This window comes from Ochotona curzoniae, unplaced genomic scaffold (assembly GCF_017591425.1).
Source record: "Ochotona curzoniae isolate NIBS_2020 unplaced genomic scaffold, NIBS_Ocur_1.0 scaffold_2587, whole genome shotgun sequence".
Classification (NCBI taxonomy): Eukaryota; Metazoa; Chordata; class Mammalia; order Lagomorpha; family Ochotonidae; genus Ochotona; species Ochotona curzoniae.
Window position 1 is genome coordinate 20,703,630 of NW_024467096.1, and position 132,992 is coordinate 20,836,621.

Here is a 132,992-nt window from a genome sequence, read left to right on the forward strand (position 1 = left end):
AATTTTATCCAACTTGTAATTAATATTACTGCAAATGATGAGTAAAACTGTAATTAAAAAAACCCACAATGAACACATCTAATACTAAATGCTATGAAAACTGATCCAGGAAGAAGTAGGCAAAAAAGTAACAAAATCTGTTTGACAACACTTAGATTTACAAAATTTGATCTGGAAAAGCTGGACACAGTTGAAATAATGGCTGTAACAGGGAATTTGCAACAGCTAAAGAAAATACATAAGATCCATTCAAGGCTGAAAACTAACTGATGAATGTCATAAAATTGGAAGAATCAATATTAATTATACTAGCTGTATTAAAATAGAAAACTCTAAAAGCTTGGGATACATGTCTAGTTGAATAACTACTTCACATCTTTTCTCCTCCTCAAATCACTAAATTGCCCTTACTCCCTCAACTAATATTTCCTACCTCACTGGCGAAACCAAAGGGGCAGGAGAGAACTTCCAGGCCTGTGCTCATGATCACTGCCCATCTTTCTGTCTTTGCTACAGATCACTCCACACCCCTGCCTCAGCCAGTTCCTCACTTCGGTACCAGATCCCATCCCTCTTATATGCCCCCAAAGGAAATGGAGCCAGCAATTCTCCATCTCTCTCCTAAAGCCTGTTTTTCCTTTTCTATTTGACCACTTTATTTCTCACATTTGGAAATAAAAATCACATGGTCTTTTCCTGCCTTCTCAGTCAGCAGCCCTTTCATTTTTTATTCCATTTGTTACATAATTCCTTACATGTCTTCATCATAGACAATTTCTCTCCTTCCATTCTCTCCTTAGCCTACTTCTGTAAAACTACTCCTGCAGAAGTCAACCATGAACTCCAAAGTTGATCAGGATCATAGTCAGTTCTCAGTCCTCATTTCCTTAACCTCTCAGCTAGCTGACAATTAATAATTCTCAGTTATACAAGACACTTCCTTCACTTGGCTTCCACCCCAAGCACCACTGTCCTGGTCTGACTGCACTTGGGAAGTCCCACCTCTCAGACTCCTTTGCTGTCTCATCTTCTTGATGACTTCTAATGTTGACGAGACTCTTCACTTTGTGGACTTTTTTCTAGTTCCTGTTTCCCTCTATTGATGATTGTAACCAATCCCATTGCTTCAAATACCATTTAGATACCACCAACATGTACATTTACATCTTTAGCCCAGAACGCTCTCCCAAAATATTATTTGTGTATCTGGCTTCCAACTGAACATTAACCAAGGAAGTGCAATAGACTGGACTCAAAATTATCTTTCTCCACCACTGCCATTTCAATCTTTCCAAGCCTTAATTAATTGCGATTATATTCTTCAGTTGCTCAGGGCAAAACTGTTAGGGTCAACCCTAGTTATCATTCTGTTGCATGCCTGCTGGTCTTAGCTTCAAATATATCTAGAGTCTGACTTCCCTCACTAGTTCTAATGCTACCACCTTGTCCAATCCATCATCCTTTCACCTTGCTTACCACAGGAGTCCTGCTTCTATCCTTGTCCCTCTACCATCCAATCTAAACAAGGAACTTTTGGCCATGGTCAAATAAGGTCATTGCTCTGCTCAAGATCCTCTAAGGATTTCCCAGTGAACTCTAAAGTCAAGCCCAGGCCCAGGCACTCAGCCTCTTTTTGACCTGCTCTCCCTCACTCCACTCTTGAGCCATGCTTGTCCCTTCATCACGCCTCTAACATACCAGGTATGCCACCTCCAAGAGATCTCTTCTCCAGCTAGTACCTCTGCCAAACATTCTTTTTCCTCCAAACATCCACTTGGATGACTCCTTCACTCCTTTCAAGTCTACATGCACATCTCACCTCCAGATGATCCACAAAAATCCTCCTTGTCCCACCATCTGTCCCCCACCCCTGCTCTATGATTTCTTTTTTCCATTGTACGAGTCGTTTAACCATACTTACTTTTTATGTTCAGCATGTGTCTCTCCTGCGGGAAAATAAATTCAGCAAGGTCAAGGACCTTCTCTACTTTGTTGAAAAAAACACATTCTTAGAAGAAAAGAAGCACAGCACACAGATCCCACTATTTATTAAATGATGAATAGCATATACAGATTAAGAAAATAAATTGGTTTCATGGAATTATCTCCAGAAGAATACTTTTGAGGAAAAAAAGAACTCATCAATACAAGTAAATTTTAATTTTTTTAATCTTTTACATTGGAAGAAAGGGTCAACAGCTACATAGGGTCAGAATATTATATATACGACATGGTGATGCAAAAATGCCCTTTGCCCACTAGATTGTCAGAAGCTTTCCATAACCCGTTTCAGGTACTATTATGCTCATTGTGTAGAAAAGATTGAATCTCGGGATACTAAGTGTATACTACAGTCATATAGTGGCCTGGTTTACATGATGACTTTAGCTCCATGCCTCCACTGTTCCCACTGCACCACCCTGCCTCATGACTACCATGAATGACTTTTTAAAGATATTATTACTATCGGTTAAAAGGGGGTTTAAGAATAGCTCGGTTTTTCATTAAAGTGTCCCACAATTGAAATACGTCACTGGTTACATTGAAAAGCAGAACCAAAATTTGAACAGCACATACATTGAAACGCTCCCAGTTGGCATGATGGGATAGATCGCATAGGCATATATCTTCCAAATACTATCCTCAAGTCTTCACTGTTCTTTGAACAGTAAACAATCCTTCACTACCCAAAGCACGTTCTTCTTTTCATGTCCCTCCACCAAAACATAAGACAGCACTGAAGTCAGTCATTTATCTAGATTTTGAAATACATACAGCTTTGTTCCTTTAGAAATCTGGAGCTTTAAGTGGAAGTTATTTTGAAAACAATCAAGCAGTCCTATGTGATAGGCAAAAACAATGCTCCCCAAATTATCTGCATTCTAACTTCCAAAACCTGGGAACATGTTGCCTTACATCATAAAAGAGACCTTCTGGTGTGATTCAGTATCTTGAGACAGGAAGAATATTCTGTATTATCTAGATGGATCCAGTGTAATCTTGCTTCCTTATACAAAGGGGGCAAGAGAGTCTCCATCCAGGGAGACAAATGTTGGAAACATAAACTGTAGTGCATGCGGACAATGCCGTTAGGAGGCCACGAGCCAAGGATTGTCAGCACCTCTAGAAACTAGAAGAGCAGGAACAGATTTTCTCCTGCAGATTTCCTGAGAATGCAGTGATTTTAACATTCAGATACACACCTTACTAATCAGTAGCTTATTATTTGAAACTACTAAGTTTGTATTTGTCAAAGCAGCAATAGGAAGCTCCCAGTTCCCTAGAGACATGGCATCATGGCAATGCTGAAGACTTGGTACAACTTGTGTCCATTCTGCTATGACCTGTATGAAGGAAGCCACCAGTATACTGAGAGCCAGGGAGTCTCAAAGAGGTCTTACCACTCAGAGAAAGTAAAAAAGACATCAGACTATCCCTTCCCTGGCCTCATCCTCCTGCACAGAGATAACACTACACTATTTCCAATGGGCCACTGTTGACAGCAATCACAGAGACACCAACAGACCCTAAACATCAAATTAGTCATCACCTCAAGTTGCTGCTCCACTGATGGTTGAGAACTGTCACTGGTATTTTTTGAAAGAAAAAAAAAAGAGTCATAAGGGAACTTGAGATTGTGAGAATAGCTTTTAATTTAAAACAATCGAAGCAATAAATCATCCATCTCTCTTTCCAACACAGGTAAATATACTCCCAAAACAATTGAGACAGCTTTAAACAACTGTGCAAAATCATAGGAATACAAACACTTTCCAGAGCCAACATCCCAACCTACTGGGCAAGCGAGCACAGGTGTCAGGCTCAGCCTCAGCAGAGGCTAAGAGACACAGCACATCGAGAGTGATGAGATTTTCACAGGGTACCAGCAGACTCAGCTTTTCACAGACCAGACAACACTTAGGGAGAGGAGCCTACAAGAGCCTGGTGCCTACAATGAAGTCAATATGCCCAATACCCTCCCATGGCTAGCAAACCTGGCACCTGGCAGAGCTAGAAGTTCAAAGGTGGAAGCTCCAAGGAAAAGCTGACGAAGGCAGCTCAAGACTCATTTCCTGTTTGTTTTGTTTTGTCTTGTCTTGTTTTCCATTGAGATCTTATATACCGGTTTTTAGTTCACAGACTGGCTTTCTAAGAGAAATTCTGTGCAATACAGCATTCTGACTCCTGTAAAACTATTTGTGTTCCTTCTGCTTATTTGGATGCATCATAGAATTTCATTCCCATCCACTGCCTTATCCACATCATGTAAATCCACCAGCAGTACCACCCAATAAGAATGCAGTGTTAGACACGTGCCCAATTTAATGCTTTTTAGTAGTCACATTAGAAAAAACAAAAATAATAAAATAATTTAATAATAATAAAATAATTTTAACATTTATTAAATGTATTCATATTTTAGCCAATTATTAGTCCAAAATGATTTAATTCCAGCTTGTAATCAATATAAAATATAATATAAAATCAATATAAAATACTGTGAGTTATTTTATGCTTTTTAAGGTGCCATATCGCTAAGATGTGGCATATTTTGCATGTAAAATATGGACAGGCTCCATGTCCAGCGGTCATTCGTCACATGTGGTTATTAACTACCACACTGAATAGCACAAATCTATAGACTTTTGGGCAAATTTTTGCAGAATGAGTTACTAAATAGGACATTTCCTTGACACTGCATGAAACGTGTGTACCAACCAAAGAGCACAGAACCTTGTTCTGTAAGCTCAGGTTTTTGATCTCAAGTAAAAGGCAAAATCACATTTTCTCTAATTCCACCTTCCAGTCCTGCTCTGCTCCCTGCCTGCTCCCCACAGATAGCCTGTAGTGATGATGGGACTTCACAACAGCCTTCTCTGTCTGATGCACAGGACATTCCTGCCGAAACAGACAACTCTATCAGCACTTACACGCTGCCACTGATTGAGAAAGTGCAGATATCCTGCTAAAAGTTATAGATGCACCTGAAGGCTGTGTTGAGGCTTTTCTAAGAGGGTGTTTCACATAGATTGTCTGTTGTTGTTATTCTTGAGAGAGACAATGAACCAAGGAGCATTTCAGAATTGTTTACATGGATATTCAGGTCAGTTGACAAAATAAAAACTTTGATACATCACATTTTTCAGAGACACATTCATTGGGATTCTACAAATGGATACCAAAAGATATGTACAAGAAGAAACTGCTGTCTCTCACGCAGACACCTACACACAGTGAGGACTTCACAATTTTACCATCACGCCTTTTGGCAGGAACTCCTAATGGGCTGATCGTCGGATGACAATCCACACAGTAATCCAGTTTTCAGTCACAAATGATCTCAACTACACACATGTATATAAAATGAAGCAAAACATTCCAGACGTTTATTCCAGGGAAATCTGCTTATATGATGATACACAAACACATTGTTAAGCAAGAAAGAAACCAGGTGTTTGCTCCAGTTTTTTCCCCAACTCTCAATATGAAATAGACTCTCACATGGACAAGTTGAGCCTTGTAGAAATAGCCCTTTGTTTTGTGAGGCAGAAAAAAAGGCAGCCAAAATCTTTTTCTTATAATATGTGCAGGCATTAGAAGGGCTACATTTCCTTTTCTACTTAGGGAAATTAAATAATTTGTAGTATATCATCTTACGTACTGATTTTACAGTGAGGTTTCCTTAAAAATTTTTGTTCAAAATACACATGCTATCTTTTTCCAAGTTTCAATCCAAGTCCCCAACCACCCTTCCCTCCCCCTCAAAAAAGGCCTTTGTCTCCTAACATCACTGAAAACAAACCATTTTTGATATGTATTCAGAGTCTTTGTTCTATGATACTCAGCCCAAATGGACTAGAATTTGTAAGGCTGCTTAACATGGGGATTCCCCCCGGAGCCAGGGATTCCCGTTACAGAGCAAGACTGCTTCAGAATCCCCAGGTAACAGGAGACGGTGACACCGTGGGCACAGTGGAGTAGAGATTGACTGCACCATGAGCTCCTCGCTTCTGCCCATCTCACTTGTCTCCAATGGAAGAACATATCAGATGGGAGAAGACAAGGAGCATGCTCTACTGGAATCCACCAGCGCACACCACCTCCTGCTCCTGGAGGGCTTGTTGTGTCAAATCTCACTGCAGCTTCAAAGCACAATTGGGAAGAGAGGGCTCGTGTTATCACACCATTGTACAGATGGGGAAAAAAAAATGAGGCACAAGGAGGATACGAGGTTTTCCCAAGGGGCAGCACCCAGGTCTCTAGGCCAGAGGCCCCACAAACATGATATAGGAAAACTATTGTGACAGGGGCCCAGAGCCCTGATTATTTACAATTCACCACATATTAATCCAGTGTCTTGCTTTAATTCAGCCATTGGTTCTGTTATTTTCCTACAGTTTCTAGAAAGATCCTTTCAACCAAATATATGCTAGACAGACAGAAATAAATCCTTTTCCATTTGTCTGAATCATCTAAAATAGAGCTTCCAGAGATTCTGGAATCTGGAGTAGAACAGTGGGAAAGTCAGAGAATGTTATGGCTGTACTTATCATCTCATTTGAAATCCTGATCTAATCTCAAATTGTAAGACTAAAATAACCAGATAACCGAAATAGAAAGGATGCTCCTTCATAATGCTGCATATGTTTCTTTGCAGCTGAACTCCTTAAAGAGTCCAAGATCCAACTGTTGGCCAGAGGCAGAGAAGCAGTCAAGGCAGGCCAGGAGGTGAAAAGCCAGCACAGAGTTCAGCTCTGGGAAGACTACAGACAAATGTAGGCGTTGACCATGACTCCAAGCAGTCCTCATGTGCTAAGGCAAGAAGAGCTGAGCTCCTCTCACTAAAATCAAACCTTCTACTTTTTGAGAAAGGGCTGCTGAAAAGTGCAGCGCGTCTACCTTTGACAGAATACCATGCTGCACTGCTATGGACTTCTGGCCTCGCACCAGGCCAGCCCTTGATAGCAATACCAGGCATAATGCAACCCTCATCACTCCTTCAAATTCTAGGTGGGGAACTAATTTTTTAAACTGTTCCTGAGTTGTAGTTTTGTTAAAATATTTACTTGCCTTTTCTAGATATGTCGAACACCAACTATTTAGCCTTTCAAAGTCAACTCCTCACAGATTTTCTAGGGAACTACATAGGTCTCACACACTCATCCGGACTCATTCACACATACACTCACACAACTGTATCATGAAGTTTGATATGATTTAAATTAAAAATACCTCTCATTGCCAAAGCTCTATTATACAAGGGTAGATCGAAATTACTGTGTGCAATGAAAAAAAAAGTCACAAAAAGCCCAGCCCAGTTACCGATTTTCTTTAGGAAACAAAAGTGGGCTTTTTTCGTACTGTGGGTGAGGCCACACCACCTACCATACTGATTTTTCTGAAAACCACTGCTACTGGGTCCCAAAGCAAGATCGAGGGCTGGGACCATGGGGCCACTTAGAGTTTGCCAATGGAAGATGCCTCACCAGCAACAAGAATACTTTTTTTTTTAATATCCTCCCCTCCTTGAACATTTATAAAAACTATCTACAACAATGTATTGTCACTAATAGAACTTTCTTCCCAGTTGTATTTCAGGAGGTGTCAAATGATCTTGCTCTTTTAGTAAGTTATAAATACCCCATGTATTCCTTCATTTCCTTCATATCTGGTTGTCCCAATCTCTTTTTTTTCTTCCCCCTTGGCAAATTAAAAAGGTATATGGCTTCTTCTCGCCAAATTGTATGTCCGAGATTTAGCTGGGTATTCTGCGGTAAAAATACATGTAGCCCAGGTCTTTAGGGGGCCTTTCAGAGGCACAAACTTTGTGGTCATTGTAGATCACCCATCTGAAAACAAAAGACAGAAGAGTTGAACAGATGTAAGCCAGTGCCAAACTGCAGAAAGAAATTACAGCATCGTATGGAGTATAACACTTAAAATAACCAAGATGTTTTCAGATCACCAAATTCAAGTCTGTAATACAAAAAAAAAGAAAAGTAACAGAATCTTGGGAAAATCACAACTGCTTTTTGACGTTTGGATCAAAAGATAGCTACTAAAATATAATAGGAACTTCCAAACATTTTGGAGCCTTTATCTCATCATTTCCTTTGTAAAAATCACTACATAGCCTGATACCTGAAGCAAAAAAAGTCTGTTTATAACAATGTTTATTGCAGTCTTACACACAAAGTAGCTAAAAGAATTAAGCTTGTCTGCGGTTTGGGCATTTGGTTCAGTTCAGAAGACAGTTAAGACGCCCATATCTGGTGTCAGAGTGTCTGGCTTAAGTAGTTGGGGCTGCTCCTGACTCCAGCTTCCTGCTGATACAAGCCCTGAAGTCAGCAGTGCTGCCTCAAATATTCAGGTGCCTGCCACTCATGAAGAAGACATGAACTGAGTCCTCACACTAAGTCCACATCATCAAGGGCAGAAGTAAGAGCTTCCCCTTGCAACTTTAATCCCCAAATGCAAATACCTGTGCAGGTCTATTTATATATAGTATGGATCTGTATAGAAATCCACATATCCTCCTCCAATGAGATCAAAACAATGTAGATACTTGTTATTGCTAATTTCTAAAGTACATATCCTATATGTTTTGTATTTTATGAATTCATTGTCATAAATTTTGTTGCTGTTGAATTATAACATAGCGATTTTTCTCCTGAAAGAACATTTTTAATAATTTATTTATTAAGAGACAGAGTGGATATACTGTTACTGCTGGTTCACTCCCAAACTACCTTCAATGGCCAAGGCAAGGCAAGGCTGGGGCTGAAGCCCGAGGTGGGAACTTAATCCAAGTCTCCCACATCAGTAACAGAAATTCAATTATTTGGACCGCCATTGTTGCTTTCCAGGGTCTGTATAAGCAGCAGGAAGCTGGAGTCAGGAGGCAGAGCCAAGTCAGACTTGGGTACTCTAATGTCAGAATGTGTGGATATGGTAACGGGCATTTTATCCACTAGGCCAAATGCCTACCCAAATACCATCCTTAAAATAGTTATCAAGCCTGGAAGTGAAATGAATTAATCCTTGTGTTCAACTAGTTTCAATAATCAAGTTGAGAAGACAAAACTGAAAGACAAACACTGAACAAACTCAACTGAGCTTGTGCGGGAACTAGCCACTTTTGCAACAGAGAGCACGGAGGGTCAGGCCAACATTCTGCCAGGAGACAAGTATGTATCGGCTGCATGGTAGTAAACCGCAGGAAGGGCACTAAGGGGAAGGTTCTGAAGAAAGCAGTGGTCTTCCCCTCCATAACTATCTCCTTCTCAAACACAAAACTAACAGTCCCTTTAAGAAGAGAAAAAACTACACTGCAAAGAACTACAGTTTATGGTTGTCAAATGGAACATAGGTTACCAGGCTAAATTTGAACATCAAATAGGCAAAACAATTTTCAAATTTTCAATAGAAGTGTGTTCTATAAAGTAACTGAAACATGTTTATATTAAAAAGAAAAAAAAACAGTTGGTATTTATCTGAAATTTATACTCTAGAGTGCATCCTGGCTTTCTTATCTTATTGGCTCTATATGACAACCTAATGGAGGCTCCAAATATGGCATACATTCTCCTACAGATGTGTTATTTTAGAAGTCACCTTGCTATGAAGGCTAAGGGTGGTTTTAAATATAAGATCTGACATGGCTATTTACTACGAAAGGCCAGGCCAGTCAGTTTTCCTGAATCTCAGTGTCTTGATCTATACAATAGCCTTTAAAAGTACACTCCTGGGGCCAATGTATAAAGCCACGACCTGCAATTCCTGCATCCCATGTGGGCACTAGTTCCTGTGCCAGCTGTTTCATTTCCAATCCAGCTCCCTGCTACTTACATGAGAAAAATATTAAAAGATGGCCCAAACACATGGCTCTTTACCTTCAGCCTCCCCCAGACCTGGCCATTGCAGTCATCTAAAGAGTGAACCAGTGGATGGAAAAGCTCTCCCTCCCTGTTTCTTCCTCTCTCTCCTTAACTCTTTCAAATAAATAAATAAATCTTAAATAAATAAATAAAAATTTAAAGAGTGCATCCTACAAGACCAACATGAGAATCGGATACAATAACCTTACAAAGCCCCCAGTGGAGTGCCCAGCATATAATAGAGTAGGTACCAAGCAATCATTAACTTCTAAAAGAAGACTCACCTTCCTTCTTTTTTGATATGGCAAACATAATGGCCACTCATTGTAGATGTTCCCATGTGACTGATGAATGCAAATAATTCATACACTGTGAAAAAGGAAACAACTCAGTTACAAAGCAGAATTTCTAAGGATCAAGGGTATTGCTGACCAGAATTTTAAACCAACAATATGCAGTCTAGTAAACCAACAACTGCTTAAAATTTGTTTTGTTATGTTAACAATACACACACACACAAACACACACACACACACACACACACACACACACACACACACACACACACAGAGGCACTAACACTAAATTGAACCTACAAACTTGTAATAACAGAGGCAGGACATAAATCATCAGAGCACATCTACTGCTAAATTGAAAGCTAGAAGAGAAAAATCCCACATTGTAGTATGATAGCAAATGTGTAGATCTAAAAGGATAGTTTTAATCTAAATGCTTCCCAGAGATGAGACTTCAGACTAAAATACTACACAAATGTCAAACTATAAAACAGCAGATAGCTATGATCATGTGCAGGAAGGGTTAGCAGTCCATCCAATATTTCTGATTTGTCTCTGAGTGTCATCGCTGTTGGACCCAACTTCAGTCTTCAGCCTTCCGAACAGATCTACAAATTCTAGACACAAGGTGAAAGCAATGTCCATTCTCTTAACCAGCACCTCCTGACACTAAGTATAGCAGTCTATATCAAACCCATGTGGAATCAATTTCAGTTCATGCTCCTTTAATCCAGATCCACAAAGCACCAAGTGGGCGCCATACACTAGAGGCAGTCCACTCAGGAAGCCATTACAGACTGTGGTAAGCTAGAACAAAAACAGAGTGAGTTTATAAGCTTCCACAGTTCTTTGAGGATAATATTTAAATGTTGACTTTATCAGGAAAAAGTGGTGTGGATATTCCTTTTTCTAGTACTCAGTTTGTATTACATTTTCCAAAATGACTGGTTCTGGACAGACTCTTTCTTCCACTCCCTCCCCTGATCCTTTCTTGTCATACATGCTCATTCACTTACTCAGCTGTCAGCCCTCACTGAGCTCATGCTTCCCCTTAGCAACCTGCCATGCTGCTGATGGGCTCCCTTCCCTCTGCTGTTCACTCTCAGGACATCACTCTCAGCTTTGCAGCTGCCCCACTGGACAGTCTGCCTTGTCTTTCCTCTGACCTCTGAATACCGCTGACCTGAGGCTCAGACCCCTCCATCTTTCATTTCCCTTTTTTCCAGTCTTCCCCTCTAGGGGTTACTATCCAGTTTCATTGCAGCAAATAGCCTTGTTTTCTTAATTTCATTTCCCAAATGTTCATTGCTAGCACATAGAAATATAATTGGATTTTGTATGTGGACATTCTTCCTGCAATCTTTTTTTTTTTTTAATAATCTTAGTTGATTAGGGTACAAAGGGTCAAGGGCTACAGGGTGAAAGTGGTCTTCCTACAATCTTGATGAATCCAAACGTTAGTTCTAATAGTTTATTAGCAGATTCCTTAAGGCTTTCTTTATACAAGATCATGCCATGTTAAAACAGATAGTTTTTCCCCCTCTTTGGTCATTTAGATGCCTTTTACCTCTTTTGCTTGTCTTCTTCCAATGGTTAGAACTTACTGTGCCCTGTTAAATAAAAGTGGCAAGAGGGGATTCCTTACTTTTTCCCAGTCTCAGGAGAAAGCATTCAATCTTTCACATTCAGTAGGATGGGAGCTGCAAGTTTTTGTAGATGTTCTTTAACAGACTGAGGAAGTTCTTTTCCATTCCTAGTTTGTTCAGCATTCTCCCTTTAGCCTAATCTACCTCAATGTGTTATAATTCAGTCTGACAATCCAATACAAAAGTCTGACTTCTTTCTCACACTCTTTATACCCATCCAACCCACTAACAAAATCTATTGGCATTTATTTCAAAATATATCCAGAATACAGTTTCTTCTCTCCTCCATAAGTAACCCTGATCCAAGTCCCCACTTAGTTGTCTGAATTATAACTACAGAGTTTTAGCTGGACTGCCCCGCTTCCTCCCTCACCCCCTAGTGACCACTATCCATGTGTCTGCCAGAGGGTTCTTTGTTACCTGGAAGCCAAATTGTGGTCATTCTGTTCTAAGCCCTACAGAAGCTTCCTGTATCTCAGAGAACAATCTGACCCTTGCAGAGGTCTAGGCGTCCCCTCACCTCCTCTCATTCTCCCTCTGAAACCACTCCAGCCACACCGGCTTCTCCTTAAGCACATTTGGCATGTCCTGGCCTTCCAGCTCTCACAGTTCGTCTTGCTCCTGTATGAAACTCCTTTTTCAATGCCCCACGACTCATCCCTCCCTTCACTGAGATCTCAGGTCAATGCCCCTCAGCAGGGAGGGCTTCCTGAACTACCCTCCTGTTATTCCTCAATTCTCTCATCTTGCTTTATTGCCCATGTAGCATGAATTAACACCTGCTATGTCACATAATTACTTTTGCATTTATTTACTGTCTATCTCCTTTCATCCCAGGATAAAATAGAGCATCATAAGCACTAGAATTTTGTTTCACTTATTAAAATGTCCTCACACTCCAGTTTCCTGCTAATATAGACCTTGTGAAGTAGCAGTAATGGCTCAAGTAATTGGGTCTATCACCCATGTAGAAGACTTGGATTGAATTACTGGTTCCCAGCTTCAGCTTGCCTGGTCCCAACGACTGTAGGTATTTTAACAACTAACTGGCAGATGGGAGCACTCTCCATGTGTGTCCGTGTATATGAAATAATTTATTTTTCAATGTACTAAGGAAGGAAAAGGAGAAGTGAGAGAGAAAGACAAAGGGGGAAGGAGAAAGAAAGGGAGGGATGGAGGGAGGAAGGAAGGAAAGGAGGGAGGAAGGAAGGAAGGGAGAGAGGGAGAAGGGAGCAAGAGAGGAAGAGAGAGAGAGTGTGTGTGTGTGTGTGTGTGTGAGAGAGAGAGAGAGAGAGAGAGAAGCCCTCATCCTAACATCCTATTCAAGGATGTAGCAGAAGATCCAGCCACAGGACCAGCCGCAGGTGCCCTGAGGAGCACACACAAGCCTGAGAAGAAGTGGCTGTGCATTATCACTTCTGACATATGAAAAGAGTGGGTTGTTGTGCCAATAAGTTCTATCCAAAGAAAGGAAAACGTTCTGGCCAAACCATCCCTCACTCTATGGCCAGATGCTCTTGAGGCTGCCCTACGGACTCATGGCAAGGTAGTGTCGCCTTCTCTGAGAAGGTTCATCCAAGAAAAGTGCCTTAAGAAAACCAACAAAGCAGCGAGCTGCTGTACATGTCGAATGCAATAAATCCTGCTCATGAGTAATAAAATCACCTGTCCATTACAGCTTTCCTTACTTTAAGCAAGCCAGTGACTGCAATGTGATACAAGACCTTTACAGGGGTGGTGAACCTTTTTTTCTGCCAAGGGCCGTCTGGATATGTATGACATCATTGATGGAACATATAAAAGTATCAAACTAAAAATTAGTCTGCTGTGGAATTATTGAATTTCAAGTCCTGCCTGCAGTTGACTTGGCAGGACCATACCAAATGATTCTTTTGGCTTTATTCAGCCCACAGGCTGGCTCTTCCCCATCTGTGCTGATGTGAATGCTAAGAGAACTATATCTTACCCTTTTCTTATCTTGTTAGGATTAAGAGTTTTGGGGTGGGGAGCTTTTATTTAAAAAGAAGAAGAAAGTATCCCTCCAACACTCTCTCCAGATTAACCCATACAGACAATTAATACAGAGATGCAAATAGACGATTACAGGAACACATACTGCTAATATAGATTGATATAAATCCTATTATTTACTCAGTACATTCCTGACACAATGGGCTTCATAAAAGTAAAATGGCCTTTATACTTTACAAATTCCCAAACAGAAAGCACAAATGTCAACATACAATGATTTTACTGCAAGATCAATGTGACACCCCTAAGAAGAGTAGAAGAAATAACGCAGCATAGCAGCCGTAGGTTCAGGCTTTAAAGGCAAACTGCCTAAAAGGGAATCCTGGCTCTGCCCACTCTTCCTATGTGTACCTGGCAAGTCCCTTGCCTTCTTTATCTCATTTTCTTTACCTTTAGCATGAGGAGACCAATGGCACCCAGCTCGCATGGCTATGGTATGCACTTCATGTCACAAATGGAGGATCCCTGACACTGGCATTTTCATTTTTATCCTATGAGGTAACTGATTGTGATGAGCAATCCAGAGAAATTCTGAACAGCAGTAAGGATTTTAGTTGTGAGCAATCTACTAGTAGGAACTGATCCAAGCAATGTTCTGGAGGTAGGTGAGACAAGATGGCCGAATAGGCTAGTGGACTAGTTACGGTTCCAGTTACCTGGACTGGAGCAATGGCAGAAAGGAAATGAAATAGGCTGGACGGAAATCGGAGGAGTTGCCAAGTAGCAAGACAAAGCGCCAGAACAGCAGTCTATAGGCAACTGACTGCCCAAGAGGCAAAGGATCAGAACTGTCCTCCGCACCTTGCCACTTCCTCTCAACAGTGTGATCAGAGCCAGCATTGTGGCACAGTGGGCTAAGGCATCCCTTGCAATGCCAACATCCTATGCGGGTACCTGTTTGAGTCCCAGCTGTTCCACTTGCAAGCCAGCTTCCTGCTAATATGCCTAGGAAAGCAGTAGAGGACAGTCACAAGTCCTTGGACCCCTGCACCCACATGGGAGACCAGGAAGAAGCTCCTGGATCCTAGCTTCAACTTGGCTCAACCCTGCCCAGTGCAGCCATTTGAAGTATGAACAAGCCGATGAAAATCAAGGCCTTTTCTCCACCCTGCCCCCATAACTCTGTGTTTCAAATAAAATATTTAAAAGAAAAGGAGAGAGCAGTGTGACCTAAACTACCCAATCTCTCTGTGCCTCTACCTTTCACTGACTGTCTATGGTAAGGATTATGTGTGGCGAGTATCTGTGGTGAGTATTTATATGCCAAGTGCTTCGAACACAGTCACATAAATGCATTTGCTATTTATATGGAGAATATGGGCCCACAGAATTTTTTCCTAGCATTCTCAGTCTCTCACAATATTATCAGCAATTGCTGTAATGAGAAGATCTTTGTCCACTGTTCCACAAATAACGTGAAAAGAAGCCTTCTTTTTCATAAACATCTCCATGGCCCACAAATAAATCTTACCTTAAAAGCACGGCTACAGTTAAACACAGGCACACACCTTATGAGACAGCAAGACTCTGCTGCCCTAAACTTTCTCAGATCACCAATGCAGAGTAACAAAATGCAGTATACATGACAAGATGGGAGGAACTCACTAACTACCGGGAAGGGCATATCTGAACATCACATCACAAATTCCCAGCATGCCTCTTGGGCATTCACTTACTTCCAGATCCATCTTTAACTCTGGGTCCTTCAGGCTTGGCCTCAGAAATAATGTTTGCATTGGCATTATTCTCCATCTCAATCACAAAGTCACTGTCCTCTTCAAACTCTGGGTGGCTGAAGATCCAATCCAGCGCTCTTTCTAGGTTATTACTCTAATAAAAGAAAACATTTTTGTAATGAATGCAGTCCTCAAGCCTCATTATGGCCTGAGCTTTTGAACCAGATGTCAAGCAGATAGGGCAGGAGGGTTGAGTTCATTAGTCCTAAGTGCTCCGTGTCCAAAACCCTGACACTACCTGTGATAGGAACATGCAGCTTGGCACTTTGCAAGGTTATCATCTGTAATTGGATGCCCTGGGAAATAGTTCTGAGCAGTAGATCATCATTCCATGGCCCTTATCAGCCTGAGCTCAGCATTTCTGTAGGCTGCTGCTGAGAGTGACGGGTGCAGAGTGTCAAAGGGATAGTATTTGCTTAGGTGCAGCCTTTGCAAGAGCCACCGTGACTGCACACGTGACCTTTTTTTACCAACTGTATTCTCTGCAGAAAACTCACAGGATAGAAAGTTACCAATGTGAGCACTGTGCTGAAGGCCTCTCCTCTCCTTGAACATAGGTAGAATTTGCTCAATTACAAAAGAAATGCCTGAATTAATGATGACAACACTAGTTAGGTTAAGCACAACTCTTAAAATTGACCTCCATGTAGTTCAAATCAACCAAGTATAAAAATATTTCTGTCTATCATTGTGACTTTGCTGATGGGTTATAGAATTTCTTTAAACAGAGTCAGAAACTCCAACACAACAGTCAAACACAAAAACAAGGAGCGGGGCGTAAGAATGTTCATACAACCCTCTTTCCATTAGCCCATCAAAGGCGTCTGTGACCTGGCAACAGACACTAGTTTTGGTATTTAATGATCAGAAAAATTCTCTCTGATAAGAGAAACAGAAATAGAAACTGCAAGAAGCCATTCAGCCTTCTCTGAAGACTGTCGAGGGGCATTTCTCCAAGATATCTGTATCTGACAAGCATTATTTCCACCTAAAGAATTTTCTTGTTGACCGCAAAATCTCATCCTCCTGCACCTCCCTTTTAGTTCTGAGGCCAAAAGCAAGCACCAAGTCAAGCCTGCAACCCTCAGAAATATCTATCCAAGACAACATGGAGTTTCTTTTGTTTGGGTCATCCTGATGAAACTCTCTGGATGACTCCCCTCAATCATTTCCTCCAGTTCTATGTATCCTATGCAAATAAATTCTTATGAATTAATGTGGGTTTACGAGGTAGATTGCATGAGTCAAAGTGGATCAAAGCACATTGGAATGGCTCCATTGCACCTGACAAAAATGCAAGCCACACACACACAGTCTTCCTAGCTCACCGTTGCTCGTAGTGCCTGAATGGCCTGACTTCGCTGGAATCCCATGGAGGTGATGATAGCTACAATTTCCTCTGGCGGTTGGTTATCCAACCCAGTAGCACCAAAAACAGAGGCTCCAGCAGAAGCTGCCCCTCCATAACCAGGCATTGTCAGTGGTTCTGCAAAATCTGAAGAAAACAATTACTCAGGACTACTTCCTCTCTTCTTAAAATAAGTAATATTTTAGAGCTAAGATAAAAGCCAACATATCCACAGTGTTAAAATAACCAACACAGACTGGTACTGGTACAAGGACACAGGAGAATCGGTAAATAGAACTTTGGGTTTGAAAAGAAATCATACACCAATGATCCATTGACTTTTTTAAGACCAGAGAGTGGAAAAAGCATAAACTTTTAACAAACTATAGAAAGCAACTAAATATCCACAAAGAATGAAGCGAGACCACTACTTCACATCATACACAAAAGTGACTCAAAATGGATCACTGATCCAAATAGCGGAGCTAAAATCACAACACCCTTAGAAAAACAACATAGGGGTAAATCTTCAGGACATTAGGTTAGGAATTGGTTTCTTAGATATAACACAAAACCAAAAGGGATAAGAAATTTTTAAAAAACATAAATTGGACCCCATCAAAATTAAAAACATGTGCTTCATGATCAAGACTGTAATAAAAGACAGCAGGAAATGGAAGCAAAATCTGAAATCATATACCTGATAAGGACTTATAACCAGATATATTGTAACTGATATATATATATAAGTATATATATATATACTTTATATATATATATACTTTAAAATACGACTGAACAGTATGGTACTGTATACAAACTCTATTTCAATGATGTGAATAAAAATAAAAGCTAGCTAAAACATCTCCATTTCTCCATGCACATATTTTTATTTGGGGCCTTCATCATCTCTTTACTGTAAGAGAATTAATGAATTCTTGGAACTCAATAACCTCATTAACAATAAGTGGGACCCATGCTTGTGGCACAGTCAGTAAATCCAGCATCCTATATGGGTGCCCATCCAAGTCTCAGCTGCTCCACTTCCGATTCAGGTGCTTGCTAGTGTGCCTGAGAAAGCTACAAACAATGGCCCAAGTACCTGGGCCCCTGCAACCAACTGGGAGACCATATGAAGCTGGGCCACCCCAGGCCATTGTAGCCATTCATGATGTGAATCGGAGGATGTAAGATTTCTCCTGTGTGTGTGTGTGTGTGTGTGTGTGTGTGTGTCCCTGTATCACTGTAACTCTACCTTTCAAAATAAATAGAACTTTTTAAAAGGGTAAAGAATCCAAATAGATATCTCTCCAAAAATATACATTTATCAATGAACATATGAAATGTATAAATATATTCAGGATCATGTTTTAGAAAATGCAAATTAAAACCTCTACATCACTTCACAACCTCTAGAAAAGCTAAATAAAAAACATATTAACAAAAATCAGTGAGGATGTGGAGAAGCTAAAGCCCTTATTCATTACTACTGGAAATGTAAAGTGGTTTATCCACTGTGTAAAACACTTTGGAAGCAGGCTGACGTTGTCCTACAGTGGGTTAGGCTGCTACTTGTTTTGTCACCATCCCATCTAAGAATGTTGGCTCAAGTTCCAGCTGCTCTGCTTCCAATCCAGTTTTCTGCTAATGCACCTGGGCAGGCAGTCAAAGATGGTCCAATGACTGAGGTCTCTGCCAACTACACAGGAAGACAGAATGGAATTCCTGGCTTCAGCCTCACCCAGACTTAGCTGTTCCTACCACTTGGGGAGTGAAACTAAAGATTTCTCTCTTTCTCCATATCTGTTTCCCATCCCTCATCATTCTATATTTCAAACAAATCTTTGGAAAAGCTAATAGAGTTGGGCAGTTCCTCTAAAACTTAAATATGGTATATGGCATAGCAATTAAATACAAGAAAAATTAAAACATTTGTCTGCACAAAAACATGTATGCAAACATTTACCACAGCAGTATTTATAAGAGCAAGAAGTGGAGACATCCCAAATGTCTAGCCACTGATGAACGGATGCTTAAAGTGCAGTGCACCCATACAGTGGAATATTATTCAGCCATAAAAAGGAATGGAAAACTAATTTATGCTATGAGCCTTGAAAGTATTACACTACAAAGCAGAAAAGAGACACACACAAAAAATCTTATATCAAATGATCCCATTTATGTGAAATGCTCAAAATCCACAAATCCAATAAGGAGATTAGCAGTTGTCAGACACTGTGGAAAGCAGAGGATTGAAGAGTGTCTGCTAATGGGCATAGGATTTCATTTAGGTGACAAAAATATTCTCAAATTAGGTAGTGATAATTGTTGCACAACACTTTGAATTTGCTAAAAAAAAACACTGATATATATACATAAACATATATATATATAAATGCTTTAAAATACGACTGAACAGTATGGTACTGTATACAAACTCTATTTCAATGATGTGAATAAAAATAAAAGCTAGCTAAACCATCTCCATTTCTCCATGCACATATTTTTATTTGGGGCCTTCATCATCTCTTTACTGTAAGGATATCTCATTTATATCTAAAGCTCTTTTAACTACAGAACCACACATTTGAAAGGAGGTGAATTCTATCTAAAAAAAGAGAGAGAAAAGTTGAAGATTGTAACTTTGCAACTGTGGCACATTTTGAACTGAAGAGTCATTTCCCGGAGACCTCCACACGGGAGATGGAAGGACCATAGCTTAGCATAACTGAAGATAACCTCAGACCCCAAAGTCATTTCACTGTTCCCCACCTACCTGGTTCTTCCATGTGAACAATGATCCAGTTGAAGGCCACCTCAGCTCCCATATTTCCAGTAAAGTACACAGCCTTCCGACACGCCTCTAGAGGGAAGCCCATCTCAGCCAGCTGCATCACCGACGACTCATCAATGTCTGATGCTACGGAGCACAACAGGATAGTCTAGTATAAAAAAATAACTTCTATTCCTCCTCTTGCCTTAGCTGCTCTTCACTGCTCTCACCTCTTACCCTGCCACCCAAAGAAAGTACTATCATGTTGGAAGTATAAATCATGGTTTTAGTTCATTTTGTCTCAAGCCATTGAAAGGTTAAGTCATTTGAGCTGAGTTTGTATCTTTGACCCTGGTGATTAGCTGCACAACACAAGCAATGAGAAACAATTCTCTGAGTTCCTATGGGGATATGTAATGCGTACCCAGGACCATTTCAGACTCAGATCATTCTCAAAACCTCTACAGTAGCCTCTCCTGTGATGGAAATTAGAAGAGAAAAATCGCTGTCTATTGACCATTAAGGTGTTCCTTCAATTTTATAGAAAGTTGCAGTAAAGCCCTCAAATAGATCCACATCACAGGAGAGCAATCAATTCTTGGAAATGCACAGCTCAAATGTTAAGTACATGAAGGAAAAGAAAGCTTCTGAAATTCTGTACATTTAAGACACAAATTAGATAGCTTTACAAAACCAACTTGAGCCAGACACAGAGGATTTAATATTACTTTCTTGATTGAGCTGTGTTTATATGTGTATGTGTGTGTGAATATATATATTCAGTGCTTATATAAATATTATGTGGACCCATACATACACCATGCTCTTAAACTCTACCTGAAAGGGACAAAAAGCAGGAACACAAAGTATAACTCTTACATTTTTCAGGCCCTAACGTCCCTGCTGAAAGTTCTGCCAGTGTTCTAGAAACCAGCACAACTGAGGAACAGGAATATCTGTTCAAAATCATAGTGAAAATGCATTTACCCACATTCCCTCCTGCAGGAAGATGCATCCTGTCAAAGTCAAAATGTTTTTAAGTGACGTAGCACAGCAATCATTCCCAACTGTGTCCTGTGGCCTGTTCTGTGACAGCAATATTTGTGTCTCCAGGGTCAAATGAGGTTTTAAAATTTATATTCTCTATTCTTCCGTTAGAAATTTGTAGTGTACCTCAGCAAAGTGAAAGACTTGAAACACTTTGTACACTAAAAGATTCAGGGTACATAGTGTTAAACACTACCTTATCCTCCTAATGAACACTTAGATATTCATATACATCATCCTTTAATGCTCTTCTTAGAGAACCATTTACTCCTACAGGCATAGGAACTAAAGGCTACAAAATTAACAATGCCATTAAACTAACTGCCTTGAGAGAGGTCATTACTACTACCACGGCCTGTAGGCTGTGCGCTTTCAGGATGAGTCTGGCAGGAAGAACGGAAAAACTGATCATTGCTTCATCATCCCTATATAAAGAGGCCTATACACCCGGCCAGAGAAGGGAGCGGGGCCATCATTATCCCTCTCCATAGAAGAGGAAGGCCAAAACAGCAGAGCCAAGAGTTCAACCCTGGGCCAGGTGGCTCTCATGTGGTCACTCTCCTGAGCCACAGAGGCCACCTATTCAACAAGGATGGGTGCCACTTGCTGTTTACTCAACCTATGGACAAAACATCATCCCCGCCACTCCCTCCCAGGAAAGCTGCACACACAAGAACAGAACAAGGCCTCTTCACTGAAGCCCACACTAATTGTGTCACACTGACTACAAGTCTAGCACACCGAGAAACATTTTAAAAGATACATACGATCTATCAACTGGTTCATCAGGCGATCTGAAAATTCAAAGAAGAGAAAATGAGACCAACGTATACCATCAAGTTTTAGAAAAAGAAAAACTCCCAATTTGGAGTGTCCCCAAACACTCTGACACCACACTGGCACCAATCATTTAACCCACACAGAGATCATGGAAGCCCACATAACATGAATTCATTACAGTAATGAGAGAAAACAAGATGTTGGGCATTTAGAACTGCCAAAGTGTGATGTGCTGCTTACCATCTTCATGAACTAAATGACTTTGTCTCTTTGTATGTCTAAGAATTCTGCATAATTACAAACGCAGGGTCCCACGGGGCCTATCAGAGAGAGCGGAGGCAGCACTCAAAGCAGTGTGGGTTTCCCAGATGCTGATTTGTCTCTCTTCCTTCTTTAACTTCTTTACTATCACCCAGAATGCCTCACGGATAGCTCCCTTCTCTGCTCACTCTGTTAACTTAGTATTTGACCTAGTATTAGACAACAACATAACACCGACACCTTCTTGAAATCTTCTTTGCACCTCATAGACTCACCTAATCCTTCTCTTGTATCTGAATATGGTAACCCATATTCACTGCTTAACTGACAGTCCTATTTGGTAGATGGGCCCAAAGTGCTCCATCGCCATCATTCCGTCTAATTAACTTCTTAGGAGATGAAAATTAGATAGCTGAGCTAATGGAGCCAGAATGAAACCTCCTATATCAGAATAACTGGGCCAATCATTATACACTATTCTCTGACACTGTTTCTAAACCCATCATGATAAGGCATTGCTTATCATTTTGGAATGCACTTTTCCTTTAAGAATTTTGAAAGAGAAACTCAGAACACTCCCTTACTATGCAGCAGTGACAAAATTAGGCAGGTGAGTTGTGGTTAAGATTTTTCTAACCAATATCACTGCTCAAGTTTCCTTTCTGGCTGTCCAAACATGCATCCAGAAAGGACACATCTCCCCTTAACGGATAATCTACTGAAACACACACATCTCATCTTAAGTGATAATCTATTGACACACAGCCTCTTTCCAACTTACACAATCTGTCTCCTCCCTTCTAGGAGAAATGGAGGGAGAGAGGAGTTGAAGTTCAACCAATATAACCTAAAAATTGTCCACTGTAATCACTCATGATGGGTCTGTACCTCTTACAAGGTCCACTTAAAGTCCTCCATCACAGCCTGCCTCACTTGTGTGTCTCTCTGATGGGTTAGCATGGCAGGAAGGCAGCCGAGGAGGCCCCTAATGGGTGGGACTGGCAGCAACAGAGTGGTACGGGTCGCTCTATCTCCAACAGAGGTAGGCGGACCAAGAGCCTTCCCCTGGCAGAGGTGGTACCTTTTGAGTCATCAGGGATGACTATTGGAGGGCTGATGTCTGGAAGTTCTTCCTCTCCTGGCTGGAGCCCCCTTGCTCGGAGATGGTTGATATCAAGCAGGTCCGGCATGTCAATGGAAACATCTGCAAAATAAGAGAGAATACATTCACTAGACCCTCCAAAACTTGCCATAACATGTCAGAGAAATGGTACTACTAGGTCTACACACATGCATCTAGGCAGAGCCGGCAGATGCTCTGCAGTTCCCTGCAGTAGCCCAGTGGACAGGCAGCTTCATAGAAACTAACCAGATGTTAATAAAGAACCTGGGGAAACTGCTGTAGATCTCACACCAGACAAGGTCACAAATCAGCAGCCCACAGACCATTTGTGGTCCAGACATTTTCTGATAATTTTTTTTTAAAATGCAAGTCACAAACTTTAATTTTTAAATTGAAAAAAATTTGTTTTGAAATGAAATCTCCCAGTTTATTTTTTGACGAACAAAAATTTGTGGTGTGTTCATTTATGGAACCACGGTCAGGAGCTAACCTTTAGCTTTTACTCCAAACAACAATAATACCTGTTAAGAGTTTGCCACAGACCCCGCAGTTCCCTAGCGTCCAATGGCCCTAAGCATCACAGTATGTAATTTTCATACTGTGTAGAACTACTTTCCAACCCACTTCTTTAGCTACACTGAGAATACACCAAGACCCAGACAGCAAGCCACATGTTCTTATACTCAGCCCACTTCTTCATTAGGTTGGATGAGTTAGACAACTGGGTTTGCAACCTTTAGCTTATGTGTCATCCCTGATCATGACAGGTTTACCTGAAATGATACTGACTTATAAAGGAATAGCCAAATTTTTTAAAGAGCAAGCTGCTTCTCCAATGTATTCATTTGTGGGTATGTGCCTATTAATTTCTTTTCATTCAACTGACATTGTGTCAACTTATTCAGTTACAAAATGTATCAATCTGATAGCCTGTCAGGATGTGGTATTGCATTTACTCAGATACTATAATAACAAAAAAGAGGTTCAAACACTGGGGTAGGATATATGTTGGCAAATAGAACCTGTAAAATATGGTCCAGTTGTGATGCCAGGTATATAAATTCTATCTTAAAACAACCCAAAAAGCAAAGCTTGATTGATTTTTTTTTTCTTGGTATCCCAGGGGGCAGCAAAACCAAACAGAAAATCTGACCAACAAAATCAGAACAATTGTTCCTCAATGGAAAAATTACAGGTTCATTAAAGAGAGCTATGGGGTTCCTTTAAATTCGGCAAGCCAATGAAATCCAGTTCAAATTTTCGTTCCTCTGCAGCAATTTCAAGGACTAAGAAACTCAGTCCAGAAGCTAGTTGAAGCCTTCGGAATAAGCTGGCTTTCCTCTGAGGTGCTTCCCGGGCTCTGTGGCAGACACATCAAGAGATGAGCACCCTGCCCTCAGCTGTGCCCCCAGAACTGTACTTCCTTCCACTAATAAAAAAAAAAAAAAGCCCTTCTTTTGATTGTCAATGCCAGAGAAAATGTTGCTATGCATGTCTGGGAAAGTGGCCTTTCACGATGCTCAAAGACCTTTAAAATTAGCAAAAAGAAAGCCCAAATAAACCAGACTCACATCCCTTATCTGATCGTTCAATGCACCTCACTACTTGATTTATTATTTCTAAAGCTTGAATGATTGAAGTGAAGGTCATCAGTTATATCTGCCTATCTCCATGACAGAGGAGAAGTGAAAGTATGCTTTCTTCAATGATCTGCCAGGGGACTTGGTCAGCTATGGGCACCGGCATCCTCCAGGGGTTTGTTAAAAATGCAGAATCGTAGGCCCACCCCACCCCAGTAGCATCAGCACCTGCTTCTGTGGAGACCCCAGGTAAGGCACATGCACGGTCAAGTTTAGGAATCACTGTTCGTTGGCGAATGTGAGGATCGTGCTTTCACTCCTAGAACCTGCCCGTTTCCGGGCCCATTACTGCAGCAGGAGGTTAGTACGTGGTACGTTTTACCGTCTGTGCTTATCCTATATTCTGATTTATGGAGAAAAGCGAAAGGAAAATGAAATGGAACTCTCCATTGCAGCCAAACTACACGGACTCTTTCACATGCCATATGTTTTAAAAGACAAATTTGATGTTTAAATAAAAGCATGCAAAAGATACCTACCAAATTTTTTGGGAACCCAGTCAAGACCAAAAGTGAACTTCTTTATCTGCACTACCAAGTATTCAGGGAATGAGGCAAAGCGAGATGTTCTGGGAAACACAAGGGGGTAATATCAATGAAACAAAGTAAAAGAATTGTGAACACAGTTCATGAAGCACCACAAGCTTGTCTGAGGCCCAGCTGACAGCCCTACTTGATGGAAGGAAGGGGAGGAGCCCGCAAACACAGATACACCACGTACACACTCACTCGCTCCTGCATGCGTAGCCTGGCCCCTCCCCAAGACAGGAAGAGAGACCTGGCGGAGGGCAATCCCCTGAGGATAATTCAGGGTCCAGTTCCAAATGACTAGGTTTCCATTGCTGCAACATTCTGTATTTCTGAAAGTACTTTTCATTTTTTAAAATTTACTACATATATGGCAAGCGTCGGTGTGTTTGAAAAAGCTCCCTAAGTCCTGAAACACTGCCACCAAAACATCGCAGCACAGAGCTGGCATAAAGGGGGTTTGTGGGAACTGAGAGGTTGGCTAACTGAAATTTCTCAGCCTCATTAAGATACTGCTGTGAGCAAATCCACAGTCACATGGGTTGATCCTAGTGGTAGAAAGATGATGTGGTGTCTAAAACGTTCTAGCCTTACATGTTAAAATTGATGCTTATGGGCAATATCTTGAGCTTCCTTCAAATTCCTGCAAAGGCCAAGTTCATAGTCAGATACAGAGACTACTCATTTGTATGTCAAATTCCTGATCCAGTTCCGGCTCACTGGGTCCACATTTATTGTGTTGCTTTTAACGACCATTTCGGTTTGATTGCCAGTCAGGTGTGATAGGTAAACATAAGTTTTGAAGTGAGTTGCACACAGATATTACAGGTGTCTTTTAAACTAAACTATTCTGAAACGCCCTTCCCCAGTCCCCATTTTCCGAATCTAAATAAATGATTGTCTTTTACTTGGAACTCATCTGCCTGAATTCTGGAAACAAACGCAAATGCATTGCTGCCCCCTAGTGTAGAATAAAAGACACACAGTACAGGGACAGATCTTGAATACCCAAAGTGGGAAGGTGTGGACGGAGTGTTGAATATGCAACTTAATTCACTCGAAATCTGGGAATATCAGTGACCTTCCTGGGCTGCTTTTTTACATCTACAAAATGTATTTCCTAATGATATGCACCCACCAGAGCCATGAAACAGTCATGAAATAATGTGAACCCACTTGGCACACTAGAAAGTATCTATCTAAAAAACTGACAACTTTATCATGAAAAAGCTAACATCTGTGACACCTTACACACTGACCTTGTCATTGCTGACACGTATTTTACCCCATGCCAGCTACCTAGCCTTTCTGTACTTCAAATCTACCAACACAAAGATGGCAGAAGGGTATAGGAAGAAATACACAGGAGCAGCTTGGAAAGCAGCTGCCTCATCCTCCTAGCAACTGCTCCAGGATCACCTTGGCTCGCCTGAAATTGAACTTGGCCTCTAATGAGATTCTCACCCATCTTCTGAGAAGCAATAATTAACATCTTCTTTATTTAAGTATGGCCAAGTCCTCAATTTAACCAAAACCCAACAAATGATATCTCAAGCAATAATATTTTAAAAATGTTACCTTTCTGACCTTCTATTCTTATATTAACTTAAAACCTGGAAAATATACTAACAATAAAATCAACCAAAAGTCACAGGTAAATGAATGCTTTCCCTATGCGAGCCAGGGGACTGGAGACTCTTGCAGTTTTTCGTTATTTTATTTATCTGCGAAATGGGAAATAATTTTATCTACTTGATATTACTAAGAAAATTAAAAGTGATAACTGATTAGGAAGTGCTTAGCACATTGCCAGGCAATCACAAATGTGCAATAATTGACAACTGGTTTGTTATCTCTGATATTTGCTTCCCTTCCCAGGTTTTCATTAATAATTGTATATGAATTATATTCATGTGTATTACAACCATATACAAGGGCATATGTGTATGCAGAGAAAAAGAGGGAAAACGCCCTTTGCTTCTACCCTTAAAGGCCAGAGAAAGCCAAACCGGCCTTCAGGATTCCAGAAAAACTGTCAACACTGCCCCCAGCTATAGACTTGCTAACATTTGAGTGAAAATGCAGGTCAGCAAGCATCACTCCTGCATTACTGATGGAAGAAGGACCCTGGGCAGTGACATTGGCCCAGGACAGAAGGTAAGCTTAGAAGTGGACACTTAGGAAGAATCCAGATCTGCTAACCAGTCCCCCAGGGTGCAGAGACATCTATCTGTGGAAAGTGAACGCCTTTAAGTCCATTTTGAAGATGGAACTTCACCAAATGTTGAGAAGGCAGCTTCCTGGCAAGGTACACCTGGGGACAGGCAGACTCAGACAGCACACCATGCCTTGCACTTCCAACACCATTCTACTTTTCTAAAGAGCAAAATGGGAGGAGCCCAGGGATGAGCAAATGAAGAACGCATCTACTTTGCCGCTGACATTTGATGGAGCGTCCTCGGGGCTGCCAGACCCTGGGATCACTTTCTGCCTCCCACAGACCATCAGAATCAATGCCAACAGCCAAGGGTTCTTCTACCCTCAGCCCGTGATCACAGAAACCGTGCCCACCATTTCTACTATATGTTGATTCCTAACTGACAAAAGATGTCTCTACATGGCAATGAAGTACATCTCTCACGTGTAACATGCTAACTCACCTACTGTTCCCTGAAAGGCCACACACTGATCAGCCCTGGGATGCAAACCTCCATGAGGAACAGCCAACAACCAAATGAACTGCTATCTATCCTCACTGGAATACAGAGTTTTCCAAAACTTATTTTTAGAACCTGTAGCTCTTCTTTACTGATTGAAATAAATTGATTTGCTTTCCCTTTTTGAATATATGGAGGCTATCATTTCAAACCAGGCAGACTCTTGCAGGATTGGTTTCATGGAAAATAACTTAGGTCAAAGCTTTTATCAAGGTCATGATAAAAAGTGCCCAGCCATCTCTCTTCATCATTCACTCCTTTTACTGAGCACTCAGGCTTAATCTTTGAGAAAAATGGCCCAAGAATATGCAAAGGTAGTGAAATTTGTTAAGCCAGACTTCTAGACGGCCCTTTCTTTTGCGACACTATCAGCACTCTTTCTCCGATTACTAGCAGCTAGGAAGGATGCTCTCAAGGACTCAACTGTATCAAATCACAGAGTCAAGTGGAAAAAAAATACGTATCTAACAACCAGATTCACAAAGTAAAGCGTAAAAAGGATCTTCAAAAAGTTCATGGAAAAGGTATAAAATGAAACAAACAAAAAAAGAAAACATACATTTCCAGAACATTTTGCACCAAAATAAACTCACCTTTTAATTCCATTTTCCATGAACTTATTGATGTCCCCATGTAGGACATCTGACAATGCCTAAGAACCCTTACGTGCACTTCAAAATGCCCTGAGACTCCTGGTCTCCAACAGGAGCAGAGTCAGCCAAGTTCTACAGTGATCTTTAATGATTCAATATATGTCACAATGGAAGCTCATCATGAATAGTTTTATAACTGCTTTATTAATAATTACATTCTTGCCAGTTTGTGATCATAGTATATCTCCGTGGTAAAGAAAGACAAATACTTCCTCATGAATAAATAACAACATTGTCTTTGAAAAAGGAGGAGTACCTAGTATGTTACATAAAGCATAAGGCTGTCTTACTCAACAGGTCCTGCGGAGAGAAATCTATGGCAACAAGGGTTTGGGAATCACAATCCCATCCCAGAACAAAGAACAAGCCTTCACAGAACAGTCAGCCCCTCTCCCTGGCTCCCAGCCCCTTCTCAAAGCTCTGTATCACTCATTACCTTCTTCCTCTCTCTTTCCCTCTCTCTCACTCTTACACACACACACACACACACTTACTTTACACCCGCAGACTTGGCTTGCAGGGCGCTGCTCCAGAAATCATCAACATTGTCGGGTTCAGAAAAGGCCTGAAGGCAGGCACTAAATGGTATCTTGGCTCGCACCAGCTCCGGAAGGGGCCTTCTGTTCGCTTCTGCTTCCCTTCTTGTTAATTCATAGGCAATCAGTTCATCTAGGAGAAAAGAGCACAAAACCAGCCTTGCCATCACTCTGACCCCTCGACATGAAAACACCCTCTGTGGACAACCTTCCCTGAAGGCTTCTGTGCCGGGAGGTGTTGCACTTGATGCCCTGCTCATCACAGCTCTGGAGGAGTCTACTGAAGGGCTGTCTCCGCAGTAGCCCCATCAGGCTGCATTGAGCCATTTGCCTTTCTTTATGCTGTTCATCCTGAGTCTGATAAGAGAGAACAGTGAGACTGGAATGTAAATGGCACATGAAATTAGTATTCCCTTAGTCTAGAGGTCAAGTCTGGGATTACCCAAATGCCATACTCCAAACAACAAACCCTCCAACCAAGAGAAATTCAGCTCGCCTTCTCCCCAGCTCTTCACTGCCTTACTGAACAAACTGAGGCCTAAAGTGAAAACCGACAAGGCTGCACTTAAACCCTTTGAGTATATCTCAACAAAGTATCATTGTTGAGTAATTTTTGACATCACTGAGCAGGTATCCTTCAGGTAGGCAAGAAAAAGCAAGTTAAAAAAAAAAAAAACAGAAACCAGGACTTTGGGCCTGGGAGTTTAAACTTCCTGCAGCCTCTCGGCTGCGGGTGGGTCCTGGGACAGGGCGTCTCATGCCTGGATCCCACAAGCCAGCCACCACGTGCACGTGGTGTGCTGGGCACAGGAGCCCAGTGCGCCATTTGGCACCAGGTTTTGTTTGCTGGCCGCCCGGCAGGAGAGCTCTGGGATTCTGGTGGTTTGAATTGCTGCTTATGTAGTTTCACGTTGAACCCAATGTATTTCTGTGAGGTCAATATATCCTAAAGATTCCCAATGACAGTTACTCTTCCTTTGAAGAACGTATTATCACGTAGCAATGCTGATCACCAAATACCAGTCCATGCAAAAGCTATGGCTCGGGGCATGTCCAGCAGAATCATATTCTGTTACCTGACATGATGATGGATCAGGAGAAGGGTCACTTTGGTCAGGGCCATTACATTAACTAGCACTTGAGAGCCATATCCAGGGGTAGATTCTTTGGGAGCTGTGTGGGTCAAGCCTTGTGGAAATCCTAGCCCCACTGGTTAGCTCAAGAGTTGCGGAAGTGATAGAATAAGCTCGGGGTGAACAAGGAGCCTGCCATCAATCACAGGTAAAGGAACCCACAGCAGTCTGGACTGGTCAAGGCAGCAGCACCCAAATGTGCATCCTGAATAGGGTATGGGGTGGGCTGGGCTACAATGTTCACCAGCTCAAACAAGGCTAAATGGAAGGCCAGACCTCACTGGAACCTGGCCTAAAACCCAATGGCATGTATGAGAACTGGGTCCAGGAGTGGATTAAGAGGAGGAACTTGGGAAACTACCCTGGCGGGTCATAACTCCTGCTGGTGAACATGTGGTCCAGACCTGAGGGTCGGACAAGCTGGGCAAGGGAACTCCAATGGCTGGCTAATGTATGGGTTTGTAATGGAACAGGGTGGACCAGGCAGGCCTGAGCAAGCCTTAGCCCACTAGCGAAACCGGAAACCAAGACAGAGCACAGGTCATGCCAAGCTAGGCTCTTATACTTACTGGTCTGCATAAGTCAGGGACGCTAAGCCACAGTGTCTAAGGCAGAGGCCGGTACAAGTAAGGGGCTGAGTCAGAGCATCCACTGGCATGTGCGAGATCCATGGCTGGGAACAGGCCCAGATGGGGAGCAAGGGGACACACTAACTGGATTAAGGCTACCACCAAGGAGAGTGTGGGCTGAAATGGGGGCTGAGTTCTGATCAGGAAACAGTTGAAATCTTCCTTGGCACAAGTGTGGATTGGGACTGGGCGCACCCCAACACTGTCTGGAGGACCAGGGTAGATGTGGGATGGACTAGGCAAGGTCTCAACCCCTACTGAGCCATGTGTGAGCAGTATGTGGGTATGGATGACCCATGGCTGGGCTGAAACATCCAACAAGAACCAGCTTGGGTCGAAGGCCTGTCAGGAAAAGCCACTGTTCTTGCTAAGACAGGAGGTAAACTGAGTAAGGCTAGTTCATGGATGCCCTAGTATGCGCGTAATCTGGCATTGGGAGAGGTTCTGATGGAGGAACCTGGGCAACTCCTCTGGCAGGACACAGACCCTGCGGGTAAGTGTAAGAAGCATGAATGGAAACAGCCCAGAGTAGGCCATAAGAAGTTTCCCACTGGCATACATTTGGCATGGGTGGGGAGCAGACCAGCTGAATTTGTTCACGTCATCCACTGGCAGATCAGAGCACCAGAACAGAGAGGGTCGAGCGAGGTTTGGTCGCGATAAAAACCACTGCACAATACAGAATGCCAGGGTGAGGTTGTCTGTACTGGATATGACTGCAGTGCCCATCCAGCACACATGAGAACCAGGAAGGGAGGGGGCAGACCCAGCAGGGTAATAAGGGGTGGTTCCCCTGCTGCACAGCTACTCCCACTAGAGAGCATGAGCCAGGGTGGGGGCAGACCAGACTAAGCAGGGCTACAACACATGTGCACCTCATGTGGACAAAATCAGGGAAAAGCCAGGCTGGGCTGATTATTTCTACTGGTGCAAACAAAATTAGAGTGGGTGAGGGGTGTTGGGGCTTAGCCGCAGCATCAGCTGACAGAAGCTGGCACTGGGGGCTAATTCTGTCAAGTCAAACCACAGAACTACCTGGACAGTGCATAATCCGGAAATGCAAGAGGCCTGGGAGGGAAATAGTGGGCTCTTCCCTCTTGGGTTACCACTCCCATGGGAGGGTACGAAAACTAGGACGGGGCTGGGGTGGCTAGACAGAGAGGCACTCAACAACACCCATGAGGGCTTGATTGTTGAGCTGGTTAGATGGATCTAAGCTTCAATACCCATTGACATGTACGAGAGCCAAAGGGAATGTGGGACAGACTGGACTACTGCTACACATTCTGGCATACCAGGGTAGGGGTAGGCCTGGTGGGGGTTATTGTGGGTTGCTCTCACTAGGCTGCAGCTCCCACTGGTTTATGCGAAGGCCGAGTGTGTGCTTGGCAGAACCAGCCTGGACTGCAACACCCATTGGTTCTGGTGGAAATCGGGGCTGAAAACAGAACCACCCCAGCAATTGCAACCACCAGCTGATCGGGGCGATGGACTGTGCCTGGCCCTGTACTTGCTAGTACATACAAGAATCTGGTCTGGGAACACCTCAGACAAAGTTTCTTTGGGGATCTCCCCAAACGAACTGCCAGACTCAGAACCTTAACCATGAAAGGACAGAAGTGGATTCTTCAACGACCTCATCATGTTTGGAGAGGCGAGATTGGCAGCAATTCATAACTGGTGAACTATCGAAACCACTTGAGCGAGTATCTCAGAGCATGCCCTACATACGGGACTTGGGTTGGGTGGGAAACTGGGTGGGGCTTCTCCCTTGATATCCCCATTTACTTCAGATACATGAAGGAAACAATATGGCAATAATAATCTTAGCCACTTTCCTGTAAAACAAACAAACAAAAAACAAAACAAAAACCAGCCACCAGGCCACCTCCTTATTTCTACCTTGTATCATGCATGAGGATTTTTAGAATGTATCAAAAATCACATGAGCTCCTAGAAAATGGATATCCTTTCATGTTAAAACCATTTTCATATGGGCATTTCACACTGTCCCCCTTCCCCTCCAAAAAAGGAAAAGGCCTTTAGGGAGCTGCTGAGTTTACAAAAACAGCAGAGATAAGCAATCCAGCAGCTGTTCTGTTCTTACCTCATCTAAGGAGCTAATTCCAAAAACTACCTTTCACCTATTCTGCCTGGAAAGGACCAGATTAGACTGACAGAAAGAAAAAGAACATCCCTAGGACAGCCCAGCACACTGTTGTGTCTCTGCTGACTTCTCCATCCAAACTCCAAAGAGCCTTCTCTTGGGTCTCCCTTCTCGCGGGTCTCCCTCTTATCAACTTATCTCCTGTGATAGGCATCTGAAAGATGCTCACACCACATTACCTTAAGCGATCTTTGCCTGAATGTTTGACTTCAGAAATGACTTCTGAAACCAGCATTGTGGCACAGCTCGTTAAGCTGCTGCCCAAGACTCTAGCTTCCCATACAAGTGCCAGTTTTGAGTTCTGGCTGCCTGCTAATGCACCTGGGGAAGCAGTGGAAAATGGCTCAAATTCTTGGGCCCCTGTGCCCATGTGGGATACTTGGATGAAGCTCCTGGCTCCTGGAAGTTGCCTGGTCCAGCCCCAGCCATTGCAGCTATTTGGGGAGTGAACCAGCACATGGAACATCTTTTGTCTCTCTCTGTCTCTAACTCCACCATTTAAATAAATAAATAAATCTTTAAAATGAAAAAAAAAAAGCACTACTAATCATATCCCTCAGACTTTACACTGAAGGATGATTTGTAAAGGATGATGTAAAGAAACTGAGATATATACATATATGTATAATGTCAATCAATTTCTCTAAAATTATATTAACTTCAGATCAACTAGTTGGTCAAATTTACATTTCCATCGTCACACCTCCCTTCCTCTATAGAACCAGTGATAAACAACTGCGTCTTTGCAAAACAAAGTCACGCGAGGACTAAAGAAAACTAAAGCTAAGCCTTCAGACCACTCACATTAACTCATTCTACTCCTGATGCAGCGCTTCATGCCTATGCCACACTGAGACGTAGGTCTCCCCCAAGAAGACACACACATCCATTCCCTTTACCCTTGTTGGTCGCTGCTTCCATGGCCACAGGGAGCTGCATCAGGTAGTCCACCCTCTCTGTGTAGCGGACTTTTCGGGTCTGACAGCACTGGATACGTTCTTCCACCAGAAACCGAAAAACATCACTTGGGTTTTCTGAGCCGATGCGGTTCCTCTGTAGGTTGGATTTTCCTCAGATTAGTAAATTTAGAAATATTACATCACAAACATCAGCAGAAAATCAACTATAAATCTACTACAAAGAATTGGGTTTACTAAACATTTTTTCTGGCCGTGTCGGTCCACCATAGTGATCTAATCATAAAACCTGCAATCTATCGAAAGTCCAACAGAAAATATCCTGAGTCCTTAGTCCTCTTTCATCCACAGGGAGACCCAGATGAAGATGAAGCTCCTGACTCCTAGTTCCTGACTTCAGCCCAGCCCTGCCTGTTGCGACTATCTAGGGACTGAACCAACAGATGGAAGATCTTTCTAGCTTTCTCTCTCTCTCTCTCTCTCTCTGATTTCCAAATAAATAAATACATCTTCTAAAAATAAATAAATAAATCATAGGGCCTGGCACAGTAGCCTAGTGGCTAAATCCTCACCTTGCATGCACTAGGATCCCATATTAGTGCCAGTTCATATCTCAGCTGCTCCATTTCCCACCCAGCTCCCTGCTTGTGGCCTGGGAAAGCAATAGAGGATGACCCAAAGCTTTGGGACCCTGCACCCATGTGGGAGACCCAGAAGAAGCTCCTCGCTTCAGATTGGAAGAAGCTCCTCGCTCCAGCCATTGCGGCCATTTAGGGAGAGAACCAAAAGATGGAAAATCTTTCTCTTAGTCTTTCCTTCTCTTTGAGAATCTGACTTTCCAATAAAAATAAATAAATCTTTAAAAAAAAATCACATGAGAAAAACTAGCAGATAGAATTAGAAAAAAAGACAGAGATAAAGAGCCAAATAGATCAGAAAGAGGAAAAAAATAAAGGGCTGCCCTGGGGAAATGAAGGCTTGCATGCTACATAATCACATGGAGGAAAATTCTTTACAAAAAAGAAGTCGTACTGTTCTAGAGTATATAATGATGTGGCAAGACATTCACAAGAAATCAAACAAAAACACTGCTTGCAAAACAACGTACTGAAAACTAAAGACTGACAGGTAGCTCTAATCAAAAACAGCAAAATATTCCAAAATCAGAAACTTTACTAGCTCTGTGATGGGCAAAATACTTTTGGTGGGGGGAGGAAGCAGGCATTCCGTGCAGTCCTTCGGGTGCTGGTTAGGATGCTACGTTAAAGTGCCTGGGTCCCGAGTCCCTGCTCTTCTCCGGATTCTAACTTCCTTCTCATAAACACCCTGGAAAACAATCGTGACAGTGCCAGGATCTAGGACCCTGTCACCCACGTGGAAAACCTGACTCTCCCAGCTCCCAGCTTCACAGTGCTCAAGTGTCACCTATTTTAGACATTGGGGATGGACCAGTGGTTGGGAACTCTCTGTTTTTCTCTCACCGCCGCTCAAATAAACTGAACGAATAAAAAATTTTTTCTTTTAAGTTTCTGATGTAGAATTTTTGGATTAGGGGCACTCAAAAGATAAAACTATTGTGAATATTCTAAAATATCCCAACTCTAAAACACTTCTAGTGTGAAGCCTTATGAAAAAGGGGATCTACAAGCCTGTGAAATGGGAAGTGACCGGTGGGGTCTGAAGACAAAACGGTAATACAGGTTTTTGGCAGGGTTTGCTATTTTGGGAGATTTTTATTTCTTCTTGCTGTTTTATACATTTCAGGCACACAAAAAGTTTTATCATCAGGAAAAATAAATTTCGTTAAGGGAGAAAGAAATGTTCAGTGTCTTTTAAAAACTGTCTAATGTGACTCAGCCCTGCTGTGAGCGAAGCGTGAGCATCACTGGTGGCAGGGAAACACCAAGTATCACAAAGCCTCAAGGAGCTGGAGACTACGTGTATACGTAGTAAATGACAAATGTTCCTATGACACACACAGAGACCAAAAGGCGCAACACAGACCCCCGTGTCCAGAAACCAGGGCCCGAGGCACATTGAACGGGCTAAGAAAGGGACCGACTCAGAAGCAGCCTGGACAGGGAGAGACTGGGGTGTTCAGGTCGAACAGCAGAGGCATAATAACCCAGTCACAGTGCACAATGCTGGAGAGCGGGTGGCACACTGCTAAAACACCTATGCAAACTTTTGCAGAGTGACTCACCTCCACGAGATTCACCAGGTGCAAGAAAAACTCCTGGGCATCTTGCTGTCTGTTGGAGGAGAATTCTGGGTGGCTCTTGCTTACAAAGGCCTTAAACATGCGTGGAGAGATCCCATTCTGATGAGGCTAGAGGGGAATAATCAAACGGACTTACAACACTTCCGTCTACAATAACAGCCTTAAGTGGCTTAGGGCTTGGCATACACGCTAGGCTTCAGATGAGAAACCTAAAGCCCATAGAGATTAGACCCTCACAGCCAATGATTAGTGAGGCCAGACCTGCTCTATCCCCCTTCTATAAGAATAATAACACCACTATTAAAGAATTAACAGAGCTCAAGAAACTCAACAATATTAAAACAAACAATATGACTAAGAAATGGACAATGAACATGAACAGACATTTTTCAAAGGATGAAATTCAAATGGCCAACAGACATATGAAAAAAAAAAAGCTCAGGGTCACTAGCCATCAGAGAAAGGCAAATAAAAGGCACAATGAAGCTTCACCTTACCCCTAGAATGGCTAGCATATGGACAGGCACTGTGGCATAGTAGCCTAAGCCTCTACCTGTAACACCAGCATTCCATATAGGTGCCGGTTCAAGCCCTACTAGCTCCACTTCCAATCCAGCTCTCTTCTTTTTTTCCATTATATTTTATTTTATGGTACAATTCCATAGGCCCGGGGATTTCCCCTAGTCCTTCACCAAATTCCTCCCCACCAACTGATTTTCCCCATATTATTACAATAGTATAGTCCTTCATAAGCAGTCATAAGTCCATCATTCTGTGTTTACAGCACCATGGAGTTAAGTAGCATGCTACTGAATAAGCCATGTGTCAATGAAGAAATGAAAAAGAAAACACAAAAGCTTCTTGGAAAAAATGATGCCACTGTGTGATCTAAAACTTAGTGAAGAACTTAGTAAGAGAAAAGAAACTATTTGGAAGAAATTAAAATAAACACAATATCAACCATATTGAGGTTCCACCGAACTCCAGGGCGGCTGGCCTACATTCAGAACTCTACTAACAACACCTGTTGGCATGGATGTGTGGAGAAAGGCTCCCTCCTTCACTGCTGGTGGGAGTGTAGGCTAGTACAACCACTAAGGAAATCAGTATGGAGAGTGCTTAGAGAACTGCAAATAAACCTGCCATATGACCCAACTATCCCACTCCTAGGAATATACCCAATGGAAATGAAATTTGCATATGAGAAAGGGCTCTGTAATCCTATATTTACAGCAGTACAATCTACAAGCGCAAAAATGTAGAAACACACCAAATGCCCAGCCAAAGAAGAGTGGTTTAAAAAATTGTGGGACCATCTACTCCATGGAATACTACTCAGCCATTAAAAAGAATGAGACTAGAGACCTTTATGCCCAGTGAAATAAGTGAATCCCAAAGGGACAGTATCATCTGTTCTCTCTGATATAGGGCAGCCTTCATGCAGATTGTAAAATCAATCACCCTTTCCATCTCTTTGCTGCAACCCCTGGGTTCAGATGTTTTTGTGTTTATTTTCATTTCTTCCAAATACTTTCTTTTCTCTTACCAAGTTCTTCACTGACTCATACATCACACAGTGGCATCATTTTACCCAAGAAGCATTGGTGTTTTTCATTTCTTCATCGATGCAGTGGTTATTCAGTGGTGTGTTGTTTGACTCCATGATGCTATACATTTTTTCTTTTAACTTCATTCCTGTTGTTGACTTTGCTTCGTAGCATCTCATTTGAGGGAATGTGTAGTGACAGTGTAATGGAGACTGTCATATCCAGATGTGAAGATACAATGCTGTATGCATCTCTACTTCCAAATCATTGATGGACTCCCAATGACATATCTGTTGGACATACCCTGGCAATAGGATGCTGGACTGTCTGACATGTCTATCCCAACAATGTCAGGACACACTTAAATAACAGAATGATGATGGACTTATGACTGCTTATGAAGGACTATACTATTGTAATAATATGAGGAAAATCAGTCGGTGGGGAGGAATTTGGTGAGGGGAAGTCCCAGAGCCTATGGAATTGTACCATAAAATTCAAAATTTAAAACAATAATAGTAAGTCAAAAAAAGAAAGATAAGGAAATTTTAAAAAGTTGTTCTCCTCATTCACAGTGCTAATATATATCTACACGACATCCACTGACATAAGCATGCAGTAACAATGCTTTATCTTTGCCTAATGGCTGTTTGCATTCTTACAGCGTATTTATCATGACAAAATGTAAGACACTATCCCAGGTGCTTGAATGAATACTTTCTGGTTTCCAAGCACAGTTTTTTAATATGTGTCATTTTTGATATGTGTTATTTTTTCTGAATTCACCAAATAACATAAAGTGATTGCAATCCTCTCAACTTGGCAGATGGGAAACCTGAGGTATGGAGTGTTAAGTAACCAATCCACTGTTACGCAGCTAGAAAAGTCACTGTAGCCATCCCTTAATGTCCCCATGCAGCTTCTGGCTCACATGCTCCTGGGTTTCAGCTAGGATGACCCTGAGCGCATCCTACTGCTTGCAGAAAAGGCAAAGTCTCTGGGTAAGCCTTCTTGTTCTCAGAGACTGTTAGTTCAGGACAGTCTCAACCTTAAGGAGGGAGCCATCACATGGAATAAACCCACATCTGTGCATGCTCTGTTCAGGCATCCACTATTGGCCACTGATGTATTATTTCCTACCAGCCAAGGATGTTATGGCTGCCAGTCCCCAACATAGACCAGAAAAAGCAGATGCTCTAAAAAGTTCCACCAGTCAGTAAACTCTGTAGAATCGGCTGCTGCTCCATGCCATGTGGCCCAACAACTAAGAGAGCCAAGTTCACTAGAGACCATGACGATAAACACCAACCCCCCAAAAAAATTCAACACCCTCTTGGGCTCTGGCCGACTCGCATTTATTCCCCTTCCCATGCCTCTTCCCTTCTGTACCTATTCCACGTCTTTGTTTTCCCTCACTTGACCTTCTGGAACTTTTTGTTCAACAGTCAAGCCACTTCTTCAGCACTGTTGGTCATTTGGAAGTCACCTGAAAAAGCTTCTTAAGCCAAAAAATCGTTGCCTCTCCCTCTCTACCCAATTGCCCCTGTCTCCAACGGGCTGCAGCCAAGCCCCTGGGTTTGAATTTTCGTTCAGTCTCAGCCACTCCACCACCTCAGCTCTCCAGCTGACTGCCTCTGGCCATTCTGGCTCTGATTTCCAGAGGGCAGTGTGACTAACCCCCGGGCTCAGGTACTGCTGTGTTCGAAACATGTGGAGAGAGCAAGCCAGGTTCTGAAACAGAGGAACAAACGGACTCAAGACTCCGGATCTAATCTCCAACACACACAAGTTGAACTATATATCTCAGGAAGGCAATTCTTAGAGTAGTAGTCTTAAGCAAATGATCCTGCTCCCTCGGCAACGGGTGTAACTATGGCATGCAGAAAACACACACCAAAAAAATGAGGAGAATTTGAGAAAGATGTCTTTGATATCAAGGGGGGGGGGGGAATCTGAATATGGACAGGAAGTTAGAGAATACCAAGAAATGGTTGTTAATTTACCAATGTGCTCTGAACATTTTAAACAACTTTTAACATGATATTTATGTTAAATGAAAAACAGGGATTATAATGGCATATTAAATATTTATACCTGAAGAGGAAGATGTTTGGATTTTGTATTAAAATACTGCAGGGAAAGGAAAGGAGTGGGAAGGAAGGGGAAAAATGGAAAAGTAGGGGAAGGATTAGCTTTAGGAAGACCGATGCAAGCAGACTGGCACAGTGGTCATTATGGAAACTTCCCAACAGATACAGGAAGATTCCTCTACCTTCCTCTCTACTTAATGTATAAACACAACTAAAATTATTTTCTTAAAAAAAAAAAAAGTCAGGATCTTAACATAGTTCTTTTAAAAAACAACCTAAAAGTAGGGCCCAGCACAGTAGCCTAGTAGCTTAAATCCTCATCTTGCATGCCCAGGATCCCATATGGCCAACGGTTCATATCTCAGCTGCTCCACTTCCCATCCAGCTCCCTGTTTGTGGCCTAGGAAAGCAGTCAAGGATGACCCAAAGCCCTGGGATCCTGTACCCGCGGTGCAAGACCCAGAGGAAGCTCCTGGCTCCTGGTTTCGGATGAGTTCAGCTCTAGCTGTTGTGGCCACTTGAGAGTGAACCAGAGGTTGGAAGATTTTTCTTTCTCCTTCACTCTGTAAATCTGGCTTTCCAATAAAATAAATAGAAAAACAATAATCATCGTCTAAAATAAAAACCAAAAACTTAAGTCAAAGAAAGCATGTTTCCTACTTGACCAAGGCCATCACCTGCATGTCCCCAGCGGGCCTAAAAGCACCACAAATTGACCACCCACAACTGGAATCTGTGTTCAGAAAGCACCCGCTCTCCTTAGGGCCAGCCCTCAGACACCTGCAGCCACGGCTGGAACTGACAGCCCCAAAACACCAAGCACCTAGGGAACCTATCGTATTAATAGGATACTGTACTTACTCTCTCCATCAGCAGTTGCAAAACAGACCAGCTAAAATTAGATAGGACTATGATGTTCAGACTCGCTCCCAAACACTTACCCTGGCCGTTCTGTTTAGCAAAGCGCACTGGGCAGACAGCCAGACACTGCCCATTCATAGTCCCCAGAGCCTAAAGCTTTAATTAATAAGCATGCAGCAAGCTGGAGGCCTTTCTCACATTAGAGCAACACGTGGCGTGGATATTTACATGGCCATAGGAAGAGAGAACAAATTTTAGCCTGTTCCTAAAGCACACATTATGGAGCCAACCAATTTAAGCTGATAATCTTGGAACAATAGCTCCTACGCTGCTTCAAACCTCAAATCTCCTAAGTCGATGGACAAGGACATTCCCGAACTACAACTAACATTTCAAACTATTACTCTAATTTCAAAAGTCTGAAAAGAGCTGCATTTGTCCAACCTAGTAAACACAGAAATTGAGGAAAGCAAAATTGTGATGTACAGGGCTAGAACTGCGTTATCTCAAAGCAGAAAATGGATTATCTCACACTCACAGAACTAAAAACCACCCTCTCTGCATCAGACATCATGTAGATGGGGAATCGTGTGAAGCATGATTTACAAAATGCAGTTTTGGGATCCAGCACTGTGGCACAGCATGTTAAGCTTCCACCTGCAATGCCTACAAACCATATAGACACTAGTTCAAGTGGTGGTTGCTCTGCTATCCAACCCTCCGCCAATGCACATGGAAAGGCAGCTGAGGATGACCAAAGTCACTGGGCCCTTGTACCCACATGAGAGACCTGGAGGAAGTTCCTGGTTCCTGGCTTTGGCCCAGCCCACTCTGAGGGGTGAACAAGCAGATAGAAGGCTTTCTCTGTCTCTCCCCACCTCTCTCTCTAACTCTAATTATGTCTTTCCAAATAAATGAAACTTTTTTTGACAAATAAAGTTTTGGGAGGACATTTGACATGAGATTTAAGATGCCACCTAGGGGCCTGGCACAATAGCCTAGTAGCTAAATCCTGACTTCGTAATGGCCAGGATCCCGTATGGGCACTGGTTTGTATCTCAACTGCTCCCTGACTGTGTCCTGGGAAAGCAGGAGAGTATGGCCGAAAACCTTGTGATCCTGCACCCATTTGGGAGACCCAGAAGAAGCTCCTGGCTACTGGCTTCAGATCAGCACAGCTCCGCCCATTGCGGCCACTTGGGGAGTGAACCAGTGAATGAAAGATCTTTCTGTATTTCCTCTGTAAATCGAACTTTCTGGTAAAAATAAATAAATCTTTTAAAAACAGAAAACAAAATAAAAGATGCCACATGGAATGCCAATGTACCACGTCAGAGGGCCTGGCTTGTCCCAGTCCCAGCTTCCTCCTAACACTCTGGGGGTAGCAGGTGATGCTTCAAGCAGTTGGATCTTGCTACATGTATGGGAGCCCCGACTGAACGCCAGCCTCCCGGCTCCAGGCTGCCCCAGCTGTTGTGGACATTTGGGAAATAAACAAGCAGATGGGAGATTGTCTTTCATTCCCTGCTTTTCAGACAAGATAAAAATTCCAAAAAAGAAATACTCTTTGTTAAACAGAAGCATTATTAGTTACAAATACAATTATATGTATAATTATAAAAGAGAAATAGTATCTGCAACATGTTATGTTTGCAAGGAAAAATAAGTTAGCGAAAAAGCTTTAGAAAATGTTTGAAAGCACCGTATTAGAATACATTGTGATCAGTATTCTTTCTTAACAGATTGTTGGTTTGTTCTAAAAGAGAAAGAGAGATCTTCCATCTGCTGTTTCACCCCCTAATGGCCCACAAGGACCAGGGCTGGGCCAGATGGAAACCAGGTGCCTGGAACTCCATCCAGTCCCCCAGTCGAGTGGCAGGCCTCCAAGTTCTTCTGCTATCTTCAGCTACTTTCGCAGGCACATTAGCAGAGAGCTAAATCATAAGTGGCACAGCTGAGACTTGAACCCACATGTAGAATTCTGGTGTCACAGGCAACAGCTTAGTCCACTTCACCACAACGCCAGCCCCCAGGAAGGAGAAAAGGGGTGTTTTATATAGTAAGAACGTTTTCTCTACTTCAAGTTCAATTTAATATTAAAAATCAATTCAGAAAACTTAACCAGAAGCAGTAGTTCCTAAAACAGATGATGCAAATCTTTTTATAGATGGCATTTATAGACATGTATTAAACATGCATGTGATAAAAACCAGATTTCACCTTGTTATAAGGCAAACCAATGAAATACCATATGCTGCAAGAAGGAAGGTTAGTGGGGTAGCTAATAATTCTGTAAATTTCAGCCACCCTCTTGTCACCCACCCAACCAGCATCAACACAGAGGCACTGGGAAGCTGAAACAAGTCCTGGAACAACCATTAGGGCAGTGGGATAGCCTGGTGGCCCCAAGCACAGCCTCAAGGGAAGACGGCCTGTGCACCTCATACCTGCACTGCTGGCTTCTGGGGCTGCGGGCCAGACTTCCCTGCCCAAGGGAGCATACAGGAAGAGTCTGGCCCTTTGTGGGCCCTACGTGATGCTAGTCAGTAGATCATTCGGGAAGGAAGTCCTGTCCGGTGATACCAGCTTTAACCTCAGGCTCCCTCCCCTCCACTATTCACTCCTCTTAGAATCTCTCCCTGACGCCACTTCAACACACCGCTTTTCTCTCTTGAAGCATTTCAGGTTCATCGTAAGTGACTAACTTCAGCAGTCTGGGGCAGGACCACCTGATCACCTGATCCCTGAGCGAAGGAAGAGTTTCACAAGCAGGTCTCATTACACCGCTCATCAGTGGAAAATCCCAAAGCTGCTGGGAGCAGAGCCTTTTGTTATGAACTGTTTGTTCAAGTGACAGTTTGAGATGGCCATTGCTGGGAACCACAAAGGAAAATCAGATAGTCAACTTGAGTTCTGTTTTCAATGTGAAAGTGAGGACTGTATCGGAGGCCTGTGCAGGTCCCACCCGGCTGAATGGACCCTCCCCTCACTGCCAAGATGCACATTGCGCATACACAGGGGTCAGGATGTTTTTGTAGCAGCACTAGATCAGGCCACCCCAGAGCTGGAAAGAATTTTACAAGCTGTCACATCTAGAGCTCCAAGCCCAGAGTACTGGTGACGTCACAAGTCACACGTATGTCCCGTGTGCAGCGAGGACTGCTGCTCGGCTCCAGCTGACATTGTGGGCCTGGGACCATGAGGAACATCTTACTGCTTCAGAAGCTAGAAACGCACATCCCATGGGTGGGTCCCCAGTGCCTGCTGGTTGCCAGATGTGGCATGAGTCACCCAGCTTACACAGCTGGATGCCGACAGAGCAAGCCTCAGACCCTGGAGGTCTTGAGAGCTGTCAGCCAAAGGCCACTGCATCCAATGGGGCAGACGGACAAGCCCCTAAGGCAAGAGAGATTTCCATTACTGCACATGTAAGGTGCCTTGCACATAGAAAAACTACTTTCTAATGTAAAAGGACCAAAGTTGCTTCCAAACATCACTAACCTGATGATTTCTCATTTCCCATTCTCTCCAACGAGATCACAAAAACGCAAGTACCATCCCAGAACCTGCCCATGTTATTGTCATTGCAGAGACAGTATAGCTTACAGCCGCAGCCACCACCAAGACCAGTCCTGCCACCTTCCGGAGCAAGGAATTCCAACTCAGATAGAAGAGGATACTCCTCAGCATCCTTTCCTCCCCTGTGCTAGCCCAGGCTGGCCACTCAGAACCTCTGCATCCCCTTCCACAGCCCACTCCCTTCTTCTACCCTCACTCTGTGTGTTCTCCTCTTCATGGCCCTGATTTGCTCCAGTTCCATAACCAACTGCCTTCACTATGACCAACAGTGCATTGATTCTCCTTGATCACTCTCAGTCAACAAGAGTCAGTAAAGGATAAATGACTTAAGAGGCAACCACAGAGGTTAAACACTTTGGGATGTGCTTTCCTACTAAGTCAAGATGGCGTGTTCTGAAGGGAGGGCAGCTGGGAGCGGGGCACAAAGTCCATTCAGGACATGAGAGGCAAAAGGAGTTGAGGCTACCGGATACAACCATGCAGGATGGGCATGGCACAATTCCAAAGCAGTAGATTGTAATTGCTGCCCTTTGGAAATAAACAGTCAATAGGACAGTCCAAGGAGGAGCAAGCACAAAGAAAAGCAGGTCCGGCTGTCAGGAGACCAAAGCTATCATTCTAACAATTAAGTGGCTGGTCTTGAGAGCACTTAGAACCACCTGCTGTCTCCTCAGCCCCACAAGAGGACTGCCCAGCCCTGCCCAGAGGTCGACTTCTCAGCTCCAACGAGGTCTGTTTCTTACCCAGGAGCCTCTTGAGAAACCCCAGCTGACAAGAAGGGTATCCTTAAGGGCAGGAAAAGGCTACAGAGGCAAACAGGTTTATACTTCCCTAAGGCATGTTCCTCCCGTCTCAGCTCTGCTTCGTGAAGAAGGGTATTTCAGAAGCCCAGTCATGATGGCACACACATGAACCAGGAAGCTGTTCCCCTGCCAACCCCAACCCTGGCAAATTCCTAAAGCAATTTTTAAGAGTTTGCCAACAGGCCCCGGCCACTCTGAAAATGAAACAACTATTCTGACAGCTTCCTCCATGTGTAGCTTCCAGGAGCAAATCTCAGGAGAGCCACGCTCCTGCTAGGAAAGGGCCCTCCTCCCGGACGTCCACCCCACCAACGCCAGGCACATACCTTGTGCTCCTCCTTCATCACCTGCTCAATGAGTTCAGATTTCACTGGAGGCTTTGAATACTGGCCTGAAAGGAGGCCGTGTCCTAACTTAGTCCTGGCCAGGAGGGGGAAACAAGAACAAAGGGTCACTGCTGTTTTCCCAGACATGTTAAAATCATCTATGAATTTCAGTCAATGTGTTGGCTTTGGGTTGGAATATCTTGATTATTCACAAACATTAACAGGTCTGATTCTGTTAGAAGCAGATTGCTTTTTTCAAATTTTCCCAATATTTTATATCTGTATTAATGTCTTATTAACAGAAGCTCATTTTTAGAACATTTTTTTTAAAAAGACAATGAAGAAGGAAAAGAATTTTCTTTCATTCCGTAGCCCAGAAATAACCACTTGGAAACTTATTGGGTAGTTTTACTTAAGATTAACTGTCTGGCACTTACATCTGTGTATTGAAATCTTGTGTTGGATCTAAAGGTGAGTAGTCAAATATTCTGGGAAGGTTTCCTACATACCTAGAAAACAAGAAGCAACAATCACAACACAGCAACTGAGACAAGAACGTAGCCCAAACAAGCCACCTTGCTCACCCACTAAGCTCTTCTTGCCTGACTGTGGAAATCAAGCCACCCAATGCAAGTGCTGCCTGGGCCCAGTGCAACGGCTTAGTGGCTAAATCCCCGCCCATGCACGCACCAGGATCCCATATGGGTGCCAGTTTGTGTCCCAGCTGTTCTACTTCCCATCCAACTCTCTGCTTATGGCCTGGGAAAGCACCGCAGGGTGGCCCAAGGCCTTGGGCTCCAGCACCCATGTGGGAGATCTGGAAGAAGCTCCTGGCTCCTGGCTCCAGACTGATTTGGTTCTGGCCATTAGAGCCACTTGGGGAGTACACCAGCAGACAGGTCTTACTTTCTGTATCCTCTTCTCTCTGTAAATACTCCTTTCCAGTAAAAATAAACAAACATTTTTAAAAAGAAAAGAAAAACACTTCCTCTACTGCCATGCTCACAACCCTGCTGAAAACAATCATGCCTCTATCAATGGACTCCAGCCCTGGCCTCCATGTCGGAGTCCTCTGAAGAGCTCTTATTTAATCATTACCAGCTAGAGAGACCCTGAGATGTTCTGACCTGAGAATTTGGAATTCCAAAAATCCCCTAAGTGGTTCCTACACATGGCCCTGGCTCTTGTCATCATGACCACCACCTTAAAAACAAATGGCAAAGTCGCTATAACATATTCCCTGGGGCTGATTGTAGCCCATCAGCTTAAACCACCACCTGTGATGCCAGCAACCCCACTGAACACAGGTTTGAGTCCTGGCAGCTTCACTTCCAATCTGTGTTCCTGCGAATGCTCATGGGAAATCAACACAAAATGGCCTAAGGTTCCAGGTCCCTGCCACCCATATAGGAGACCTGGATGGAGTTCCAAGTTTCTGGCTTCTCCCTGGCCCAGCTATTGGCTGCCATTTAGGGACTGAACTAGCAGATGAAAGATCTCTCTCTGTCTTTGCCTTTCTAAAGATTTAAATAATCATAATAACAATAATAATAAAAGTTTCTCCTTAAACCAAAGTTTCACTCAGGTTCCTCTAAGCCCGCTGTTTGCCAAGGCCTGGCTTAGGCCTCCCTCTGTCTTGTAGAATCCAGTCAGGGCACAGACTCTGCCCTCAGTCTGTGACTATGCCAGCCTGCCTTCAGCAGTAATCCTACCATGTCAGTTTAGGTCAGAAACCCCTTTTTCTATCAGATCTCCTCTTTGTAAGTTTGCAGCCCCAAGCTCAACTTGCTCCTTGGTTAGGAACCTTTGCTTATCCTTCTTGGAGTCAAAGCTGAGCCCAGTCTCTTCCCTACCACAAGACCCCATTACAATGGGCCCGAAGCCCAGTGCCTTGGCCTCCCCTGAGTAACGTCTTCTTCACTATGTTAAGTGCCTGGGTCATTTTTCTCTGTAACAGTAGGAATTGTTTCAACAGTTTTAAAATGAATAATGATAGTCTTAGCAGTTGCCATTTCCTGAGAGTTTCCTATATTGAGCCTTCATTACTACCATGTTTCTATCATTTTCCCCATCTGAAGGGTGAGAAATCGAGACACAACTTCATTAGGCAGCTTCCCTTACCACATTGGTAAGGCTTCTGCTGATTGTACCTGCCAGTCCCTTGGCCCTTGAGTGGTCTCCAGTCCCTCCTCTAAGTCATCCTTTCAGAGCAGTGCAGACCATACAAGGCCTGCAGCATTCCTTTATCTTCTTTATTTCATTTACCATTTTACAATCTGCGCTTTTCTTTCCTCCTTTAGTCTTTGGTTCTCTAGGAAGTAGTGCCTAGAAGCAAGTCCTTTTCTCTGGCCCTTCACTACCTGCCCGTCCTGCTGCAGAGGGCACTGCGAGCTTGCTGCTGCCTCCAGGGCAGGCCATCTGCTGCCTATCTCCTGGAATACTCTCCACTCATCTTTGGCGGGTGGCTCCTTCTCGGGTCTGTTCAACTGCCAAAGCAAGAGTAGCCCAACCTCCTGTTCCCAACTGCACATCACCTGTTGCTGACTTTCTTCTTAGCGTGCATCATTTGGTGATTTTTCTTGTTTATTATTTACTTCTCCAGAGATTACATGCTACGATGTAATCCCCATGAAGGCAGTGATTTTATCTATCTAAAAGCTGCATCTCCAGCATTAGAGCAGTATCTGACATGTAAAAGGCACTCAGTAAATACCTATTGAATGAATTCATTCACATCACTCAACCACATAACCAATCTCCAGTTTCCATGAATGACTAAAAATAACCAAAAACAAAAGGCATTTCTTCAATGGAACCCTGGCCAAGAACCACAACATTAGTACTGAACAATGACTTCAACTGGGATCTCTCAACTCAGAAACTTTTGGACACGTGCTGTCCACAAACTCAGATTTTGTATCACGGGTTGTCTACCTACATCAAAATTAACAGAACATGCTACTCTGGGCTAAACTGATTTCAGATGGCAACAACTGTATCAAGAAATTTCACAAGCCAAAAACCAAACAACTGGTAAACCAAACTTTGCAACCAAACACTTAGATATCAAGGTCACACTGAAGAATTCTCAAGAGTATAAAAGGAAGTGAATTCACGGGGCCTCCTATAACCAATTTTTATCATAGCCAGGAAACTGACAAGACAGAAGTTTTGTAGGAAAGATGCGTATTAATAAAAAGATTTATGCCTTAAGGCAAGACTAGTAGACAAAGGCAGAGTTATGAGGATTGTATTAATATCATATTAATATAAGAATAAAGAAATAACTTTCATAAGAATCCATTTTGGTAAAGATTATACTGCTTTTCTAATTTATGAGGAATACCTTCCATTACAAAATTAAGGGGCCAATACAGTGGCTCAACAGGATAATCCTCTGCTTTGCAATGCCAGCATCCCAATACAAGCACAGGTTCTAGTCTCAGCTGCTCCACTTCCAATCTGGCTCCCTGTTTATGGCCTGGTAAAGCCGGGAAGGATGGATCAAGTCCATGGGCCCCTGTATCAACACAGGAGAACCAGAGAAATCTCCTGGCTCCTGGCTTTAGCATGACTCAGCTCTGGCCCTTGTAGCCATTTGGGGAATGAATCAGTGGATGCAAGATGCTCTCTCTGTGTCCCTTCTTTTCTCTATAAAACTACCTTTAAAATTATAAATAGTAATAATAATAATAAAATTTTAACTTGAAATAACACAATTAGTGTTAGACAATTTTTAAAGCATATTACCTTAAGTTTGTAATCCGACAGTTCCAAAGAAAAAGATACAGTTTGACTGTCAATCCATCCTAATAGTCATTCAGTTGATGCGCCCATATATTTAGATGCTATCATCATCAAGATTCTTATTAAAATTAGACCCAGTGTTTAGCCTAGCAGTTAAGAAGCTGGTTAAGATAAATGCCTGCATCCAGGGCCTGGCCCAAAACCTTGGGACCCTGCACCCAGTGGGAGACCCAGAAGAGATTCCTGGCTCCTGGTTTCAGATCACCTCAGCTTCAAATGTTGCAGTCACTTGGGGTGTGAACCAGCAGATGAAGATATTTCTCTCCATCTCTCCATCTCTCCTTCTCTCTGTGTATCTGACCTCCCAGTGAAAATAGATACACCTTGTTTATAAAAAAAAAAAAAAAAAGAAAAAGAAAAAAATGCATCCTACATCATAGCACCTGGATTTGGTTCCCTGGGTGGCAGCAACGACGGCTCACGAAAGGCTGTAACACAGGAGAGCTGGGGTTTACTCCCAGCTTCCACACAGCCCAGTGCAACCACTGTGGACATCTGGACTGCGAATCAGAAGATGGGGATTCCACCCCCTTTCTCTCTCTCTCTCTGTATGTGTATGTGTGTGTGTGTCCTTCTTTGCCTCTGAAATAATTTTAACCATTTTTGATGTAAACCAGGTTCGATCAGCACACAAGGAAATGGGAATCAGGTCGTCATTCCCCACTTACACCAAGGCTGTCTTTAAGCCGTATAACATTTCTGTGAGTCACTATTTCTAATCCTAAAATGGAGACCCTGCTCCTGAACCTAACTCTGAGTCAGCTGGCTGCAGAAGAAGCAGTTCAAAAAATAAGAGCATGCTTCAAAAAGGTCATCAAAAATAGAATTAAAACATGTTTATTTGATACAAAAAATTTTGAAATCCATGCACATGAGTCTAAAAAGTTCTTGAAGATACTTTATCAAAAAAAGTTGCTTATTTTTAAATGCTCCAAAATAAACCATATTTCCAAAACTTTTGAAAAATATCTTTGTATTTCAGGCTGGTGATATTTATCAAAACATGATAAAAATAAGGATGATCATTAATACTAAAGTACTCCTTTTCTAATATCTATAGTAAATGTTTAGAAAATATGATATATTCAATAATAAATAAAATTCTAAAATTGTTGAAACAAGACCAAGGAGAGTTTTAACTCTCAAATTCAAACCACAGCTGTGAGTCGTAGTTTTCATTAAAGAAAAGGTCTACCTCACTTTGGAGCGTAGAAAGCATTTTTTTTTCAGGTATAGATTATAAAACAATAAAAATGTTATGGCCTTTGGGAGACAAGAACACATTCCAGTACAGATCAACCCACAACATCTACCAAAAGGACACTGCTTCAACATTTTCAAAAAAGATCTTGGAGCAAGGAGTCATACAAGATAAAGATACACTGTTCCCCCAATCAATCAATAATACAAGGATAAAAATACTACCATGCAGCATGCAAACCTTTGCAAAGGGACCCTGCGCCCCGCCCTGGAGCCCCACCGCTCTCTGTCCAAGACCTCAGCCTCAGTGCCCCACACCTACATCAGGCACATGCCCTCTTCCCAGGGGGTCTTTTCTGTCCGCCTCTTTCCCTTTTCCTTCACAGACTTAGAGCCATACAGTTTCTACTTATTGTCTATTTCCCTCAGTAATTACTCATTCCAAGAAGGGGTGGGGAAGGAACAGGAGTCCATCATCTTTCTGTTATCCACTGACCCACACACCCATCTCAAACAAATTTTAAACACTTTCAATGTAAACCAGGTTCAACTGGCACATAGAAACTGCGAATCTGGTTGTCATTCCCGACTTATACCAAGGCTGTCTTTAAGCCTTCTAATATTTCTGTGTGTTACTATTTCTAGTTCCAAAATGAAGACCCCGCTCCTGAACCTACTAAGCAAAACCGAATTCATTCCTTACTGGCTGATGAAAAAACGAACATAGAAAACTAACCATACACTCTCAAACCCAGAAACTGGCAACAAGAAAGAATTATTCAAATACCAGGAGAGGAAAGAAAAGGCTAACTGGCATTCTTCTGATTGACCACATTCACGTTCATGGATCTCAGCTCCATGGCGGTAAATGTTGGCCTGTGCTTGCTCCCAGCACGCTGTCTGCCCACAGTCTGTTCTGGCACAAAGATACGCTCTTTCACGCTCAAGCCAAAGTAAGAATCGCCCCCTCTAGACACACTAGAGATGGTTTTCTACATCCAGATGGCGGCCGAGCGCCAGCACAGCACCTGGGCTCTGTGGCACCCTGTGTCGGGTACAATCCAAAGAAGAAAACGGGCACAGAGACAGGTCCACTGTGCCGTTCTGCCCAGGACAGGGAAGGCAGCCTAGTGCGCGACTGGGAAGCACCCTGAATCCATGCCTCCTTGAGCATCTGTAGGGAAATGCCAGCTTTTCCATTTAGTTCAACTCATACTGATGAGGCCTTTTTAAAATACAATAAAAAGAAATGCCACTTGCAAGACACAACAATGTGCAAGTGCTACAAAAAAAAATCCTTATTAGTCTGGGGCCAGTCCCAGGCTGCAGACCACACCCCGAGTAGTGGAAATGAAAACCCTAAATTCTCTAAGCAATGCTCCTCCACCAGAAACCCAAGAAGCAGACACGAGCCGAACACGTCCCTGCATCCCTCCTGGCTCACCTTAAAAAGCGTTTGGCAGGCTTGCTGTGAAGATTAATCATTAGTATATTCTTGACACATCAAGTGATGGGCTGAGAGCAGAAGCTGACATTAATCTTAACGAACCCCTCGGGTGTTTTTTAGTTTACAGTGTTGTGTTTATCACCGATCCCATAAAGAAGAGCATCCCCCCTGGTGGGCGGTCGCAGGTGCCTGGTCTGTGGGGGACTTACGCTCTCTGGAACTCTGGGATGCTGAAGATGGCCTGCATGACGGAGCTGAGGTAGCAGCTGTTGCCCAGGTTCTTGAGACCCGTGTACCCGGGGCCGTACATGGGCTTCAGCTTCGTGCCCGACTCTTGAATCACTTCCCACTCGCTCACCCTGGGCTTGATGTCATTGTCCCGGAGCCCATTCTCTGTCTGGGGCAAAGTCATGGAGGAAGACAATTTTTAAACTGCCCCCACTCCAGCATCACATCCCATGAGTTATTTCTAATATTAACAGCTGTTTCTGCCATTTTCCCCCAAATACATAAAGAAAAAGGCAATCTATACACAAGAGACCAAAAAATGGTGATGGTTGCACCAAAAAAAAGAAAAGAAAAGAAAGTGATGTACTTATTTATAAATGTGAATCGTACACTAAAAGTGGCTAAAATACAGGGCTGCCATTGTGACACAGTGGGTCATGCAACTGCCTGCAATACTGGCTGGTTCAAGTCCAATCTGCTCCACTTCCGATCCAGCTCGCTGCTAATGCTCTGGGAAAATAGCACAAGATAATCCCTGTGAGACATCTGGATGAAGCTCTTGGCTTCAGCCAGGCTCAGCCCAGCCACTGTGATGACCTGGAGAATGATTCAACAGACTAAAGATATCTGTGTGTGTGTGTGTGTGTGCGCGCGCGCGCTTCTCCCTTTCTCTCTGTAACTCTGCCTTTCAGTTAAGAAAGTGTTTAAAAATAGCTAAAATGGTAGATTTCATGCTATGTCTATTGTAACACAATAAAAAGGTAAGCACATTTTAAGGATTGTTTAGGAGAGAGAAAAACTGATAGAAGATGGGAGGAGAATGAAAGACAAAGAGGATCATAAAAAGCAGCAAGTAGATGATTGTCAAGAGACAAAAAGGTACAGCAATGGGACTAGAAGGTCGGATAAAAACCATGTGCTTTGGGCGGGCCTTGAAGGGGAATAAATCTAAAGAAGGGGGGGAAAAGTGCAAAGGTGGGTAGGAGAGAGAAAGAAAATTAGAACTTGAGGGAACAGAGATGGCTTGGGTGGAAAGGGTTAAACACATACATTTAACTGGAACCGCAAAAACTATGCATGGTCGTGATCTCTACTGGAAAACACAGTATTCAAAGAAGCAAAGCTTTTCCACCAACAGTATGGTGTTGTCTTATTGTTTCCATCCCTAGGAACTGGGCTTCCCTTGCTGAAGTTCATTTTAAAGGTCATCTCCCCATACCTTCTCCCTGTGGTGAACACAGTGATTCATGCAATTGTCCAATCACAGGAGGCAGAAACTCTGCAACTAGACAAAATGGTCCTGCATAAGGTGGCATTTTGCTCACAACACACACACACACGGGGCAAAAAATCAGAAGGACAGCCAAAGAAAATGCTAATTAATTCAAGAAGTGACTGCTACCATTAAAACATAAAACCTATAAAATAAAAGGTCTATGTTCCAAGAACGGTACATTGAAGTGAGCAGTTCCCTCCCCCTCCCACCCCACAATGAGACAGAGCTCCTCACCCCATGCATGTGCAGCATGTCGATTCCAAAATGCGCTAAGTGCTTGGCCAAGTGAGGATCCAACACGGGCTCCTCTTCTTGAAATGAATAAACATCTGGAGGGTGAAGAGAAAATAGCCACTGAGAAATGCAAGCAAGTCATTCCAATCCAAACTGAGTCAACTAAGCTACTATGCACCAGGCTTGAGATAGATCAGTGATCAAAACAAAAAAAGCCCTATGACATTCAATCGAGAGAAAGACGGGTGATCAATAAGAAACATTAAAAGATGTAATGCACAAATATTCATGCACATCAACTTTTTCACACTTGAGGAAATGAAACTTGTCTCAATCAGGAGGAAAAAATGTTATCTGAAGTTAAAATAATGTAAAGTTGAAGTTAAGTCCCTCATACTTTATTTTTTTTTTTCCTTCCTAGAAGTACAGTGGCATAGCACTTCAGAAAGAGGAAGTTGAAGGAGGAGGGCGGTGGACGCAGCAGAGGGAGCTATGGAGGACCAGGAGGACCCTGAGCCCTTGCTATGCAGATGAATGGCTCAATGGGAGTGTTGGCTCCAGCACAAAACAAAACTGCCCGTGGAACCCTCTCTATTCTCAGACCTACCACCTCCCCAGCTGCCTCCCCATCACACTGTACCCCTCCTCTCTACGTCAGTGTCCACACCCCAGAGACTGTTGAGAGAGCTCTGTAGAATGTGTGTGGTTACTGCAATGTGTGCACCCATGGATTCTGTGATCCAGGGGCCCTGGAACGCTGTTCCAGACACTCAAGAACCCATGTAAAAACCCCAGGGCCTGAGGCACCTGCACCTTGCCCACACTGGGCACCCATGTCAGCTGCACCAGTGTTAGGAAATTCCATACTGAGGTGGACAGCTGTTCTCCTTGGGAGAAAAATGTCCCACTTCACAACCCACAGCTTCCAACTGCACCTGGCTTTTCAAATTGGGGGAGTGTGGGCCTGGAGCTGCAACACCATCTGGGAGCTCATCAGGAATGCAGGATCTGGGCCCCACCCCAACTACATGAGAATCTTCATTTTAACAGGATCCCTAGGTGCAAAGGAACCTGGCAGGAGCCCAGAATTGTGACAGCTGCCCCATCCCTGCCTTCTCTGCCCTCTAAAGCAAAGCAGGGGGCCCAGCACAATGGCTCAGTGGCTACACACCTGGAACCCATGTAGGTGCCAGCTCGTATCCCCGATGCTCCTCCTCCCATCCAGCACCCTGCCTGTGGCCTAGGAAAGCAGTAGAGGGCAGCCCACAGCCTTGGAACCCCGCACCCACGTGGGAGACCCGGAAGAAGCTCCTGGATCCTGACTATGGATTGACTTGGTTCCAGCCGTTGCAGCTACTTGGGGAGTAAACCAGCCAATGGAAGATGTTTTTCTCTGTCTATTCTTGTCTCTTTAAATCTGCATTTCCAATAAAAATAAATACATGTTTTTTAAAAAAAGTAATATAGTGGGGGAGAGCAAAGAATATTCTCAAACCCATCTCCGAGGTGAGGACAAGAGGCTCATAAAAGCTAAATTATATTGGTGACAGGTAATACAGGTAGCCCCAAACCAAGTAATGCCTCCTGTCCGATCCTTGTCACCAGACAACAGTATTTCACAATACCAGCCAGTTAGGTGAAGGAGAATTTGTACAGATTCAAAACTTAAAAATTGCAATTTCTTCACCATTAAATCTGAAAAACAAAATCTACTCCAACAAAAAGAGATAAACACGCCACCTAATATGTTGTCCAATGAGCTCCTTCCTCCTTGAAACGTTAAAAAAAAATCAAAAGAACATTAAAAAAAAAGTTACATGCAAAAACTACTGATCTCTACCCACATACATGGGGATGCACTGATCTGTATGCATACAGGTGAGGACCGACTGACCTACATCCACCTGCGTGGGGTTCCACGGACCTCTACCCACACATGAAGACCCACTGACCTGCACTCACACGCAGGGGATCCACTGACCTGTACACAGATTGTGGAGATGTACTGTCCTCCAACGGAGGTTGACCTTTCTATCATTAATAGGTCAAGCATTTCATCACTTTCTTTTTCTACTCCTCTTCTACTAGGGTTCATTTTAACTGCCAGATTGCATCCTTCACTTACATTGTTAACATAATTCAGTATTCCAATCCAATTAAGAAAAAAAACAAAAGGTTTAAATACTAAAAAAGCAAATAAGGATATGTGAACAAATAACTTGAAACAAACGCATTCCCAATATTCGTGGCAGAAAAGTAAAATTGTCACCCTCTAGGCACTTTAATTTTGATGACTGTTAACTAGGGAGACAGTTTCAAAGATTCAAGGCTTTATGCCTCTAATTATCAGAGCTCTATCACAAAACAATAAAATGGGAACAGGCACTGGGTGCAGCAGTCAAGGACACTGCCTGGGTCAAGTCTTACCTCCTCCATGTTTGACCGAGTTCTTTGTTAGACTTTGGCCTGGCCCAGCCCTGGCTGCTGCAGCCATTTGAAAAGTGAACCAGCTGGGCCTGGCGCCATGGCCTAGTGGCTTAAGTCCTCACCTTGAACGTGCTGCAATCCCATATGGGTGCCAGTTCTAATACCGGCAGCTCCACTTCCTTTCCAGCTCCCTGCTTGTGGCCTGGGAAAGCAGTCGAGCACGGCCCAAAGCCTTGGGACCCTGCATCCAGATGGGAGACCTGGAGGAAGTTCCTGGCTCCTGGCTCCAGATGGACACAGCACCAGCCATTGCACTCACTTGGGGAGTGAATCATCAGATGGAAGATCTTCCTCTCTGTCTCTCCTCCTCTCTGTATATTTGACTTTCCAATAAAATATATATATATATTTTTAAAGTGAACCAGCTGATCCTAACTATCAATCTATCTATCCATCCATCTCTGCCTTTCAAATGAAGTGAAAAAAAACAAATAAATGTAAAATATTTTAAATCAGTAGCTTCATTTAAATAAATTTGCTAGAACTTTATCATTTTGGGAGCAAGTTAAAATCACATTGTCTTTTGCAGTTTTTAACCCATGAGACTCTTAGCACATCAAGAAAATAATATTTCCAAAGGCCCGGTGCAATAGCCTTGCGGCCAAAGTCCTTGCTCTGAATGTACCAGGAATTCACTTGGGTGCTGGTTCTAATCCTAGCAGTCCCACTTCCCATCCAGCTCCCTGCTTGTGGTCTGGGAAAGCAGTCGAGGATGGCCCAAAGCCTTGGGTCACTGCACCTACGTGGAAGACCCGGAGTAGGTTCCTGGCTTCTGGCTTCGGATCAGCGCAGCACCGGCCGTTGCGGTCACTTGGGGAGTGAATCATTGGACAGAAGATCTTCCTCTCTGTCTCTCCTCCTCTCTGTTATCTGACTTTACAATAAAAATAAAATAAATCTTAAAAGAAAAAGGAACAAAAGAAAATAACACTTCCTATTCCCAAAGACAACATTATTTGGTCAGACTATACTTATTTCTTTTATTAAGATTTATTTTATTTACTTGAAAAGCAGAGAGAGAGATTGATTCTATCTGCTAGTTCACTCCCCAAATGGCTGCAAAGCTGGGCCGAGCCATAGGGAAGCCAGGAGCCATTAGACTCCTTGGGGTTCCCCACATCGGTGCAGCCCTCCCAGATAATTTAGAAGGGAGCCGGATCTGAAACGCAACAGTCAGGACTCAAACCAGTACCCATAAGAGATGTCAAACAGTGCAAGAAGTGGCCCAATGTGTACCAGCTACAGACCAGTTACTTCTTACCACAATGACACAAACAGTTTAGTGCGTAATGTGTAGGAAATCTAAAAATGGAGCCCAGTGCAGTATTGGCACTGGTTCTAATCCAGGTGGCCCACTTCCCATCCAGCTCCCTGCATGTGACCTAGGGAAACCAATCTAGGACATCCCAAAGGCTTGGGACCCTGCACTCGTGTGGGAGACCCGGAAGAAGCTCCTGGCTCCTGGCTTCTAATAGGCTCAGCTCTGACCACTGCAGCCACTTGGGGAGTGAATCAACAGATAGAAGATCTTTCTCCCTGTACATCTGACTTTCCAAAAATAAATAAATAAATATTTTTTTAAAATCTAAAAATGAACTGTGAACCTTAAATAAAGCAATAGTGAACAATTTATAAATGATGCATAGTCAGGAAAATATTTTAACTGGACTCCATAGCAGAAAATGCTGCTTTATACTCATGCAGGAGCAAGCTTTGTGGTACAGCAGGTTAACCAGCCACTTTGGATGCCAGCAACCCATATCAAACTGCCTAGGAGTGAAGCCCACCTCCATTTTCAACCCAGCTTCCTGATAATACATTCTGGAAGGACGAAGTGATGGCATTCCTGTGTCCAGGTTTTGGCCTGGCCCAGCCCTAGTGTGCAGGTAACTGGGGGCCAACCAGTGCTTGATGCCTCGTGCTCTTGGGTTCAGTTGGCCAATTAACTTGAAACGAGGCAGAAGGGAAAAGAAAACTTTCATAATAAAAATATTCTGGGGCCCAGCACAATGGTTCCACTGATTAATCCTAGCCTTGCAAGCACTGTAAGGGATCCCACACAGGCACCAGCTGGTATCCCGGCTGCTCCACTTCCCATCCAACTCCCTGCTTGTGGCCTGCGAGAGCAGAGGAGGATGGCCAAAGCCTTGGAATGCTACTCTATGGAAATCTGCCTTTCCAATAAAAATACACAAATCTTCTTTAAAACACACAGAACTATTCCATTCCTATAATGGATTTGCACATGCACGACATTCAACAGTGAATTTAGGGGCAAGTCAGATTACAGCTGGAGACCAGCCTCAGACAAGAACCAACACTGAGAATCTGCAAGGAATCAAAACGGAGTATTCGCTACTTCTAAATGAAGAGATTTCTTGTATTCCTTTCTACTTTTTCCAAATGAACTACAATATGTAAATGAAAAATGTTTTGCCCCAAAGGTTAGCATGATTGCACCTTTGCTAGAATTAGCATTCCACTGGTAGTCTTTATTCAGCCACACAGAGTAACTTCCTCACTCGTTCATTCATGAATGCATCAAAGTCAATAAATTTTTATCTACTGAACACCAATGTACTCAGAGACTGAAGAAAACAACATTAAGTAAGATAAGCAGGGTTCTCATCCTCATAAAATTAAAGTTTAACATTTCAGATAATCGTAGAAGGAAATGCAGTTGTGGTGTGGGGGAGCTTAGCACACAGCGGCTGAGGTTCTGAGCTGTGATATTGGGCTCCTTACCTAAGTGTGAGAAAAATCAGAGAAGTTCATACTTTTCTCGTCAATTTGAAAAGTATGACTCAATTGACTAATCCTCCACCTCCAAGCACTGGTATTACATATGGATGCTGGTTCATATCCTCACTACTCCTCTTCCCACCCAGCTCCCTGCTTATAGGAAAGCAGCAGAAGATGGCTCAAAACCTTGTAACCCTACACCTGTGTGGGAGACCCAGGAGAAGCTCCTGGCTCCTGGTTTCAAATTTGTCCAGCTCTGTCTATTGCAAACACTAGGGAGTGAACCAGCAGATAGAAGATCTTTCTCTCTGTGTGTCTCTCCTTCTCTCTAAATTTTGCTTTAACAAAAGGGGGATAGCAGGGGGGGTGGTAATAATGTGTTTCATAGGGGCAGATGTTTAGGCTGGCAGTTAAGACACCCCAGGTGCCACATCAGAGTGCTTGGGTTCAATTCCTGGCTAGCAGCTCCCCACTCGGACTCAGCCTGCACAGCCTGGCAGGCAGCAGACAGTGGTACAAGTGCGTGGGTTCCTGCCAACCATGTGGCAGACCCAGGCTGAGTTAACTTCCTAGCTTCAACCAAGCCCAACCCCAGCATTTTAGCACTTGGAGGGTGGTGGCAGTACTCTCTTTCCTGGCTTTCCCTCTCCTTTTCTCTCTCTCTCTCTCTCTCTCTCTCTCTCTCTCTCTCTCTCTGCCTCTCAAATAATAAATGTAAATATTTTTCAACATTACATCTCAAGTTTGAGTGCCAGCTGTTCTGCTTCTGAACCAGCTCTCACTTAAAGCATCCGGGAACACAGCAGAAGATGGCTCAAGTCCTTGAACCCCTGCCAACCATGAAGGAGATTCGTATAGACTTCCAAGCTGCTGGTTTCAGACTGAGCCAGCCCCACTTTGTGACTATGTGAAAAGTGAATCTGCAGATTGAAGACATCTCTCCCCTTCTCTGTGTGTGTGTGTGTCTTTTAACTAATTTCTTCCCAAACCCGATTCTTACGTTTAGAAAGAGAAATGAACCAGGGAAGCCACTTTGCAGAGCTGCTAGCAGTGCAAGCGCACAGAAATAGGACTCAACACTGAGCAAGACAAGTGGGGATGAGGAAGTGTTCTCTTCAGAAGCGGGTCTGATCCATCTAGGACCTGTCCACCAGGCATCAGTACGTGAGCACCTGGAGCACACGGACCACAAAAAGAAAGAAAGAAACCGAGAATGCCCCAGCAACTACACTTAAAAAATAAGACCCAAAAAATGGGGTCAGGGGCAGGGATGATCACTCTAAAGACACCAAGCCCAGACAAAATCTACAGTGCATTCGGAAAAGGAACACAGCATGTAAAGATGTCAATAAAACTGGGGTGGGAGGAAGGAAGAAAAAGATGAGGAGTCAATGGTGCTGGTGGGTCTTCCTCCATTTACTTACACCAAAAGTAATTCCTGGGCACCTACTGTATGGTGGGAGTGGGCCAGGGGACTAGCTGTCACATGTTAGAGACAGGGAAGGTGACATCCCAGGCCAGCTGTGTCCAGTGAACACCACTCAACAAAGGTGGTAGGATCCTGTAAAAAGTGCCATGGCAAAACAGCACGAGACATATGTATGCTACCAAGGCACACCAGAGCCAGGTCACAACCGGAATGAGCCTCGAACATGAGCAGGTCACAGGAACGCAAGCGCAGGTCAGGCGAAGAGCAACTGGAAAAGCTATAGAGCCAGGTCGGGTGGCTGGCTCCTCCTGCAAGGGGCAGCATGGGAGCTGTGCCATCTCACACCAAGGCACCTTCTGAGGAAAATCACTATCCTCCCCAAAGGAAGAAAATCACGCCCCTGTTAGCTTCCATCCTGCTTGGCTCCCTTCCACGTGGGGTTCACAAAAGAAACATATCAATAAAAATCTTTAAAGGGCAGACATTTGTCCTAGCAGCTAAGACACCAGTTAAATTCCTCACATTCCATGTCTTAGCACCCTGCGGCACAATTCAGTCACCACCTGCAATGCTAAAATCCCATATCCAGGTGCCAACTCAATTCCAGCTGTTGCATTTCTGATTCAATTTGCAAAAGCAGCAGAAATGGCCTAGTGTTGTAGAGTAGGGGATAAAGCCACTGCCTGTGATACCAGCATCTCATATGGGTGTTAGTTATGTTCCTGTTGATTCACTTCCCATCCAATTCCCTGGGAAAGCAGCAGGACATGGCCCAAGTGCCAGGGCCACAGACAGCCTGGTGGGAAACCCAGATGGAGCTGCAGGCTTCTGGCTTCAGCCTGATCCACCCTGGTTATTGTGGTCATCTGGAGAGTAAACCAGTGAATAAATTTCTTTGTCTCTCTCTCCCTTCCTCTCTCTAACTCTGGCTTTCAAATAAATCAATTAAAAAAAAAAGATTGCCTATATGTCACCCACATGGGAGGCCCAGATCTAGATGTAGATCCAGCTATTGTGGCCATTCAGAAAGTGAATCAGTGGGTAGAAGATAGAAGATCTCTCTCTCTCTCTCTTTCTTTCTCTCTCTCATTCTTTCAAATAAAAATAAATATTTACAAATAATAATAATAACCTCAGTCTTGCTTCACCTAGCAATATTTCCTGTCCCAGAAGAGAACTGTTTGTTTGTTTGTTTGCATAGAGACCTGTGTCTTGGTTTGTTTGTTGCTGTACCCATGGGGACACAGCATGGAATGTGATATGGGCCCATTTTCACTACATATGCCACCACCTTGGCCTAGCTTGAAGACTCCCAGCTTCCTGGAAAAACTAAAATGTTACCCATCACAGACGAGCAGGAGCTTCTCACTACAGGTAACTCCTTATTGCCAAAAAGAAAACCAGAACTGTCAGATCACACCAGCAATCTAGGAGTCTACAACCTCCTTGGATTCCATGTCTACTAAGCAATCTTCTAAATATAATTCACTTCCCACAGGGAAGGAATGTACTGGTCAAATTGACATAAACATCCCACTCACTGGTAGTTGTGGTTCTCATAATGAACTGAAAACAAATTCCCTGACTTGAGATGTGGTCTCTCGTAAGTTGAATTAGCCTGAGCAGCCTCACGAATGTGGCAGGCAGGACCCTGGGCAAAGGCCACCCCACTAGAGATGGCCACCCACCCACCCCCAGATGGGGACACCCTGCGCTCTGCCCCTACTGTACACAAGACCCATCAACAGACATTTTAGGAAGCTTGATGTGTGTTTTTATTAACTTATTTGGTTTTTAAATAAGCAACAACTTACAGTTAGCAATCTATCAAGCCAATTTAAAGGAAATCAAAACAGAATTGATGCATCCTCATAAGCTAAAACAAAATGATAATTAGACAAAAAATAATCATTTCTGGGAAAACCAACTCTTACATGATGTACACCGGAATGAAAGCCTCAACATTGTTCAAATAGTTAACATTATTTCAGTTAAATAAACTCAAGAATATCTTCACAGGGCATATAATCTGCTTAGTAGTTGCAATAATATTGTACCTTTTATGACTGAACTGTGAGTATGTATTCAAATATTCTCAATGATACAATAAGATAAATCTTTAAAGTTCTCCTTACAAGGAGAAGCAAAAAAATCTAACAACTATGGCACAAAATGGGTTAAAATTCTAACAGCTGAAGAGATCTCATAAACCAACAGAGAAAACACCTACACATATACCTGCTGGAAAAATTAGCCTAAGAAATTCACAAAAAGAAATAATAAATACAAATTTTAAAGTCGGGGGGCAGATGTTTGGCCTAGCAATTAATAATCATACAAATAGCTGGGTCCCTGTCATTCACGTAGGAGACCAGGACGGAGTTCTTGGTTCCTGGCTCCAGCCTGCCGTAGTCTCGGCACTTGTGGGCAGGTGGGAAGTGAACCAACAGATTATAGCTCACTCACTCAGTTCATGATTGGTACCAGCACCTGGACTCTTTCAGCTGCTCCAGCAAATCCAAATAATTCTGTGGCCTTTGGAAGGAGGAAAACTTCAAATCACGAAACAAAATAATCCTGACATGACCATTAATTCTCAAATATGAAACAAACGAGAAACTAAACCAATTCTAATAGAAAAGCAATGGCTGATGAGTTCTCTGGGAAGAGATCACGGCTTATTAACTCGGAGGCAGGTGAATGCAGTCATAGAAAACAACAAAAAAAAGGCAGATGTCTTTGTTTCTCCTAAAAACCATCATCTCATGGTGAAGCAAAGAAGAAACAGAGATTAAATAAAGCCTGGAAAACTAAAGAAGACAGGACATGGTGTTGGCCCAGATCTGTTTGCTGAGGGCTCTCAGTAGTGACCCAAAGATGGGCTCTCTCAGCTGCTGCCCAACGTTTAAGCGTCTCCTCATTTCCCTTTCCTCACTGAAAGGCGGATAAGCAGATTGAAACTGGCATCCTAGAACCTCCTAGGTGAAAGCAAAAAGAACCGAAACTGATCCTGCAGCCAACAGCTCAAGTAGGAAACCATTCCATCCCCTCCCAGGTGTGAACGCCACCACCGTTATTTGATGCCAGGGACTTTTCTCCAGAATTAATCCATTTGTCCCCAAAACGATATTCACCTATTAATGAACTCTAAAGCTTCCTTCTAGGATTGTGACAGCAGCCTTGATTATGCACAGGCACTTCATAAGTCCTGTGTCCTGCTCTGTCCTCTCAGCCAAGAGATACCCAGAAGCATAATAACTTTTATTAAGACCTTGATATGTGCACGTATTAAATGTTTTACGCACAGTAACATAAACATGAGAAAGACACTGTTGGTGTCCTCAAGAGAATTCAAGATTTACTCTATAGAGCAGCCAGTTGACGCAGCAGTTACGATGTTGTTTAGGAAGCCTGCACACCGTATCAGAGCTCCTGGGTTCGAATCCTGGCTCCACTCTTGATTCCATCTTCCTGCTAATGCACACTCTGGCGGGGGGGGAGGGGGAAGGGCAGTAGATGATGATTTGAGTCCCTGTCACCCGTGTGGGAGAACTGGACACCTGGTTGAATTCAAGCTTCTAGCCCAGCCCCAGATGTTTCAGCCATTGACAGAGATTCATTCTCTCTCTCTCTCTCTCTCTCTCTCTCTCCTTCTATGTGTGTGTGCCTTTCAAATAAATGAAGCAAAGTAATAATTTTTAAAAGAAAATGTACCCCAAATCTCACAGCTAGTAAGAGGCAGAATCAGCCTCTGGGCCCTCCAGTGGTAAAGGACTAGGGGAGTGTTGAAATCTAAAAGGTGGCCACTGCACATTCCCAAATGCAGTAAAGGCACACTCACCTGCCCCATCAGGAGTGATGGTTCCCAGCTTCACTGCCAGAGGGTAGCCCATGTCTCTGTAATGTTCCAGCGCGTGCCCGTTACCCCCGGAGCTGTCAAAGAACCACTTTCCACACAGGATGGAGCCATCAGTCAAATTCAACCAGAGATTCTCCCGCAGGTCACACCTGGCACACTTCCAACCACTGGAAAGTTGTCGGAGAGTAGTCAGAACAGCCGGAGCATAATCAAGAAGTGACATTCAGTGACAGCACCTGTCAAGCTGGCAGTCACAGAAAAAGCTACATGCAAGAGCACACCTCCCCATTTCCTCCTCCCTGAACAGAGCAGTCACCCCTCCCAGAGCAGCAAGGCCACTCAGCTCCCTGACCACGGCATCTCCAAGGCAATTCTTTTACTTTGGAAAAAGGGTGCACAATTTAGGAAACAGGTGGCCAGATGCTTTGCTCAGAATTCCTACGTAAGGAAGACTAGGGCTTGAACATGTTTTAAGATACATGTTTAAAAAGACCCACACTGTGGTGCAGTGAGCTAAACTTCTGACTGCAGTACTGGCATCCCACCTTGGTGTAGGTTTGAGTCCCAGCTGTTCCACTTCTGATCCAGCTCCCTGCGGATATTCTGGGGAAAGCAGTGGGAAACGGCCCAACTGCCTGGGCCCCTGCATCCACATGGAGACCCAGGTGAAGCTACTGACTCCTGACTTATACCTGGCCCAGCCCTAGCTGATGCAGCCACTTAGGGAATAAAGTAGCAGATGAGTCTCTTTCTCTTGCGTTCTGTAACTCTGCTTTTCAAATAAATAAATGAATCTGTTTAACTTTCATGTTTAAAGGTGCAAAGCATTAGCCATATAAAATAAAATTAGTTTTAAAATATTTTACTGCACTTCAAGCCTAAATTCATCAGAAAGAAAACCAACCACACTGAATTAAATGGCAGCCATGTGTCAGATGCCTTACAAAAAAGGCAAACCTAAATCTATCTAATAAACACCTTTCACCATCAGTATTACCATCCCTATATTTTACAGAAGGATAAACTGAGGCCCAGCAGTACTACCCTTTCATAAGATCACGCAGAACATGAATGCAGTAAGCCAACCAGACTGGACACAGCCCTAACCCATTTACTGATTGGCTCTAGTACCTTCCTCTGTAAATGCATCATCCCCTGGTAAGAAGAGATGCTAATGCAGCCCAAAGATCATTGCAATCAAGACTTAGCAAGCAGAGACCTTTGTCAGTTAGATTCCCCTAGAATTAAGTTTAAAACAGATTTAAATCCAAAAGCTTGTTTGGGAGGTGATCCCTGATTGTGGGGGAGAACCAGGAAAGGGCAGGAAGCCGGTATAGAGTGTAAACAAATGACGACTGTAAGCAGATGTGGCTCAGACCAGCTGAGGAACTCTCAGGACAAATATCCCACCCGGAGAGGCATGGAGCTGGGGGTTGACCCACCCATTCCAAAGTCACAGGAGGAAAGGGAGCCTTGCTGGCTTTAATTCTGACTGCCCCATGTGCCAGCATAGCAGGCTTCAGCAGGCACAGAAAGGCCTTAGGCAAAGAGTGGCAGGTGCAATTGCGTGTGGAAAGGCTTAGCGGTATGGGCTGAGCACGTTCAGCATTTACTACAAAGAAACAGACCATTTTAGAAGGCAATTCAGAGTCTTTCATTAAAGCAATCTGGTAAAATACATAAAGAGCTAATTTTGAGAAGAGGTAGGAAAACAATTATTCCTAACTAGATCAAGGAGTAAGATCCATTGTACCACTTGACTCTCACCTTGGAGGAATCCTAACTCCATTGTCCAGTTGGGTGAGATTATTGGCATATTTAGATATTGGCAATTCATTTTCCCATGTGTCTGGGTCCTGTTTTCTATATGGAGATTTTGAGCTGAGAACTGCATCACATGCAATTGTTACCTATAAAGACAAACCCAGATGCAACAAATAAAAAACAGTTAAAGAGAGGAAGAACTTCCAACAAGTTAAAAAAAAAAAAAGTTTCTTAATAAACGCAGCTTAACTCAGAAAATCCAAACAGCAGTTACCAAAGCTAGATTCTAATTTTCTGTACTTTCACATGGCTCTAGGCACATTTGTAAGTACTGATCAGGACACAAGATAACAAGCAAGTGGATTCTGTTTATAAGCTTGGGCTCAGGGGTCACATTGGACAATTTATACCACTTAGCCAACACAGTGAAAAGTATAAAGTGAAGAGTTTACAGGCATGACATCAGGTTCACAAATGTCCAGGGTTTATCCAGGTGCTGTGTTTTCCTACTAACAAATGTGCACCGAGATATCCAATATCCTCAACTCATCACACAACAGTATCCAGTCGGGGCATTTAAATGGAATGTAAGCAGCGCGGCTCCATTGCTTAATCTGGTGCAAATGTGACCCTTCATGGGGACAGGCCCAGGTGTCTTTGTGCCAAATGAGTTGGCCTCGTGAGCAAATCTGTGATGTCCTTCTTGGCATCAACTGACCTCAGGCAGATTCTCTGCCTTCTCAGACCTGACTGATCCTTGCCACATGCCTATTATCACTTTGTTGTTTGCTTAATGCTATTTAACAGGAAACTATTCAACAGGAAGCTCTTGCCGGCTGACTTTAAAAACCAATGAGGAGATAACACGTACAGCCACTTTGGGAAAAAAGTGGAAATTCCTCAAACAGTTTAACAGTTACCAACGACTCAGCAATTCCACTCCTAGGTGTGCACCCAAGGGAAATAAAAATACATGTCCACACGTGTACAGGAATGTTCACAGCAGCATTATTTGTAGTCAAAACAGACAAAAATGGAAATAACCTAAATCTCTTATCAATGCTAAATAGAACATCAAACAAAATGCATGTATAAACACGTATATTTATATGTGTTAAATATTATATGTATATACAATATTATTCAGTGTAGTGAAAATGAATCAAATACTATTAGATACATCTCAACAAATATATGCTAAATGAAAAAGCTAATCAAAAAGAACGAAATATTCTGTGGCTCCATTTCTCTGAAATTTCCAGAAAAGGCAAGCCTACACAGAAATTGGATTAGTGATGGCCAGAGGTTAGAGGGTAACAGCGAGGGAATGTATGATGATTTGGATAATAAATACATGCTAAAATTACATAGTGGTGAAGGGCACTCCACTCCAACTATAATAAAAGCTAATTGATTGATTGTATTTAAAATTTTGTATTCCATATCACTAATATCCTATATCACTAGCTCACCCTTTTGGCCTAAGTAGCACTGACAAGTGACCCCACAACCAGTCAAGGGAGGAGGTTCTCATTGCCACCATCCGAATCCTACCTAGTCCATAGACAATTTGCATGAGTCTCCATTTCCACCACACCGTTCCTCATCCAAGCCACCATCAAAGCTCACCCCCACGGCCACTTGACAGCCCCCTTAGGCCACCCCTCCCTTCACACAGCGAGAGTGATCTGCAATGGAAATCAGGTCCTAATCCCTCTGCAGCTTCAAGCTCTCCAACGTGATGCTGAACACTGGGCATGGAGGAAAACGGACTAGGAGCAGTCGGGGACAAGTCAGGAACGGATCCATTTCAGACCTAGAGATACTCCCATTCATTGCTTACCACAAGTGCTGCTGTACACTGAGACTTTCCTTCCAAATACCAGAATTCCTCCACTGCATCTCCCAGACACCCATGAAAAACGGCTGAGTTCCCCAGCAGGCCTGCCACGCTAGCACACCGGCCACAGCACCCTCGTCTTGGCAGTCTTGCCTGTTACAACCTCATCGTCTACTTCACAGACTCCCTGGATCATTTCTGTCTCCTGGATCTTCTCCATTTATTTTAAATCTTTGATGACCTGATCTGCAATCCACAGCGGTTCTAAATAAGATTCAGACATGATCATCTCGCCTTTCTTTGAATCATCTCCTGGGGACATCCGACAAATATTCCTATGCTTCATTGAGCTACCATTTTCAACATTTTAGCTATAATCATGTAAAACCTCTTTTTAGGGGGGAACAGCTGAGGTCAGGATCCATCACGTTAGCATCGTATCAGGGAGTAGTTTTCCTTGGAGTTGTGATCTAGAGTGAAGAGACCTTGGCACTAGTTCTGATTTCATCCTAAGACTCTGTCAACCTCAAGTTCAGTGATACAACAGAACTGACCCAAACTAACTCATAAAAATTGACAAATTATTTAAAAAATTTTCAAAGTCCTTAAAACAATCATTATTAAACATTAAATTATATAGGGGTCAGCACTGTGACACAAAGCTTGAGTCTCGCTCTGAGGCACCAGCATCCCATAAGGGTGCCAAGTCTGATCCCAGCTGCTTCACTTTTAACCCAGTTCCCTGCTGAAGTGCCTGGAAGGACAGTGGAGGATGCAACAAGTGCTTGAATTCCTGCCATCCTCTTGTAGACCAGGAGGGAGCTCCCAGTTCCTGGCTTCCAACTCACCCAGTTCCTGCCATTGTGCCCATTTGGGGAATCAATCTGTGGATGGAAGAGACCTCTCTCTCTGCCTCTATTCCTCTCTAACTCTGTTTTTCAAATAAGTAAAAATCTTTCCCCAAAAAAACTCCCTTAAGAAATTAAATTGTGGGCCCGGCGCGGTGGCGCAAGTGGTTAAGGTCCTCGCCTTGCATGCCCGGGATCCCATGTGGGTGCCAGTTCTATCCCGGCAGCCCAGCTTCCCTTCCAGCTCCCTGCCTGTGGCTCGGGAAAGCAGTCGAGGACAGCCCAAAGCTTTGGGACCCTGCACCCGCGTGGGAGACCCGGAAGAGGCTCCTGGCTTCGGATCGGCATAGTATCAGCCATTGTGCTCACTTGGGGAGTGAATCATCGGACGGAAGATCTTCCTCTCTGTCTCTCCTCTCTGTATATCCTCCTTTCCAATAAAAATAAATAAATAATAAAAACAAATCTTTTTTAAAAATTAAATTGTATATAAAGTTACAATTATAAAAAGTTTTTTTTTTTAAATAACCTAAAGGGACTGGTATAGTAGCCTTGTGGCTAAATTCCTTGCCTTGCACATGCTGGGATCCTATATGAGCACCAGTTAGTATCCCGGTGGCTCCACTTCCCATCCAGCTCCCTGCTTCTGGCCTGGGAAAGCAATGGAAGATGGTCCAAAGCCTTGGAACCCTGCATCCACATGGGAGACCTGGAAAAAGCACCTGGTGTCTGGCTTCAGATTGGCTCAGCTCTGGCCATTGCGGCCACTTGGGGAGTGAATCAGCAGACAGAAGATCTTTCTCTCTGTATCACCTTCTCTCTGTAAATCTGCCTTTCCAATCAAAATAAATGATTTTTTTTAAGTAACATAAATTCAGAACTTCATGCCCCAATTGTTTTACTCTATCTTGTTATTATCAATGAGCTCTTGAAATCATTTGCATCTGAGTGGCTAACCCATGGAAATTCCACATAGGGGCTGCTACTGTGTATCTTTCCATCACTGCACCCGGTAATGTCAAGGCAGGAATATTACACCCGAGGAATCAGCACACCCAACCAGACAGCTCCCCATATGGGAGAGCCCACCGTCAAACACTGACAGGCACACCCAAGGTGGGCATCCTCAAATAAAGACACTGGGTGTCAGGTCCTGAGATCTCTGCTGACTCCATGGGGCTGTGCCTCCATGAATCCTGGGTCATTCATGGCGGATTTAACTTTCTAGCACAACCCATAGAGTAAGTCTCTGAAAATGAAGTTGTTCTGGCCTGAGACATTCAAAAGATGAGAGAAAAGTCACTCATTCCTGTGCTTTCTAGTGCAATAATTTGCGGTATTGAAAAGTTTTAGAAGAGAATCATCAAAAACAACATAAAATGTCACAAAGGCATGAGAGAAAAAAACAGCAGCCGGCATCTTCCATGCAGCTAAGTCCCACGGGTGACCATCAGAGACGGCTTGGCAAGCATTCACACCTGCACTTCCAAGTATTTTTTTTTTTTCATTCCTAAAGTGTTTCTTAATTCTAAAGGATCCTGTAAAAATCATGATGTACCTTGCTGGACTTGAGTTTCTATGACATCTCCCTTTTAAGAAAGAGTATTCACATCTCCAATGTTTCTCTGAATATAGGAATACTTTAAAGCATGTTTTTATTACCTTTTTCACATCAAGACAGTTTCCTGAGCAAATGAGAAAAAGATCACTTTTCATGATATTTATTCATAAGAGGCTTCTTGACATCTTTTCTGACAGCAAAAATAAAAGTAATATCAAACAAGGACAGTAAGAACTTTCAGTACTATACATACATAAGCCACAGTATACAATTTCAGATAATAGGATGAGGTGAGATCATTTTGTCCACTAACATATTTTGTCCTTGGTAAGAGCCACATGAGTGAATACAGGGAACTGGAGAAAGTGAAGGTAATTTAATTCTGTAAGCCTTACTGAACACTATGCACCTAGTACCGAAAAGATGTGTCACAATCTAATCACTCAAAAACCAACTACAAATACACCAAATTCTTGTGTCTATGGGATCATATTCAGATACAGAGTATATCAGGGGTAAGTAATTTAAACGGTAGAAACTTCATTCTTCATGACACGGAACCCTCTTGGCAGGAACAGGTGAGCAGATGGCTGCCGCTGGAGTCACACCATGCCCAGAGGACTCTGAGAGCTGAAGACTTGGTTGTGGTACTGACAGAATTTCAGGAGGGAAAATACAAAGTAACCCGTCTACACTCTACCCACCCACATTTCACTGCCATCTGCAGCCAGGCTCTTGGAAGCCAAGGTGGGCACAGGGTGGGGAAAGGAGAAGAACAAAATGGAGAGAGGCTGTAGTGACAGAGGTTAACACAGGAAATGGGGAAAGTGCAGGACAAACAGTGAAGGCCCCACAGGGACCCGAAGTCTGTGCAGGAGGTGGGGGCCGTCCAGCCCACAGGCTCTCTAAGCCCTGACAGAATCATTCGCTCTGGCCCTGCCAAGGTAACCACAGGTGGAAGTTGAAATCCAATAAATTTATAGCAGGCTGATGTTCAAGTTCATTTTGCATGGCCTGCAAATGACATTCCAAATATTCAAATGGCCCTTGGCAGGAAAAAAAAAAGGCTCCATGATTCTGCAGGGTGGGAGAGTCCAAGGAAAACCACATGGTTTGCCCAGAGCTTCCCCACCACCTCAGCTCCAGGTCACCTGGGAAAGTGCACGTCCTTCCACAAAACTGGACTTGAAAGAAGGGAAAAGGAAACAAAAAGGACGGACAGGAGGGGCAAAGCTCCCTGCTAAAAGCATCTAAAAGCTGCAAGTCTTAGTCACAGGGAGTGTGGCTCCAGAGTCCCTCAAAACAGTCCATTGTGAAGGTTGGATCTTCATCAAACCATCATTCCATTATTCCAAACAAATTCTGCATTGAAGGACAGTATGAAACACATGATTAAAAAAAAAAAAATTGCTCTCCCTCAGACAGGAACACATTTCCTCTTCAGCAGTGTGTATATGTGGACACCATGTAAAGCTGAGGACCAGACTTCCACTCGGGACACAGGAAGCTTCCTGAAAGAGACTGGCCTGACGGGCAGTGAGGCTCAAACAGCCCTGGGAGTCACAGGCACAGATGTCCCTACTCGTCTTACCCTCTTCTCTCATTCATTACCCTCCCAGGCCCAATCCCTTGAGCGCACACACACGCAGCACACACACACACACACACACCTGACACAGAGAATCATGCATATCTAGCTAGCAGCCGTGCACACTCACTGACCAGGGCTGGCAACTCCTCAATATTGGGCAGTGCGATTTCATAGTGGTCTGGGAATATGACAAGTTTGGCTTCATCTTCATACTCATAATCGTCGCTATTTAAATCATCATCAGTATCCAGATCTGAGGAGAAAACAAAAATAAAGAACAGAAAATGAGGAAGGCGGCACCCACAAGAGGCAGCATTGACCGAGAAAGCCGGGCACCCGGAGGGGCACAACGCAAGGGCAAGGACACTCCTCCCACGTGACCACCCCTCTGCTCCCCACAGAAACCACAGGTCTTTCCTCCATCCCTAAGCCATGAAGACTGCTTCGCCCTTGACCGAGTCGGGCAATGCTTTACAGCTATGTACGCGCTGGGCGCCGCATCTGTAGAGAATTTTCTAAGCTTCCTTAAAGATTGTTAATTACCATTTGTCAGAAGCCTGACTCCCAAATGCACCAGCTTGAGGCGGAATATTTTTTACAACACTATGTTCTAGAAGAAAATAAATGGCTTTGAGGGTAAATAAACCTTGGTTCCGTTCCGGCTCCAAACCTAATGTTACTTTGGGCAAGTCACACTCTCTCTAAGCTGTAGCTTTCTCATCTGTATCATGAAAACAATCCTTACCTCAGAGGTTACAGAGGAGAGAAATGAAGACCTGGCACGTGACAGACCCTCAGTAAATGGTTTAAAACTAAAAATCTCGCTCTCTTTCTCTCCCTCTGCCTACTTTCCTCCTGCAGAACTGCCAGGCCCCTGTTGTACCAGCAAACCCACGAGCGCAAGATGGAGATCCTCTTGTGAGATCAGCCCTGCAGCCTCAGGACTGCAAAGCTGTGCGGAGCTCGTTATCCATCTAGTCATCACCTTTCAGCTTGGCTAATCTCAGGGAAAGGCTAGGGGAAGGCTCAAGGAAGCGTCTTGTCCTAATATTTGCAGGGACCTTTCAGCCTCACATTCACAGCCAGGCCAGCCTCCTGGATCATGTTTGTGTATTTACTGCTTGGAACTATGGTGACAATGAGACACTCACACACTCACCTACAAACAGCAACACAAACCCAGCTGGGAGCATGGCTTTGTAGACCAGAGGCTGTTTTGCTGGACTCCACAGCAGCAGTTCCCTGAGACGCAAAGGCTGCAAATTCTGTTATCTACCTCTTTGGATGCCTTCAACCAAAAATCTACAGCAGTTTTGTGTGCTGCTCTGCTCCTTTAATTCCCAAAGGTAGTGAATTTTTAAGTAAAATGATTATACCAAAGTACAATCCAAACAGTTTAAAGTTTAATAAAGATGTTAAATAACAAGAGCCAGAAATACCAAACACTGTGAGCCAAAGCAGTTCATTGGACAAAATGTGATTTTAAGAAGACTCCATGAGTTTAAGAATAAAGACATTTACTTGTAACAAATAATGCAAACAGACAAGATCATTCTAGCGTTATAAAAATTCAAATGCCCAATAGCTATAATAAAAACAGAATTAGAATCTAAATATTCAAATGACTATTACTTAAATAGTCATTATTTATACCATGTAAAAACATGTGAATTTTTTTAAAGATTTGTTCATTTTTATCTGAAAGGCAGAATTACAGACAGAGAGGGAGAGGAGACAGGACTGAGAGGTCTTCCACTCTCTGGTTCACTCCCCAAATGACTGCAATGCCAGGGCAAGCGTTTGAGAAGTCAACCAACAAATGGAGCACATTCTGGTGTTCTCTCTCTCTCTCTCTCTTTCTCTCTCTCTCTCTCTCTCTCTGCCTCTCCCTCTCCCCCTCCTCTTCTTCCTCCCTACTCCTCCCCAACCTCCCTCAATCTAATCTGTCCCCGGTCTCTCTCCCTTTCAATTTTTTACTTTGAAAATACATTATTTATGTATTTATTATTGGAAAGTCAGATGTACAGACAGGAGGGGAGACAGAGAGGAAGATCTTCCATCTGCTTTCCACTCACAAGTGGCCGCATGGCCGGAGCTGAGCCAATCCAAAGCCAGGAACCTGCAGCCTCCTCCAGTTCTCACACATAGGCACAGGGTCCCAAGGCCTCCCTCAGTCTGTCTTCCACTGCCTTCTCAGACCACAAGCAGGGAGCTGAACAGGAAGCGAGGTAGCCAGGACACAAACTGGCGCCCACATGGAATCGTGGCGCATACAAGCAAGGATCTTAGCTGCTAAGCTAAAGGGTGCTGGGCCCTTTAAATACCTTTTAAAAAGAAGCATGATGGAGTCTGTATAAAAAGTAGACTCCATTGCACCTCTTTGCAAATAACTGTAATTCCCTTTTATTTTTAATTCTGTGCAATGGGAGAGGGTCATAGTCTTTCCCAAGTATTTTAATCCAGCAGAGAAACCCACATTCTAATTTTAAGAAATAAAGCTTATGTTTCTGTTAAACATACATGAGCCTGAAGCTCTAAATGTAATCCTAAAGTGTCCACATTTCTTAAAATCAAGTCTTACTACCCCATTAATGTCAAGTTAAAAGAACCTGAGTCACCATTCCCCGAGGACCTGGAGGCCTGGGACTCCCAACTTTCCCTAGCAGCCGCTTTCCACCATGGCTATCAACTGGCCATTCCCACATGAGCTGGTGTTCTGGAATAAAGAACCTATTCTTTCATGTGTTCCAAGGAGCCCCTCTGGACCCTGTGAGTCGTGGCTGGGACTCTGTCAGTTTCCAAGAAGCCTCTGCTGGGAAGGCTAGTCAGGGAATGAGTACCTAAATAAAACCTGGGCTCCAGCTCCCAGAGTGTCCCCATTCTGACCACACAAGCTTCAGTGTACATGTTGGAGATGAACAACCCAACCTTACAAAATGTCCCAACCCTACAAAATGTGATCAAGTATTTATGTTCAAATGAAGGGACAGAAAAATGAAAACAAGCAAAAAATAAATAATCAAAAATAAATTTAAAAAATTTTCAGCATAGAACATGTTTTTTCTTGGTTTTTGGGTTTTTGTTTTTGTTTTTGTTTTTGTTTTTTCCTTTCAGGAAGAAGCTGCAGCCTGGAGCTTCTTTGACCCTTTCTGGTCACCATAGGCTCAAGTAATTTTCTCAACAGATCCACACCTAGAACCTTTCAAATATGTTCTGCTTGGAGGCAGTGTTGTTGAACAAGCAGGTTAAGCCATCATTTGTCCCCTTACCATCCCATAATGGAGCCCTAATTCGAGTCCCAGCTGCTCAACTTGTGATCAGGATCCCTGATAATGTACCTGGAAAGGCAACAGATAATAGTCCAGATCTTCTGAGTTCCCGCCACCCACGTGGGAGACCTGGAGGGAGTTTCTACTTCCTGGCTTCAGCATGGCAGAGCCCCAACTGTTGAGGCTACGTGGGTAATGAACCACATAACGAAAAATCATTCTCTCTCTTTCCCTTCCTCCCTCCCTCTCTCCCTTACCCTCACCCTCTGCCACACTGCCTTTCAAGGATGGGACCACAGCAGAAACACAAGAGATCTCTAACAAACGTAAGGCCATTGTATCAGCCTAGACCTGCGGCTTCCCAACATCCCCTACAGGACAGAGAAATAATCATCTACTGGCTTTACACTTGCCACTGTCTTATGTTTCCTATTCTATAAACCAGGTGGAATCCTACACAGCCTGTCACTGAAGTTAACGGGCAGGCCACATCAACGTGAACATAGAGTTGTGAGTGTGTGCCAGCAGGAAACTGCCTGCTCCTGAGAGGAGAAGCACTGTTTGAAAAACTATGAATCAGGGCTTGCCAAATCAATGGGAGGAAGGGGTGAACGAATTTGGAAGGAACCTCGATAATAAAATTCTAGAGAGAAATGGGACCTGGGGAAACATCGGAATACTGATAACATTCAAAGCTAATCTTTTTTTTTTTTTAATTTGCACAATCCAAACACTTTTTCTGGTCTGTGAGTTTTTCCATTTTACTTTTGTTTAATTTGAGGGGATTTTATTTATTTATTTATTTAATTGGTATAAGAGAGAGGGAGGTCTCCCATCCACTAGCTCACTCCTCCAATGCTTTCACCAGCTGACGTTGAGCCAGGCTAAAGCCAGGTCCCCTGTCGGAGAGCCAGGCTATCTGACCCATGATTTAAAAATGTCAAGGGTCTACATGATGTCATTTAATTCAGAAGCCACAATATCTACACTGGTGCAAGGATAGTAACCAAAGCATCAGAGCACATGCAGTCTTGTTGCATTAGTGTTCATTCAAGGCTGGCGTGGGTTTGGCTGGCTGATTGGGTTGTAGTGTGGAGACATGCTGCAACATGAGCAAGACGGTTCAGGGGAAAACCACCTGCAGATGAGCTTCATAAAGAAAGCCAGGAGCTGGAAAGCAACAGAGCAGCCAGCCAGGTCAGGCCCCATCACAGTAGTGGAAATGTATCAGAAGCAAACCCAGGTCTGGGACTGTGCCAGTGGCTTCATTTTCAAATAATCCATGCGTCTTCTCAATACTAACATGCGTGTTATAGATAGTGTTATACAGACACACAAAAGGAGAAAATTAGAATTACTCCCATATCAACACCATGGAAGTGCTATTATTAAGTTGAAGTGTGGTGATCTTCCAGACTCCTCCAGTCTCTTAGTTATCCAAGGATTCATATATTTATGGTGTGCATGTATGTGTATAATGTGTGTATTATATATGTAAATATGCATGCATATGTTCATATACGCATGCATATATGTGCATACATGTTCACGCATGCGTGTACATGCACGTGTATTTTTTTACCAAAAGATTTTTTTTTATCAAAATGAAATCATTGTATACAATTTTAAAGTTCCTTTCAAACAATCACTCCAAACATGTAGGGAATACAACCTTGTTTGATCAAACATTATTAAAGTATCGTTCTCCTGAGAAAACCATTACTAGAAGCATAACATTAACTACAATACAATTACATGATATAGAAGTCAATTTCCATTTACACCAGCAAAACCGGCTCTTTCCAAATCAGGGAAATTATTTAAGTCCACCATTTGTCAAACACCACAGTAATAAACACAGCACGCAAAGTTCAGTGATGGATGCTAAAATTAGGTAGCAAAATTCTCAAGAGAAACAAGATATTGGAGTGCCTGGCTTCAATTCCTGCAGCTCCGGATTCCGGCTCCTACCAATGCAGATTCTAGGAGACAACAGGTGATGGCTCCAGCAGTCGGATCTCTACCACCCACATGAAAAACCTGGATTGAATTCCCAGTTCAGGCTCCACCTCAGCCCTATCCTGACCATTATGAGTATCTAGCAAACAAACCAGCAAAATAGCTATCTCTCACACACACATACAGAAATAATTTTTTTATTTTTTTTAAAAAGTACAACCCCTAAGAGTTTTACTAACTACACTATAAATTTACCATGGAGATTCTCCTGAAACACTGCCTAAATAAATGAAAAAGTTCTACATCAGTAGTGTGAACTGCACATCAATGTCACATCCCCGATATCTTATACAAAGAAGGATACACTAACTGTATCTCAGAAGTATCTCATCAGAGAAAGCATGCGTTAGGCTTTTCTTGAGCAAACAAAAGACTAAACCAAATCAAGGTGCACTTTATAAGCTAACAGGTCAGCCCCCTTCAGAAGTGTTACAATTACAAAAGATAACGAGAGACTAAGGAGCAGGTTGAGGGAAAGTAACAACTGCTCACAGTTTGGGATCCCAGGTGATATTCTGTAAACCAAAATAGACCTCAGTGGACAGACTGGGGAGTAGGAGTGGAGGCAGGGAATGCTGACATCTCAATAAAGTCTGCAGTTTGGCTAATCTTGAAAAAAATGGTCTCTTCTTTGAAGTAATCAGAAAGACTGATCAAAAGCAGAATCACGATAATTCTCTGGTCACTGAAAGTATAATTGCTCCAAAGCTGCAACCCCATTAAGAGAGTTACAATCATGCCTCACCACTAGCAAAATGCAAAGTGGAGTCAGAGCCTCCCAATTTAGATTATGCCTCTTACCTTTAATTGTAGAACAATAAACAACCTATTGGTCCAAGTCAAACATGCATTTGAGCATACGCATGCGCACACACACACACACACACACACACACACAATTCGGGCACACTACTGATAACTATGTACATTACCTAAAAATATCTTGGAATTCCTCCTTTTTGGTAAAGCACCACCAGATGCCCCTCTTACCTTCTGAAAAGAAAATAAGAGTTGATTAAAATGCAGCCTGTAGAATAAACAGTCCTGTTGGAAGGAAGGGAGTACATCTCACGGGTCCCCAGTTTTTATAAAAGGATGAGAGATTCCAGAATAAGCAGAAACTTGCAGCAGGGCAATGAAGGGCAGTGCTGTTACCCTCTCCTGATTATTTTCCCCAGTAATATAGAAAGCACTTCTGGAAAGAAAGTAGAAACAAGACCTGGGTGAAGCAGATGCTTGAACCACCTCCATTAGTACATGCTCCCAAGAGGGCTGGGTCTGTGCCTGACAATGAGAGGCTTGGGAAAAGAGGAGGGGGCTCCACAAAGGGAGGGCCTTTTATCCTTCCTTACCCAGGGAGGGTCACCAGTACCTGGTCCTGGGAGTGCTCAGCAAATACTGTTAAAAGATTTAGTGAATACTGTCAGATAGTCACTGATACGCTGGTCATGATAAACTGCAATGCAACTTCTGTAAACTCAGAAGGGCAACAACAGATGGCCATGTGCTCTGGGTATTTCTATGGATGGTAGGGTCCTCAGCAGCCATGAAATGAATGCCCATCAGTGCTGATGCAAGAGGGCATCCATCTGATGCTCACATAAGAGGTCATCTTATTCGCAAATAGGGTGCTAATAATCTTTGAAAATGACCAACAGGGCCCGGAGTGGTGGAGTGGCAGCTGAAGTCCTCGCCTTGAACACACTGGGATCCCATGTGGGCACCTGTTCTGGTCCCGGCGGCTCCACTTCCCATCCAGCTCCCTGCTTGTGTCTTGGGAAGGCAGTCGAGGACAGCCCAAAGCTTTGGGATCCTGTGCCTGTGTGGAAGACCTGGAGGAGGTTCCTGGCTCCTGTCTTTGGATTGGCACAGCACCGGCCATTGCGCTCACTTGGGGAGTGAGTCATCGGTTGGAGGATCTTCCTCTCTGTCTCTCCTCCTCTCTGTATGTCTGGCTTTGTAGTGAAAATAAATACATCTTTAAAAAAAAAAAAAAAGAAAATGACCAATACTTCCATGGTGAATCTGCCCAGAGTGTGCAGACCTAACCCAGGCCTCCTTCCAGATAGCCATGTGCATCAAGGCCACACTACCACTCATCAGCTCTGTCTTCTCATCAGTCTCGAGTCTCACACTTTATTATTTGACACTAAAAGACTCATCTTTGTGAGTCTCAGCTTAAGTTTTACAATTACTACTTTAGGTTTACAGTTCACATCTTAGGGATCTCAAAATTACTGAACCCATTAACCTAAAAGAACCTCTGTGTTACATGGTCTGCTCTGTCCTCTCCTCTGCCTTCGGTTGAAATGAAGCCTGTACTAAAGGCATGTTCAACAATCCTACAGGTCACCTGATACCTCTCTACAGATGTTTACAGTGCTCCAACCTCTCTGCCCCCTCACCCAATCCTATACAATGCATGCAGGGTAAATGAAGAGGAGGAGATGCAGACAGATTTGCTGGTACCTGAGGCTCTCCCTGGTTGTGGGATTCATGCCTTCACAAGCTTAGACTCAAGTGAGCTACACTTCCTCTTAGACAAAACAGAAAAAATTTCCCTTATAAAGACCATCACCTCTCAGCAGTCAACAGAAATCAACAGAGTTTGAGAAACCGAAACCCCTTGTTCAGAAATCATGACTGTACCACATTTCAGATTCTGTGCTAGATCTTAGAGTAGAAATTAAACAAAGATATATTCCTTCTTTTCAGGTGCTCAGCAGCACAGTAAGTGCACACACACATAAGTAAACCACAACAAAATCAGTGAGTGTTAAAAACATAATTACATTATAAAGAGGAAATGATAGGTTCATCTAGGAATGGGGATGTAAGCAGGCCTGGTAAGATAAGAAGAGCAGTAGGCATGCAGATGGCAGCTATTTTAGTAAACACTTGGTATGTGGATGGATGGATGAATGAATGGGCAGATGGATGGGCATTTAGATGGATGGATGGATGGATGGATGGATGGGTGAGTATTCTGGCCACAAGGAGTGCAAAAGGTAAACATAGAAGTAAGGCATCTTAGACAAAGAAAACAGCATGGACAAAAGCATGAAATCACAGTGTGTTCCAGAAAGGAAAGTAGTTTGCTATGTCTATAGCATAAAGTTGGTGTCTAAGAGTGAAGGCTATGAAGAGTAGGGGGGCAGCTCATGAACATCTTCTAGTAACATGCAAGAGAGTATGGGCATCACCCTCCCCTTCAGGAGAGACATCAGGGATCTAAGCTTCATTGTGCCACAACTGCAATATATGGATTTGGAAAGATCACCCTGGGAATGTTATACCAACCAGATGGGACCAAAGGAAAGAAGGGTGGTTGGGAAGCTAAAGCATTGGTCCTTTTAAGGGATACTAAGCATTCAGACAGAGATAGAAGACTTGGAGGAGAAAGCATACACTTGAGCGTTGTTTGGAAAGCCCAAGTAAAACTTGTAATCTACAAATCACAGAAGAAAAGCAACCCAAAGGAGATCTCGATCTCTAGAATTCAAAAAGGACAATCGTTAGAAAAGGATAAGTTGGTCATCCTTGACCCCTGAACTTGAGGGACCTGTTGGAAAAGAAAAATCCTGAAAGAGTCAAATATTCAGACCTTCAGCTCTGGCTAGATATCAATGTGGAAGTCATCAGCATGGACAGTGGTTGAACAAGGATATCCATGTGCCTGAAAGTGCACCAACGAGGAACAGGATCTTTCAGAGAAAGAAGACGGGATGGTCAAATGGCATGGCTGGAAATGCTGACAACTCAGGAATGCACCAAATGCAGCGACTAAGAGCTCCCTGACAACAGGGGCAATTTCACCGAGTTCACATGCAGGAACAGGGCCAAACACACTGATGGCAAACCCTTAAAGGGCAATGAAGCTGAGACAAGGATAGCAGAAGCTCTAACTGAAGGATGTGATGAGTCAAGGGGCAGGGGGGGAAACAGGGCAGTGAGCTTCATGATGTGATCCTTCTTTAGGAAGGAGAAGATAAAACAGAAATAAGAAAAGTTGCAGCCATAAAGGGAGTGGAATTAATGACATTGCAAGTTTCCGAAGGTAGGAAAACACAGAATTGACTGTGAGGAGAGACAGAAGACTTCTCTGCAAAAACTGGAGGAGAAACTAAAAAAGAATATCATTCAATGACATTAAAGAGACCTGAGTAAACATGGAAATATGCTATGTTGATTGGTCATTCAATAAATATTCATGAAGCTAGTAATGGTGAGGTACTCAGGACACAGCCATGGACACAACACAGAGGGACAACCCTGACCCTTCCTCATGCAGCTTACGCAATGACATAGCTACAGATCAATCTATAAATGAAAATGCAGCTGAGATCAAATCGCAGGACTTTGTAACTTGAGGAACTGATTAGAACATCCATTTCAGAAACATAAATGTCTAAAGACACATAGAAAATGTACAAGAAAAAAAAAAGAACATGCAAAACATGTTTGCAGTACCAAATATTAAGGCCTGCCCCACTAATGCAGAGACGAATACAGAATACAAGTGAGAGGCCCAAAATAGACCCATGTGAAAGGTAATTTAAAATATAAAAAAGGATAAGGGCCAGCATTGTGGCATTGTAAGGGAAAGCTGCCTAAGATGCCAGCCTCCCATAAGGGGGCTGGTTTGTGTCCTGCCTGCTCTCCTCCAATCTGATTCCCTGCCTGGAAAAGAAGCAGAAGATGGCCTAGATGTTTGGAATTCTTCACCCACGTGGGAGACTCAGATGAAGTTCCCTGCTCCTGGCTTCAGTCTGGTACATGCCAGCTATTGTGGCCATCTGGGGAGTGAGGCAGCAGATGGAAGATCTCTAGCCATGTCTCCCTCTCTTTCTGCAACTCTGAACTTCAAAGTGAATAAATAAATCTTTAAATACATATGTAAGATGATACTATAAATCAATGCAAAAGATTGTACTGCTCTACTAATAATTGGTCAATTAACCATCAATATGGGGAAAATATTTGAGTTCTTTATACAAACACAAAAATAAATTATGACTAAAGACTTATAATGTTAAAACATATTCACACTCACATGCACACATATTTATTTTTTTAAAAAATACTATAAGAAATAGCTTTAGAATATTGAGTTGGGAAATAAGCTTTTAGCCAAAAATACCAAAAAGGGAAAGTCACAGGTGGAAGTTTGCCGAACCTAATTACAACAAAATTTAAAACATCTATCTATAAAGCCATTCATGAACAAAGTTAAAAGACAAGCTAAAAACAGTTAAAAAAAAAAAAGTCTTGTATTTCAAAAATTTTTACAAAATGTAAAAAACTGATGAAGTTACATTTTTAAAAAAAAGGGCTCACCAAGAAATAGACCAAAATAGACAAAGACAAGACTTAGCTGGATAATAACTATATGAAAAGACGATCCACCCTGACACAAGAAAATGCAGCATCAAATGGCGCGGTGTGAGGACACCAGACATCCACAGCCACTGCAAGGAAGAGTGCGCATGCGTACCATCATGGGCAAGGAGGAGTGCGCATGCGTACCATCATGGGCAAGGAGGAGTGCGCATGCGTACCATCATGGGCAAGGAGGAGTGCGCATGCGAACCATCATGGGCTAGGAGGAGTGCGCTTGCGTACCATCATGGGCAAGGAGGAGTGCGCATGCGAACCATCATGGGCAAGGAGGAGTGCGCATGCGAACCATCATGGGCAAGGAGGAGTGCGCATGCGTACCATCATGGGCAAGGAGGAGTGCGCATGCAAACCATCATGGGCAAGGAGGAGTGCGCATGCGTACCATCATGGGCAAGGAGGAGTGCGCATGCAAACCATCATGGGCAAGGAGGAGTGTGCATGCGAACCATCATGGGCAAGGAGGAGTGCGCATGCGTACCATCATGGGGCGGCTGGTAAAAAGCCAGGGAAGCTCACTCGGGAACCAGCCAAACCGCTTCTAGACGTATTTTTAACAAAGTTGTGTCTATTGTGCCCCCAGGAGGAAGGCATAAAAATGTTAATTGCTGTTTGCATGCAGTAGCAAAAAAAAAAAAAGAGGCAACAATCTAAATGTTCCTCTGTGGGAGAAGAATAAATTATAAGGTATTCATCAAATAGACTGTTTCAACAAGGATTAAAATGAATTAAGCAAATCCAGGTGCATCTCCATGTAGAGAGACTCAAACCTCAAGGCTCAGTGGGGAAAACTACATAGAATTACAGGTATCAGTATAATAGCGTTTATCTACACCTTTCACATCTCCAGAGTCATACAATATACTGTGCACAAATACATATATTTGCAAATAAATATAATGATTGCATTTGTGAGAATGATCAATTCACAGCAGAGGTTGCTTCTGGGGACGGGAAGGTGACAAATGAGGCTTGAACTTCCAGGAAAGCTTGCTCGCTCTCATAAAAGAAAAATAAATTGTCTTAGGTTTGAAGCAAAACTAACCAGACTTTTCTATGTCTAATTTTTGGACATACGAACATCTCTCATATCCTTTTCCTTAATCTTGTCTTTTTAAATTTATACATATTCCTGCCAAGAACTCAACCTATGTTTTCTTGATTTTAAGAAGAAAGGGTTGGGCCTGGCGTGGTGGCGCAAGTGGTTAAGGTCCTCACCTTGCATGCCCGGGATCCCATATGGGCGCCGGTTCTAATCCCGGCAGCCCCGCTTCCCTTCCAGCTCCCTGCCTGTGGCCCGGGAAAGCAGTCGAGGACAGCCCAAAGCTTTGGGACACTGCACCCGCGTGGGAGACCCAGAAGAGGCTCCTGGCTTCGGATCGGCATAGCATCGGCCGTTGCGCTCACTTGGGGAGTGAATCATCGGACGGAAGATCTTCCTCTCTGTCTCTCCTCTCTCTATATCCGCCTTTCCAATAAAAACATAATAAAAATAAATCTTTAAAAAAAAGAAGAAGAAAGGGTTGGGAGGACTCTATGAATTTCCACATGCAGTGCCGTTTCTGTTTTCCACTGTCGAACAGAAGCAGAAGTCATGCGGGCCCAGTAAAATCCCCACCTGACAAAGACACTAAGCGACGTCAGTGTCAACCTCACCAAGGTCCATTTACCAAAAGCGTGTTTCTCACCTCTCGCACATGTCTTTTCAGGTGCATGTATACACTCTGTCCAGTTTTTCGAAAATGTCTTTCAACATGTTCCCTTCCAAAGGCCAAAAAGGTGTTCATGCAGACATAGAGTCCACCTTCAGAATTCTAGAAAAAAAGAGACAGGTACAGCATTAGCCAAGCATACATGGCTAACAGGAGTCAACATGGAGACAAGGGAAGGGGAAGGAAGACCAGCGGTGCCTACGAAGTCTGGCATACACTACTGTGGCTCTTGCCATCTGCCGCAATCCTTCAGTGGCTACACAGCCACCCACAGCAGCAGCTCGCACCCCGGCGCCGGGTCCCAGGTACTGCTAGACAGCCAAGTACTCCATACACTCAGCGGCCCTAGGAAATAAACCTGCTTGCCCGACTCTCTAAAATGAGATGATACCGGACAGAAAAAAACTGGCAAGGGATCCAAGTAAAGATGGTGATACTGCATCGTCATTCTCCCGCATTCGTTGATGCAAGTCGCCAGGGGCATCAAGCCCTGGATCCTTTCAGCAGGATGGGTTTCTAAAGACATACTGCTTCCTCATTAGATGACACACGAGTAAGTTATACCAATTTAACAAATAAATAATCTAATAGGTAAATAATAAAGGATGGCGTCCTATCATAATCACAGCCTGGCATGTGCCAGGGACTATAGGAGACTATAGGAAATGGGTTCTTTCTAGCACTAACTTCAGCGAGCTGCTTATATTATTTTTATTTTATGCCTCTTAAAGACTAAGGCTAACTCCTTACCCTAGTTCACACAGCTTGAGAGCATCCAGATTAGAAATGAATCTACGCCTCTTTGTCTCCCTCCTGCCACGTTTCACAGCAAATGGCATTATTTAAAGATCTACTGCTACAATGACCGGTCCAGGACACCCTTCACATGGTAAACACAGGACCTAGATCAGCTTCACCTCCTCTCTTCCCTCACTCTGCCCAGCTTGTTGCTTTGTAAACTTACAAAATAAAATGAGCCATTCTTTTCTCAAAGTGGGTTTTATTAAGCTCCTGTTGGTATTACACTCCAATTTTTTTTAAGTGAACAAGCTATAAAATTTGCCAAAAACATCTATCAAAATGTCTACACTGTAATTCATTATAACGCCAAACAGGCACCGAGGCTCACTATTAATATACAAAAAGTAGCTTCTCTGTACAACAAATTCACTGTTGCAAGCAAAAAGAAGGAAGAGAGGGAGGGAAAAGGGAGAAAAATCACAAGAAAATGGTCTTTATTTGCTGATAACAATGCAACCTATGTGGAGAATCCTAGGAAATCTACAAACAAGTAAAAATCACCACTAGGAAAGACCTATATGGGAATTTTTTCTCGGCATTGAAAATGTAGGGGAGAGCGTTGTGGCATAGAGGGTTAGACAGGCCACACCTGTAGTGCTGACATCCCACGTAGGTGCCAGGTATGGTCCCCACGGCTCCATTTGTGATCTAGTTCCCTGTAAGTGCCTGGGAAAACAGTAAAGGGTGACCCAACTGCTTGGATCCCTGCAGCCACGTGAGAGCCTTGGAAGAAGAACCCAGCTCCTCGCTGCAGCCTGGCCTAGCCCTGACTACTGTGGCCATTTAAGGAGTGAACCAGTGGATGGAAGAAATCTCTCTCTCTCTGCCTCTCCTTCTCTCTATAACCCTACCTTTCAAGGAAAAATAAATAAATCTCTAAAAAGAAAAGAATTGAAAATATTACTGTGCAAAAAACAAATATCAGAAATGCACGTTTTAAACAAATGAGTGTTTGTCTCCCTCCAAAAGTAATGTAATTTCTTAGAAAATCATATTGAGAACATAACTCTATAATATTAATAAAATTTCTGAAGTTGAAAGCACATGTTTATTCCATTTTAAATAACATTCGAATACAAATTGCATTGATAAATGTCACTACTATTTTTGAATTCAAGTGTTTCTCAACATTATAGCACTTAGCCTTAGGGGAAATGTGATGCAGAGTAAATGCCACATCACAGAGAGTATTTTTCAGTATTACTGACTTGCAGTATGTTTTTATGAACACATGTACACTAAGACATATGTTTCTGAAAATTGGATAATCTCTTACCCATCTGCAGTGAGACTGAGTCTGTGTCAAATGCAACCAGCAAACAGACTAGTTTTGTTCATTTTTGTGTTTTTCCCCAGGGAAATAATAATCCTTATCTTCTTAAACTTTTTATTTTATACTAGTTTTACATTTACTAAATGAGAAATGTGAAGTTGTACAAACAGTTCCCATGTGCCCTACACCCAGTTGCTCTTATCATTAACATCTTATATTGTAGGATATACTTGTCACAATCTACAAACCACCCCCCACTTCCTCTATTATGAATCTCTCCTGTTAGTATAATAAATTTGTAGAACTATCTAGGACCACACCCAGCTTCCCCTAGTTTTTCTGTGCAAACTCCGTTTATGCCCCCAACCCCTCCCAGCCGCTCGGAATCACGAGCTGTGTTCAGACTGACATGTTGTTTGTGGAATTCTTTCTTTTGTCTTTGTTGCTAGTTCCCACATGAGAATATGAAGTATTTTTCTCTCTGCGTCTGGCTTAATTCACTGCACATAAAGTTCTAGTTCTATTCACTTTCCTGCAGATGACAAGATTTCATTCTTTTTTATAGAATAATATTCTATTGTGTATATAATTCACATTTATCCATTCAAATCAGAAAGGGCAACTTGGTTGGTCTCTATCTTGGATATCGTAAAAAGTGCTACAAAAACCATGGCAGAGCAGGTATATGTCTAATACAGTAACTACGTATCTTTGGGATATCTAGCCAGTAATGGGATTGCTAGAGCAAATGGCAGTTCTATTTCTAGTATTTCTGAGAAATTCCCACACTTCTCCTTGGCCACTGACACAGCTGGATTGGAAGTGGAACAGCCAGTACATAAACCAGTGCCCACATGATATGATGGCCTCACAAGCAGAGGCTTTATCCACCACACCAGATCAGCCTCATAAAAGCAGCAGAACTTGGCCACGTGTTAGGGCTGCTGCTCTCATACGAGAGATCCAAATGAAGCTCCAGGCTCCTGGCTCAGTTTTAATCATTGAAGCCATCTGGGGTAAACCAATAACTGAACTCACACACACATACTCTCTCTCTCTTTCTCTCTCCCTCTCTCTCTCCCTCCCTCCCAACCTCTCTCCCTCACTTCTTCTCTCTCTTTCTGTATCTATCTATCTCAGTCTCCCTTTGTAGCTCTGGCTTTCAAATAAATTGTTTAAATTTATTATCATAGAAATTTCCAAATTGACTGCACTAATTTACATTCCCACCAATAGCAAATAAGAGTACCCCTTGTCCAGCATTTATTACTCTGTCTTTTTGATACTAGTCATTCTAATGGGCGTGAAGTGGTGTCTCATTGTGGCTTTGATTTCCATTTCCCTGGTGGCTAGTTTTGGGCATTTTTTCATTTCCTTAGGGGCTGTTTATATTTCTTCTTAGCAGGTTACAGTTCAACAGATACGTCAACTACAATTTTGTAGACTAACAACAAACACCTGCAAATGAAACTGTTAAAATTTAAACAGCACCAAAAACCCTATACTTAGAATAAACTTTAAATGATATCATTTGAATAAAATTAGAAATGTTCATCAACTACACTCACATTACCAAAGGATTAGATAAGTATTTTCAAGGCTTTTAAAATTAATTTATTTATCTGAAAGTCAAGGTTACATGGGAAGAGAAAGAGATATCCCATCTGCTAGTTCACTCCCCAAATACTCTCTACAGCCAGGGCTGGGCTAGGCCGAAAGCTAGAAGCTTTGAGCTTCATCTGGGTCTCCCACAAGGGTGAAGGGCCCAAGCAATTGGGCCATCTTTCACTGCCTTCCCAGGCATATTAGCAGGGAGTTAAATTGAAAGTAGAGCAGCTGGTACTTAAACCAGTACCCACGTGGCATGCTGGCATCACAGGCGGGGGCTTAAATGCTATGTTACAAATGCTGGCCTGCAAAACTTTTTTTTTAAATAAGCACTTTCTTTGGCATAGTCACAACCTTTAAGACAAAAAGATACTGCATCATTATAAAGATTAACTATTCATTAAGCCCATTCAATTCAGAAGTACATATTGTAATCAAAATATATGACACATACCTGAGTCTGCTCTCTTCCAATAAAGTATAATTTGATCACAAAATGCAAACTAGGGGCCAGGATTATAGCGCAACACATTAAGCAATGTTGGCTTTCCATTTGAGTTCCAGCTACTCCAGAAACACAACTGGAAAGGCAACAGAAGATAACCCACGTACTTAAGGCCCTGTCACCCATGTGGGCAATGGAGTTCTGGTTCCTGGATGTTACAGCTATATGGAACACAGTGTTTGTAACAGAAGTCTTGTCCCAGGCTCTGAACTTCAGGGTTCCACTCCAAAAACACAACTTTAGCAACAATTCCCAGTACACAAGGCTACAGGAATTGCAAAGGGGATCCGACACATTAAAGGGTTTTCTGAGCCACAATGCATCACAAAAATGGTGATTATTACTGAATATGGGCTCGTTATCATTCTCCCATTATCTCTCTCTCTTTTTTAAAGATTTATTTATTTTTATTACAAAGTCAGATATACAGAGAGGAGGAGAGACAGAGAAGATCTTTCGTTCAATGATTCACTCCCCCAAGTGACTACAACGGCCAGTGCTGTGCACAAGCAGGGAGCTGGATGGCAAGTGGAGCTGCCGGAATTAAAACCGGCGCCCATATGGGATTCTGGTGCGTTCAAGGCGAGGACTTTAGCTGCTAGCCCACCATGCTGGGCCTATTGTCCCATTATCTCAATCATTTTACAATTCTTACATAATTCAGAAAAATAGGTAGAAGGAATAAAAAGCTAGGCTGACAAGCCACACAAGCTGGAAGTAAAAATAATTAATCTTTCCAAAAAAAAAAAAATCCAAGAATTGACAATCGAAAGAAAAAAAAAACAAAACTATGTTCAAGTATAGCATGGTTCTGAAAAACAAAAAGGCAGGATTGCTCTATAATGCAAAAGTTCACACAGTGATTTTAGGAGAATCCTAAAATCTTTGCTCACTTCACTATCACAATTTTTAATATATTAGGGAACTACATAGAAATTTAACACACCAAGCATTCATTCTCAGTTTCTGGAGCCACACGTTATTGTTACAAAATGTATAATCAAAGAGAATAACTCATTGACACTCTGGGATGAATGGCCATCTGGGGAAGGAAGCTGTTATAAGCACCCACCCACACCTTACATGAGGCACACGGACTGGCTCCCCTCACTGCTGTGATTGCCTGAAGTCATAGCCCAATGGACTGAACAGTCATTCCAAAATTCAGAACACATTAAAACAGAAGACCCCTTCAAAGCTGTCCCATTTAGAACACAACGCATTTTTTTCTCTCTTGCCTTATTAAATATTAGTCCCATAATGCTCCTTCCTTCATACACAAAGCCAGCACTCCATGCATTTGCTCTCAATGGCTTCTTTCAATAATGATGACAAGTGTACGCTGACAGAGCTGCCTCCATTCCTTCTGGACCAAAGCACAAAGAACGGTGTAGCTGCTGAAAGCAGAGCTGAGCTCATTGACCCTTCGGAGCCTCTAACCCTCCACCGTGTCTTCTCACTAATCAATTACCCTCCCATTAAGAAGACTATCCCAGAAAACTCAGTAAAGCACCCACTTCCAGACAGCTTAAACTGCAACCAGGAAATCAGGCAGCTCAGAGAAGCAGAGGAGTTGACATAACACAAAGCAATACTGGTTTAAAGAAGTGGGGGTTAAGGCACGCTGTTAAAATAGATGACAAAATGATATGAGATAAAATTATAAGACATCAGCGTTTAGGCTCAATTAAGATGCTTTTGAAAGACCAGTTGGCTTAGGCACTTTTTTTTTGTATCACTATATTAGTACATTTATTTAGGATTCATACTGTTATTATTCACAGAGGACTTTGTATATAACTTTAAAATGTTAATTCACATTACTTTATAATTATAATTTATAATTCTTGCAATGATTTAGTAGGAACTTTTTAAAATTCTTTTTTTGGAACCAGCGCTGTGGTCTAGCGGCTAAAGTCCTCGCCTTGAACATATGGGCACCAGTTCTAGTCCCGGCAGCTCCACTTCCCATCCAGCTGCCTGCTCGTGATCTGGGAAAGCAGTCGAAGATGGTCCTAAGCCTTGGGACCCTGCACCCATGTGGGAGACCGGAGGAAGTTCCCGGCTCCTGGCTTTGGATCAATCGTTGTGGTCACATGGGGAGTGAATCATCAGATGGAAGATCTTCCTCTCTGTCTCTCCTCCTCTCTCTGTATATCTGACTTTGCAATAAAAATAAATCTTTAAAAAAAATCTTTTTATATGGGGCCAGCACAGTGACTCAATAGGCTTACCCTCTGCCAGCCAGTGCTGGCATCTCATATAGGTGCAGGTCTGTATTGGCTACTCCACTTCCCATCCAGCTCCCTGATTGTGTCCTGGGAAAGCAGGCAAGTTGGTCCAGGCCCTTAGGTCCCTGCATCCATGTAGGAGACCCACAATAAGCTCCTGGATCCTGGCTTCAGATTAGCTCAACTCTGGCTGTTGCAATCATTTGGAAACAAGTAGATGAAACATTCTCCCTCTATCTATCCATCTATCTCTATCTCAATCTGCCTTTCAATACAAATAAATGCATATGTTTTTTAAATTCTTCTCGCTTTTTTTTTCTGAGTGACAGAGACCTTCCATCTGCCGGTTCACTCTCCAAATGTCTCAGAGGCCAAGGCGGGCCAAGCAAAAACCAGGAACACAGACGTCAATCCTAGTCTCTTACATGGGTGGCGGGGACCCAAACATGAGATTCTACTGCATTCCAAGGCTCACTGGCAGGTGTCTTGGTCGGAAGCCGAGCAGCTGGGACTAAAAGCAGCACTCCATAATGGATGCCAGCATCACAAGCAGCAGCTTAAACCACTGGGCCCCAACACCACTCTAACACACTGACAAATGTACAAATTGTGTGTGATACGCATAGAAAGTGTGTATAGGAAAATGTTGATGAAAAAATTAACCCATGCAGATGGCAGGTGGGGAAAGGGATGAGGGGAAAGAATTCTACACTTTTGACAAAATCTTAAAAAACACACAGACAAATGATCAAACGTCATTCCATGTATTTCAGTTTCTCACTGAACAGCCTCACTGTTCCTCACTGTACAGCCTTCCTTCCCACTACATTCTTGCTTGGCCTTCAGTGGTATTACCCTACTGTTTCTATATATACACGGCAGATACACAGCCATTTATTTAGTACCTCACATAGTATTACCCTAACACTTCTATATATACATGGTAGATGCATAGTCGTTCATTTATTATCTCACGTGGCATTACTTTAGCATCTCAATAAATACAGGGTAGACACATGGTCCTTGTATTACCCTACGGAGGCTTCAGCAATAACATCAAGGACAAGGTCACTTCTTTTATATTGCCTGCCACTTAAATGAATGCTAAAACGCTGGTGAGGATAAAGGTCAAGGTTACAAGATGTTTCAGAGCAGCCAGTGAGCAGTCATTTTAAATAAAAATACATGGTATTGTCAATCAGTAGGTGTTCAGAGAACTTTGTTTACCAGGGTGTTTTGGAGACCAGCCTCCCGCTGAAGGGCAGGAAGGGACAAAGAGCCTGCAAGAGCAAGGCGCTCAGGAAACATCACTGCGTAACCCTTGTTTTGAAAACTCCAGGATGGTGTCTCCTGTGGAAAACAAGCGGTCATCGCCACAAAGAGAAACATGATGTGGGTAGCTGGAGTCAACAAATCCACAACCAGGACAAATTACATGCTAGCACCAGGGGAAGCCTGTGACTCACCCATCCTTGTAAGGGGAAGAGGAAGAGACAAGAGCATAGAATTTTCTAGAACAATAGGGGGAGGGGGAATAGGTAAGAAGAATAGGGGAAAAAAGGATTAGCTAAATTAGCTGCCTGTAATCATAAAAGGAATGACCTGAATGGGCAAGACAGAATTGCTTAATAATTTATACTGCACCTATGAACAATAACATTTTCCAACCATTTAAATTTGACTCATGGATGAATAGTTGCAGGTAGGAAAGGGGGGGATTCTTCAATGAGGAAGGCTGGAACCAAACTGTGAATGACGAGACCCATTGGGAGCACTAGGCTTCCTGTCTGCTACCTCAAGGTACCAGGATAACCTGGCAATTTTTCCCTACACTTTTGGCATTTTCTAATTTTCTGGCAAGATCAAGGATTTATTTTTTTTATAGAGCCCAAACATATCTAGATAGGAAGAAGGATCTTTCAAGAGCCCCCTTTGCTTGAGCTTGGCTGGCTGCCCCTTAGGAACCCCAGCTCACAGCCTACTGAGTATTGGATCTCCTTGCTATCCAAAGGCAAGTGAGGCACAGAAAACAAGGAGCCCATCTTGAGACGTGTTGTAGAGGAAACATGAGAACACACAAGCAAGGCTGAGGTGGTAAGGTGGGGATTATCAGAGGGGGTGTGGGATGCTGCAACTGCCACTGGGCCAAAGGAGACTGGCCAAGGCCACCGCACCCCAGCTGGAACCCCCCACCTGCTCAGAAAGGGGCTGTCTGGCTGGGTCCAAAGGAGCAACTGAGAAAGAGAATGTGGCTGGGATGACTTGCTCAGCTGGCAAAAGAAGGGGAGGAGAGGCTGGGAGGGGGACTCAGTGCCTCCAGGCACAGCAGGTGACACAGCAAAGTCTCCCGTGAGGCCTCAGAGTTGGAGGCTGGGCAAGCATAATAACAAGAGTACCCTGGTTAGATGGGCCCAGGAGCAAAGGGCATGCCTGCAGCAAAGGCACAGCTACTTCTTCAAAGAGCAAGAAGCAAGCCAGGGTGCTGAGGGAGCCTGAGAGTGGAGAGCTGACAAGGCCAGCTCAGTGGGCCCCCCAGGCATGGCAAGAGCTGAGGTGACTTACGTAGAGAGAGAAAACATATGGTCAGAAGGCTAATGGGTCATCTGACTCACACTGTCCAACAGAATGGCAATGGCCTCACACAGATGCTTGCATTTAAATGAAGTTAAATTAAAAATTAATTTACTCCATCACACTGGCCCCATCTCAAGTGCTCCAGACAGCCGCATGTGGTTAGTGGCTACCCTAATGGACAGTGTAGATACAAATCAATCCCATCATTACAGAGAGTTCTTTCAGAGAGCCCGGAAAGTGGCAGGGAGAAGCGGGAATGGGCTCACTCACAGAGACAGCCATATTCAGGGTATAATTTATGTTGGTGCCCACTAGCATAGAGATGTGAGGGATTTGGGGGGGGGGGGGACACATGGAAAAGACAAATCAAGTACAACTTCTGTCTTAATTCATAGCACTCCCATGACTACCCCATCTCTATGCTCCTCTCTTGATTTCACCAAGCAACCAGCTCTCTACAGTTCTTCCACCCCTGAATAGCAGACAAGAATATTCCAATAACCGGAGCACGGGTCACCAGTACTTTCAGGATCCTACGACGAATCAGACAAGAGTTTTAAAATACAAAAGTGAAGCACAGGCATAAGGGGAATAAAGAAGTAATATGAAAGTAAAGCAGGGCTCCAGATCAACTGCAGAAAACCTGCAACAAATACCAAGTGGAAAGATAATGGGGGAAATGGCGTCATTGGAAAACAGGATACAAGCAGGGAGTGACCAAAGGTCACAAGTAAAGAGAATTACCACAATACAGTTTTGAGTGGTGGGTCTCAAGACAGGGCGTCTCATGCCTGGATCCCAGACGACGACCACTATGTGCATGTGGTGAACTAAACCCAGGCATGCGTGGGCTCCTGGGGCTGCTCCCTTCAGGGTGAATACACCAAGGGGGCAAGTCTCCATGACTGGACAGGTCCGGGGCCCACCCACTGCCCTCATTGAGGAGTGAATGGGATTGGGGAGGGGCATGACCTTGAGCCTGGGAGTTTAAACTTCCTGCAGCGTCCTAGCTGCTGGTGGGTCTCAGGACATGGTGTTTCATGCCTGGATCCCAGACGACAGCCACCACGTGCACATGGTGAGCTGTCTCCGGGAAGCCAGCATGCCATTTGGCGCTAGGCTCTGCCTGCTGGCCACCCGGCCGGGACCTCTGGAGCTTTGGTTCTTTGAATCGCTGCTTACGTAGATCCAGGTTGAACCCATTGTGCTTCTGGACATGAATCAATCCTAAAGATTCCCAAGCACAGTTACTCTTCTGTTGAAGAACGTGTTATCACTTAGCAACGCTGGCCACCAAATACCAGTCCATGCAAAGCTATGGCTCAGGATGTGTCCAGCAGAATCACATCCTGTTACCTGACATGATGATGGATCAAGAGAAGGGTCACATTATGCAGGGCCATTACATTAACTAGCACTTGAGAACCATATCCGGGGGTAGATTCTGTAGGGGATGTGTGGGCCAAACCCTGTGGAAATTCTAGCCCCACTGGTTAACTCAAGAGTTGGGGTGGTGATGGACTAAGCTAGGTGTGACCAAGAAGCCTACCATTGATCACAGGTAAAGGAACCCACAGCAGTCTGGACTGGTCAAGGCAGCAGCACCCAAATGTGCATCTTGAATAGGGTATGGGTTAGGCCAGGCTACAACATTCACCAGCTCATACAAGGCTAAATGGAAGGCCAGACCTCACTGGAACCTGGCCTAAAACCCAATGGCATGTATAAGAATGGGGACTGAGAGTGGATTAAGTGGAGAAACTTGAGAGACTCCCTTGGCAAGTCAGCTCCCACTGAGGAACATGTGGTCCAGACCTGGGAGTTGGACAAGCTGAGAAAAGTAGCTCCAACAGCTGGTAAATGTGTCAATTGGTAATGGAACAGGGTAGAACAGGCAGGACTGAGCAAACTTTAGCCCACAAGCGAAACTAGAGACCAGGATGGAGCACAGGTCATGCCGAGCTAGGCTCTTACACTTACTGGGATGCGTGAGCCAGGGACGCTAAACCACAGTGTCTAAGGCAGAGATCAGGACAGGTGAGGGACTGAGCCAAGCTGACTCAGAGCAACCACTGGCATACACGTGATCTATACTTGGGAACAGGCCCAGTTGGGGAGCTAAGGGGACAGCCCTAGCTGGGTTGAGATTCACACCAAGGGGCACTTGGGCTGGAATGAGGGCTGAGTTCTGATCAGGATGCAGTTGTAGTTTCCCTTGGCATAAGTGTGGACTGGGATTGCATGCACCGAGCCGGGCCAGATACCAACACCCCCTGGTGTCCTGGAGGACCAGGGTAGATGTGGGATGGACTAGGCAAGGTCTCAACCCCTACTGAGTCATGTGTGAACCATATGTGGGTATGGACGAGCCATGGCTGGGCTGAAACATCCAATAGTAAGGACCAGTTTGGGTCGAAGACCAGTCAGGAAAAGCCACTGTTCCTGCTAGGACAAGAGGTAAACTGAGTAGGGCTGGCTCATGGACCCACTGCTATGTGCGAAATCTGGCATTGGGAGAGGTTCTGATGGAGGAGCCTGGGCAACTCCTCTGGCAGGACACAGACCCAGCAGGTAAGCGCAAGAAACATGATAGGAAACATGATACAAAACCACTTGAGCCCAGAACAGGCCATGGAAAGTTACCCACCGGCATACATTTGGCATGGGTCAGGAGCAGACCAGGCTGAATCAGTTCACGTCATCCACTGGCAAATCTGATCACCAGAACAGTGTGGGTCGGGCCAGGTTCAGTCGCGACCAAAACCACTGCACAATATGGAATGCCAAGGTGAGGTTGCCTGTATCGCATGTGACCACAGCGTCCAACCAGAACACGTGAGAACCAGGCAGGGAGGGGGCAGAGCCAGCAGGGCAATAAGGGGGGGTTCCCTTGCTGGATAGCTACTCCCACTGGAGAGAGTGAGCTGGGATGGGGGCAGACCAGACTAAGCAAAGCTACAACAAATGTGCGCCTCATGTGGACAAAATCAGGGAAAAGCCAGGCTGGGCTGATTATTTCTATTGGTGCAAACAAAATTAGAGTGGGTGAGGGGTGTTTGGGCTTAGCCGCAGCATCAGCTGGCAGAAGCTGGCACTGGGGGCTAATTCTGTCAAGTCAAACCACAGAACTACCTGGATAGTGCATAATCCGGAAATGTGAGAGGCCTGGGAGGGAAATAGTGGGCTCTTCCCTCTTGGGTTACCACTACCACAGGAGGGTACAAAAACTAGGACAGGGGCAGAGGTGGCTAGACAGACACCCAACATCTGTGTGGGCCGCACAGTGGAGCTAGTCAGATGGAACTAAGCTTCAATACCCATTAACATGTACGAGAGCCAAAGGGGATGTGGGACAGACTGGACTACTGCTGCACATTCTGGCAAACCAGGGTAGGGGTAGGCCTGGTGGGGGTTATTGTGGGTCGCTCTCACTAGGCTGCAGCCCCCACTGGTTTATGCGAAGGCCAAGTGTGTGCTGGGCAGAACGAGCCTGGACTGCAATACCCATTGGTTCTGGTGGAAGTCCGGTCTGAAAACAGAACCAATCCAGTAATTACAACCACCAGCTGATCGGGTCAATGGACGGTACTGGGCCCTGTACTCGCTAGTACATTCAAGAATCTGGTCTGAGAACACCTCAGACAAAGTTTCTTTGGAGATCTCCCCAATCAAAATGCTGGACTCAGAACCCTAACCAAGGAAAGAGAGAAGACAGAACAGGTCAATCAACCACCTCAGCTATATGTTGGCAGCGAAATACTGGGCAAATGGAGACTCTATGATGGACTATGTCTTCAAAGACCTCATAGTGCTCGGAGTGGCAAGATTGGCAGCGATTCATAACTAGTGAATAATCGAAACCACTTGAGCGAGTATCTCAGAGCATGCTCTACATCCGGGACCTGAGCTGGGTGGGAAACTGGATAGGCCTTCTCCCTTAATATAGTCCTTTAAACATGAAGGAAACAATATGGAAATAATAGTCTTACCCACTTTCCTATAGCCCTTGAACCTTTTTACCCTAATTAACTATGTAAAGATTGTCTAAAATATAATAAAAAAAAAGAAAAATAAATACACTGACAACAAGATGAGCTCTTTAAAAAATATATAGTTTCGGTAAAATCCAAAACTGTGGCTTAAACAGCAAATCCACACAAAGAAATCTGTCCACATGTGCCACATGGGTGGGGAGGGGAATGTATAAGAAAGCCACCAGCGGGCCCAGCACAATGGTGCAGTGGTTAAGGTCGTCGCCTTGCACGCACAGAATCCCATATGGGCGCCGGTTCTAATCCTGGCAGCCCCGCTTCCCTTCCAGCTCCCTGCCTGTGGCCCGGGAAAGCAGTGGAGGACAGCCCAAAACTTTGGGACCCTGCACCCGCGTGGGAGACCCGGAAGAGGCTCCTGGCTTCAGATCGGCATAGCATCGGCCGTTGCGCTCACTTGGGGAGTGAATCATCGGACGGAAGATCTTCCTCTCTGTCTCTCCTCTCTGTATATCCGCCTTTCCAATAAAAAAAAAATTAAATAAATCTTTAAAAAAAAAAAAAAAAAAAAAAGAAAGCCATCAGCAAGCACAGTGGTGCCGTGCAGTAATCCTCCACCTGTGACACCAGCATCCCAATACGACACTGGTTCTAGTCCCAGCTACTCCACGTCCAATCCCACTCCCTGCTCATTCTCCTGAGAAAGCAGCAGAGGATGACCCAAGTGCTTCGGCCCACACACTTACATCAGAGACCTAGAAGAAGCTTCAGGTCCCAGCTTCACACTGGCACAGTTCTGGCCCTTGCAGTCATTTAGGGAGTGAACCAAAATGAAAGACTTCTCTCTGTGTTTCTTTTTATAAGTTTGCCTATCAAATAAAAACAGGAAATCACTTCATCATCACCAAAACCTTTCACTGTCATTTTCTTATTTTGACTTAATTTTTTAAAAAGAAATGGCTTTTGGGGCCTGCCGTTGTGGCCAAGCAGCTAAAGTCCTCGCCCTGAACATGCCGGGATTCCATATGGGCACTGGTTCTAATCCCGGCAGCTCCACTTCCCATCCAGCTCCTTGCTTGTGGCCTGGGAAAGCAGTCGAGGATGGTCCAAAGCCTTGGGACCCTGCACCCATGTGGGAGATCCAGAGTAGGTTCCTGGCTCCTGGCTTTGGATCGGTGCAGCACCGCCCATTGCAGTCACTTGGGGAGTGTGTCATTGGATGGAAGATCTTCTTCTCTGTCTCTCCTCCTCTCAGTGTATCTGAGTTTGCAATAAAAATAAATAGAAATCTTTAAAAATAAAGAAAAAAAACTTTAAAAAAAGAGAGATGGCTTTTTTCAAGATGCATTTCTCAAATGAGGAGTGGTAGGCATGCATTTGGCATAGAAATTAAATCCAAGTGCTTGGCTTTAAATCCTAGCTCCTCTGCTTCAATATAGCTGCAAGATAGCAGGCAACAGCTCCAGCTTTCAGGAGACCCAGATGGAGTTCCTGACTCCTAGCTTCTGGCTGCCCTTGCCCTGACTGTGGTAGGTATTTGAAGAGTGAACCAGAGGATGCAAGATCTCTCACTGTTTTTCTCTGTCTCCCTGTCTTTCAAATAAAGTAAAAATACGTAAGTTTTTAAAATGTGGATTGGGCTCCCAAGCTAGAACATAAAAACCCCTAACTCTGAGTTCAACACGACTATGAAGAGAGCCCCAATCAAAGTTCTCCACGAAAGCAGATACATACATATGAACCTGCAGTGCAAGGCCAGCCTTTGCAGAATTGCCCCATTACAGGTGTCTCTGGCAACTCCAAGACCCAACCATTGCATTTCACCCCCCAAAAAAACAACAAGAACCTTCTACCACGGATCTGGCTAGAAAGTGAGAGCAAAGTCAAGGAGAATTCCAGAGAGGGACAACAGGAAGCAATGGACGGTGAGCAGCCAGGAGTGCTAACCCTGCAAGGCAGGTCCCACAGAGGGGAAACCTCAGACGGAGTGAAGCTAATGCACCTGCTGAAGTCACACGGTTACTAAACAGAAAGAGAAAGGTTCAGATTTGAACTCAGGCCAGTCTGGTACAATTGAGAAGCAGGTGTTACTTTGGTAGCAGCAGCCAGGTGGGCGGTTGTCAGTAAGCACAGCCACCATTGTGGCAGTGTGGGAGCAGAGCAGCTTCCGCCTTTATTGTAAGCTGTTTCATTGAAAGAAAGCAAGAGGAGCAGGCAAAGCAGAGGCACTGCCCGCAAAGGAGCAGCACGGCCAGGTTTTCCTTAGCGGAGGGGAGAGCAGGCCCCAGCAGCAAGCAATTCTACACAAATGCTACCTTGTACCCATGCTTCCCATATCCATGTCCCACCTGCAGGCTCCTGACTTCAGTCTGGCACAGTCCCAGACACTGTGTGGACTAAATGGGAGACTCACTCTCTCTCTCTCTCCCCCTCCCTGTCTTTTTCTCTCCCTCTCTCTCTCTCTAGCTCTTCTTTTGAAATAAAAATTACTTAATCTCTTTTTTAAAAAATTCTCATTTTAATCTAATCACAGGAAGAAAACAAGAAAACATCATTCAGGCAACATCTCTAGGCTGGAGGCGGCATGTTCAGATTCATTAAATTCTTGTCATTGTTGCACTGCCCTGATGTCCCTGCCCTAAAAATAGTACTCTTATTCACATCTGCCCGGTGCACAGGGACAAGGGGAGTCCCCAGTTGCTCACAGCACCGAGCATGAGCAGTAGCACAAACCAAGACCTGTTCTCACACATCCACAGAAACCACACCTTTTGTCTTCTTAAGCAGACTAGGTGCAAGCCCCCTTCCACCAGCCCCCTCCAACCCAATCCCCACCGGGGGGCAGAAAATCTCAACACACACAACACACCCAAGACACCTTTCCCTGGTTTTCAAGAGTCAAACATGACTTTTCAGATTATATGACAGATTAAATGATCAAATGCTAATACCAAATGCTATCTCATAACACATTTATTCTATGTGCTCATGATCTTGAACCAAAAAAAAAAAATAATAACAGATAATCAGGAAAGATGAGCAAACCTAAACGCACAGGTTCACAAACAGGTGCAATTTTCAATCCTTTAGTCCTTTGCCTTCACTTCTCAAGACTTCAGCTCATCCATGTCTGACAGCTACATCCTCCCCACCCCTGAGAAAGATGTACAAAGCGCTCTGCAAACTGGGACAAGTGTCTCACTCAGCTTGTAGGGCTTGGGGGATGTGGAAAAGAATCCAGGAGCTGGCTTTACAGGATCAATGGGGTTTTGCAAGGAGGACGGGGCCAGGGCAGAGCACTGGCAAGCGTATGCAGGGTGAGGATGAGGAGCACTTCAGAATGGAAGGCAGACAGCACTGACACTGGCAAGGGAAGGTGGGGTGACAGTGTGCGTGGACAGGCTGTGCTCTACTGGAAAGTTCTGAATGGCATGATGAGACCACAAGCAGATAAACAGCAGACCGACATCTTGCAGGAAAACAACTGAGTGCAGTGTGACAGAATGAAGAGCAAGCGAGGTGGCTGGTCAGGCAGCCTCTGGGAGAGTTGAGGTGAGAAATGACAAAGGCTTGCACAGGGTGAGGGAGACAGGAGGGGATCAATGGGATGGGATGTTCAAAGTTGGAGATTCACTTGTGCCCCTCAGCAGCACTGTTTATAGCAAGCAAAGGTGGAAGCAATCCAAGCACCCAAAAACAGATGAACACATAAACTGAATGTGGTCTACAAACAATGCAATGCTACTCAGCCTTAAAAAGGAAAGAAACTGGGTCCGGTGCAGTAGCCCAGTAGCTAAAGTCCTTCCCTTTGCATGTACAGGGCTCCCGTGTGCATGCCAGTTCATGTCCTGGCTGCTCCACTTCCCATCCAGCTCCCTACTTGTGGCCTGGGAAAGCAGTAGAGAATGGCCCAAAGCCTTGGGGCCCTGCACCCACATGGAAACCTGGAAGAGGATCCTGGCTCCTGGCTTCAGATTAGCTCAGCTCCAGCCATTGCGTCTACTTGGGGAGTGAACCGGTGAATGGAAGACCTTTCCCTCTGTCCATTCTCTGTAAATCTGCCTTTCCAATAAAAATAAATAAATCTTTCAAAAAAATAATAAAATCAAAGAAGCTGCGGGGCCAGTATTATGGCACCATAGGTGAAGTCACCAATTGGAACACAGGCATCCCATATGGGAGTCCCAGCAGCTTGGCTTCTGATCCAGCTTCCTGTTGTGTGTTTCAGAAGGCAACCAAAGGAAAAATAAGATAGCAAAATAGGGTAAGGACACTTTGAACAGACAGAGAATCATTAGCCACGGTGAAGTGGAGAGCGCGTGATCCTGGGAAATAAGAGAGGACGGGCCAATGACAGAGGGACACCTGAAAATGCAAGACCATGGGAAGCGGCAGACAGCAGAGCAGTGTTGCAGTGACCAGATCCCCCAGCAGTGGTCAGCAATTGATGATCAGAGCTCCACCAGCAGCCAGGTGGGAAAAGGAGTTCCCTGGGAGTTCAGGAGGTGAACCTAGACACAGATTTACCTGTCCTGATGATTTGCTTGATTCAACCACAAGCAGAAGCAGAGGGGCAGAGCCAAAGCAGGTGAGTGCAGGAACAGTGTGGTCAGATACCTACCAGTGCAACATCACGCATCATTTTGTGCACTGAGGAAAAGGCTGAGGGCAGCAAAGGGGGTTGGATGGAGGAAAATCAGGGAGTTTCACAAGCACAAAGCTTGAGAGAACCAACATTCAGCTCAATGCATTGCACTGCTCCTACAGAGAAAATGGTACCGACTTGGCACACTACAAGTTCCACTCAAAATAGGTTCACATGGCCTCCAGACCTAATGAACAGCAGGTTCCAGCAAGACCAGCACCACTGAAACCCAGTGATGTAGGACTGCTGGTAGCTCCTTAATACCTGGCACCGCTCAAAGCAGGAGCAGGAAAAAGATTGTGCAGTACAACCACAGCACAGGATCACAGGGAGTGGAAAGTGGTGAGCCAGGAACTAGAGCTACAGAGACTGTGGTGGAAGCCTAGCACAAGAGCCAGGAACTGAAATTCCCTGGAGGGAGTGGCACAAGTAACTGCAAACAAAGAACCGGGTACCGATTACAATCAGTAAAATCAAACCGGAGATCTGTGTGTGACACAGTTTAGAAACTGGCCCTAAGGAGAAGAATCTGCTAACCAAGAACAAGAAGAGACAGAGGCACAAAGAATATTACTGATGCCTCCCCCACTAGGGAGCAAAAGCCTTTGCCAACCTCAGAGTTAACTGAGGAATGCATTGAGAAAATGGGGAATACAGAATTCAAAACACTTGTTATACTGCTTCTTATCAACAATGAAAAGCACATATAGGAATTCAAGGAATTTAAGGAATATGTCACATAGGAAATAGCAACACTGAAACAAAATCAAGCGGAAGTATTAGAAAAGAAGGACACAATGGAGCAAATTAAAAATTCAGTGAAAAGCCTCAATAATAGAATAAGTGAGGCAGAAGAAAGAATTTCAGAATTGGAAGACATTCCCTTCAACAATGGGGTAAAAAATCAAAAAGCTAAAAAAGGAATTGAGTCAAGCTAAGAAAAGTACTCAGGAATTATGGCCCACTAATAAAAGGCCGAATATAAGAGTCACGGAAGTTCCAGAAAAAGAAGCTTAGTTTAAAAATGTATGAAAAAATAAAGGAAAATTTCCCTAATTTGGAGAAAGAATTAGGAAACAAAATACAAGAGGAACACAGAACTCCAGATAGGGTTGACCAAAGACAATCTTCACCATGACACATAATAAGCAAGCTGTCTTCAGTTGAACACAGGAAAAAGATCCTTACAATTGTACATGAAGAAAATCAATTCACATATAGAGGAACCCCAATCAGAATCACAGCTGACCTCTCAAAGGAAACTACAGGCCAGAAGAGAATGGAGTGATATATTCCAGATTCTAAAAGCAAAAAATTGTCAGCACAGAACAATGTACCCAGCAAAGCTTTCCTGTCTTTGAAAACGAAAGAGAATTCTTCCACAGCAAAGAAAAACTCAAAGAATTCACCTTATCCAGACCTGCCCTACAAATGATACTTAAAGATGGTCTCTTGACAGACAAAAGGAATAGCACACACCAAAACCAAAAGCAAATGTGGAGAACGTCCCAATAAAACAAAAGTAGACCAAATCAAACAGTAAACAACCCATTGTTAAAATGACATGACCAAATTACTACCTATTGATATTAACCCTGAATGTAAATGGTTTAAACGCATCAATCACACTTGGTAGATTAGTAGACTGGATCAAAAAACAAATCTATTTATCTGTTGCCTACAGTAGACACAGCTCACCAGCAAAGATATATGAAAACTGAAAATGAAAGGACGGAAAAAGCTATTCCAGACAATTGGAAAAGAAAACAAGCTGGTGTAACCATTCTTGTATCAGGTAATACAGACCTTGATGTGAGAAATACTAAGAGATGAAGAAAGACATCACATAATGACTTGACAAAAGATCACCTTATTAATTTCTTAGGATGCCTTCTTTTTTATGTCTAATTTTATTTGGTTTTTCTCCCTTGGTTTTCTTTACTAGTCTGGCTAAAAACTTGTTTTACTCTTCTTTTCAAAAAAATGGCTCTTTCTTATTGCAATTTGTAGGGTTTTTTTTGTTTCGATTTCATCTATTTTTGCTGTGGTTTTTATCATCTTTGCTTCCTGATCATTTTTTCTTTTTTAGTATGTCCTTGAGATGTATTATTAGATCATTTATAAGTATTTTGATTTTTTGTAACCACCTAATGTTATAAGTGTCCCTCTCAATACTGTTTTTGCTACATTTCATGGATTCTGGTATTTTTATTTCCATTTCTTCAAAAAAGTTTCTTTCTTATTAATTCCCCAGTTACATATAGGTCATAGAGAAGTATAATTTTTTTCAAGAAGGCTTTTTATTTTCTTATTTCTTGAGTGACACATTGGTCACTCAGCAGCATGTTAATTTCTTCATGTTGTTGTAAATTTTCTACTTTTCTTCCTGCTGTTGATTTTGTTTTATGGCTTTTCATTTAAGGGAATATATAGTAACTATGTGATAGATTATCACATTCAGATGTGAAGACACAATATAGTACGCATCTCTACTTCTAAACCAAAAATGGATTCTCAATGAAACTGTTAAATATATCTTGACAATGGATGCTGGACTCTGCCATTGTCCATATCCACAATGTCAGGATACACTTAAATAGCAGAATCATAGACTTATGACTATTTATGAAGGACTATACTAATAAATAAATGAATTCTTTTTAAAGAGGCAACCAAATGTGGCTCCAGTTCTTGATAGTCCCGCCACCCATATGAGAGACCTGGTTAGAGAGCTGGACTCCTGTCTTCAGCCTGGCCCACCCCCAGCTACTGCAGTCCATTTGGAGAATGAACCAGCACTCTTTCTTTCAATAAATAAATAAGTAAACATTTTAGAAAGAAAAAAAAAAACAGGAAAGAAATTCTGACTTGTACCACCAAGAGGATGAACCTTGAGCACACTGCCAAGTGAAACAAGCCAGGCACTAAACAGTAAATACTGTTTGATTCCATTTAGATGAAGTGCCTGGAATACTCAGGATATTATGGGCAGAAAGGAGAATGAGGGTTGGCTGCAGCTGGGGGAGGAGAGAACAGGCAGTTATTACTTAATGGGTATAGAGTTTCAGTTCTGCAAGATTAGGAGAATTCCAAGACAGATGGTGGCAATTCAGTGTACCACCATGTGTATGTATTTAATGACACTCAACAGGATCCCTCAAAACTGGCTAGAATGCTGTCATTTTGCTATGTATGTTTCAAAATAATTTAAAATCTATAAAAGAGAGAAAGAGGGAGACAGAGTGGACAGTGCTACACATCTTCCACACTGGGCAGCTAAATGCCTGATGGCACCTTTGACTGACAAAGAGTTGTGGGGAGAAGAGTTCTCAATGCTACAAGTGTTCAGACTTAATTGACCAGAGAACACAGACACCCCCGAGGAGCTCCAGACAGGGACCGTATCATCTCTTGTATTCAAAAACTCCTTCAAAATGATGCAGCTTTACAAGTAATTACATCACTGCCAAGAAAAGACTGCAGGGGCCCGGCGCGGTGGCGCAAGTGGTTAAGTCCTCGCCTAGCACGCCCAGAATCCCATATGGGCGCCGGTTCTAATCCCGGCAGCCCCGCTTCCTTTCCAGCTCCCTGCCTGTGGCCCGGGAAAGCAGTCAAGGATGGCCCAAGGCTTTGGGACCCTGCACCCACGTGGGAGACCCGGAAGGGGCTCCTGGCTTCGGATCGGCATAGCATCGAACGTTGCGCTCACTTGGGGAGTGAATCATCGGACGGAAGATCTTCCTCTCTGTCTCTCCTCTCTGTATATCTGCCTTTCCAATGAAAAAGTAATAAAAATAAATCTTTAAAAAAAAAAAAAAGAAGAGACTGCAACTGTTCTGTTCAACTATGATTTTTGGAAGACAGGACTTCTGGCTGTACAGGGAAGACAGTATACAGTTTCCCTCCTTTTTGAAACCCCGATGGAAGGGATTTTTTTTTTAAAGCTATGACCCCTGGAATCATATGAAAAGCTGAATTGCAGATAGAGAAATGCTACAAGACTCCGAGGAGCTGACAGAGCTGAATCCTGGGCCAACAGCAAGGGAAGCCAAGATCTAACCTAATGACACCCCCAGAATTTCCAACAGACTCTAGAACTGGCAGCTGCTGGGAACGCTGGTGGTTGGGATGAATCCAGAGCTAAAACAAAGAGAAATAGTTTAAAATCTGTGTAGGTAGCAATCAGAGCCCTCCTGCACTCCAAGGGGCCCCGCCCCACCTGTTCAGGTAGGAGAAATATTCTGTGAAGCAGGTAGAAATAAAGGCCTCAGGATAGTGAGAATGGGCATGGTTAAGAACAGGGCTACGCCATGGTTCAGAAGAGCAGGCTTTTATTTTAATGGTGAACAGGCCAAGTCCACTGTCACAGTTAACTGGGTTTGCTTTCCAGCTCAGGCTCCTAACTTCAGCTTCCTGCTGATCTTGACTCTGCGAGGGATCAGTGCGCTGGCCTAGGCTAACCCCTCACCCTGCAGCACTGGCATCCCATATGGACAGTGGTCAGCCCCTAGCTGCTCTTCTTCCACTCCAGCTGCCTGTTGGGGGGACGGGTACAGATTATGGAGCCAAGCGACTCGAATTCAAATCGCAGCTTCACCAGTGTGCTCTTCATGCTTCAGTTTCCTTACCTGTGAAAGATGGTTCTAATCGTCTAGAGCATTAGTCATGTTCATATACAGATTAAAGCAAGATGATCTAGAAGGAGGATCAGCACTTAGCAAGTGCCCTAACACTGGGCTTCAAACTGTGATCAGCTTCAAAATCACCTGGAGAACTCATGAAAAACACACTGCTAGGCCCCTATCTGCAGAGTTTCTGTTTCAGAGGATTGGTACGACCTTGCCTTCCTAACAGTTCCCAGGACGTGCTGGTGCCCTTGGCCCAGGAAGCACCACTGCTGCAGCCACCTATTGGCTGCCATTGCTATGATGGGCCATGGCAGGGACAGGAACAGGCACATCAGGAAACACTTGTGAAAGGAAGACAGACAAACCACTGAACCTCTAACAGGAAGGTTTCCTTCAAGGACACAGAGATTGCCAATATCCCCTGAGGGACATCAAACCCAGCCATGACCACCAGGAAAGCCACATGTCTACCAGAACTTGTGCAGGCTTGCGGGAAGATGGGGGGAGGACTGACCAAGACACCTTGACATTGCTAACTCATCTCAGATCTTCAGAGAATAGGGGAAAGATGGTTCTGCTGCTGGGATGGCAGAAGAGGTGCAGCGTGCACTGTGTATGCTGAATCTCACCTCCTCACTGGCCACTGCCTTGGTTTAGCTGCAGGGAGTGGCTGACGGCCACAGCTGGGGAGCCTGAGAGTCCTAGTTCCCACTGCCCGAAGATCCCCTGCTTCTCTCCGCTGCTGGTCAAAGCAAGCCCACTGAGCCTTTTAGGCACAAATATAAGCCTGCAGGAGTGTGGGTGTTTTCTCTAATGAAGCCTCACTTGGCCAGTGGGGGACAGGAACCAGTGAGAAATAGTCCCCTCTGCCATGAGTGCAGAGGGTTGCAACACATTTCACAGTTCCCCACGTAGTCCCCATAGGGTCTAGCACCAGCTGCCCACTGTTAAAACCAGCTCCTAATTTACCCTTGGATCGGCTTTCCTTCTTCCCTCTGTTCCCATTCTTTAGGTCACTATTCCACTTCTGTTTCCTGGGATATCTTTCTAAAATAAACTGCCTGTTGCAAATCCTTATCTCAGCCTCCACATATTTGTTGACCACAAGCTATGACAAGACATAAACAAGCGCTCCACTCACAGTACAGGTGAAGAAGAGGAAATAATTTGCACACTCATTCCTGGTCCCAAGTGCTTGGCACAAGGCTTCACATTTAGCAAATGGTTTCACAATAAGGACTGCCTGCATACAAGAAAATGCAATGGTAACAAACTCCAGAAGACTGGCTGTAGTATACTAGCTGATTACTGTGTTGTGTAACACAGACGCCTAGAGATACAGGCCACCAGAGCGACAGTAGTTCTGTTCCCTTGTGGTTCACTCACTCGCTCACTCTCCCTCTATGCCTCTCAAATAAAAATAGATGCACTGACACCGCCTGCAGTGCAATGGGTTAAGCTGCCAATTGCAACATTCACATCACAGAGCAGAGTGCCGGTTCAAATTCCAGCTGCACCACTTCTGATCCAGCTTCCCACTCACGGAAAAGGCAGCAGATGATGGACCAAGTGCTTGGGCTCCTGCCACCTGTGTGGAAGACAAAGATGAAGTTCCTGGCTACAGACTTTTACCTCATCTATACATGGCTGCTGTGACCATTTAAGGACTGAACCAATGGAAGAAAGTATTCTCTTTCTCACTCTCTCTCTCACTGTGAGTGAGAGTGTGTGTGGGGGGGAGGGAGGGGGGACAGAGAGAGAGAAGAAAGTCTTACAAATGAAAGAGTCATAGCCTGGCCTCACCAGAAATGACAATGTAGAAGCTGGAGGTTGTAGGACAAAGTACAACTGAATGGAGTCTTGAAACAAAGCTCCATTAGGAAGATATATAACAGACATTGTAACATGGACCAAGTCACAGAGAGGTGAATCTACATATTGAGGTGGGAGGGTAGGCCTTGGATGAAACCATGGAGAAAGATGAAAAACACAAATTCTCACTCATCCTTAGAGAGCTGTTACTAAGCACCTGTAATGTGCTAAGCCCCAGAAAGTGAGTTTAAGAAAGAATATAAGAAATGAGTCCTGTGCTGTCCCACTCAGTATTCACATCCCATGAAAGTGAGGAATAGCAAAGGTCTTCACACCCTGCCTAGGACAATGGAGGAACACAATAAACATTTGTTGATTCCCAGACTTCCCCCCCACACATCATTTAAATCACATGATTTAAGTAGCTCTCCACAACTGATCATGCATTTGGCCAAATAGTTAAGATTCCCACACCTAACATGTAGTTCCAATGGTCAATTCCCAACTCTGATTCCTGACTCCAGCTTTCTGCCAGTACAGACCCTTGCAGGTGATGACTGCTCAAGGAGCTGGGTTTCCCACAAGGATAGTCACATTGATTTCATAGCTCCAGGCTCCAGCCCAGCTTACTCCTGGGGAGTAAACAGTGAGTCAGAACACTTAGTCCACCTCTTCTCTCTCTCTCTCAATCTCTCTTTGATTCTCTAATTAATTTACTTCAAAACATCAAGATCAAATGTGTTTCCAGCCTTCGAGGCCATCACCATCTGCTCAGTTCTGACCTCACTACCTTCCACTTGCCACATGATTGTTTTCCTTCCAAATACATTGAGCAGGTAAGAAAAATAATGTTCATGGTCTTGGCATTGTGCTATAGTTAGTCAAGCCACCTCTTGAAGTGCTAGCCTCTCTCTCGTGTGGTTGCCGGTTTGAATTCCAGCTACTCCACTTTTGATCCAGCTCCCTGCAAATACCCTGGGAAAGCGGCAGCAGATGGTCCATGTGCTTGAGCCCCTGCACCCACATGGAAGAGCCAGAAGCAGCTCTGGGTTTCTGTTTGCAGCCATTGGGGGAGTAGACCAGCAAATGGAAGATTGATCTCTCTGGCACGCTCTCTTTTTCGTTCTCTCTCTGTAATTCTTTGAATCAAATAAATGAACTTCTAAATAAGTCACATTTTATGGGTTTGTTCAAGTAACTTCTCTGAAATGTTTCCTTTATTTTCTCTCTATCTTTATGTACTCTTTCCAAGTATCCAATGCAAGGATGATTTTACTTTTTTTTTTTTTTTTAATCTGTGGTTTACCTTTTCTCAGTCACATCCCCAACACACTGTGAAGTAAAGTTTCTGGCACGTTTACACCAATGAATTTTACTCATGTGGTTCTTGCAACCAGGTTTGAGTTGGGACAGAGTTGGCACCATGAAATACTAGGTAAGTACCAAAGGGAAGACTCCACATTACTAGGCACTACATTTTAAGATAACCTGTTACAAAGCCTTCCTCCCTGAAACCTAGATAGTGAAAAACACTGATTCATCAGCCTTGTAAACAATCAGAATTTTCTCAAAGGAACTACTACACTACAAAGGAACTCACAACTTTACACTGGACAAGATGTTACCAGAATAGCAGGTGGCACACAGTAAGCCCCTATTAATTACGTGTGGCACTGAATTAAAATAAGCAGCTTCCTTTCACACCTGTCATATAGTAAACGGTGTGGTGATGATTGCAAATTATGAAGTTTGTAAGCAGCACTGGAAGTACAATCCAAACCAAACATGCAGAAAGCCAGGTTGCCCATCTTACACACTGTGTTATCCCTAACAGGCTTGAGTTACTTTTTTTGTTTTCCCCAGGAATCCCCCATCTGTCAACGGCTTACTTTAGGGCTACCATCCACCTCCACCATTAAGAGCTAACAGTGAGAATCTGCCTAACCCTGGCCACAGAGTCTCAACGTGGACTTTTCTAGTTGTGGCTAACAGGTTGGGTATATAGGTGCTGCTGAACGTTCAGTGGTGTACTCACAATAGACTGAGCCATAAGGACACCATTTCAGTCCAGTGGACAAATGAGCATTAAGTTAGATGTCTTATTCCCCTATGTGATCTGGAACTAACACTAAAAAGATAGTAATAAATGGTAAGGAGGAGACATTTCTAAAACTCTAATCTATACCACACAAGACCACTTTGAAACACGCCAACATCAACCAGTGAGACAATCAAGGAAAGCTCGGCAAATTTATCACTCATCTGGCTGTGTTTTTTTGTTTGTTTGTTTTTGTTTTCCTCCTCCAACCAATCTTCACACCGTGAATAACCCTCATTAGACCATTGTTCTGCGACTTGCTCTTGCTGGGCCCTTCCACACCGTGCACCTCGCCATGCAGCCAGATCCGCCCGGTGACACATGAGCTCTAAAGTGGGTGGATAAAAATAACCTGGTCCTCAAAAAGACATGATAAACGCCAGGCAGCTGAGTCACTTTGAAGCCCATGTGGGCTCCTGAAGGGGACACACACTCTCCTCCGACCTCTCCCACTTCCACGAACAACCAGGTGAAGGCAGCCGCCATCCTCTGCGGGAGCAGGGCGGGGATGCGTCCTCACTTCCCCCTGCAGTCCCTGAGGTCACGACTCGGGAATGAACTTTTAATAATTTATGCCCGTGCACGTCAGACCCAGTGACTCACTTAGGAGGGGAACGGGGGACGGGGACTTTTGGGGAAAGCCGTCATCGTGGGGTGAAACTCCTATTGCTGCCTCCCGAGTGCAAGCACCCCAAGGTCTCTTCTGACATCCTAATGGCGAAGCGGGGCATAGGAAGAATTGGGATGTGCAGACGGAGGAGAGCTCAGGGAGGAAACCAGAAGTGCCTGGGAGTGGGAATTCCTGGGCAAAGTAACGGTCCCAGAAAGGGAATGGCTGTGTGCGTCCCCAAAGGGGAAACCTATCCCATCTACCCTCCCGCCTTCCGCCCTAGCCCGGGAAGGACGCCCCGTGCGGTTGGGGCCACAGAGCTCCTCCACTCCCAGCACCTTTGGGGTCGTGGCCAGGCTGCTGGGAACACAGCCCCTGCAGCCCAGGAGGCTGGCGGGGCAGAGCTGCAGCGGCCTCGGGGCGCGCACCAACTGTGCGCCCAAACTGCAGTGCCCCTCAGCAACTCTGTCGCCCCGAGGAGGAGGAAGAGGAGGAGGTCCCCACAGCCACTGCGCATCGTCACCCCAGGCTTCACGTGCCTAGTGGGTCGGTGGCCGCCGCAGGCCGCCGCTCGGCGACCCACCCCCGAGGCGCCTCACTTACAGGGGAGTCGTAGGAGAAGGCGCACTCGTTCTTGTAAACCCGGTCCCCGGAGCGGGGTACTCGAATCGTGGGCATGAGCGGCACGAGCAGCTCGCCGATGTCTCCTGCAGCCATCTTCCTGCCACCGCTACCGCCCGGCATGCTGAACAGGGCGCCCCGGCGCTGCATGGCCGCGGCGCGCACCGAACCGACCCAGAGTCGGAGTCGGAGCCGGAGTCGGAGCCGGAGCGCGGCGGCGGCGCCAGCGAGCGAGCGGCCAGGCGGGCGGCGAGCGGACGTGCCGGCTGCGCGGGCGACAGGAGCCGAGGCGAGCGGGCAGGCGGCGGGAGCGGGCCGCGGGGCGGGAGCGGGCCCCCGGGGCCTGGGGAGGGGGGGACGCTGCTATTTTTAATCCAATGGCGAGTCGCCGGCCCAGCTGCAGCGTCAGGCGGGGCGCCGGGGAGCGCCAGCCGCAGCGCGCCGGGGAGGGGGCGCCGGAGGGGGCCCCGCGCCTGGGCCGGGCTCCGGGGTGAGGGCGGAAGGCAGCCCCGCGGCGTGGGGCGCACGAGCCCAGAGCCGACCCGGACCCCGCACGGAGCAGGCGACCAGGGGGCGCTGCTGGCGCTCGGTGGGCGGCTGCCGTGCGGCCCCGCCGGGGTTTTCCACCCCAAATGACCAGCCTGCCAAGGGGACAACTCCGAGAATGCCAGCACAAAGAGCAGCACCCGGGGAGTGGTCATAAACGCTTGCTCTGAAAACAGCCGTGGACAGGAGCCGCGGCTTCCCCGCGTCGGACAGGGGTGGGACTCGATGTCCAAGTCCTGCACCTAAGGCAGGGTACAGATCTCTGTGTGCACCCTGCATTTCTCAGTTATCTCACTACACCCTGTTCCCCACTTTTGAAACATCCAGAGCCAATGAGAAGAGACTAAATTAAGGGTTGGGAGGAGGTAGACAAGGATAAAGGTTTTCTGAGGTGAGGGGGCAGGAGTGTCGAGGCTTTTACTGGCAGCCCAAGGGAGGTCTTTTATTTGTCTCTATTTTCGGAGTATCTCCAATGTGATTAAAGGTCCCAATGTCAGGAGCGTCCTGATTGAGGCTCATCCTTGCACACATGCCTCCTCCCGTCTTGCTCATCCATTTCCTCAAAATAAATAATGAGTGGAGTCGGTTTGGGAGGTTAATTTACAAACAGGCATGCTTCACAGCATACTCTCATTTTCTGCAAAAACCATGTACAAGATGGGTTCCGTGCCATTAAGGTTCCCTAACGCCACCCGAGACACTCCTCCCCCAGGCTACACACAGATCACTGCTTAGGGAAACCAACAAACAGTGAACGAATGAAAACGCTGGTTTCTGTAAGCCTCTCCCAGGCACATAGTCCTTAAAGTCTTCCTTCTTACAGCATCTTCCTGTTTCCCTCCAGATCCCTCCATCACTTCTACACTGTCCAGCAAGGTTCAGCATGCCACGCATTCCCAGGACCCAGGACTCCCACTACCTGAGGAAAATGGAGGAGAGATCACACCCTGATTCGATTAAAACATTGAGTCTTAGATTAAATGCAAAATAAGCCAACGAAGCACGATTTTTTCCCATGACAAGGTTCATAAAGATACATTGAGTCGATCTGGGTTTGGGAAATAGATCTTCATTATACCTTGTTGAGGGGAATAAAGGTCATAACCCACTCTCAAGGCAAATTTGTTGACACCCCTCAAAATTTAATATGCCTGTTGTTTTCTCCACCAATTTCATGTCTAGAGATTAATGCCACAGATAAATTCAAAGTATTCAGATAGTTGTTGAAGCTCCACTTATAGTAACAAGAGACCAAGAACAACCACCTGGAGCCAGCCATCAGCACAGTGTGGTTATCGTATTAAAGTTTTATTTTACTTATGTGACAGACGGATTGTCCCAGAGAGAAAGAGAGAGATCTTCCATTCATTGCTTCGTTCCCAAATGTCTGCAATGAAGGGGGTGAGGCCACGGCAAAACCAAGACTCAGGAATTCACATGCGCCTCACACAGGGCTGGCAGAGGCCCAAGCCCTTGGACCATGACCCGCTGCTTTCCCGGGCACTGGAACAGGGAGCTGGGTCAGAAACAGAGCAGCTGTAAATCACACCGGAGCTCAGACACTAGATGTGAGTTCCAGTCTCGATCTGCACCCGATTCCAGCTACCTGCTAAGGTGTACCTGAGAGGTACAAGAACTTGGGTCCCTGCCGCAGCTTGAGAGACCCTGATGGAGTTCCTGACTTCAGCATCGCCCATGCCAAACTGCTGTGGGCATTTGGAAAGTAAATTAGCAGAGCAAACAGTTCTCTTTGTTTCTGTCACACACACAGACACAAGTGAAAATAAAGTTTAAAACTATAAAGTTCCACCTGCAAAAATTGGTTAAAATACCATCCCCCAAAAAAGAATAAAATTACTGTCTGTGCGATGATGTGGTGGTTTCCACGTAATATTACTGGATAAGAAGAACAAGAAGCAGATCAGCCTATAAAAGCAAGGAATACACGCAAAGCTAATACAGTTTACCAGACACCCTGGCACGTCCTGCATGCTGCAGGCCTTCCAGTTGTGTGTGCCCTTGATAAATATGTTGAATGGTACTTCTCAAGATTTATATATTCATGCATATGTATGTGTGCATACTGTTTGCTCTTCAGATGTCTTTAGAGGAATCCCTGAGACACTGACAGTCAGGATGCTTGGAGAGGAAACAGGAAGCCTGACCTTGGTGGGGAACTTACTCTTTACCTTTCTGTACAAGTCAGAAGCCCCTGGAAAAACACTCCAAGCTCAGGCACCAGCAACAGAAGCAGAAGCTGAAGAGAATTGCTACATCGCTGTAACACCGCATCCATGTTTTCTTCATACACCAGCACACATGGAAGCATGTTTTTTAATATTTTTTTTTTGGAATGGCAGATATACAGAGAGGAGTAGAGACAGAAGACCTTCCATCTGATGGTTCACTCCCCAAGTGGTTGCAAGGGCTGGAGCTGAGCCAATCCAAAGCCAGGAGCCAGAAGCTTCTTCCAGGTCTTCTACACAGGTGCAAGATCCCAAAGCTTTGGGCTGTCCTCGACTGTATTCCCAGGCCACAAGCAGGGAGCTGGATGGGAAGTGGAGCTGCCGGAATTAGAACCGGCACCCATATGGGATCCTGGTGTGTTCAAGGCGAGGACTTCAGTCGCTAGGCTATTGCGCCAGGCTCTGGACAAGGATATTTACACAGCTCACTGAAGTAGTCAGTCAAGAATGCTTCCTGCAGCCAGAGGCTGCTAATCTGGGGGCTTCAGTCACCACAGGTCCCATCTGTGGCCTCCATGGAGAAATACGACACCTGAATTCCATCTCTGCACACCAGAATACCAAGAGTGTACCAGATGGAAACAGAAAAATGGAAATCATAAAAACAGGGAGTGATGGTGTAATTTAATGTGTCTACTCAAAGATGCTTATACAACTCTTAGAACAATCATTATGAAAGTGGTTCTTTAGGGGCTGGCTTTGTGGCATAGTAGGTAAAGCCACTGCCTGGGACTCCAACATCTCATATGGACACAATTAGAGTCTCAGTTCTTCCGTTTCTGATCCAGCTCCCTGCTAATGCCCCAGGGAAAACAGTGGAGGGTGACCTGAGCTCCTGTACCTACATGGGAGTCCCAGAACAAGTTCCTGGCTTCTGGCTTTGGACCAACACAGCTCTGGCCACCGTGGCTATTTGGAGAATCCACCAATGCCTGGAACAGCTCTCTGTGTGTCTTTCTATTTGTGTGTGTGTGTGTAGGGATGAGGGGCATGTGTGGCCGTGTCCTTTTCTCTATATAATTCTTTCAACGAAATAAATCTTTAAAAAATTATATAAATCTTTATGATATAACATGCAAGATCTAGTACTCATACAATGCTATCACATCAGAGTAAAAATAAATATACCTTTGGCTAGGACTGAAAAGACATGTAAATTGAAAACGTTATGTTTGGGACTTAGTTACTGGACTTGATCTTTGTTTTCAAAATGTTTCCAATGATCTTAGCTTTGTTTTACAATATAAAAAATTACCATGATAAAAATATTAATAGAAGAAACTTCACTGTTTCCAGATAATGGCTTAATTGTGTTACTTTAGAGAGAAAAGTCTAGTTTAATTACTGGAGCCTTCAAACTTAATTGTACAAATTCAACATATGAATTTGTCACTGCACTACTATATTAGTAGGCCAGTTCGTTGCATATAAGTCTCCTCTAATGAACAAAATTAAGAGTGATAAGAAGGACCAGTGTTGTGGCACAGCAGGTTAAACCAGAAGATGGCCCACTGCATCCGTGTGGGAGACCACGAAGAGGCTCCTGGCTTCTGAATGGCTCAACTCCAGCTACTGCAACCCTTAGAGGAATGAACCAGCCAATGGAAGGTGTGTGCCTCTCCCTCTCCTCTCTTTGTAAATCTGCCTTTCAAACAACATGGCTCAACTAAAGGAGTCATTTTTAAAAAGTGTGATACTGAGCAAACAATTTTAGCTTCTCATATAAATGCAAAGCCTTGCCACAGAGCTCTCAGAGCTAAGAACCACCTTTTTGTCACTCACATCAAGCTGGTGGGACTGCAATGTCACAGATGCTCACAAGCTGCCTTCCTTGAGGTCCAGGGCGGAGCCAGGGCTCGGCTGGCCTCCGGCATACGGCACTCCTCATCTTTCAGAATCTTCCTCCTCCTCCTCCACTTCAGTCACCTCACCTTAACTGTCCCCTCTGGAGAAACGAACTCGCCTCCCAGCCTCAGCTGAAAGCTCTGAGCACTCATTTCTTTCTTTTTTTAAGATTTATTTTATTTTTATTGTAAAGTCAGGCATACACAGAGGAGGAGAGACAGAAAGGAAGATCCTCCATTTGCTGATTCTCTCCTCAAGCAGCTGTATTGGCCGGAGCTGAGCCGATCCAAAGCCAGGAACCCGGAGTATCCTCCCAGGTCTCCCACACGGGTGCAGGGGCCCAAGGCTTTGGGCCGTCCTCGACTGCTTTGCCAGGCCACAAGCAGGGAGCTGGATGGGAAATGGAAGCAGCTGCTGGAATTAGAACAGGTGCCCATATGGGATCCCGGCACATACAAGGCAAGGACTTTAACTGCTAGGCTACTGCACCAGGCCCTGAGCACTCATTTCCATTGTCTCAATCCTTTCAAGGCTGGTGTATTTCTCCACGAAGCCTTTTCTGAATGCTCCAACCTTTAGGGACCAATCTCTAAAAATTACACAGCCCCTTTGCCTGTACCCATTGTTGGAAACTGCCGTATGACATTTTTAATACTGTTTGTCTTGGTTCCACAGCATATACCTACTTCTAAAGAATGAAAACGCTTTGAAAGAAGCTACTTTTCTTTTTTAGTGTCCTTATGGAAACAGTGTTTGTGAACTGCTGCCCGCCTTGGATGGTTTTATTTTAGATATGCCATGAATATGCAACACATTAATGACTCACATCAGTGACGTTGTAATAAATATGTTTTTGCAGTCTGCTTTGTATCCTTTAGGTAAAAGTCACTGCTACACAAATGTTATTCCAAGAGCTGACAGAGGTTACATTAAAATATGATGTGAATATTAGTCAGTATGACTAATGCCAAAAGGGGGAATTAGGAAAAATTTACAAAGAAAAATAGATATCTTAATTATTTCAATTAATGAAGTCACTTTTGACTCATATGTCTTCCAATAATGTGCAATGATTTCATAAAGCCACATGTGGTGACAGCTTGTTGTAGAGATATATCTATACCTTATTTTATTATGCTAGACTACCTCTGCAAGAAACATTGGTTATTACATGTGAAGTAATAGTTATGGATTTAAAAATGTATGGCATTTTCTGTTTGACAGAATTCTGCATAGCCACAAAACTCATGTGGTATAAGAATATTCATTACACGGATGGAGGGCTGGGTATGCAAACGGGACCCTTCACACCATCAGCCACTTCTGGCTGCTCAGGGTGAGGGGGATGTGGCCTAGCCTGGCTGTTTCTGAGCAGCCGGGGCCATCTTCCCTTGGCCAGCCAAGTGCCAATGGGAGCCAGGCTTCGCCCACTGGCCGCCCTCCAATGAGCTCTGGGGATTTGGGGGTGATGAATTACTGCCTAAGACATCCATGGAGAAGGCCACTGTATGTGTAGGTGATGAATGAATCCTGAGGGACACCCAACAACAGGGCCACTGTACTTGCAGGTAGATGAGGGGGGCTGAGACCTGGTGGTTTGGAGGGGAGAGACCTGAAGATCTGTGTGGGTCAGACTGATTCACCAGCCCACATGGATTTCCTGACATGGGCTTGTTAGTGCAGAGCATTGTTGATGCCACATGCCACCCCACATGAAAAGTATGGCTGGGGCCCCGTCTAGCAGAGCTAGATCCTAATACCTGAGTGTCGGAACAGGGGACAGGTCACATCAGGTAGGGGCATGACACTAACCAGTAAGCGAGAGAACCAGGTCCGGGAGTAGATTCCACGGGGGATAAGTGGGCCCAACCCTGTGGAAGTACAAGTCCTGCTGGTTAGTTCAAGAGTTGGTTCAAGAGTTGGGGTGGTGACTGGCTGAGCTAGGTGTGAACATAGAACCCACCAACACTCACAGGTAGTGGGGCCAGAAATGACTGGGCAGGTCCAAGCTGCAGCACCTGCATGTGCATTCCAAAACAGAGTGTAGGGCAGGTCAGCACACAAAATCCACCAGCTCATACAAAGGTCAAGATGGAGGGGCCAGCTATGCCAGGCAAGGTCCTAGCACCTGCTGGCACATGTGAGATCTGGGTCTGGGAGTTGGCTGAGGAGGAGAACCTGGGAAACTCCCCTATGGGGTCATAGCTCCCACTGGTGAGCATGTGGTCCAGACATAGGGGTTGGGCAAGCTGGGCAAGGTAGCTGCATCTGTTGGCAAGTGTGGGGGTTGGTTTTGGAACGGGGTGAACCAGGCAGGGCCAAGCAAACCTTAGCCCACTGGCAAGTGCAGAACCAGGCTGCAATGCAGGTCATGCCAGGCTAGGGTATCACACCTACTGGTTTACATGAGCCAGGGATGGCAGCAGACTGAGCAGGGCCAGGTTGCTGCACTCACTAGCTGGAATTGAGATTGGGGGGCTGGCTAGGTCAGACCAAGCTACAGCATCCAAAGGCAAAGGCTAAGACAGATGAGTGGCTATGCCAGGGCAGGTCAGAGCAACCACTGGCAGGCGTGAGATCTGTGCATGGGAACCAGCCTAGTTGGGCGCAAAGGGGACACCCTGGCTGGGGTGTAATTCCCATTGGTGAGTGCAAACTCCAGAATGGGGGCTGCGATCTGGTCTGGATATGGCTGCAGAATTCCTCAGCATGGGTGTGGGCTGGGTATGGGATGTGCCTGACTGGGCTAGACCCCAGCACCCACTTGCTAGAGTAGGCCTCTGCCCCTGCTGAGCCATGCATGAGCTGTGTCTGGGTATGGTCCAAACTTGGCGGGGCTGTAGCACCCAACAACAAGAACTGGAATGGGTAAGGGCAGGTCAGGAAAGGCCACTTCCTATGGTACAGGAGGTGGACAAAGTAGAACTGGCCATTGGACCTATCGGTGTGCTTGTGATCTGGCATTGGGAGAGATCCTAATGGAGGAGCTTGGGTAACTACTGTGTCAGGACATATTCCCTGCAGGTGAGTGCAAGAACCAAGGCAGGGAGCAGCCCAGACCAAGCCAAAATATGGTACCCACCAACATACATTTGGTGCAGGTTGGGAGCAGACCAGGATGGGTCCGTTCATATCACCTGCTGGCAAATCCAAGCACCAGAATGGAGTGTGGGTTGGGTAGGGTCAGGGCGCAATACCAGCCAATACCCTCCTCAGCCAACTCCCAGACCCAGATCTCACATGCGCCAGCAGGTGCTAGGACCTTGCCTGGCATAGCCGGCCCCTCCATCTTTACCTTTGTATGGGATTGGGGGCTGGCAGGGCTGGGCTAGGCTGTAGTCCCAACAGCATGAGCTGGAATTGAGGGTGAGTTGGAACTGGCCAGCCTACAGCACTCACTGGCAAATGACGAGGTGAGGCAGACTGTGCCAGACTGGGCCACAGCATCCAACCAACACAAGTGAAACATAGGGGGTGATAGGGATGGACCCAGTGGCGGGGCTGCGGGGCCCTCCTACTGGGCCATTTCTCCTACTGCTGAGTATGAGAACTGGGATGGGGGCAGATTAAGCTGGGCAGGGCTACAACATCTGATGGCCTACACGTGAGCTGGATCAGGGAAAAGCCAGGTTGGGCTGACTATACCTTCTGGTACATGCATAAGCCAGAGTGGATGTGGTGGGTTGGGCTTTGCTGCAACATCCACTGGCAGATGCTGGCATGGGGGGCAAATTCTGTCAGTTGCAGGCATGGCTAGAAAGATGGTGGCACCTGCTGGCACCAGTGTGGACTGGATACTGGGGCTGAATGGGAATGAACTTGGCTTCAATGTCCATTGGCATGTACAAGAGCACAGTGGGATATGGGACAGATGGGACCAATCAGCTGTACATACTGGCAAGCAACAGAAACCAGGGTAGGGGGTGAGCCTGGCTGGGGGTTAATGTGGGTCACTCCAACTAGGTTGCAGCTCCCACTGGTTTATGTGAAGGCCAAGTATGTGGTGGGCAGGATTGGGCTGGATTCCAATACCCATTGGTTCGCTTAAAGCACAGGGCTGGAGACAGAGATGATGCATCAGTTGGAACTACCAGTGTGGGCACAGGCTGATTTGGATGACAGGCTGTGCCAGACCCTGTACTGGCAAACACACACAAGAATCACATCTGAGATGAGGTTTCTTTGGCAATTCCCGACCAACTGAACTGCTGGACTCACAACCCCAACCACAGAAAGAACTGCAGTTTCCATGGTCTGACCATGGAGTGCATGTGTCAGAGCTGGGCCTCCTCAGTGGTTTAGACGGAGCAATGGACAGCATATCAGATGCACATGGAGGATATGGCAGTACATTGGAACCTCCAGAAGACACCTGGTACCATGGCAGAGAATGGAGAACAGAACAAATTGATCAACCACTCCAACCAAGCGTTGGCAGTGAGTATCTGGGCAGATACTCTAAGGTGGACCATAGCAGCCAGTGGATTTGGGAGACATTTCATTGCGATTGGAGTGGATCAACAGCAATTCAGCACTATTGAGCTATTAAAACCTTTTGAGAATTTCATGGCTTTGTAAATTTCTATTTTTCTTCCTGTTGATTTTGCATTGTTGCCTTTCGTTTAAGGGGATGTATAATAACTGGGTAATAGAGATTATCATGTCCAGATGTGAGGAGACAATGCAGTATGCATCTCGACTTCCAGATCAAAGATGGATTACCAATGAAACTGTTAACTATATCTTGACAATAGGATACTGGAGTCAGGCCTGGCAGTGTGGCCTCACGGCTAAAGTCCTCACCTTGAACACACCAGAATCCCATATGGGTGCCAGTTCTAATCCTGGCAGCTTCCCATCCAGCTCCCTGCTGGTGGCCTGGGAAAGCAGTCGAGGACGGCCCAGAGCTTTGGGACCCTGCACTCATATGAGATACCCAGAAGAAGTTCCTGGCTCCTGGCTTCTGATTGGCACAGCACTGGCCATTGCGCTCACTTGGGGAGTGAATAATCGGATGGAAGATCTTCCTCTCTGTCTCTCCTCATTTCTGTATATCTGACTTTCCAATAAATAAATAAATCTTTTTAAAAATTATAAATAAATTAATTAAAAATTAAATAAATATATCTTTTTTAAAAATTATACTTCACTAATATTCACCAGTGCTAAATTAAAAAAAAAAAGGATGCTGGACTCTCTGCTATTGTCCATGTCTGCAATGATGGACATATGACTATTTATGAAGAACTATACTATAGTAATAATATAGTGGAACTGTGGGGGGAGGGGACTTAGGGTGGAGGTAAGGGAAATCCCAAGGTCTGTGGAACTATATCATAAAATGATAAGAATAAAAAAAAATTGTAAATAAAAAAGTTTAACACCAAGTATTAAATGTTAAAAATATTTTTAAAAGAATATTCATTACATTGAAAAATTATAAGCACAATGAAAATTTAAAAATTGGACTACAAACAAGCACATGCACTGTTATTTGGTTTAGGCACATATACACAGATGCATATTACTAACATAGCAAAATTATTTGATTGGAATAGATTTTATGTAAAACAGTGGTTACCTAGGGGTGATAAAATCATTTTGCTGTTTACACTTTGTGCTTTTCTGTGTTGCCTAAATGTTTTGCACTTCGCATTCCTTTCTTTTATGAAAACAAGGGAGTTTCAGTTTTATTCTACCAACGGTCAGATCATCTATTTTCTCTTTCACCTTCTCTTTCTTACCTGCTCATACCTTCATCAACCATAAGAAAGGAAGCAGGTGGGCCCTGAGCAATGGCTCAGAGCTAAGTCCTCATCTTGCACATGCTGGGATCCCATATGGGTGCTGGTTTGTGTCTCGGCTGCCCCGCTTCCCATCCAGTTGCTTTCTTGTGGCCTGGGAAAACAGTCGAAGATGGGCCAAAGCATTGGGACCCTGCACCCAAGCGAGAGACCCAGAAAAAGCTCCTGGTTCCTGGATTCAGATTGGCTCATCTCTAGCTGTTGGCAGCCACTTGAGGAGTGAACCAGTGGATAGATTTTGTCTCTCCTTCTTTCTGTAAATCTGCCTTTCTTTTTAAAAAATGAAGTGAAAAAGAAAAGGAAGCAGGTTCCTGCTGTTAAGGTTATAGACAATCTACCTAGCTAGTAAACAAGTCCTCATTCAAGTGAGCACACTCCTTGAGCAGCTCTTAACACCAGGATGAGGTGAGCTCTTATTCGGCTTAAGGGGAAATCGGCAAGGTCTGTTCACCTCTTCAGCTTTCACAATAAGAAATCCTCCTCAAAACTCTCCTGAGAGCCTGAGATACTCCAAGGAGTGGCAGACTGTATTCCAGTCACTCTGACAACACCATTTGTTCTCATGCTCACTGTTAAGAAGTAAACATTTGCTTCCTTTTCAAAATGAGATGTTCAGTTGTGAGCAGACAACCAGCTAGCCTAACAGCTTGCAGATGTTTGAAAAGTCACACATAGCCAGCTAGTGTAACAGCTAGTTACATGCACCTGAAAAGTTCTTAGGTAAACAGGATGTTAAGAGTAGCCCAAACAGCTGAAGCAGATGCCAAGAAAATGGAATCTCATAGAACTCAGCCAATGGGGAACTAGAGGAGGAACTTGCGTATCGGAATCAATTGCTTGATGAAACTGTACCAGCTGTGCTAGCCCGCTAGGCACATTATCCTGCAAGAGGGTTAATAAAGGCCGGATTCTACCATCTAAGTCCATTGTTTAAATGGACATGCGAGGTTACTGCTCCCCTCCACACTCCCTATCTCCATGTACATCCCAAGTACATGTCCTCCACTCACATGCTGTAAAGCTCAGTGCAAACACAGGTGTGATAACATACTATCCCAGTGGCCAATGGCTCCTTTTCTGATTTCCCAGTAAATGAGCCAACACAGTGTTCAAATATGATACATACTGCCTCCCAAATCCAGAGATATGTGCCCTATTCTTAGTGGGAAAGCATTGATGAAGAACCTAACCTTCCTTCTTCTAGGTTATGCATCCCCACACCACTATCATCAGAAATATATTGGGGGCTCGGTACAATAGCCTTACGGCTAAAGTCCTCGTCCTGAACATGCCAGGATCCCATATGGACACCAGTTCTAGTCCCGGCAGCTCCATTTCCCATCCAGCTCCCTGCTTGTGGCCTGGGAAAGCAGTTGAGGATGGCCCACGTGGGAAACCTGAAGGAAGTTCCTGGCTCCTGGCTTCAGATCGGTGCAGCTCCAGCCATTGCACTCACTTGAGTAGTGAATCATTGAACGGAAGATCTTCCCCTGTCTCTCCTCCTCTCTGTGTATTTGACTTTACAGTAAAAATAAATAAATCTTTTTTTTTTTAAAGAAATGTAATGTAATGGCAGGTCCCTGTATATTCTCAGAATATGTCTCCCACCCTCTGACATAGGGCAGCTGCCACTTTCTGTTCTCCAGCTCCTTTATGGATGTTATCCCCACCAGAGGAATCAGTGTGAGGGCCTGTAGATATTGATGGCCAAGATCAGAGGTTGATCAGTTGCCATCCACCAGCTACATCCAGCCTGTAGCCTCTCTTGAAATAGCCACATTTGGCCTAGGAAAGCAGTGGAGGATAGCCCAAAGTCTCACAACCCTATACCTGTGTGGGAAACCCAGAGGAGGCTCCTGGCTCCTGGCTTCAGATCAGCTCAGCTCCAACCGTTGGGGCCACTTGGGGAGTAAACCAGCAGATAGAAGATCTTTCTGTACCTTCTCTCTGTAAATCTGACTTTCCGATAAAAAGAAATAAATCTTAAGAAAAATAGCCACATTTATCGAATTCAAGATTGTCTATGAGTACTTTTGTACTATAATAGCAAGCAAAGTTAAATAATTGTATAAGAAACCATAAGGACAAAAGCCCAAATGTTCACTGCCTGCCCCTTTAAAATAAATGTTGCCAAAATCTTATCAAGATGGCTGTATGGAAGTAGATGTTATATTAGCAAATCACTGTTTGAGATGCCCATATTCTATACTAGATTGCCTGGAGTCAACTCAAGGCACCAGCGGCCAGCCCCGGAGCTTCAGTTCCCGCCATGCATATGAAAGGCTGGGAAGAAGTCCCTGGTTCCTGGCTTTGATCTGGCCCAGCCCCAACTGTTACAACCTATCAGGGAGTGAATCCACAGATCTTTGTGTCCCAGTCTCTCTACTTTTCAAATTAGACAAAAAATGAATACAGTCTTTAAAAAGAAAACAGATCCTTGCAGGCTGTAAGTTGTGATCTAACATTAAAGAAGTGGCTCGGTTTTGAAATAAGAGTAAAAATGTTCACGCCTATCCTCAGTTGATAACAAACCACTTATCCTGATGGAGAAACTGCTTTTGGCAGATTATAACTGCCAGCCAAGTACAGAGAGATGGACGAGTTCTTCAAGACAGTTCACACAAAATGAGCAGCATCCTTCAATTCCATTTTCATGAAGTTTCTGAAAACCCTTTGCACATTCAGTTCCCTCTGTAAGCATGGATCTCTGAATATCAACTAAGTTAACTTGGTTAGCCTTGTTAACTTGACCATGGTCTATCACTCTTCCTTTTATTTGAAGCCAGAAAGTAAAATAAGCATGGTAAGGAACCAGCAAGTTGATTTCTTGGTTTTTAATGACAGCATAATTCTACAGTCTCACTAGGATTGCAGTCTTGCTTTGTATTTCTATTCTATTACACAGGAGGAATACCGTATCATCCTCTTGGTCTTTCCTACAACAGAAATTGTTAGTCTTCAGGTCAGGGAGTCTAGATGAGGATTCTGAAGCTTGTTAAGGCTGTGCAATATAGTAATACTATCTGGATCTTTGCATGAACCAGAGAAAGAGTTTAGGGATCCCATTGACACCCCCAAGACCTAGAGTCTGAGGCCTTTGTCAAGGAATAAAGGACCTCTTCAATATAAAACAACAGGTACATTCAACTAAGGTATTTTTGAGAGCTCTTTTCCAGGAGCTACTCATAGCTCGCTATCTCGGAGACTTCCTGGGAACAGAACATCCGACTCCACCCTGAAAACGTCCGCCTTGGCTGGTGCACAGTATTGTCCCAGGCTGATGCCTGCAGCCACCAGAATAGAACTGCACTGTTACCTTGAGCACATGCAACCATCATCACCACCAGGATGTATCATCCCCTCCTCCAAGCTCTCCTAGAGCTGCTGCTTCTAGAGTCACAGCCCTTTCTCTGTAAAGTACAATGTTGCCAACAAATTGCTGCTAACCAATCATGATTGTATTGTGTGCCTCGGTCTGCCAAATATCCAGCACCCTACGTGACATGTAGCCCAGTCAGCCTCCTTTCTGACTGATGAAGTCACACTCTGCTAGGCTCCCAGTTTATTCAGAGACTGTTTCCAACAGTTGATAAGTGTTTGGAAAGCAAGTCACTAGTGGAGCAGCTGCAGAGACGTGTAGAACGAAGGGTCACAGCAACCACAGTTGACAATACTTTGTCGCAGTTTCTCAAGGGACACAGCCTCCTCCTCATTTTATTTATGTGAAACAGTTAAAGAGGGAGGAAAAACAAAGAGCCAAAGATCTTCCATACACTAATTCACTCTCCATTTGGCCTCAATGGCCAGGGCTGGGTTGGCCAAAGCCAGAAGTTGGGAACTTCTATCAGGATATCTCATGTGGGTGGTAGGGGCCCAAACACTCGAGCCATCCTCTGCTATGTTTCCCAGGCCATTAGCAGGGAGCTGCATGAGAAATGGAGCAGCTGGGATAGGAAGCAGAGCCCATATGGCATGCCAGTGTTCCAGCTGGCCAGGACACAGGCCCCACCAGCCACTTCTTTAACCAGCCAGGTCTTGGTATTCCAACTCACTTCTGTCTCTGACCAAGACTGTCTGCTGGCTGGAGTCAGAGCTAGAAGAGTGAGACATATCCTAGAAGAATGCCCAGTGCTTATACACTGATACATTCCCTGGAACCTGGAGATGAACCACAGCAGAGCTGCCTATGGATGAACCATCCCTGGGATCTGTTTATCACGCTTGCCCTGCTGCCTAATTTCACAACCACACCAGCTTTGCTTCTGGCAGCACGCCACCACCACTGGGGATGTCCACCCAGGGCTCTGTCTTCCCTACATTGATTAGAAAACCCACTTGATGGGCAACTCCTGTCATAAGCACCCTGTACCAGTTGGTACAACTAGTAAATTACTTTTAAAAGATCCCTGGATCCACTAGAAGCATGCGATAGATCAAACTCAGCATTTCTTATATTCTGAGTTCCGTCTTCTATGTTATGCAAAGGGCCTTCTTCTCTTTTGTCAACATTAGCATGAGGCAGCTTTTGTTCCAAGTTTTTGCTGGTGACCCAGGTATACACAGCCCATGTTAATATATTCTATTTGTATCTTCTAGTTAGGTAAAGCCCTGTCAGTCAAGTTGGCCTGATTTAAATTTATATTTTGTCCTCCTTGGCCAAACCTCTTTGAAAGTGATTCCCACAAACACTGCCTCACTTTGTAGGATTTGCTGATTCTTGTGTGTCCTTTAAGTATAATGCTGGACTTCCTTCACTCCAATTCAAAACAATTTGCACTTGGATAACATATTACTAGAGGAAAATGGTTACCAGTGGAAAATTCTGAAGGACTGGACAATGGGAGCAATGCTAACTTGTTCCTGGAAAGGCACTGTGGATTCCAGCTGAAGGAAAGCATTTGGAGACAAGCTCAGAGGTGTTTTTGGATGTCTCCACGGCCCCTGTGTGTTCCACATTTCTCTATTTGTTTGGGCTATGGGGTCATGATCTTTTCTCATCCATGCATACTTTGAATAGAATAATAGTTATGCAAGGGGCCAGCACCTTGGCATAGCAGGCTAAGCCTCTGCCTACAGTGCTGACATCCTATTAGGATGCTAGTTCATGCCCTGGCTGTTCCACTTCCATCCAGCTCCTTATGACCTGAGAAAGTGTCAGAGGAGGGCTCAAGTCCTTGGGGCGCTGTACCCATGTGGAAGACTCGAAAGAAGCTTCTAGCTCCTGGCTTTGGCTTTGGCTTTGGGTGTTGTGGCCATTTAAGGAGTGAACCAGTGGAAGACCTCTTCTGTCTGTAATTGTCTTTCAAATAAAAATAAAATAAATCTTCAAAAAATAGTTATGCTAGGCCAGGCACAGTAGCCTAGTGGCTAATGTCCTCAGCTTGCATGTGCCAGGATCCTATATGGGCACCAGTTCTAATCTTAGCAGCTCTGCCTCCCATCCAGCTCCCTGCTGGTGGCCTAGCAGGGAGTGTAGGATAGCCCAAAGCCTTGGGATCTGCACCCTTGTGGGAAACTTGGAAGAAGCTCCTGGCTCGTGATCGGCTCAACTCTGGGTGTTGCAGCTGCTTGGGGAGTGAATAGCAGATGGAAGATCTTTCTCTCCTCTCTGTAACTCTTTCCAATAAAAATAAATAAACAAATATTTTTAAAAATTTATCAAAAAGTAGTTATGCCAATAAGATTCTTAGCAGGAACATTTGCTTTACAAGAATTTAACTCTACAGCTACAAGCAAAAAGGTTTGTTGTTGTTGTTGTTTAGTATGGTCATTTTACTCCATGAAGAATTTATAAAAATTTGATTTTGTCCATCCCTTGCATCAAATGAGACAATGTATGTTACTTAAGTTTTTAATTATTTAGTTTATGTATTTAAAGGCAGAGAGACACACACAGATCTGTCATGCTCGAGTTCATTCTCCAAACGCCTGCCGCAGTTGGGACCGGGCCAGCCCAAAGCAGGAGGCCAGGGGCTGAATTGAGTGCTCCAGATGAGTGGAAGGACCCAGGTCTCTAAGCCATTACCTACTCCTGCCCAGCGAGAACTGTAGCAGGAAGCTTGAGTCAACAGCAGAACCTAGATATGGATCCAGACACTATAGTACGGGACAGAGACATCCCAAGCTGCACCTTTATTACCACGCCAGATGCCTACCTCCAACCCTTTCAAAAGAGGGGGTTGACATTCATCGTGCTATCTCTCCATGTCTCTGGGTGTGGCTGTGGATATACCCCCCTCGAGCTGCATGGCTCCAGGAATACAGACTCCAGCAACGTATTTGCTAACCTGATTGACCTGTTTCACTTCTGGGTATTACAGCTGCTAATTTCTAGATTGACATCTAAGTGAAAGTCTAACTGCCTTCTATCCCATTTTGAACTGAGAAACAATTCCAGATATCTCTCAGGTCTCTGGGGCTATAATGCTTGCAACATAGTCTCTGAAACCAGAAAGGTTAGGCTTCTTTTGTTGTGCACAATAGAAGCTGACTCTAACATAAGCAATAAGGAGCGTCCACAAAGACAATGAATGATTCCCAGTACAAAAGGGTAGGCTGCACCATCAGGAACCAAACTTTCAAGGATCGCACAATTTCTTCCTTTACAGACTTTCTTCCCACACACAGGACTGGCTGATGCAACAGTACATACCATGTGTACATGTGTCTTGACCCAGGATCCAGATCTCTGGGAGAAAATCTGTTCAGCTGAGTTCTGTGATGGGGAAGAGGTCATTCTGTGAAAGGGTTCTCAGTGAGAATGTTCCAACTATTCTTATTATGTCTGTCATTGTCCACAGGTCTGACCTCTACCATCCTCCCAAGGAGACTGGTGCTCTCTCCACACACCTCTCTAACCAAATCAGTATATTCAGTGTTCATGGATCGTTTAATGAACACTCTTGGTTCCATATTTCTGTTCACAAGGAATCCAGGTTAGAATACTTCCTGGCTTACTCAGGTTATTTTCTCCAAAATTTATTTATTTATTTTGAAAATCAAAGTTACAGAGAGAGGGGGGAAAAGAGAGGGAAGGAAAGAGAGAAAAAGGAGAGGAGAGAGAACCTTCTACTCTCTGAATCATTCCCCAAATGGGTCACACCGACCAGCACTCGGCCAGGCCAAAGCCAGGAGCTTCTTCTAGGACTCACAGCCATCATCCACTGCTTTCTCAGGCCATTATCTGGGCTCTGGATGAGTACAGCCACCAGGACCTGAACTGGCCCTCCTATGGGATGCTGGTCTCAAAGGCAACAGTTTAATATATGTTTTTAATTATACTTTATCTACTCTGCAACTCACTTCAAGAAAGAAATTGTTTTTTAAAGATTTATTTCTTTTTATTAGAAAGGCATATTTACAGCAAGAAGGGGAAACAGGAAGATTTTTCATCCGCTGATTCACTCCCCATCTGAAACTAGAAACCAGGAGCCTCCTCTGGGTCTTTCACAGCTTTGGGCCACCCTACACTGCTTTCCCAGGCTACAAGCAGGGAACTGGATGGGAAGTAAAGTAACCAGAACATGAATTCCATATGGTACCCTGGTGCCTGCAGGTGGAGGGTTAGTCAACTGAGTCATCATGCTCACCCCTATCTGGGTATCTGAGTTCTCAACATAGATTATAGCGTAACTGATTATCATGTCAAGAATGTCAAAGACAAATTTTAAAATATTTGCTTTCTGAAGAAATGTTTGGCTGAACTAAATCATCATTGTTCTACTGTGAAGAGTTCCCATCCATTAGTTCAACTAACCAGATGCCCACATCAGCTGGGATTAGGCTGTGGCTACAGCCAAGAGCCAGGAACACCATCCAGGCACCCCATGAGGGTGAAAGGAACCTAGAGAGTTGAATCCTCACGATGTCAACTAGGGTTCTGCATTAGCCAGAAACTGCAATCAGGAGGCAGTGTGAGACAGGAATCAAACCCAGGCTCTTGGAAATGGGATGTGTTGTCCAGCTTAGTCATCTTTTATTACAATCTAGTGGGCGCATCAAGGAAAGTAGTAAACAGAGTCAAATGGCCAATATCTGGAATGCTGAATGAAGAAACAAGGCGTCTGTTGAAGGCCCCAAACTGGGCACGGTAGGTAAAGCTACTGTCTTCAATTCCAGGACCCCTGTTATCCCACTCTGCTAATATCTGCCACCACTTTCTTTTCTTAACACCCCCAGGTTTCCTTCTCAGCAGACTGCCCCCTATATCTAAAGGAAAGAACCGAGGGTGGGAACCATCTAAACCTCTTCCGCCAAACTTACACTCCTGCTTGTGCCAGCACCCATATATTTTTCTGATCTCTTACTAGTCAAATGTCTCATCTTCTCTAAAGCTAGTCTTTGCCTTTATCTGACTGCAACCCCTACCTCCTTCCCAAGTATCTCAGCCAGTTAAGCCCTCCTTCTCCATCAAACTCCTCCTCTCTGCCACTCCTCTAGTCAATGGAAGGCTTGCCCATTCAAGTCCCAAACATTCTGTAACACTTGACCAACCCAGTACACCACAATCATTCTCTTAAGCTTGGGATCCCACAGGTTGCTATAGTTCTCTGTTCTTGCCCTATCAAATTCAATGCATCAAAACTTGATCTAATGTCTCTCTGCTACAGAATAAACTCTTTGGACAAAGTATGTCTGCTGTGCTGACCACTTTATTGCCAGTATGTCTCATATTGATCAGTATGCTCTAAGCTTACACTTAAAAAAAAAAGTAGAGACAGATAAAACTCCCATCCATCAGCGTACTCGCTAAGTTGCTGCAATGAGGGCTGAGACAGAAATGAACCCAACACAACAACCCAGATCTCTCACCTGGGCAGCAGGAACTCAGTATTTGAGATGTCAGTGCTGCCTCCCAGGGCGTACACTGGAAGGGAGTTGGAGTCATGAGCTGGAACCAGGAATTAAACCCACACATTCTGTGAAGACATCTTAACTGCTGAGCTAACTACCTGCTCCAAGATTACATATCTGAAAAGGAAAAAAAGTTTGCACAAGAATTAATAAAAGTACATATATGTTAACTTTGAAAACTTTCACAATTTAAAAAGTCAACTTAATTTTTTAAAATAAGTTTATTGATTTTTATCAGAATGGCAGATTTACAGAGAAGACAGACAGAAAGATCTTCCATCCACTGGTTCACTCCCCAAGTGGCCACAACAGGGCTGAGCCAATCTGAAGTCAGAAGCCAGGAACTTCTTCTGGGTCTCTCATACAGGTGCAGGGTCCCAAGGCTTTGAACCATCCTCCACTGCTTTCCCAGGCCACAAGCAGAGAGCTGGATGGGAAGTGGAGTAGCTAGGACACAAACCAGCGCCCACATGGGATCCCAGGGCATGCAAGACAAGGATTTTAGCCATTAGGTTTTCACTCCAGACCTACTATCTATCTTATTCCAGCTGTTTAAAAAACAAAACAAAAAAACCTGAAGGTGAGCTTATCAGTATTTTTTGTATATTTGCCATCTTTTCTACAATAAACTTCTTTTACTGTTACAATAAACTATAAAAAAACTTGTAAAGTCTAAAAAATGAACATTACTAATTTACGCTAATCTATCATCAATAACTAGCACCACATACAAAAAATTACCTGCTTCCATTTTTCCATTTTCCTTTTACTGCTCCTGTAGAACCGGTTGGCATGAGCAAGGGCTAGAGGGGCATATATCCTTCCTCCAAGTCCTCTGGCAGTCACTGATTGCACAGGGAACGAAATTCCTCAAAACGAAATCTGAGCATGGCAGCCCTTTCTGGTTAAGCAAGAAAATGTGACCACCTTGCAGGATCTTGGCCGCACTGTTAAATGCGGAGTATGGTTTTTCATTTTACTAATGGTTAGGTAGCAAGACTAATTCACTAGAGGGAGTATTGAGCTTAGCAGTTAACTTGCCAGTGGGACACCCACGTTCTATATGGGAGTGCCTGGACTGGACCCCTGGCTCTGCTCCCCATCCCAACTTCCTGCTAATGCCCACCCTGCAAGGCAGTAGATGTTGGCCTCAGAACTGGGTTCCTTCCACCCAGGTGTGAGAGCTGGGCTTAGTTCCTAGCTCGCAGAGTAGGCCCTGATCCCGGCTCACAAACTGTGGATATTTGTTTGTCTCTGTGACTACCAAAATAAACTTTTAAGAATTAAATACATTTTCTATTTTATCTTTTTTTTTCTTTAACTTTGCTCTGGTGTGAGTTTACAGTTTGATATTTATGTATTTTGCTTATTTTTATTGGATAGGTAGATTACAGAGAAAAGGAGAGAGTTCTTCCATCTGCTGGCTCACTCCCCAAGGGGCTGCAATGGCCAGAGCTGAGCTGATCTAAAGCCAGGAGCCTGGAGCTTCTTCTGGGTTTCCCACACAAGTGCAGGGTCCCAAGGCTTTGAACCGTCTCTACTGCCCTCCCAGTCCACAAGTAGGGAGCTGGATGGGAGGTGGAGCATCTGGGACATGAACTGGCACCCATATGGAATCCTGGTGCATGCAAGGCAAGGATTTAGCTACTGTGCGACCATGCTGGGCCTTCTATTTGATTTTGAACATAGTAATTGGAGACCCATTGGCCTGATTAAGAGACCTGGGTTAATCAATCCACTTAAAAAATAAACCTGCAAAAGTAGGTAAACTGATTACTGTTGAACAGATTTTAAAGTAATGAATGCTTCAAGACACAAAGACCATTTTGGAAATTGAAGTGTAAATGTTTAAAATGTTTACTTTTACAAATACTGAGGATGTGCTTAAAATCTGAGTCTCAGGTTTCATGCAAAGTACTTTATAAGTTCATTTTAGAAAAGTTATTTGGCACAGTGCACAGCAGACAGTACGTGCTGAATTAATAACAGTCATTAGCTTTTACTCAGGTTTTATAATCCTCACAGGGATCACTTTACCTCTTGCAACCAGCTCTCTAGTATTCACAGTAAAAGGATTCTTCAAACCTTTGGATATTCCATCAAATAAGTTTTTAAAGGAAGAATGGCCAACAAAAAAAAAAAAAGCAGTATAAACTTTATGATTTGTCCACTAAAAAACTTCATTAAAGTGATAATTTTTTATATAAGTGGTTCAATATTTCCTGTGTAGCTTAAAATCCAGTGTCAGTGAATAACACAGATGTCTGTCACAGAGATGACCATAAACCATCACATTTTCTGATACCTAACATTCTACTTCTCTTAACT

The 132,992-nt window shown here is 44.1% G+C and overlaps 1 protein-coding gene across 3 annotated transcripts; it reads right to left on the reverse strand.

Annotated features, from left to right (window-relative positions):
* Positions 1 to 4,106: 4,106 nt before the first annotated feature.
* On the reverse strand, positions 4,107 to 111,595 carry USP13 (ubiquitin specific peptidase 13). Of its 3 annotated transcripts, none has more exons than XM_041002898.1 (21): positions 111,353 to 111,595; positions 83,952 to 84,077; positions 77,799 to 77,859; positions 71,710 to 71,831; positions 65,742 to 65,884; positions 63,957 to 64,141; positions 53,458 to 53,552; positions 51,929 to 52,116; positions 45,703 to 45,774; positions 45,266 to 45,359; positions 36,042 to 36,167; positions 33,821 to 33,974; positions 28,951 to 29,125; positions 25,039 to 25,127; positions 22,878 to 23,000; positions 21,523 to 21,549; positions 19,712 to 19,855; positions 16,916 to 17,082; positions 15,528 to 15,681; positions 10,163 to 10,247; positions 4,107 to 7,850 (listed from the first exon to the last, which is right to left on the reverse strand). In XM_041002898.1, exons 1-21 carry the CDS (start codon positions 111,518 to 111,520, stop codon positions 7,757 to 7,759), a joined length of 2,592 nt encoding a protein of 863 aa, XP_040858832.1. In that variant the 5' UTR covers positions 111,521 to 111,595; the 3' UTR covers positions 4,107 to 7,756. The 3 variants fall into 3 exon arrangements, with proteins under 3 accessions (XP_040858832.1, XP_040858834.1, XP_040858833.1); XM_041002900.1 differs by lacking the exons at positions 21,523 to 21,549; positions 77,799 to 77,859 and adding exons at positions 78,191 to 78,241; positions 83,687 to 83,717 and having other exon boundaries at positions 71,698 to 71,831; positions 83,961 to 84,077; positions 111,353 to 111,537; XM_041002899.1 differs by having other exon boundaries at positions 77,799 to 77,856; positions 111,353 to 111,537.
* Positions 111,596 to 132,992: the final 21,397 nt, after the last annotated feature.

What these genes read in the sequence shown, in the direction of transcription:
- USP13 (XM_041002898.1), bottom strand. Translation starts at nt 111,520, where the DNA reads ATGCAGCGCCGGGGCGCCCTGTTCAGCATGCCGGGCGGTAGCGGTGGC. An exon ending in TTCAGGCACTACGAGCAACG is followed by an intron (nt 15,682 to 16,915) that starts GTGAGCTAGGAA and finishes TTCTTTTATTAG; the next exon opens with AGTAATAACCTAGAAAGAGC. An exon ending in CATATCAAAAAAGAAGGAAG is followed by an intron (nt 7,851 to 10,162) that starts GTGAGTCTTCTT and finishes TTTTGTTTTCAG; the next exon opens with ATGGGTGATCTACAATGACC.